The 144,179-nt window shown below is 38.7% G+C and overlaps 9 protein-coding genes across 21 annotated transcripts; 4 read left to right on the forward strand and 5 right to left on the reverse strand.

The window, feature by feature from the left end:
- Positions 1–1,671: 1,671 nt before the first annotated feature.
- LOC306756989 (retinoic acid receptor gamma-like) lies at positions 1,672–28,826 on the forward strand. Its single transcript, XM_079241950.1, is given in 9 exon segments — positions 1,672–1,975; positions 21,347–21,495; positions 23,119–23,121; positions 23,123–23,261; positions 23,377–23,540; positions 23,704–23,880; positions 24,053–24,257; positions 24,476–24,634; positions 26,284–28,826. Coding segments are annotated over 9 exon segments (1,488 nt in total). The 5' UTR covers positions 1,672–1,806; the 3' UTR covers positions 26,607–28,826.
- An 878-nt stretch (positions 28,827–29,704) lies between these two features.
- Positions 29,705–37,095, reverse strand: LOC306756770 (calcium-binding and coiled-coil domain-containing protein 1-like). Its single transcript, XM_079241626.1, has 14 exons — positions 36,954–37,095; positions 36,263–36,411; positions 36,050–36,152; positions 34,896–35,098; positions 34,543–34,755; positions 34,279–34,427; positions 34,110–34,179; positions 33,728–33,982; positions 33,535–33,648; positions 33,128–33,220; positions 31,776–31,848; positions 31,565–31,701; positions 30,578–30,657; positions 29,705–30,296 (listed from the first exon to the last, which is right to left on the reverse strand). Exons 2-14 carry the CDS (start codon positions 36,392–36,394, stop codon positions 30,269–30,271), a joined length of 1,650 nt encoding a protein of 549 aa, XP_079097752.1. The 5' UTR covers positions 36,395–36,411; positions 36,954–37,095; the 3' UTR covers positions 29,705–30,268.
- Positions 37,096–39,980: 2,885 nt separating this feature from the next.
- On the reverse strand, positions 39,981–41,886 carry LOC306757438 (single-strand selective monofunctional uracil DNA glycosylase-like; the record flags this gene model as incomplete). The annotated part of the gene is made up of 2 exons (XM_079242487.1): positions 41,451–41,886; positions 39,981–40,511 (listed from the first exon to the last, which is right to left on the reverse strand). Exons 1-2 carry the CDS (start codon positions 41,763–41,765, stop codon positions 39,981–39,983), a joined length of 846 nt encoding a protein of 281 aa, XP_079098613.1. The 5' UTR covers positions 41,766–41,886.
- Positions 41,887–43,553: 1,667 nt separating this feature from the next.
- Positions 43,554–63,881, reverse strand: znf740a (zinc finger protein 740a). Of its 13 annotated transcripts, none has more exons than XM_079241830.1 (21): positions 63,617–63,881; positions 61,553–61,715; positions 61,170–61,352; positions 60,454–60,600; positions 59,733–59,853; positions 59,414–59,497; positions 56,782–56,865; positions 55,538–55,621; positions 54,947–55,030; positions 54,449–54,532; positions 53,996–54,079; positions 53,189–53,272; positions 51,283–51,366; positions 50,847–50,930; positions 50,411–50,494; positions 49,943–50,026; positions 49,303–49,386; positions 48,790–48,873; positions 47,221–47,304; positions 46,635–46,753; positions 43,554–46,463 (listed from the first exon to the last, which is right to left on the reverse strand). In XM_079241830.1, the coding sequence occupies exons 2-21, from the start codon at positions 61,595–61,597 to the stop codon at positions 46,290–46,292; spliced, it is 1,965 nt and encodes a 654-aa protein (XP_079097956.1). In that variant the 5' UTR covers positions 61,598–61,715; positions 63,617–63,881; the 3' UTR covers positions 43,554–46,289. The 13 variants fall into 13 exon arrangements, with proteins under 13 accessions (XP_079097956.1, XP_079097951.1, XP_079097960.1 ...); XM_079241825.1 differs by lacking the exon at positions 63,617–63,881 and adding an exon at positions 63,278–63,431; XM_079241834.1 differs by lacking the exons at positions 59,414–59,497; positions 63,617–63,881 and adding an exon at positions 63,278–63,431.
- Positions 63,882–69,738: 5,857 nt separating this feature from the next.
- LOC306757167 (LIM domain and actin-binding protein 1-like) lies at positions 69,739–82,689 on the forward strand (the record flags this gene model as incomplete). The annotated part of the gene is made up of 9 exons (XM_079242131.1): positions 69,739–69,860; positions 71,004–71,049; positions 75,343–75,768; positions 77,783–77,837; positions 77,930–78,027; positions 78,983–79,061; positions 80,350–80,381; positions 80,479–80,612; positions 80,730–82,689. 9 exons carry the CDS (start codon positions 69,739–69,741, stop codon positions 81,790–81,792), a joined length of 2,055 nt encoding a protein of 684 aa, XP_079098257.1. The 3' UTR covers positions 81,793–82,689.
- A 3,296-nt stretch (positions 82,690–85,985) lies between these two features.
- Positions 85,986–101,616, reverse strand: spryd3 (SPRY domain containing 3). Its single transcript, XM_079241691.1, has 11 exons — positions 101,515–101,616; positions 99,968–100,111; positions 99,733–99,808; positions 95,485–95,609; positions 93,817–93,949; positions 93,499–93,690; positions 90,075–90,224; positions 87,827–87,884; positions 87,012–87,131; positions 86,491–86,615; positions 85,986–86,393 (listed from the first exon to the last, which is right to left on the reverse strand). Exons 2-11 carry the CDS (start codon positions 100,090–100,092, stop codon positions 86,259–86,261), a joined length of 1,239 nt encoding a protein of 412 aa, XP_079097817.1. The 5' UTR covers positions 100,093–100,111; positions 101,515–101,616; the 3' UTR covers positions 85,986–86,258.
- Positions 101,617–103,111: 1,495 nt separating this feature from the next.
- Positions 103,112–104,428, forward strand: LOC306757569 (insulin-like growth factor-binding protein 6; the record flags this gene model as incomplete). The annotated part of the gene is made up of 4 exons (XM_079242659.1): positions 103,112–103,421; positions 104,001–104,029; positions 104,108–104,227; positions 104,324–104,428. The coding sequence occupies 4 exons, from the start codon at positions 103,112–103,114 to the stop codon at positions 104,426–104,428; spliced, it is 564 nt and encodes a 187-aa protein (XP_079098785.1).
- Positions 104,429–106,652: 2,224 nt separating this feature from the next.
- On the forward strand, positions 106,653–114,278 carry LOC306757418 (phosphatidylinositol 5-phosphate 4-kinase type-2 gamma-like; the record flags this gene model as incomplete). Its single annotated transcript, XM_079242465.1, has 10 exons — positions 106,653–106,802; positions 106,907–107,004; positions 108,679–108,775; positions 109,502–109,651; positions 110,930–111,076; positions 111,323–111,361; positions 113,374–113,487; positions 113,565–113,814; positions 113,966–114,069; positions 114,198–114,278. The coding sequence occupies 10 exons, from the start codon at positions 106,653–106,655 to the stop codon at positions 114,276–114,278; spliced, it is 1,230 nt and encodes a 409-aa protein (XP_079098591.1).
- A 6,240-nt stretch (positions 114,279–120,518) lies between these two features.
- LOC306757663 (arf-GAP with GTPase, ANK repeat and PH domain-containing protein 1-like) lies at positions 120,519–142,504 on the reverse strand (the record flags this gene model as incomplete). Its single annotated transcript, XM_079242785.1, has 19 exons — positions 120,519–120,800; positions 121,218–121,521; positions 121,681–121,903; positions 123,305–123,395; positions 123,602–123,753; positions 124,107–124,166; positions 124,391–124,546; positions 124,803–124,922; positions 125,697–125,844; positions 125,932–126,036; positions 126,308–126,391; positions 130,648–130,806; positions 130,977–131,098; positions 131,210–131,344; positions 131,432–131,573; positions 131,663–131,748; positions 131,895–131,982; positions 132,072–132,130; positions 141,358–142,504. 19 exons carry the CDS (start codon positions 142,502–142,504, stop codon positions 120,519–120,521), a joined length of 3,663 nt encoding a protein of 1,220 aa, XP_079098911.1.
- Positions 142,505–144,179: the final 1,675 nt, after the last annotated feature.

A 144,179-nucleotide genomic window follows, 5' to 3' on the forward strand; every position in this document is an offset into this window, starting at 1 on the left:
TGGTCTCTGACCAGAAATGATCCTCTGGGGTGTTTATTTCCTGGAATTTTATGCTCTCTACTTGTCCCACTGTCCTAAATGTATATTAACAACAGAATCCAACACTTAAAATGATAATTATTACTGATAAAGAGGTTACCGTTCTTGTTTAGTGAGTCATACATGTTATCAGTACATAGTGTTTGCTTGTAACAAAAGTTTGTAGAGTGTGATATTAGTACTTTTCTATAAAGTATAGTTTAAAGTATATAAAGTAACGTTAAATTCAGTGGATAAATCCAGTTAATTTACAACTTATTTATGAGAGTCCAAGAATAAAACGATGAGAGTTTTCGCACTTTCATAATGATCTGTTCATGTCCCAGTACACTGCTGGTCCCCCTCTCTACCATCTAGAACCCTGTTATTTCTTTTAAGAGAGAACTCTAACTCACCCTGTGTTTAGTATTAGCTCACCCCATCTTGTATCTTTTAGTTTACCAGTGTTGTAGAAGTACCTCTGGTGTGGTCAGAAGGGACCAGAACCAATGAGAAATGGAAAACAGAACATTTCAGATGCAAATTTACTTCTGTAGCAGGCCATATTGATGGCATTTAGCAATTCACTGCATTCAGGTATTGACAGGTATTAAGAGGAGCTGGGATGTTGTTGGCTGCTCAGCTTTTTGGATACTTGCAGCATCAAACAGAAAGAAAAGTGCCACATGCGGTTTGCTTTTAAATGCCAGATTGTGCATCCATCTTCTTTTCTTTTTTATTCTGCACACTTTAACATGTATGTTTCAGTTTTACTTTGTTGTAGTTCAATGTAGGACATTTATAAACTCATTCTCACACATTGACTCCTACCCAATCCCGGGTGTTTGATTCCCATGCTGAAGCAAGCCCCGAAACAACAAGACATTCTTTGGCTGAGCTGTATTTACCGCAGTTCAACCAGAGAGTTTAGCTCCGCCCACTCGTGAAATCACTGAAGGGGACAGGAGTCATCGAGAAAGATGAAGGATGTGCTGAACATTTATCTTCCTTGACAATGTGACTCTTGAAAGACAAGAAAAAAAAAGTGGTTCATCAAAAGCTGTCAGCAGCCTGAGGAAAGTGGGTTTGTGTTATCGCCGTGGTGACAACGGTACTGCGTGCATCTGTTCTCATAAAGGGTTAAAAGTGCCCATGTTGTGGATGGCTGTTTGTGGGAAGGCTGGCTAAATTCAGGCTGGCAGAGAGAACAGAGAGACTCTTTATTATACACTTCTGCTGACTGAAATCATATGGGATTGCCTGAAATCATTATAGTACTTGGAATGCAGACAAAGCAGGAGAGTAGTGATGTACCCCCTCACTGATTCTGCTTTGTTAATTGTTTCGCCAGCACTTCTTTTTAAAAATGTTTTTTAACTTATTTGTTTTTCTTTTCATGTTTAGAGTTTGGTTTTTGCATACTTTATGTCCTATGAGCAGAAAGTTGCAGATTTCAGAATTATTTATGTTCAGCAAATGAATAAACTTGAGAAAAGTTGGACGGTCTCAGTTTATTTCCAGGGTTTAACCCTTTTTTTTTCTCTTCCTTCTTTTTCCAGAGTCTGAACTTGGATAGGACGTAATTTTTTGGACCTCCCTCCAGGTCTCTGTACGGCATCTTCATCGCTCTTAACCCTGTGTCCTCCTCGGAGAGCAGCCAGCAGCTGAGTGTTGCTGGATGGCAGTACCCTACTTCACACCCGCTGTAGTCCCCTGACAAGAAAGGAGCAGAAAACTGCACAAAAACTCAGAGAGCACTCACCGAAATAACCTGCAGCCCTTTTCAAAATGGCAACAAACAGAGAGCATCAAGTGCGCCACATGCCGGGCTTCCCGCGCGCTATGTACCCCTTCACCTTCAACTCCATGAGGAGCCACTCCCCCTTTGACCTGCTGGCCAGTAGCCACCTTTTTGGCCGGTTCGGAGCTGACCTTCCTAAAGAGATGGCTGCACTGTGTGAGTAATCAGTCTTTTACAAGATATCTGTAAAAGTGTGTTTGAAAACTTTTTTTCAATTACGTACATTTCACAGATCAATAGATGTTTAATCTTCAAAAACACCTTAACAACAGGTAACTTTTAGTTCACCTCTTACAGTCTCAAAACTGTTAAATCACACTGAGCTAGATCAGTGTCGATGGTGAGAGTTTCACCAGGAGTGGGGTGCAGTTAGGAGGCAAGAAATCCTGATCATACAGCCCTGCACATGACAACAGAGTGTGTCGAATGTCTGTCCCCTGACCAGCGCTGGGTGGTGTAACACAGCGAAGGGTCCTCAGGGCCAATATGAGGTTATAATCAGGCTGTAAATCATGAGACGAGAAGAGAAGAAAAGAAAAGGCTTTAATCTTTACATTTGAGTCTTTTAAAAAGGATGAATGTTTTAGAAGTTGATAGTGTCTCATTTTATCCTGCAGAAGCAATGAGAGAGTCAACTTTTTATCACAGGGGGCGCTATTGCACTTCACATTCACACAAACTGAAGGACCACAGTGAGATTTGCCTTAAGAGTTTGTGCTGTACCAAACTAAAAGCTTGGAATTGCATCACATTAACCTGGTTTGATTGTTTTCACTCACTTTTCTCTAAACTGATGTCATTTTTCATACTTCTATCTTATTTTTTGGCCTCCCAGGGCTTCAGATAGATCTGTTTCCCTGCCATGAAGGTGTTGCAGAGATATTAAACTAAACAGGCTTTTCATACATGCATAAACTTGATATTTGTTAAAAGAGAGAGAAAGAGACTGTAGTTCTTTATGCTAAAAAAAAAAAAGTATAAAATGTACATTTTTTCTTTTTTTTTACAAATTTTTCTTAATTGCAGATTCGCTGAAAAAAATACAAAGATTAAAATATCAAATTTTTTAGGACTTGCAACATTTGCTTGTCATACGTTCTTTGTCAGAAATGAAACCCTCAGGTCTAAGTCAGGAACTATTTTACAAGCTCGACAGATCCTTCCTTTGGATGTTTTTTCCTTTTTCTTTTTGGCTGAAACATTAAAACTCAGCTTAGTTGGATAGGGAACACTGGTTCATGGCCATTTCCAAGTCTCTTTAGAGATGCTCTCCTGGCTTCCGGCCTACAATCTGACTGACTGCCACTGTAAGGCCTTCACTGACTTTTCCTATGTGTTCCTTGGAATGATGCTGTAGCTCGCTGTCTTGTTGAAATGCAAGCTTTCACTCCAGTCTGACATGCTGAGCCCCCTGGAAAAGATTTTCGCTCAGAATCTGTCTATACTTTTCAGTATCCATCTTATTCTGTGTCCTGACTCATCCTCCAGCTCCAGTCACAGAGAAATATCACCACAGACTGATGTTACCGCCACACGGCTGCGGAGATGTTATTAACAAGGTGACATTCAGTGCCTTATTTCTTCCACAGAGTGACCTAACACTTTGATATACTTGTTATTAAAACATGATCTGAGGTTCATTCAGGAGCCTTTACAGTGAATTCTCTACAGCCTTTCATGTACCTTTTAATGAGGAACAACTTACGCTCACTCCAGGCACAGATTGATTGGTGGAGTGATTGATTTTCCTTGTGGAAGATTCTTCCATCTCCACCTAAGTCATTTGCATTGCGTGCATAGTCGCCATTACTACCTGCGCCACCAACACACCTTCGTTCTTTAACACTCAGCTTAGTCACAAAGCCAGATAATCAAAGACTAGTGTTGTCAAACCTTTTCCATTTAAAATGACTGAAGCTCCTGGATACAAGATTCCTGGACACGATCTTGTATTGCGAGTAAATCAGTAATTTCCTTGACCACACAATTTAGTTTTCTGATGATTTAACAACTTTGTTTCCTCATTAGGTGTGTTCGGTCGAAATAACTGAATTAGATGCATGTGACTTCGAGTTGAGTTGTGTAAAAAACATCTAAAGAACCACAAATAGAAAGAAGTGGGATGCACCAGAAGTAAGTCTGAATACTTGTGTTAAATAATCTGTAATTCAGTCTTTTGTTTTCCCAAATGAACTCATCCCTCCATCCACATTTAGTCTTAAACACACAAAATAAGAAAAACTTCATCCTGGGCTCATGCTTTGAATGACACGGGTTAATAAAGTCCTCCAGTGTTTCTGTGTGTGTGCTGAACTCATGTGTACTTTGACTTTTCAGTCAGATGTTACACTGAGACACACTTACAGAGCCTCATGCTGCCTGAAAAGTTGTCACACTTAGAAATACCTGCCGTCAATCAGTGTGCACCTATGATGTGTTCACTGAGCTGCAGTTATCTGCTGATCTACAGTTGTTTTCTGGAGTCTCTCTACAATAAGGGGTTCCTCAGGCTAGTAGGTCCCACAGTGTGATTACATCTTTTAGATGTCACTTCTAGGACTTAAACAGATTCTCAGACTGAGATAGTAAAGATATGAGAGACACCATTAAGGCTTTCAGATAATAAGTGTTGCATGCAACTAAGACAGTCAGGTATGTAGAGTTCTTCTGAGAACAGAAAAACAAGAAGTTGGTCTTAAAATAGGGAAGGAATTATTAGTTTATTGCATGCGTTGATGCCATTGTGGTTCAGTAGAATCATAATATCCTTCTGCAGAGTTTAAGTAAATGTACAGAAACTTTGGGTGTTGCTAACAACACGTCTGCTCATAATACCAGAAAAAGAGACAAATGCTCACAAATTGTTTAACAATTTTTATAGTTTTTTTAAATGCTTGCAAATTTAACATTAAATTAAATTAAATTAAATTAATTTAAGAAACAAATTTCCAGTCAGTTGCAGTGTCAAACTGCAGTGAGTAAACCCTCCATGGTCCTTCATTCTTCCACCAATCCATCCTTCTGGGCTTTCCTTTGACAGTTCTCAGGCAGTCCATGTGCAGACCCTCCACAATGAAGGATGATGATGCCTGATGAGTTGGGAAAATAAAGTATTCCAACTTTATTCCATCCCAGTGCCTTGGCCTTTCAAAGTATTTGTACATATTTTCATCGTTTTCAATTAGAATCGATGTGTGAACATATTTAATATTTCTATATCTGTATAAAAACATTTTTTCACTGTAAATATAGCCCAGCAATCTATCCCAGGAAAAACATTGCTTCTATAGGCTCCAGCTCCCTCGCTACCCTTGATCGGACTAAGCGGTAGAGATAATGAATGAATGAATAAAATCAGATTTTTAAAACATTGTGAGCAACCATCTCATTTAGTCTTGTAAACAAATGTTATGGGATTAATTCTAGACTGTTACATAGAGGGGAAATAAGTTAACTCAACTGTTGATTTGTTATTAATATTTTTCCCCCTAATATACACAAAACATTTCAAATCTGGTTGTTAACGATGAAATAACAGCTTGAATAAAGGGGAATAACCCGTCTGACATCCATGTGATTGCTTTTGGTCATAACAAGGAAAACTTTGTGTGAGAATTAATAAAATATTATGTGATACTAAATGTTTTTAAAGAAAAATATGGCTGTTATTGGATGCACGCGGGCAGTTTGAAAAGCTTCATAAAACATTTGAGTTCAGCAAAACTTGGAAAGAATAATCTAATAATTTTGTATTTGCTAAGATAGTTTTGCAACAGAATTCCCCAGTTTTAAAGACTTTCAGAGCACAGAAAGGTATTGTTTCACTGCTTTCCAACAGACAGATAGGTCAGGCCTGATCCACTTTTGACTATACTATTTGGTATGGCAGCTGTGTGTTTAATCACACCTGTGACCACACACAACGTTGACATCAGTTTGTACTGACCACACCCTGAGTAAACACTTTTGCATCACTGCAGTGAGACAAGAAACACTGGATGCCAATACACCATTTGCTTTGGTGTATTTTAGTACACAAAGCCAGAGAGAAGCCCATTTAAATACGATAGGAATCTTTTCACAGCTTCACTGTTTTGTTCATTGTGAAGTGGAAACGTTGACATGAAAATCACTGCATTATCTGTGCAAACATCTCCTAGGTGGTGATAGTTTGTTTTGACTCAATCCAGAGGGCTTTTGGGATTGCCAGTTGGAACAATGCAGCATTGTAGGCAAAAATGAATTACTTGTCTCATTATTTCAAAGTATGAGTTAAGATTTGCAAATTAATTCAAACCAGGTCCACATAGGTTTGAGTGCAAGTCTGGGCTTACTCGCCTAATGAGGTGTAATCCAAAACATCCCTGGACTTGAAATTAGCGGATATCCACATCAAAAGCACCCCGCTGTCCATTCAGCCCTACAGTAAGTTCTCTCTCCTTAGTGGGAATTAGGTAAAAACACACATGTAAGTCTTTCTGGGCCGAGGTTTTTCTGCCAAGAGCTTAATGGAACTGATGCAAAAACACGATACAATCTCTTGATTTTCACCAGGATGGGAATATAACTCTCCTTTTTTTCTTTTTGAGCAATCGTTTTCCCTTTTTTTTTCCCCCCGCAGGACATTTAATCAATGTTTGTTTCTCATCTAAATCATTCAGAGCCTGAAATAAGGAGGCATCATCACTGTTGGGATAACACGGGGCAAAGAAATGTATTTTTAAGCAATGAGCACAACGTTCTTTTGTAATTTCTATGCTAGTAACATCTTGTTCTTTGTCATGTTTTGAGTGTGTGTGATAGTAACTTGAACCTAAAGGCACACACTGAGGCTTGTGTGTTTTTCTTTCTGTCTGTCATCACAGGCACTCTGTTTAAGCACACACATAATTGTCTGCACACACACACACACACACGAACATATGTATTTCCACTGCCACTCTTTAAGCTGCACATTCCAACACCATTGAATATAACAAACAGCAGATTTTTTCTCGTTGTTTCACATTTGTGAGTGAATTGGTTTGCTTACTGACGGCCGCGGCGTGAAAGATGACTGCGGCCGAGCTGGAGGAGCTCCCTGTGAAGAAGCAGACAGAGAAAGAGAAGCCATTGTTCGGTCCTGTGTGTTTGTGTCAGACATTACGACAGGATGAATAGCTGAAGAACTTGATCGTGAATAGTTGTAATTCAACTCGCTCCCCTTGCAAGTTGAGAGAAGGAAGAAGGGACAAGGTCGGGCTGGAGAGTCCCGGGTTCTAAGTTTCAAAGAGCAGCAATTTGCTCTGCTAAAAGAGCTAGAGCAAGCGCGTTTAGCTGAAAGTGAAGGAAAGCGATACAACTATTTTTCTTCTTTGCATTCCCCCTTGCAATTGTGTGCTTCTCTCCTCAAAGCAGCTACAGGGGGCAGGGTGCTGTTGAGGCAGGGAGGCTAATTGTCTCAAGGTGTGGAGAGAGCTCAGCAGGCTGATATTTTGGGTATTTCTGCTCCCTCCAGTGTGTCATTGCTGTGTGTATGTGTGTTTGTGCTCATGTGTACTGGCTGGCCATGGCCAAAAAGCTGAAAAGAAACAAAAGAAAACAGTTCCCCTCACTGACTGAGAAGATTCTGGCATATTTAGAAATCTTAATAACAAGCAAACAAAAGCCACCGCAGCAGAAGTGATGTCTCCGATTTTCATCCAAATAATGAAAAATATTCATGACAGATTCATGGTGTTGGCAGAAACGTAAACAAAAGGGGGGGAAAACAAAGGAAACAGAAAGTAGTAACATATGAAAGAAGTATGGAGGGTATGAAGCCACAGGCAGGACAAGTTGGGAAGTCGGTGTGTGTCTGTCTGTGCGGAGGGGGGGGGGGGGGGGGGGGGGGGGGGGGCGTTAGGGCCCCAGTGGGGGTTTCTTCAAGAGTTCATCTCTCTTGAACGAGGGAAGGAAAGGGAGGAGAAGAGGAGGGAGGGCGAGTTTGTCTCGTATACAAACTATCCAGACTTGGGGCCAGTGCGGTTCGCCTGCAGCAGAGTTGCACTTCAGTGTGACTGGAGTGTCCAATAAGCTCCAGGAGGAAGGATAACTGAATTCATTTGAAACAAATTGAAAAAATTTAATTAAAGGGAAACACATGCCTGGAGAGATGGGAAAGAGAAGGCTGAATAGATAAATGAAACTTTGTGCAAAAGGAATGGACATTTTGCTGAGGGAGAAAGAATGATGTGCAAATTAAAATCAAATGGAAAAATGTGAGCTATTCATCAAACTGTCCCAATAGGAGAGGCTTCGTGAGGAACCAACAAGGAAACAGATTGGATTTTTCAGAAACTTTTCCTATGACTTTGCAGTAAGTTTCAGTCAGGCATTGTCTTCATGTCCCCTGTTTCTTTTACTTTCTCTGTTTTCCTTACATCCACAAATGACACCAGATATAAATAAAATAGAAACTTTTCTTTTTAATTTGTTTGTGCTTGCCAGTAACTTAACCTTTACTAAAACTAAATTTTTAGTCTCATCTTCGCTCCAAACATTTTCGTAGCTGTCTTGCTGTTAGTTTCATCTCCTGTTTTTATAGAAAGCTTACCTAAGACGCATTAACAGCAACATTCAGGTGATGTGAGTCTCCTCTGTTCACACGGTCGGATCATTTCCAGACTCTGAATCCGGCTGGTCGAGTCTGGCAATGTTGACATCTTTGGTCTCTCAGATGAATGGAAAATGGTTTTTAATGTCTTATGCACATGGAAGATTTGCTACTGCAAACTATATTGAATAACACCCAATAAAATGTATTAGCTGTTGCAGATCTTTTTTCTTCTAATTTACAAACAAAAACAAAATTGTTTCATGCTTTTGTGCATCCATCTGTTCCACCTGCACATTTGACAAGACATTAAACTCCTGCATATTTGTAATTTATGTCATATATTTATGTATTTATTTACTGTAGTTTTTTGTTTTTTTTTATTTCCTTCATATTCTTTTACACTTTTAAGATTCTTTCTTATTTAATTTATTATACTTTTTATTTGTATATTTTCTTAGCTTGCTTCCTCAGACCCCTGATTTGGCAACAAAGTACATCTGGTTTTTTTTATCTGTCTAGAAATGATCAGCTATGTTTACATGGGAGTTTTAATTCCTCTTTTATTATGAGTAAAAGTTAATTTAGCTGTAAACTGGTGAAAAATGGCCATGTAAACACCTAGTTCTCAATGAAAAAGTCAATTAGGAATTAAACTTAATTCAGAAGTAAGTGGCTGTTTTTTTCTAATTTTTATTCTGAAATGATTAATTCCTCCGTCATGTAAACATTGATATTGCTCTACGTTTATTCTGACCATTCTGTTCATGCTCCTGACCTTGTCCCGTTTTTATGACGCACATATTCCGCGTATTGTTTTGCCTCCCGTGTTTAGTAGTCTATCTTCCTTCTCCTTCTCAGCTGCTGAAAAGAAGTGAAGCAGGATGCTCATGTCGAGCTGTACTTTAAAATGATAATAAAAATAACGTTGAAACTGGTACTTACTGTGTAGTTTTCCATGTTTCCATGTTCTGTCCAATCAGAACCCTTCCCAACCTGCTGATCTGAAGCGGAATTAAGTCAGGACGTGTTTTCATGTAAACCTTCATTCAGAATTATTATTTCCATGTAAACTTGTAGGAGAATATTGTTCATTTGGAATTATTTAATTCTGAACTGAAAAAAGAAAAAAAATCATATAACCGTACCCATTATTGTATAATAATAACTTTGATCATCATATTTCTTTTTCTCTTTTTTTTTAAAAATTCAAGTATTATGATTGTTTTACAAACCTTTTAGAATAATATGTACTGTTAAATAAATGGATCCAATTTGATTCTGCTGGAGATTTTGCAGGACCTGAGTATGTGTGTTTCTGCAGAGTATGTGTGTTTTCACCAGAAAACACCCGATTCCAATAAATGCTGACAACATAGAAAATAAATCCCACTCTTGAAGTTCCTGATGCTCCATAACATTCAGGCTTTAAGACAAGATGGGTGCTGGGATTTTGGTTTTGGCTCAAGGCCTGTCTAATGTTTGCTGTTTGTGAGTTTTACATAATTCCCTGTAGAAAAAACAAAAAGGAAGTCAGTAATTGTTTGCTTTAATATAAAATATGAAAAGGTGAGTTTGAAAACTTGGAGACAAAAATGGACAAAGTGTGTCTGTTGTGTATGCCTAATTTAAAAAAAAATAAAGACACACCTCCTCAGCTATATCTCCCTCCCCTTTCTTCTCCCTCAACCCCACCCCCTTTTTCAGTGCTGAGAGAGCGGGCAGATAGTTGGCTGTGAGTGTGGTGGAGTGTGAGAGGCCCACAGAGCCAGCAAGAGGGGCGCTGAGATCAGTTACAGGCAAAGCAGGCAGTGCAGGAAAGCAAGTGATCTGGTAACAGAAAGAGATACATCTGGAAATAAGAGAAGAGATAAGGACAGGAGAAGAAGCCAGAAAGTAAAGAGTTTGTCTACGCAGAGGACTTAGTTTGTGAGAAGAGCGACAGGGGACCCGGGGGCAGTGGCAGGGTAAGGGTAAAGGACAGACAGATAAAGAACACCTGGACCAAGCTGGGTATTAAGTGTCCCATAGGAAGCAGATTTCTGAAGTTTTCTCTGTTTGCTGCCGAACAAAAGTAGAAGCCAGTAGTTGTACTGCTGAGGTTTGAGTGGAACATGTTCGACTGTATGGAGGCTCTGGGGCTGGCCCCTCGGCCCCTTTTCGATGTGTCCATGCAAGGCTCCTGCATGCTCGGCAAGGCGACCCCTTACTACTCTGGACTGGACCCTTTTGCTTGGGCCGGGACGAGCAATATTCAGTGTGAGTACTCCATCCTGTCCATCAGTCTGTAAAACAGCAGCTCTGTGTGTGTGTGTGTGTGTGTGTGTGTGTGTGAGTGTGTGTTGTTATCAGAGTCCTGGTTTTGTTATCACAGAGTTTTCTCCACAGGAAGAGTCAGATTCCTTTCGATTATATGTACCCATTCTCACCCCGCAGTTTGTTTGTTTATGTGCTTAGTGCGCTTCATGAGTGTGAGTGAATGAGCTAGGGAGTGTATTTATACGTCGTGGCGTTTGTTTTCTTTATGAATGACTTCACATGATTGACAGCTCTTTTAAACAATGCAGGGACTTAACCCGGTGATGTGTCCAGAAAACAGCAACTGCCAGCGTCCAAACAGAAACACTGACAGACTGAAGGCAAATGGGCCTTGAAATCACATGCTGGCTGACGCACTCGCACACAGAGCCACAGCTAGTCAGACACACACTGTTTACAAATGATAAATGGAGATGTGAATTGAGTAAATCATGAGCAGTCTCCTTTTTTTTTTTTTTTTTTTTTTTTTAAACAATGCAAGTGGAAAAAAGTTGTATAACGGTCAGTTTCATTTTAGCTCATTGCCAACGAAAAATGACTGAATGAGAAGCCAGTTGTTCAAAGATAAAGTAAAGATCACATGATAAACAAACACTCCCTGTTACCTAGCTATACAAGCCTGACATTCTTCTGATAGCTGCCGAGCAGGAACAGCGCAGATTGCATCAGGTATTAAGATACAGTGTTGTAACACATCTAATCAGCACACTGAAACTCTCACACAGACAAACACTCCCGAGATAAATGGAAAACATTCTCTCAGTCTGGTAAAATAATGAGCAGACCTTTTGTTATTGTCATGCAGTCCATTTTCACACTCTTTCATTACACTCGGCTATATGACTAGGAAAGTCAAACACTGACGCTCTGTCTTTTGTAACACACTTACGTGCTCACATGTGCCACCGGGCCAAGATAAAATACATCCCCTTCACTTCTTTCCAATAATTTGGGATGTTCCCACTGAGTACCTTAAGTCTATTTATCTTCAGTAATTATTTAGACACCAGCACATTAAACACTGTCAAGCCACGAGGCTCACTAATGATGATGGACGAGCAGTCGGGATGACAAACACCACAGCAGGGCCTGTTTCAACTCGCTGTGGAGCTTCGCCAGATGCCAGCCTGAAAGACAAATGTCCACAAATGCTCATTAATCATGTTGGGGTTTGTTTTCTAATATTATTTTATATGTGTTTTAACATTTCATATATATATATATATATATATATATATATATATATATATATATATATATATATATATATATATATATATACATTTTATATACATATATATATATATATATATATATATATATATATATATATATATATATATGTATATGTATATATATATATATATATATATATATATATATATATATATATATATATATATATATATATATATATATAAATGTAATAAGACAAAACTAAACAAACCCCAACATATACTATTGAAATAAGAGAAGAAAATGCAAATTTAGCGTGTAGGCTATATTTTGTGAGGTTTGCCTTAACAAAAAAAATGATTACAATTTTTATTTTTTAAAGTTGCCAAAACTTCATGATTCCTAATAATGTTATTCTTCCAAATATATTTAGCATATTTAAATTCATAGGGAGAAAATGTTTCTTCTGCCGAGTTATTTGTCCAACGACCTGCCTTATAGTCTCTTTAGAGGTCTAATTAGAAAGTGAAACTGTGATTAATTGCTGTTAACATGATTTCTTTGGAAACTGTACTTTGTAACTTGAACTGTCCTTGTGTGTGTTTGACTTTGACATGCACCGTCTCTCCAATGCGTGTTGGGATAGGATGGGGGGGGGGGGGGGGGGGGGGGGGGGGTCATCTCTTCCTGCATTTTTTTTTTAATTTTTTTTTTTATGAGGCAGTTCAGCACCTCTGTGCCTTCCTTTGTTTCAGTGTCAGGAGGTATTAAAGGCTGCAGGGACATGCCAAAGTCTGTCCGCTCTCCCTCTTTCTTCTTACACCATGTGTGTGTTCCTCTCAGCCAAAAAAAAAAAAGTTTTTATTCTGTGCTAACACTTGGATCAGCTTACATGCCTTGTGTTGTGTAACCAACAGCTTTAAATGATTCAATTACAATTCTAAAGGGTCAATTAAGAGCTTTAGTAGGGGCAGGGGCAGTTTAAAGAGAGGAAGGCTGAGAGAAGAATGGCAGGATGAAGCTGGAATTTAGCCGGAATTTGGGATTCAAGATGTTTTAGGCCTTGGGGGGAACCTCTCCTATCCTCTTCATTCAGTTGTAATCTCCTTTTTTTTCCCTTTGGCACTCTCTTTAAAGTTGCCTCTTCAAAGCTGGTGAAACAATAGATTGTCATATCATCACATAGGAGGAGCCCAACTGTGATATTATGGACAGTCAATGATAGGAAATGTGTGCCATGTTTACCAGATTAAAAGCTTTTAGTGGATCTTTTATTTCTTGGAGCAGAAGAGCTTACATTATTATGTTTGGCCAAGCTTCTAGAAGTGTCTCATTTTGTCTTTAATACAATTTTGTTGGGTGTTTTACTGGGTTATAAAGTGCAGAACACTATTCTTGTTTTCTTAATGCCTCTCCCCTGTCACTTTATTAGTTGTAGTAAGGATAAGCAGGTCTCTGAATGTGGAAAATCAAGTTCAGAGTCTCTGTGTTTGTGTGTGTGTATGTGTGTGTTTGTTAGTTGGAGACCAGCTATGGTAAAACAGAGGTACCTGTAGCTGGGATTCAACAGCTTGATCCATCTTTGTGTCTGTTATTCTGCTTTAATAGTCAGTAAACAGAATTTTACCATTGTGTGTTGCTTAACAGTGCAAACATGAACAAGTCAAGATAGATTTTCAGGTTTGTTTTTGAAACTCACCCTGACGGTAGCGTCTGCATTACAACCGACTGATATTTTAACTTCTATTAATGAAATTAGAAACATTTTCATTATTTATTTGCTTTATGAAGTATTTTCATGCAGATCCATGCACCCTTCCCACTTGACCAAATCAGTTTGTCAGAGAAAATATTTCATGACAGATGATTTACTTACCGTGAATTGTGCAGGTGGTTCAGTCAAATTAGTTCGCAGTTCGGTTTGCATCAAAACTTACTGCTGTTTCCTCTCACTTTGACACCCGCATACTAATCTGTTTACAATGCACACATGGAAAGAAGATTAACGGCAGTTAAACAGAAGATCTGATGTTGACAAATTTTCAAATCTAAAGCTATTTAGAAGAAGAGGTAAGCATGTTTTTTGCCATTGCATTCTTATGCTGCTGATTAGTAATTGTTCTGGGGTGAAACTGGATGAAACTTGCGAGTTTGAACAAGTCATGTCCTAGCTTGTCTCCCTTTGTGGCGTCTCAGTCTCTGGTCCTGTCTTCACCACATTAACCTTCTTAGTTTGTTTTGGGTAGCACGGTGGTGTGATGTTGAGTATGGATATTCTCCTTTTGCCTGTACTCAGGCTTCCTCCCACGCTCCACATTCATGCAGCGAAGCTCTGTGGGTATGAGAATTAGCATGCATATGTGTGTGTGTGTGTGTGTGTGTGTGTGTGTGTGTGTTGGCCCTGTGATTGACTGGTGATCCATCCAATAACCTTCAACTCCATGATTAAGCAGGTATACAATATGAAGTTGCTTTTTCATGAGTCTTTCATTGCCAGTGACACAAACTACTAGCAAAACTCAAAAAAGTTTCTAATAGAACAGCATGTTAATCAAACATTTGCTCCATTTGCCTCCATTTTCTGCCTACAAGATGCCTTGAACTGCTGTTTAAAATCTCACCATGTGTAACTCTGAATTGCCATTAATAGACTGTGCATGTGTTTTTTTTAGAAATAAAGGTCACAAAGGTTTGCAGGACAGGATGTAAATAAAAATCCCTTTTGAGGCGGCTATATGAACTGTAACATCAGAAAGGAAATAAAAATTATATAACGCTAGATTTATTGGGTGTTGTTAAAAAAAGGGGGGAGAAAAAAGGAAAAAGAGCAAAAGGGACAGAAGGGACAAACCTAAATTTAACAACCTGTCCCATAAAATTCAGCCTCCCCCACATTCTGCAAAGACAAACTCTCCGACCATGACATCAAATTGCATGAGCATCATCTTCCAGGTTCTTAAACTTTGTCCCAGTATTGATCTAACATGTGAATTTTAAAATGATCCACATTTCTGTCCCGCACAAGACTTGCCTTGTAGGTGTGTGGGGATTTTCTTTTCCAGGCTTTCTGTTTTGATTAGTAAGCCTTTGCAAATGTGTGTGTGTGTGTGTGTCTTTGTGCACTCTTGCTTGTGTGTTTTTTTTGTGTCCCTGTCTCCTTTTTTTTTAAGAGTTTGGTGCTGTCTTTTATGGAGCCATCTCCTGGACAGTAGCCTGGTTTTTCACAGCCTTTCCTTTAAAAGGCGCTGCCAATGACAGGAAGGACTCCTCCTCCTACCAGGGCAGGAAGGCAGGAGAGGACAGAGGGGGGAAGAGGGCTATTAGTGAGGGTCGAACTCGGGGGAGGGAAGAAGGGGAAGGGGGTGGCCACTGGTATTGAACTTAGAACAGCTGATGAAAGGGATTGTCTCTCAGATCTGTCCCATCTCTTCCCTGCTGCTCTGGTAATTACTTGCTCAGCATATTTGAGGTTGAACCTCCCCACACCCACGTTTATCTGCACGCATGCAGCAAATCTATGACACATCCATTTTTAGATAAAGTTATTGCTCATATTACAGTATCGGAATCTGTTAAAGGGGTGCTATTATGGTATTTGGAGTTTTCTGAGCTTTCTACAGTGTTACAGTGTTGAATCCTCATCTGACATGTGAACGGCTCTGTTTTTTATCACCTAAACGCATGTTTGAGTTTGAGTTTGAGTTCCAGCACACTCTCCGTTCGGTTTCCATGGCGACGAAAAACGCATCATTTTAGAGAGTTTTTTCTACTTGGAAATCCTTGTGACGTCCCGGGGGGTAAGGTTCGGTGATTGGTTACCTTCTACTGGTTAACAAGGGCATGTACAAATACATCAGGCAGGTGGAAAACGTCGGATAAAGTTATTTCCAACGATGGCTGGTGAGTTTGCCAAAGAGAGACATCCTGCTGCATTCGTTGCTGTGGGTTGCTGTTTTCCACTTCGTTTTCAGGGTCTGATTCAGGTTCCAACATGTAGGGCTGGATGCTATGTGTTGACATTGTGTTTTGTTTTTTTATTGAGTTCATATTAGCCTAATCCTTCTGTTTATGAGATGTTACAATGACGGCGAAAGCAGTTGCGGTGCGCGCTCCCGATGTAGTGCAGTGGCGGGAGGCGGGGCTTAATGCGGAAGAGTCTCAATCCACTTGTTTTGCCCACAGGCTGATCTGACAGCCTACGGAGAGGGTCGGTCTGAAGTAAATAAAGCCATTTGGGGCAATAACTCGATCAATCCCAGCCCTTCTGGTCTCAGAAATAAAAATAAATCAGCCTGAAATGCACATAATAGTTCCACTTTAAAGTGCCTTAACATCTCCCTTTGAATGAGACTTAAGGCTCTTCCGGTTGTTCGGTGTGAAATTTGTTCTAGTGTTTTTTCCTGCTTGTATCTTCTCACCGTGTTTGCAAATGTTGTTGGACTCCAAGTCACACGGAAAGCCATCACACACCATCCAGCTGACCCATGGACTCATGCAGCGGCCCACACATGCACATATTCACATGTGCACGCACATTCCACAGTACGCTGCTGAACATTTTGCGGGGTGAGAAGTTAGGCGAAAGCTGAACTTGTCAACCAAATTAATCTTTTGGGAGCTGAAGGAGGACAAGATGAGAATCTGAATACCATTCTGGTTTTCTTAAGAACTGTTTTCATTGCGATTGCATTGATTCAGTCATCTTAAGCAGAATTATTTAATAGCATTTCCCAGAATGCTAAACTGACTTTAAATAAAAACTATTATGATGCTTCGCTGTAAGCTTAGCTGAATCCTCCACCTCCCTCCAGTGTGAAGCCAAAGTCTAGTTCAATTAGATGTGGGTGGGTTGAGGCAGCTGCAGGTCCTGCAGACCACATAGGTCGACCTGTTTTGACCATTTCCACTCCAAGAGGAATAACAAAATACCTCCGTGATGAGTGTATACAAACCCACATGTTCAGTCTGTGTGTGTCTCTGTGCTGAAAGTCCGACACATCCTCGCAGTTATTTTAAACTCCGTGGCATTAAGTGTGACTCGTTGTGCATTCATTCTCAAGTACTTGTTAAAACAGAATGACAGATTATCTCTGTCCTCTGAAACCTCATCTTTTTAATCTTTTTCTTGAATAAAACAAGCTTTTTAAGTCTAGAGTTTGCATACTTATCAAGGAAATGGGGTACTTAATATGAGGTAATGCCAAGTTTAGCTAAAATCAGATGTAGTAGAATATGCACTTTCAGATACAGCTAGTATTCTGTTACTATGAAGTTAAAATAAAACATTTTTTTTTACTTGCTGTACAAAAAATAATATACAAAAAATTGAACTGTATGAATAAATTCCCAAAATTTACCATTTATTTTTACCTGCAAACAGGTTATATTAAAGCTGCGGTACAAAAGCAAACTTATGCATATTTTATATGCAAAGTAAGCAAGAACAATTCAAGCCCATTAATATTCAATTAGTTTTTCATAAAACCTGCTTTAAAAGTTCAAAGTTGGAAGAACACTCAGCAAAATGCATAAATCAATGGGGAGGGTTTGGGGGGGTAAACAGCTTTAAAGTTGAAATATGTCCAATTATTTCAATGAGCTAATAATTAAAAACAGTTAAGCAGGTAAAAACAAAGTATTTTCAAATTTTATATTGGCTTCATTGTCATAACTCAAGTTAGAAAATAATGTTTAAACTTTTTAGGTTTTTTTTACTTTCTAAACGGTTCTTAAATGTTTAGTCTTGATTCAGCTCCGAGCCGATAAGGAAGGTGTCTGTTTTCTGAGGGAGTCTCTGTTGTCTAAACAGGGATGTGCTAATCCAACGACAGCCACTGAGGAAACGGCAGAGGAGGGAGAACACACACATGCTAGCACGATGGGTGGATCAAGTGAGACAACATAAGGGAATAATATTGCTCGGTGGCGCCACTGACATATGCTTCTATTGCAGCGAGGCTGTGAGGAGATGAAGTTTAGTTGTTTTGAGAAGAGATTATTGGAGTGTGAGATATGTCGCCTGACAGTTCAGATTTATAGCTGTGATTGCATGTGAAGCTCTGCATGGGGAGTTGTATCAAACCCGCTGATTGTGCTGATTCAAACAAGTCATGTTGGCTGTTCTGGGTGCTGATTGATGTTGCGACACACTAAGGGGTGAGCTGTGGGTTAAGAAGAGAGAGGCATTTTCTTCAAGCCAAGGCTCTGAGGCTGAGCTCAGTTCAGGGTGATGACAGCTGTTGACAGTTCTTGGCTCTTCGCCCTTTTTCTCCACACCAGGTAAAGTCTTCCCCTCCTCCTTCTCCTCCCCCTCCTCTTTTCTCTGGCTGCCTTCAGCCAATTGTCTCCCACCTTAACTCCGTCCGTCGTGCTTCCCTGAGTCACGTCCCTCCTCACCCGCTCTCACCACCCTCAGACAGTGTCAGTCACTACCTCTCTGCTGGCGCCAGATGCAGCTTCTCCATTTCAATAGGAGCTATTTTTCCTCTTGTTCTCTCAGGGCCACTTTTACATTGTCAGTGTTACTATATAAACAGAAAACAGTGATCAGGTTACAGTGCCACTCATTCAGCTCCTGGGCTCTCATGTCTCAAAACCGAATGGATAATGCTAGTCACGACTCACTGAACACCTCTTTACTGGCAAAGTTATGTGTGAAATATAGTCTCCCTGGGCGGCTTCCTCTCACCGGTTGTTGAAAAATAAATGTGATTTTTAATCAACTAATACAAAGAAAATCAGCTTTAACCATCTATTTTTTGTGTGTGTTGGTTTTTTGTTTTTTTTTAAATGATCTAATAACACAAGAATATTTTATTTAGTTTCATTTGAGAAAAACAGAAATGTGGTAGATCCACCCACGCTTGTAGGTTGGTGCATTCTTCAGCGCTGAATCATAGTACAGATAATGCCAAATCAATTCTGTGCTTTCTTGTTGTTATGTGCAAGTAAAACTGTGCTATTTCTATTTTTCTTATTGTTGGAGAACAATGTCTTTTCACTTGAATTTTTGCTCAATTTATCATAAAAAAAAAAAAAGCCATGAACTGAGAATTGTGTTTTTTTTTCCCTGTTAGGAAGAAATGCATAAAAGATTTTAATAAATACAGCTGCAGATTAAGTAATTAGTAAATGCAAAAATAAAATCTACATAGATGTTCTTTCATATAATAATCTTGATATATTGTATTCTTACATGAAAGCTGTACAGAAAACATATCCAAATAGGCATTTATACAGAACTTTATGAGTAACTTTCTACTTTGTTCTGGCTTTCTGTAATGCATTGCAGACCAAATAAGTCACTTACACAGAGTGATTTCACATGATGCATCTCAGTGCTCCAGCCAGTCGTGCAGATGTGGGAAATAGAATAAATATGGTGTGTCCTTACAACATATCTCTTTTAGTTCATGGCTGTAAGATGGCCTGAAAGTCTGTATTTTCTGAGAACAAATTAAAAATGACAGTAATGTTGTTAAAGCTCACTGGGAGGCCTAAAACCAACAGAAATCTTTGAATTTATGCACACTTGTCATCAAGAAATGAATGGCAGCAAATGCGTGACGATCCCAGTTGTGTTTTTCATTTCCAATTCAGAAATAAATGCTTGGTGAGAAAAACAGCCACCCCAGTGACTTATGTACATGCTTGCATATAGCTGTGTCAAAACCAGTTAAGGCCACTGAAAGCATCTGAAGTCCTAAAGCTAAAAAAACTTCTTATGTTACTTTAATTATTTTACCAGATCGGATGGTTTTGAAAGAAGTAGTCGTAAAGCCAACAACTGGATTTACTGTATGAATAGTTTTGTTCTGCTAGCATCATAAACCCTAAACACAGTGAGTTTGTTTCCAGCAGGTTTAAGAGAAACAGCAAATCCTCTGGATATGCTGAATCCAGTAAAAATTAAAATGATTTCCATCAAAGCTAGTGAACATTTCAACAGACCGAACAACCAACGCTGTGGTTTTTGCAGTCTGCATTAAATGTAAACAGCATCACGTTTACACACACTTCTGAATTTCTGATCATTACGTTTCTTCTGTCAAGGTCAAAGTTAAATAGTCAGGATTGTATTTAACCTCTGAGACGTTTCTGTCCTCAGACTCACCTCCTTCTTTCCCTCTCTTTCTCTTTTCCTTTCTCCCTCTCTGGTTTTATTAGATTATTCCTTTGTGCCTCTGCCTCTCTGTTTTTGAAACCTTACTACTCTTGTTAATGACAAGCTGTGGGTTCAGGTTGGGGTTGGAGGCCACATTTGGTTCAGTCCTGTGCTGTCCATTGGAGGTGACAGGAGGGGCTGTGACTTTGGGGTTTTTGACCCCCAGATTCTTTATTTTTACTAGGAAGGGATCCAAGGATGGAGCTGTTGATGTGAATAGCTGCCCAAGGTGACTGGATCCCAATAAAGAGGCCGTCACCCTGGCCGGGGGCCTCCTTCCCATCCGACACAACTTTTATAGGGCTGCTTATGAGCCTGGGCAACTATTAAACCCCGTCCAGCCTGCACTGAGGAATTTAGGGCCAGGAAACAAGGGAGTGGGGGTGGGAATGGGCTGAGGGAGGTGAAGCCAGGGTGACCGAAGGTGAAAGTTGAAAGGCATGTTCGATGGAATCTGCTGGTTCTTCGGTAATCACTATTTTAAATGTGCATCAGGTATGTTAGTGTGATTGTCCTTCTTTGCACTTCAGTAACTGAAGTGTACAAATCCACCGTTTCAAGCAGCTGAATGAACTTTACTGTGTCCCTTTTACATTGTTTGTTTTGACCTTCTTTCACTGGAAGCTGTTGAATGACTTTGCCTGGGGCCAGTATATGGTGTTATACAGTGTGCCATTTTCTTTAGCGAGACAGTGAGAGGGAACAGAGGGAGACAGGCGAGTCTCATAAACATCCCACCTCATGTTTGTTCACATGGGGCTTGAGGGATATGGGCATGCCTGGTTGGACAGCCTTTCAAATAAAAATGTAAGCTTGTGCATGTTCCTGTGTGCACATGAGCGCGCGCACACACACACACACACACACACACACACACACACACACACAAAAATACAGATGTCAGTCAAAAACTCAACAGAGGCATCTCAGTCCCCCCCCATTCGCCAATAAATGGTGAAGCCAATCAAATCTCAGCTGCCAATCAGCATTTTATCAGCAGGGCCATCTGGCCATCAGCTAATTGTGTCTCTTTTAAGTCTTCGTCAATCAGCAGTGCTGCCCCCCCACCCCCTCCTTTTTCTCTTAAAAATGTCCGCCTTTGAGCTTGTTGCCTTCTGGCTCCGTGGGGTGGCCTGCCTGCATGGGGTTGGGGGTTGTTTGTTGACCACTCTCTCCTAATCAGTTGCCGTATTAGCTTTCATCATAGTTTCAAAGAGTTAATGTAAACAACATGCTCTGATATAATAAGAGGCCTTTCTCTCTTTTTTTTTTTTTTTTTTTTCTCCTCCTGCAGCGGTGGAGACCCAGAGCACCAGTTCAGATGAGATGGTGCCTAGTTCTCCCTCCCCTCCTCCTCCTCCTCGGGTCTACAAGCCCTGCTTTGTGTGCCAGGACAAGTCATCTGGTTATCACTACGGAGTGAGCTCCTGTGAAGGCTGCAAGGTAAATGAAGCCAAAGGTATATGAAGAGTTTACAGGACGTGTATGAATTTGCAGAGCTGAGGTCGGCTAAAAAGAAATCCAGAGTGAGAGCCTCATGAGCCTGACAGATGTGCACAGCGTCGCTCGGATGGTTGCTGTTGCCGAGCTGCCCCCCAGTGTGCCCTTGCTAGTACTGCACATAAGCGATGCAACAATTGGGTACTGTCTCAAAATTAGATCAAGCTGTTGTCACAAGTTAAATTAACTCACTGAGGAACCGATAAATTATTGTTGGAGAAACAGTTTTACATTTTTAGGAATTATCCCTCTTTTACTGTCCTACAGTAAAAAATAATTTTAAAAAAACAAAAATTGGGGGGGGCTAGACAAAAACAACACTTTTCTTCTTCTTTACAAATGATGACAAGTCTCATTAAGCTTAGAAGTCGTACAGAGACAATATGTCGGCTGTTAAGACACGCTAAATTTTAAATTCAGTTAGATGAAACTCTAAAGAAGAAGAGAAACGTTGGAAGTTTTTACCACTCTGCTGCATCATGTTTTCTTTTAATATTTGAGTGTTTTTTGGAAACTAACATATTTTACCCTCGATATAGGATTTAAGCTTCTGGTCAGTTCCAGGCCTCCTTTGTCGGATTTTTTTGTTTCGTAAAAACTGAAATCTAAGTAAGAGTAAAAAATTAAATTAAATTGAGTACACATATGCTTACTTTTTTAAAAGTAAGTATTCTTAGTTTTTATGCAAGAGAATTCCTCTTGTTTTAAGAGTATTTTTACTTGTTTTGGGAAGTCTTGACAAGCCAAATTTTCTTGTTCTGTTGGCAGATAATTTGTCTAATATTAAGCAACATTTACCTAATTTTTGTATGTTTTTTTCTTGTTTTTTAAGGCTGATCTTTTGCAGTGCAGGTCCAGGCCTCCTTTGTCGTATTTCTTTTTCATATTGCACAGAATCTTTTTTATAGGTGACAGATTTGCACTGCAGACAGGTCAGCTCAACATCAACCACAGATAAATATGACTTGACTAGACTTTTCCCTCTTATTTTCTTATTGAAATGAGCCAATCCTGTATGTTATTCTGCATTAGTGCCTTCACAATGTACAAGTTCACAGTAGAATTTTTTTTTCTACCTTTTTTCCTTCATTTACAGTTTTCTATGTATTATAAACTTTTTAATTATTCCCCCAAATTAATGAAAATAATCAAATTAGGTTTTTGATGGTCAGTTGGGTGTTTTTTTTAAGTACTCTACAACTTTTACAGACTTTTGCCTAGACTTTTTATGATGTGTTGTCATTTTTAAACGACACAACAGAAATGTTGAGTTAAATATCTTTTCAGATCATGTTTCAATAACTTTTTTGAATAATTTCTCTGTTGTATAAAAAACTGAGCAGAAAGACAGGGCATGGGAAGAAACAGCCAACTGGCTCTGTCTAAAGTTAACTAAATCCAACTTCTAGCATTTTTAAAGTTCAGCCAAGTCAGTAGTTTCCCTCTTTCCAGTCTTTATATTACACCAGCAAAATGAAGAATAAGAAACCTTTTTTAGAGATAATCACAGACGATATTATTTTTTCTTAAAACATTGGACAACATGTATTCTTTTACATTTTGTAGGGTTTTTTTCCGCCGCAGTATCCAGAAGAACATGGTGTATACCTGCCATAGAGACAAAAACTGTCAAATCAACAAGGTGACCCGAAACCGCTGCCAGTACTGCCGGCTGCAGAAGTGCTTCGAGGTTGGGATGTCCAAAGAAGGTCAATAGACTTAAAGAATACGTTTGAGTGCCTTATTTTTTAATTGATCCATCCTTACAATGAAATAGTAAATGTTAAGCTTAATATCTCATGCTGATCCCATTTTTATTGGCAGCCGTGCGAAATGACAGGAACAAGAAGAAGAAGGATGTGAAGGAGGAAGTGATGCTGCCAGAAAACTACGAGCTTAGCGGGGAACTGGAGGAGCTGGTAAACAAAGTCAGCAAAGCTCACCAAGAGACCTTCCCATCTCTGTGCCAACTAGGAAAATACACAACAGTGAGTTTTTTTCCTCAAGTATAATAATAGCCAACTCAGAGGACACACTGTCAAGCATTAGCTCACCGCTTTGCAGGATGGACACACACACACACACACACACACTGTATGGACTCTGCACGGCCACATAGAAAAAAAAAGTTTCCCTCTTTCTCTCTCCCAGAATTCAAGTGCTGACCACAGAGTACAGCTGGACTTGGGCCTGTGGGATAAGTTCAGTGAGCTCTCCACTAAGTGCATTATAAAGATTGTGGAATTTGCCAAGCGGCTACCAGGCTTTACTACGCTCACCATCGCTGACCAGATCACCCTCCTCAAATCTGCATGTCTGGACATCCTGGTACTAGCCCCATGCTTCTACCTCTTTAACCGATTACCCCCTCCACCCCCTAATGCTTCCTCATTTGTCACGCTGCTTTATTTGTTAAAACAGTATAAGATTTTCATTCTGAGAAGTTTTATTGAAATTTTTAATATTTTACAAACCGTCTCTGCCTTGTCCCCATCCATAGATGCTGAGGATATGCACCCGCTACACCCCAGAACAGGACACCATGACGTTCTCAGATGGCCTGACTCTCAACAGGACCCAGATGCACAATGCTGGCTTTGGCCCTCTCACAGATCTGGTGTTTGCCTTTGCTGGTCAGCTGTTGCCTCTAGAGATGGATGACACGGAGACGGGACTCCTCAGTGCAATATGTTTAATCTGTGGAGGTAAGTTGGGGTCATTTTTCTGCGGTCATGGACACGTTGATGGAAAGGAACCTCGAGAAGGATATGCTGAAAGTTTAGTGAGCAGTTTCGCGAAGCCTGTAAAGTGCATCATTGTTTTTGCAGTTGTTCCTATCTCATCCTGTCAGCTGTTTGTCAGATTGCGAACATTTCCTCCTTTCATTGGTACATCCTTCTTGCACCCCCCCCCCCCTCGCCAGACCGTATGGATTTGGAAGAGCCAGAGAAGGTAGACAAGCTGCAAGAGCCCCTGCTAGAGGCTCTGAAGATCTACACCCGACGCAGGCGCCCCAACAAGCCTCACATGTTTCCCCGCATGCTGATGAAAGTCACAGACCTCCGAGGGATCAGCACCAAAGGTCAGCTTGTGGTTTTTTTTTTCCTTCTGAAGTACATTTCAAAGAAAACCTCAGCAGTCATCTGCCAAACTTGAGTATGTATTCACAGAGATTATGCTTCGTTTTATGCTTTCTGGGTTTTCCCTTCCTTTCACTTGTGTTTTTGTAATTTTGGTGCATATAAAAGATTACAAGGCCCAAAGTTTACAATTACGGGATTTGTTTTCTTTCCCAGAAGACACTGCTTCTGAACTGCCCTTTTTTTTACGGTTCCTTTTTCCCACCATCACCATGCAATACAGTTACATGATGCCATGCAAGTGGCTTGTTTGGTGTTCCTCAAACATCACTGTGTTTTGTTTTTTTTTACTAATAAGATAACCAGTCAGAGCAGACAAGGCTCTGCAAGTGACAGTATCTGATACTGAATATGTCAATATGCTGGCATAAGATATCAAAGTAAGGAAAATCACAGCTGATGTTCACTTACAGTTGTACTAATATGTATTCATACCATTTCATTAAAGAAAAGGCTGAATTTACAACTGTCACTCAAATAACTGGAGACTTAAAAAGGGAACAATAACTAAAAATTTGCAAAAAATAGTAATATAATACACTTTTTTTTATTTACTTAAGTTAAAGAAAGAAAAAAAACAAACAAACAAATTGGTCCTGGACAAATTAGAGACTTTTCTGTTGAACAGTGGGACAAAATACCTGTCAACAGGTGCAGAAGTCTGACTGAGAGGAACAGAAAACACCTGACTGGAGCGGAAACATTAAAGGATTGTTCAACTAAATATTAGTTTATGAATGATGTAATATGTAATAAATTATCTTATTTGTTTGCTTTTTTAAAAAAATATTTCTATTGAACCAGAATTAGAAAATAATGTAATGATTTTCATAAAATTTTTCATTTTTTTTTATTACTTTAGTCAATTTCAGCTTATTTTACAGGCAGCTGTTTTTCCTTTCTTTAATGAAAGAGTATGATTAAATATGAGGTTTGTGCTTTTCTTCTTGTTTTCGTTCATTAGACTGACTCGGTCTAAGAGGTTGAGTTTAGGGAAAGATCATGGTCTGGAACAACACATAGCCTGACCATAAACAGATGTTAGAATGCAAACCTGGGTATCTGCTGGGCTTTGCATGCATGGAATGCAACCAAATCAACAAACATCTTTGTCTTTGTTGAAAAACAAAGATGTTATTGATTATCCCTTTTTACTCATGTGGAGGAAATCTGAAATAAAGACACAACTGAGCAGTGATGTGGCCACAAAAAAATATTTCTAAGATTTTTTGCACAAGGGTCAAACATCACTGTTCAGACAAAGACAAAGCAGTTCTTTTATCTCCTACGTTTGTTTGGAGACAACCGCACCTTGCACTTCTTGTTTGAAGCACTCTCAATACAAAAAATGTGTACTTATATGATTTAGTTACCCCAAGGTTGTTTGGGTATTCATCAAGAGACATACCATTCTTCTCACAGGTATAACGGTGATTATTGTGGCATGTAAAGACATGCAACTCTACAATGGCAACAGCGTTGCAGAGACATAGTATGTCAGGATTGTTTGCATTATGGGGGCTTTTGTAGCAGAAACAGGATGTTTCTTTTCCTCACGCTAACAAGGAATTAAATATGCATCTGCACACAGGTGCAGAAAGAGCCATCACATTGAAGATGGAGATCCCAGGCCCCATGCCTCCACTGATAAGAGAGATGCTGGAGAACCCGGACGTCTTTGAGGACAGCAGTGACTCCTGCGACAGTGCCGCAGCCGCTCCCCCTGCCATTCAAGCCATCAAACAAGAGGAAAAGCCGACATACGAGTCAGCCTTCGAGGAGGAAGAGGAGGAGGATGAGGATGACTTCTGGGATGAGGAGAGAGAACGGGGGGCGGACAGTGACGGAGAGCCATGGGGGGAGGCGGCAGCGGTGGCAACCATGCAAAAGAAAGCCGTGACGGGGAAAGTCTGAGAAAAGCAGAGCACCGAGCCTCACTGAGCAGTATCACCTCCCACATTTAGGCTCCTACACATCTTCAGTGATGTTTCTTATCAAGTGTACATTGTGACTTTAAGGAAAATGTGTTCAATTCGGTGTAGGTTATAAAGAATTGAAGAAGAAAAAGCACTACATTTCAGTGGATTCATGAGGGCGCTGTTAAGTCACCGTGCCTGTGACTGTTCTAATGATACTTCAAGCGTTTGTCCACATGAAGAGAGGAGACAAAATGGTCGGGGGAAAACAAATGCACTCCTCCGTTTTCTTTTAAGGGCTACGCTTTGTATAAAATTGATGTTAAAAGTACATTGCAACAACTGAATTCTACATGATGTCTACATATATCCTCTCAGACTTCCTTTGATTACTTTTCAGAGATATGCAACCTATTTTTTCAATGTATGTTTTTTCTAAGCATGTACACACCTCTTGTCTTTACGCTTGTCTGAGGGACTTTTGTATGCTTTTGTATGTTTTTTCATCAAGTCTTGCTCAGATTTGACAGGACATACGGTAATTCTTTTTGTTTTTATTTTAAACATATGTATTTGTGCTTTATTGGACAACAAGCGAGAAGCAACAGCAGGAAAAGACAGAGAGTCACGAGCAGGACTCAAACTTGCAGTGTGGAAAACACACGAGTTTCTGTTACATGGGACTGGGTCTGACGGTTTCAGCCTAATCTTACAGAGAATAAGAGGAAGAGATCTTGAGCTAGCCTCACTTCAGTGCCAAATTTATATAACAAACAGCAAAATAGCTCTACCTCTCATCCACAGTTCCCAAAATCCTTTAGAGTCTGCAGGGTGGATTTATTCCCGTCAGAGCCAAGCTGGGAAAAGCCAATAAAATCATCCCTCATCAGACGTTCTTCTGACACAGAGTAGGGATGATTAGCAAGCGAATGCTGCATGCATATCATCATATTCCAGACAAAGATATCCAGATAATCTACCAGTAGTTTACTTTGCAAAACTCTCAGGTGAATAGTGCTTATTAAAAAGTCCAGCCCAGCACCATTGATGCAACTGATTTTTCATAAAAAGATGAGGAACAAAAAGAAAAAGAAAAACATGGTAACATTGTAATGTATTTATAGAGATTAAATGTTTCTAACCATGTATGACAACTTAGGACAATGTTATTCAACATGCCACACACTCATCATTAGTCATCTCCTAAACCTAGTCCTTTTTAACCTCTTTATTCGTTGTCATGCAGGATACTACACATAAAAATAATTGTTATAAATTTATTATAATGTCATACGAATGTGCTTAAAACATGTTATAGATGCTATAAAAAGTGTTACTAAAGACTCTCGCACAGAAGAAAGGCCACACCAAACGGCGAGTTGGATCAAATGATCCTGAATAAAAGTTGAACTTCACATCTGTGGGGTTACAGCTGTCCGCCATTACCAACATGAAATACAAAGGCTTCGCTTTGTATCACATGTCTGCTGGACGCCAGGAACATAGTTTCCACTTGTGTCTGCCTGTGTGTGCTGTTTTAAAAAAAAAAAACCATGGAGTTTCTTTCATAAATGTTACTTCTTTTTTCTAAAGTATATCCTTTTTATGGAAAAATACAGAAATATGATCATTAAAATGAGCTTGAAAATAAAGCTTTTTCATTTAATGTGGAAAAAAAACCATTAAGTAAAATTAGGTCATAAATAGCCATGACTGTTATGCTACCAAGCAAACAGTAAATTATCACGTTAAAATGTCAGAGGTCTTTAGGACCACGTTTAGAGTCACATACGAAACTGGAGCAACATTAAGGTGATAGTTTGGTTTTTAACACTTTCTTGTGAAAGATGAAATCATCACCCTTTCTGTCATACACAACATTTTATTCATCTATTTTTTGAACCGCTTTCTTTACCTGAACTTCAGCTGGTGCAATAAATAAGCCATGGAGGAGACCAAAAAGGCCTCAACATACACATGATTTAATAAAAGACCAAAGACAAACGTAACATTGAGACTCCTTTATTGGGACTCTTAATGTTATAATCTACATTCACTTTGTAATTAATGACAGGAGACTTTGAGATAATGAAGCTGGATGCAGCTTTTCTCTGTTATATTTTGCTGTTATTCACTACAAACTTCATGTTCAGGGATTCAGACTCCTCATATGCTCTCATAATTCACTCTGACTTGTACTGCAAAAGCTCAGATGGCTCTGACACTCAAACCTACATGATGAAATAGAAAAACTGCTTAAACATTTTCCTTGTTTTCACATTTTTGACAAGTTAATACTATGTTTGTTTTTATTTTGCTGTTGTTGTGTACTATTTGCTTATATGTGATATGTTGTTTCTTGTTTTTTTTTTGATAAAGGCGCTTTTTGTTCTCAGACGTTTCGGTGTCCAGTCGTCATCTTTTTTGCCATCACCTCACGCTCATTTATTTAAAAAATGAGGAGAATATCTGTCCACGGTTGGATCTCTGAACCTGTATGATGATATTTAAAGCAGTAAACGTTCTTTTAAAGCAATGGGATGTCATTTACACCCACCCACACAAAGTTAGATATTTAACTTTTAGGTAAAATAAACAGAAATCGTAAAACGTTGATGCTACATTGACATTATGATATTAATTTAGGACTTTTATGTAGAATCATGTGATGGTAGTTCCTTAATTTAAGAAAAAAACTTTATTGACAAAAGCAAACAAGAGTGGTGGAAATTTTACAACATAAAATACTAATGTGTCATTATGCTGCCCTATATTTAGTGCCATGTTTGTCCAATGATGTCAAAATGTCAACTGTGATGAAGAGGACTGCTTAGAAACAAGTAGTCACCAAACCAGAACATTTAGTGGTTGATTCATGATTCAGACACTTCTTTTCTTTGGGTTTCTTTTAGAAAACTGCATGTTTTCCAATAAATACTTAAACAATATAAAGTTGTACAGCGCATTTAAAGGTTTAAATAAAGTAAAATCAAATTGTATTTTAGGTACGTTTTTTATTTCATCACACAAAACGCTGAATATCCCAAACTCTTCCTGAGTAGTGTATATGAATAAAAACACAAGGAGTCATTCGCATCTGGTTTGATCCATCTTTAGTTAACAAGGCGGCTCCCATCAGGAAAACAAAAAGTATCACAAACAAACCGAATAAATTCCTCCAACCTTACACAGTGCTCAGAGAGCTGAAACAGGCCATTTCACACTCGACCGTGACGCACACCCACACATTTGACACGGTCTCGGGAGTCACGCTCACATGCAAAGCTCGAGAGCTAAAATGGCACCAGAACAACTTGAAGCACATTTTCTCACAACGGCTGCGACGTATCCCACATTACAGTCAGCTTACAGGCTTGAAATGACAGTATTTCAAATGTTTTAACATAATCAAGATATCCTGAGATGGCTGAAGATGCATCTAAGAAATTAAATATATTTTTTAAAAAAAGTTTTCCTCACTATGAAATGAAACTATTAGCCACACTAATAAGTCAGAGAGTTTTAAATACGACACAGGTGACACACATTTTCTCAAAAAATGAGAATGCTTACTAGATAGGTTTGGTTTTCTTATAATCTGCATGAATTAGTGTTTCAGTGGATCACAGATGACCTCCCATCCGTCCAGTCTTCCTTGTGTTACCACATGGGGGAGTCAGCCAGTTCACTGCACAGGGAGAGAGATGAAAGGTTCACGGAAGCTGCTGAGAAAGATGAAATGCAATAAAACAAAGACGTTTTCAAGCTCTGCTAATCTGCTGTTGCTTATCATGAAGATGGCGTTGTTACTGCTGCGAGTTACTAAGAAAACTATTATTTTTGAGAGGAAAAAAAGGCCAAAGTTGTGTCAGCATGATGAAAATAAAGATAGGATTTTATTAAAAAAAAGAAGTTATTCCCGTTCTGGAGGAGGTAACTGTGTTCATGTGGTGGAATACCAGTCATCACCTCAGGACAGGGTTGGCAAGTTCTGGTATGATCAGTTGCTTCTCTTCCTCAGCTCGGGTTACACAGCCTCTCCTCTTGTCCTGTTTCAACAAAAGCCCAATATTTGTGTGAGAATTTGTGACACTTTAAGTGCAGTCCGACACTGATAATTTACTAATATATCTGAATCATATTTTGGATTAAACCCTTTAAAGCCCGACCAAAAAACAGCTTTATTTGATAAGCATGAAGTCCAATTTTTAAAATGTGAAGTTTTTTTGGGCTTGTAACAAAATCTGAAAAAATGACCAATGTGTTTTTTTGGTATTTTTAGCTTTTATTACCATGTTTCTGGTATTTACCAGGAGAGCAGTATCATGCATGCAAAACAGGGCTTTAAAGGTAGAGTATGTAAGATTTTCAACATTTTCAAAATAAATTAACTAAAAAAATAACTACAATCATAATTAGATAGTTTTTTAAACATGTAGGTTCCCGTCTGTCCATATTTGATGCGTTATTAAATTACAAGTTTAATTAATGACAAAGACCATTCTTGAATGTTTTCTGACCAGTAAAAAAAAAAGTGATTTTTTTCCACCAGTAGGGGGAGTACAAGCCCATTTATTGCAGAGCGGCTCTGAGCAACAACTCACAAGCGATTCCTGCCCTCATTAGAGCTGGCAAGGAGGAGGGGTGAGGGGTGAGTTTTGCTCATTACTGCGAACCTGTGGTCGTTTGTGGAGGTAGCAGTTTTGTGGTTTTGCTCACGGCCTGGTGTTTGCCACCTAGTGGTGGAAAGAATCGCCTTGAAATCTTACATACTCTGCCTTTAAGCAAAGTTTCAACCATAAAGTGATGGGATTTGTCTCAGAAACTGCATGTATTAAATGATACCTTTGGAATTAGAGGGTGAAGTCGTGATACTTTTAAACCTCTTACTACTGCATTTTAAACATAAGGCGCGCTTACAGGCTGCTCATATTTCACAGATGAGGGACGGCGTACCTGTGGATCAAAGATTGTGTCGTCTGTATCTGATTCTGTCTGAGACTCCAAATGATCAGGCAGGAAAAGCGGTGAAGAAAGAGATCTTGGGTAAACTGGAGGATCATCCTCGTCTCTCTCAGAGGAAGAGCCAGCGGCTGTTGAAGTCGACTTTTTTTAATTTCAGTTTTTGTTAGCATACGGTTAAATAACACTGGAATCTTTTACTTACATGTGCAGCTTGGATTAGTCAGCGGGTCGATCCCCAGCCTCTGCTCTAACCGTCGAACGTAGTTCAACAGGTCCTGCGACAGTCCAGTTAAAAATCCACCAGATTTAAAAGGAAAGAGATGAAAATTAAGGAGGTTTATAAATTGCTTTTGTATGTGGAAAAAATCCATTTACCAAAAGATGACAAAAAATAATTAAGAGAAATATAGCTGAAAACTTCCACAAGTAAACCTGAAAACACAACGTCAAATTATTCTGCCATTCATTTTTAAAAACAGGATATTTTTGCATACAAATCATCTTCAAAGATTAATCCAAAATCTTTATCTGTTGTATTACATCATATTTTATTTTCATTGCATCTGAAATCTACAACATAACTTGCAAGTAAATTTCTCAAATATAATATTACAAAGTAAAATGAAAAATGTTTCTTTATGGTCGATCGAAAGTATCAACATTAATATTAAAGTGAAATAAAAGTGCAGTAACTGTAGATCTGTCACTGCTGTAAAATACAGTGTATCAGCTTAAATCAAATTAAATTTATTCATATAGCACTTTTCAAAGCAAAGAGCAACACAAAGTGATTTATATATTAACAGCAGTGATTAAACATATAATTAAATTATATTAACATCAAATTTAAAAAAAATAAAAATAAAAAAGCTTTTGCATGCCCAAGCTAATTAAAAACACACATCTAAACACTCATTATCTCTCATGCATTCATTAGGATAAAACATGCAGAAAGTCATCATGCACCCAAAAATCCCATTTCACAGAAACAAAATCTAATCCGGGGGGCGGGGTCCTTGAAGGCCGCGGGCCTGCAAGCATTAGGAGCTCCCCAGCTGAAACCCACCTGACACACATCAAACTTAAAAAAATCACACTGAACAGAGCTTGACATCAAACTCTAAACACGTCTGCTAATTAGCCTTTGGTTTGAGTCAGGTGCGTTGCAGCAGGGAAACTCCTAATGCTTGTAGTGCTGCAAACCTTGAAGATCAGAGTTGCCCATCCCTTCTCCAAACCCTGAAAGCGGTTGTAAGGAAGCAAAAAGCAAGTCTTCCCACCAGCTCTGTGACCCAGTCCTTCATATTAACCCAAACTGCTTTTTTATTCTTGCAGCAGTCAGAAAACTAGTCACGCTGCATTTGCTTTAACATCTCATGTAAACTCAGATTAGATCTGTTTGCATCGACACATCATTCGTATTTATCTGTTGGGCATCAGATAAGCTGATGAACTGGGTTGGATCTGGATTCATCCTGCCTAAAATATAAGGAAAGAACTATTAGATTAGAAAGAAGTATGAAGTGGACAGCTTGTCTCGTGTGGATTACTTGCCTGTTTGTCAGCTACTTCCTCTCTTTCCTTCTGAACCTTTCTCATACTGGCCTTCAGCTCCTGCAGCTCGCGCTTGGCATCACTCGTCAGCACCTAGAGGCGGGGTAGCAGCAACATCACATTTAGAACATCCCAACATCTGACTGGGCTTGCCCCCCCTTTTCCTGCAGCTGGTCACATGACGGTGCGAGGAAATGTTTACTCACTGTTCATGGAAGCTTTTCTATTTGTGCCAGCATGTGAGTAATAAAAGAGCTGTGCTGAGCTTTTGGCATGCTTCTCCGGTTTCCAAAACATGTCCTGAGCAACTGATGATGCAGAACTACAGCACCTGAGTTATATTTAGAGCTCAAGGCGATGGCGTTTGGTTAAATGATAGTGATCATGCTGCATTTGGATTTGCTTACTTTCTCTCTTCTGAGCTCGGCTTCCAGGTTGTCCCTTTCCATTCTCTCCTCCTGGAGCCATTCCTCCTTCCTCTGCAGCTCACAGGTCAGATCTTGGAGCTTCTTTTTATCAGCCTGCAGAAGATCCCACAGAAAGCAGGCTTAGGAATAAAACTGGATCAGCATTTGGGCGAAGGTCTTGCTGGATCCTCACTTCTGCTGCATGCTTGTAAGCCTCTCTCTCCAGGGCCAAGTTGGCCCTCTCCTCCCTGAGGGCCAGGTCCTCCTCCGACAGCTGCAGGGTGAGCTGGGCCACCTGCAGTCTAGCTTGGTGCAGCTCAGCGTGGGTGTTGCTCTGCCGTGTGCTCAGCTCCCTCAGTTCTCGTCGGAGGCTCTCAGCTGCATGGTCACAGGCTTCCAGGCACTCCTGCAGTCCTCGTACCTCAGCCAAAGAAGCTTCTGCCTCCATCTGTTCAGAGATGTGCAAGAGTTACAGAAACGGCTGGGTAATGGGCATTTTTTTGTTGTTATCTATTTGGGAACACTGTAGTCTGACTAAAATAATCTGTTTCCTGACCATCAGCATCAACAGTTACCTGCAGAGACTTTCTCTTTTCCTCATCGTGCCTCATTTGACTCAACATTTTCTGCATTCTATCTTTCAACCTGCAAAGACGTAAAAGAGAAACAAAAGTTTGGTTTTAGACCCGAAGGTCAAGCTATAACCCCACAAAAGTCAGACTAAAGTAGGTCTCAGACTCTTGCCTCTCAAGTTCATGATTTGCTTCTTCTTCTCTGTCAGTCAGAACCTTGACGTCGTCCTCCAAATCTTTGATTCGCTCCTGATTTTCAGTCTTTTCAGCTACGAGTTTACTCACTTCAGAGCTCAGATTTTCCTCACTATACTTCACATCCTGTCAGTTTTAGAGAGACAAGCAACATATAGATTATTCTTCATCTTATACTTCAGCGGTTTTTTTTGGGTGAAGATAAAAAAGTTGTTGACTCGGCAACGCGGCCTGTCCATACCTTGTGTTTTTCCTCCAGTCTCTTCAGCGTCGCGCTGCTGTGTCTCTGGCTGTCTCTGAGTTCAGTGATCTCCTCTTTCATCGCATCTCTTTCGATCTCCCATTCGATCCTTTTCCTTTGGCCGATTTGTTTTTCCTCTTCTAACTCCTTTCTAGCAACGTCTAAAGCTTGTTGCAGGTCTGTTTGCTTCTTCAAGCACTCCTCCAGCTGCATCTGGTAGCAGCACACAACAAGACACCACTTTTAAGACGAGCAGTGAGAGATACTGCCATGCTTCCACTTGTTTCCCATTGTTTCATTAAAGGTCATAACTTCTTCTGCAGAATGTGTGTGTGTGTGTTTTGTTCATTAACCTGCAGCAGCTGAGCCCTGGGGATGACCAGCAACAACTCCTCTTCTCCGTCCCCCTCGTCTTGTTCTTCTTTCAGAGTCTCCAGTTCCTCCAGCGGATTGGGAGCACAGAAAGTGAAGGGACGACTACGGGCACACACCTTTCCCATCTTATCCACATAAACAAACTGGTACTCCACCGCACTGGGACGGGGCAGGTAGCATGCTGGAATGAGCACATATAGTGATGGTTCAAAGTTTGTGAATCCTTTGTCGCCAAAGTCGTGTGCTTGCTCAGGATGGGAGATTGAATTGGACCCTCCAATCTGTTGGTTTCCTTATGTAGGTTATTATGAATTGGCTTTCTTTATGTTTTTTTCTGTCTGTAAAGCGTCTTGAGATGGCATTGCTGTGATTTGACGCTATATAAATAAAGTTGAATTGAATTGAATATGGAAATGTTATATTTAAATATAAACTAAAACATTATCAGATTTTTCTAAAGTTAGGATGGAGAATTTAATGCCGACTCTTATTTACATCTCGCTACAGCACTTTGAACAGTCTGGTGTATAAAGAGGGCCACATCAGACATATGAAAGTCTCTGCTAACTGTTTATCAGTCCTGCATGTTCATTTGTAGGAATGTGAGCCTGGTCCCCTTTAAAGAAGAGCTTAAACTATGTAGTACTGATGGTTCTTCTCCCTGCCTCTAAAACACTTGTCTTGAACAAAGTTAAGACATTGACTTGGCCGATGTGAAACACTGACTTTCCCTTTGGTAGAACACCTTGTGCATTTCATGTATTGTCCCTGTGGCGCTCCATGACCCATTTTCTCTTTAGATTAAGTTCACAGACAGATGGTTTTATTTTTATATATATTATGCTTTGTATTTCTCGGGTACCATTCAGAGTTAATCCTTCACTCACGACAAGCCTTTCTGACTTAGATGCAACAAAATGTGTACCAATCATGATCCTTCCACCACCATGTTTAATAGATTAAATAAGGTCCAGCTTCACTGTGAATGGATGGAGATTATTTTGCAACTTTTTCCAGCCTGATGAGTATTTAAAACTCGTTTTCTTCATTCGCTCTGAAATCATCTTTGCTTCTTACAAACTTCTGTATGCATGTTAGGAAGAGAAGATGCTGACGTCTGTTTAGTTCTTACCATAAAAATGTGAACAGTAGTTGACACTGGTCCTTTCAGAATAGCCTTCAGGGACAAGAGCCCATGTGTACGTGTAATACTGTTTGACTGAAGACCACCCCATCTGTTAAAAGACATCAGATACAATATATCCCGAAATATCCATCACCATCCCTACCCTACAATACAACCTGTATGTAAGTATTAAGCTAACTTGAGTGGGAGAGAATCTACCTTAAAAATTCCTATCCAGTCACTGCTGCTCCACTGATGCCCTGCTGTCAGGCTGTAGTGGCACTCCACTCTGGTTTGGGGGAAGTAAAGCTGTCCCACATTTCGAAACACCACCGTGGGCTGTTTATCCATGGTAACAGGAGGCTTTGCTGTTGAAGAAGAACACACACATGGATCTGGTTTGATGTGCTCTGGTTTCAGTCTGGAAGAGAACAGCTGAAGAAAGGTGATCGCAGAGTCACTTCAAGAATCCAGCAGCATGGTCATAACACCCGACGCCTACGGCTCAGCAGTATGTTTATAAACAAGAAGCTCATTTACCTTCTGAGTACTAAGGTACCACTGGAGAATAAAGATTTAAACACAGTGGCTTTGACTATTGCAATAACAAAAAGACATTTAAAAAAAAAAAAAAGACCAGCAATCAATCGGATATGAAAGTTGGTCTAATAAATAAAAGAATGCATGTTGTTTATAATAAAAGAGCATGAGCCAACTCATCAAGAGTATCTACTTAAGTGGTCTACCTTTAAATCATATATATATCTGCTCTCTAAACCAATAAACCTGATGTAAACATTTCAATAAATGAAGTTTACACAAGTATCAAACCAGTTTAAGGCTAAAAGGTACAATTAATGCTAAATCACAAGATTTACTAACTTATTGAACTTTGTGGTGCAAATCTCACCTTAATCTGCTGAGAAACGTATTTTTTCGGCTACTTGATGAAGCATGGAGCTGTGCATCTGCCTCCAGATAGTGATGAGCAATCCTGTCAGGTGCAAGAGTTTCACAACCTTTCTGGAATCATGCGGACCTCACAAGTGCTACTGCGTGCATTCTGGGAGATGCTGTTCATGAATACTCAGCTTGTCAGATGGCAAATGAATGCTGCAGACTCCAAATCCCATAAACAGGATACAATAACTGGACATGAGATCTGCTGCTGGTGGTTTCTGCATGTTGCAATTCTCAGCAACGGTGGTGCAGATGGGGGCTGTTGTCAAGGGGTAATGTTTCTCTTGCCAACAAGGCATTTTGAATTCATATAGTTTCATTTTTCTCTCAATCTATAATATAGAAAACTACATTTTGAATGGTGATTATCAATCACCGATAAAATATCAATATTTAGGGAAAAAACTACAAACAGAAATGTGTGTTTTAGACTTCACTCTGATTGTGCAAGAATTATGTTCCCATTTTGAACAGAGGATGGCAGCGCAGCACAAGCACGCAAACATGGCTTAGTTGTGTTTAAGGACAAGAAGAAATGTCAATCCAATGTAAAAAAAAAAAAAAATTTGATAAAAAGACAGTGAAACTAAAGTTTAAAGATAAACTATCACTACTGTTGCTGACAGCTTCAGCAGAGTTGCTGAAAATGTAAAAGTGGGGAAAGTATGAAAACCTCTCGGTCCAGGTCTGTTGGTGGGAAGTTTGCACAGATGCTGAATGGTGAAAGTGGGAAAAAATATTTTAAAATGTGTCGTTTCAGTATCCGTTACTCACAGCAGTTCTTCATCCCAGAGACATTTTACTGCTGGACTCTAACTTGCTACACGCCTGAGAAACTTCTGACGTCAAACCATTCCACCTGCATGCAGTTGAAAAAAAGTGTTGCTGGCACATGCACTTGTTTTACCTGTTAATTGATCCTCACCTGTTTGGTTCTGTGTACCCCCCACACACACCTCAAAAAAAGATTATTTCGAAGTGCAAATAGCTAAAATGAAGTAAGTAGCAAGAGTTGTTTTGACGTGTCCTTCTAGTGTATTGAGAGTATGCAGAAAAGACACTTATGAGTCATTGTAGACAAAAAGTAACTTTTACATTTACGCAACCACATTGTCTGAACCCCAAATTTAAACTGGCTTCACTCCCAATAAATCCAGTTTTAAGACATTAGTGAAAAACATCTTTTAATATTGATGAGTATTGAAGGATCATGGTGATTAGGTGCACTAGGTAAAGTACTCACTGATACATTTTATTCATATGCAGGTTCATATTTAGGTTATATTAAATCTGTTCTGTATGTTTTTCTGTGTGTATTCTGTATGAATTATGGTACATTTGTTAAATATAGACTCCAGGAAATTTAGATGCAGCTTAATTTTAGCTAATGAGGATCCAATAAAGGATATTAGGAACCCCGGCGGCTGAAAAAATAAACTTCACCATTAGTTCTAAAAAGAAAAACCACTGGCTGTTTCTTGTGCAACAGTCTATAAATGTTTGAAGATAATCCTAAAAGCCCAGATGGATGCCTTCAAACTACAAAAATGCTGCCATTTTTTTTCTTTTTAATCAGGAAAGTCACACAGTACAATTGATACCAGCTGCTCTATTATTTACACTGTGACACATCCAATTACTACGTCTGGCTGCATCGTTCTAAGATTTCCACCAATCCATTTTTTCATTCATAACAGGCTCATTTCCCCTCAGCTTTAGACCATTTCCTTTATTATTCAACACTGCACAGAAGAAATCAATCAGCCTTGATATTTGAGCAGCAAAGGAAAAAAATAGTTAGATTTTTCACAGATTTATTTCAAAAGGAAGCTTTTCATTTCAAGATGCAAGAGATACAAACACAAAAAATACATTGTTAATACAAATAATAAAAAATGTGTGTGTATGTATATATATATATATATATATACATACACACACACGTGTGTGTGTGTGTTCAAAAACAGTATTAAAAGCGGCATATTCTTAAATGCTTTTGAGCCCTGAATTTTCACTGAATCTGGTTGTTACATGTCGAAATGTTACAGAACTTATCCAGATCATTTAATTTCATGTTCCATTATGCCAAATATTGCATTGGCAAAGTAAATCATCAAGTCTATTATGTGCAACATTGACTGTTAAAGTAAACCTTTTAACATGTCACATCTTGTTATATTCATCATTTTACTGCAGTAAAACTGCTTTTTGACAGCTTTCATTTATTTATCAGTTGATAAATACTGAGCCTGACTAATTGGGCATGAGAAGTTGATTTGATTACTTTTTATTTTTTTCCCCTTTGAAATCTGAGGTCTTTCCTTTGATAAGCAGGTTTAGCTTAAAAAAAAAAAAAAAAAAAAAAAACCACACACACGAACACGTCTGGTCAATACTGACTGTAGAGACTTTGTATTTTTAAAAAAAAAGGCACTCCCCTTATCCCAAACATACCCATAACCCACTTCTAAACCCAAAACTAAGTGTTAATTCTAAAAATAATGGCGTTCACAAAATTGCTGTCCCCATGGTCACAGGAGTCCCTATCAGTTGGCATGGAGATGAGTACACAAACACAGCATGGATCCTTCACATGCACCCTGAGCTTAAGTTCTAGTAAACATGCACCTACACGATGCATTATAGTTACAGTAGTGTTAAAATATTTCTAGGTTCACAACAACAACCCAGATAGATGCTGCATTCACTTACCTATTAAAAAACAAAAAGAACGACTTGATTATTTGCAGCAGATGAAAACAGATGCCTCTACAGAATGAACTGTATATCATGGGAGTAATCTTGACAGTTCATTAAATGCTTTGCTTGGAGCTGTTTGCAGCCAGTGTCACTGAGGCTTAATGGAGCTGTGAGGAGAAACAGAAATGTGTGTAATTTCAGAAAATTGACAAACCATTTATCTCTAATTTGACCTTCTTGTGACACTGGGGTTAGTTTCTATTAAAAGCTGATTAACTCAAGTTTTGCTCAGGAGCCGAAGAACATCAAGTTCTGTCAGCTTGGCTTTGACTATTTCCTCCCAGCCCTTGTTGGCCTGCGGATTCCTGGGTGATGGATGCATGATGCCCTCGACTCGAACATCGACACCAGCAGCGGACAGAGCCCGTCGCGCCCGCTGCTCCGCCACCTTTCCCACACCAATAACCATGGAGACTTGGAGTGCTTCCACCACTTGGCACAGAGCAGTATCACACAGGGCCAGCAGTTTCTCTCGTTCAGCTGGGGGCAGCTCGGGAGGCGTTAAATTCTTCCCACTCGCACTCATGAAAATTAGTGGGCACAGGTTGTGCACAAAGCAGTGTTGGAAAAACTGTGCCGGTTTGCCACACAGTTTCCTGAAGAAACCCCAAAAACGTGCTCCACTCACTTCACTTTGAGTGCAGCCAAGGCCCATGATGCGCCGTTTTGGATGCTCGTTGTCAGGACGACCAACCTCCCCTGTTATCTTCAGCCAGTCCACCACTGATTTCACCTCCCCGAATGGGACCTGTGACATGGTGGCAGATTGTTTAAACGTGTAAAATCATAAAGACAGATCAGCAGAATGAAGTGACAGATATTTAACTACAATCACTCATCTGAGTTTGGTAAAATTGTTTGTGCTGTTTTTTTGTTTTTTTTAAACTTTTGTTCAGTTTTTTAGGTTTGTGCTTTCTTAATCTTGCAAAAGGGGCTTTAGTTTTTCATTTAATGCTGCTTTTAAACAATGTTTTGTTTTCTTTATTTTTTGCTCAAGATGGGAATAAATAGTGTATGAATTTCAGAGTTTTGCACATCTTCAGTAGGGGTGGGAAAATCAAGTCGAAAAATTGGAAATCAGGATATTTTTCTTCACAATTTAAAATTTTTTTTTTTTCTTAAACTTTTTTTTTCAAATAAATAAAATGAATGCACAATAAAAATTTTGTCATTTTTATTGTTTTTTTTTTTTTTTTTAATAAATATTTTTACTAGTCTTCTTGGGCATTATAGCAGCAGAATGGTGGTCTGGCTGCTGTGCCGTTTTTCCTCATTGAAATGTAGAAAAATGACGAGCAAAAAAAAAGGTTTTATACATTTTTTTCTTTTTTAATCTACAAAAATCAGCAACATCGGAGAATTGTGAGAATCGCAATTTAAATCAAATTGGCACCCAAAAATCGGAGTCAAATTGGGACAAAAGCACATAATCTGTTTTTCCCTGTGGAAATATCTTATTTCTTCCACAAGGGCTACAGTCCTGCAGCTTTTCTTTGTTTCTCTGCTCCAACACACCTGACTCAGATTGCAGAACCTCATAGGCTGTTGGGCCTGTTTAATTTGAGTCAGGTGTGTTGGAGACATTAAAAATCTGCAAGACTTCTATCCTATTATGACTAAATGAATATCCCTGCTATAAACGATGATCATTGAGAAGTTACATCCTCCATGCACACGTGGTGCTCACCCCGGTTTGTGCCATGCCGAACGGTCCAGGATTCATCCCCAAAAACAAGATGCTTTGTCCCTCCTGGCAGTACTTCTCCACGAAGCAGCGGTGAGTGTCCCAGGCGTAAACCAGCGGGTTGTAAACGTAGCGGACAGGTTCGCTGAATTTTATGTCGCGAAGATGGGCGTTCAACTCCAACTCTGCGTTCAGAAACCTGGAGGAAGGTGTCCCGTCGTCCTGCCGTTCCTCGGATCCACAAAGGGACAAACCCCTCCGTGAACCTCCACCGGCGACGTTCCCAGTTTCATTTCCAGATGAGCTGCCACCTAACATATTTTCGCGGAGAAATTTTTACCTGTGTGCTTGTTTGTGCAACTAATACATGGCGTTAAAGGATGTTCTGGAGCCAAAAGTTGTTTGTTGATAAACGATACTAATGTAGGGTTTAGAATTACTATAAACACGGAAGACGAAGTACTTTCTTCCTCTGCGACGTCATGTCTGCTCGGATTGGCTGCTGCCCCCTACAGACAGAGGAGTGTCATTACAGCAAAAAGGACCTGAAACCAGTTGCTGGTTTGTGAGGAAAAAAATCTGATCAGTCAGTTGACGGGATAGGTTTCTACATTGCATTACAAGTAATGAAAAAAAAATTGCTTTTTTAAGCAAAGAAAAAACTGAAATAAGCCACATTGTACAGTGTTACCACCTGCTTTGATGATGATGATGTTCAGACATGAAGTTACAGACTAGGACAAAATTGTGCGTGCCCTTCAGTCAATGAAAGATTGAAATAGATTGAATTTGAAAAAAAGCAATGATAAATCAAAATTCTAATAAATTTAACCAATTGTTAAAAAAATGTCTTGACTTTCATTAGTTAAATTTCATAGAATTTATTTTGTCAGATTCAAGTTATTTCTGTGACCATTGTGCGTTTTTCTTTCATTGACCCAATGGTACCAACAATTTTATACATGTCTGTAAGTTACTTGAAATGTTAAAAATTGTATCTTTCTAAATATTCCACATTTACCTACATGGCATTTGATTGAAATGAGTGCTGGCATGAAAATATTTGTTAAATATTAAATGGTTATTCCAAAAAATATTAGAGCAACTAAAACATATAAAAAAAATTTTGTTGGATGTATTCATTTTGTGTTCTGAAGAAAATATGAGGCAACTGATAATTAAACTTTAAATGAATAAATCAAGAATTAATAATTTTTCCTGGGAAACCACCACAAAGCCTTTAAACAAAAATAATGAGAAAAAAAAAAAAAAAAAACTCACCTGCGTTACCAATTTCTAGGTCCTGCATGAGTTTAAGATGTTTGTACACTCATTTTCTACAGCACAAGAAAAAGGAAACATTTTCTTCCATCATGTTGACACAACTAATCTTATTAGGATAATAAAACGAGTTACAAATCAACTATTTAAGTCAAAGAGGTGCAGCATCACAGGTGATCCGAAAATCCCCCCCTTTTTTTTTTTTGCAACATCATGCAGTGAACAACACACAACTTTTTCTTGAAAAAAGAAAAGTTGAGTGTCCATTCAAATCTGAGTGCGACTTGACTGAAAAACCTTTTCTCTCCAAATTTTGTCAGAGCTGCAGACAAAATGCCTGCTGTAATCTAACATGCAGTGATCACTTTTTTCTGATTAAAAATGCTAAATTTGAGCATTTTTGTAGTTTACACGAAGTGCAATGCACATTTATCATAAATGCATTCAATTTCTTCTGTTCTTTTTTTTTTTAACATCACATCTCTGAAATTAGGGCAAGGTCAGCAACATTTTACAAACGTCTCACCCTCAAGGCTGATTAATTTCTTAAAATGCAGGAATGTCATCCTTTAGATCATCTTATCCTGTTCCAGCCAATGTTACAAAACGAAATGCTTTACTTTTTTCTGTCTCCATTAAAAAAAGCGAAGGTCTGAAGAGACTTCCTGGTGAAATAAAGGATGAATAAGTATCGTTTGTACGAGAGGACACCTGGTAATTTAGGTAATCCATTAAAAAAAAAAAAGCTTTTTAATGGATTACTTTAACTTCACATCCCATCTGATCAATAAAAACCATCCAGAAGTCCTTTACAAATTCTTTTTATTTTAGCATAATAGTAAGAAGCCTCTCCTCTGATTTCATACAGTTGAAACTAATTGGATCACAAGGGTACATATTAGTTAGCCCATTTTACAATAATTGTAACATTTCTTTTAGGAAGTTATTCTTATGCACTCATTTTCCTACACAAAATAATCAATATCAAGATCCTATCTTAACTGAGGACCATAACTCTGCATGCAAGACTAATAAAGAAAACAACTAATCTGTGATATAGCTACTGTTATGCCGTTGTTCATCTAATACCATTATCAATATAATTTACTACAAATACCAGGGACTTTGTATAAGAAAGAAAACATTTTCCTGTGATACTACATCTGCTAATGTAAAATTACAGAACATACTGGGCTCCCAACTGTACTGATCCAAATTGTTCTGTCCACCTTCTGAGTTGAGGAGAAAAAGGCTTTGTCTAAACCCTAAAATCTATGACAGATTGAAGGAAAAAAATATCCAAATCTCTTTTTTTGTCTTTTCTTTTTCCTTACACTCCAGTGTACAATTTCATCAGAATAAAAAACAAACAAAAAAAAAAGGTCCTTGACATGATCATCAAAATGTGATGAGAAATCAGACAAATCCTTCATCTGATCTGTCTGAAAGCAAAATCAAACTCAATCTTATTTACGTATGATCTGAGACTCGATTATTCTATTGCATTTTAACAAAGAGAATGATACTACAAACAATAAATGACAAAAAGTATTAAGTGACAAAAAACTATATACTGTATTGCCCTTTTGCCGTTCTTCGTATGTGCTCACGCCAGCCGTGTGCCTTCCACAGATAGTGTCTCTAAAGAAAATTACACTTCTCAAACTTGATCCTTTTCTCCAACTGCATGGTTTAACTTTTCCGTCACGTCACTTAAAACCGAATTCCTTATTCGTGTCACACAACATGGTTGAGATATCGCCGACAGAAAACTTTAAAAGAAAACTTCCCATCGTCACTTCTGGTAAAAATCTGTCAGTATTCAGCTGCTCGTTTAGGACGAACACAAACATACGTTCATTTTAAAATTCAGCGCGACTATCTGCATGTTTAGTCAAAGGCTTGGTTGATCAAAAACACCTGGACTGTGTGCGTGATCACAGGTACAGCCGATGATAACCGTCACAGAATGTGCGATCACGTCAGTAACAGTGGATCACGCTTGAGAAATTTTACAAGCCGTGAAGGTGCTCATCACCAGCTTTCTTGCCGTGTGACAGTGAAAGACCTGCAGAGTCCAAGCTTGTCATAGGTAAAAACAACACTTTGTTAAATTGTCATTTAACGTGACAATAATGACTCGTATCTGCAACTACCTTAAGGCTAAACATCCATCCATCATTACACGCCAACCACGTAATATTTGGATGAAAAGGCAATTGATAGTGTGTAATAGAGTCAAGGAATTGTTGACTCTGCTGTGGCCAAAGCACTGAAGTGGAAAACCATGTTGCTGACCATCAAACCCCCTGGGGACTCCTTCAGGATTATATGCTGTGTTAACAACGTTAGCAGTAACAATGACCTAAAATATTCATATTTACCATAAAGACAACCTCTCAACTGAAGAACAGTCTATTTTAGCGCCACTGAAGCCATAAACATTCAGTAACCATGACAGCTTGGAGATTTAAAAAAAGAAAAATATGATAAAAGGCAAGTAAATGCATCTGATCCATCTGAGCCAAACAAAAGGCAACTAGACAAAAGAAACCCCAAACAAATAAAAAGAGAGACAACCACACTAAGGCCACAAGATTTCGTATACTGCCGCTAATCTCACAATGTGACGATCTGTACAAACAACATCGTGGGACTTCAAAGTGGCCGACCTGCATCCTTTTTCCACCAGGATCTGTGAAGAATTCTGTCATGGATATCCTGGTTTACACTTAACTTTACTTTTTCTTTTTTTTCCCCCCATTTTCTTTAAATAGCACAAATAGCACAATCAGGTACTCAGGTTCTCTCGAGACTAAACTGAAATGGTGATAACAGACTGTATTTGAACCAGAACTCCATTTCTAATGTACGTCTTTTTGGCCCATCTTGCTCAGGATAGTGAAGAAATAATATACATTTCAATTATTTACACAAAAGAAATGGTTAAAACTGGACCATCCTTTTCTGACAAAGTCAGACAACGCTTTCAAAGCTCTGGTTCAGAATGAGATGTTAGAGGAGTTTCTGTGCATTGCCTGCAGGGGAAAGTTCAGTTTCATCACTTCCAACTTGAGTGATGGTTCTTTTCAGTCAAAATGGGCCATTTCAGATAGAAATGATATGGAAGCTCAAATACTCTTCCTCACCACTTCATCCCATTTTTTGCAAACACATCAGGACAAACAACATCCACTTCCCTTCCCGAGTACCACCAAATGCACTTTTTTTTTTTTTTTTTTTTAAACAATAGAAACCTTTTTTTTCTTTTAGCAAAAACAAAAAACTAGTAGATTTTGTACAAAACAGGACCAATGTTCATCACAGAAATGTCTCATCTTTAAAAAAAAAAAGGGGGGGGGGCCAAAAAAAAAAGAGGAAGACATTAAAAAGTCAACAGATTTAAACACAAATGTCCTGCTGTCGTTATTTATCCCAAGACTGGAGCTGCAAAATCAGTCTGTGCTCTAATGTAGCGCCACTCTGCACAGAGCTGAGAGGAGGACACCCTGTGGCTCGTCCCGTCTCCGGCGGCGTTGTGGATGCAGGGAAGATGGAATGTCAGACAGCCAGCCGGCCCGAAGGTGGATGCAGGGGGCTCCAGGTTGGGGGTGCAGGTGGGGGTTCTTGGGGATACGGGCGTGGTTCGCAGCATGGCTGGTTCTCTACTTTGGCAACGCTGCGACCTTGACACAACCGCCGATGTCGCAACAGCCGGTCTGTGCGTGAAAAATTCTTTGACACACACACACACACACACACACACACACACACACACAAAAAGACAACAAATCAAATACTGTTCAAAGACACGCAGGCTTCATATTCATACAGAACATTCAGCGCTTCTGAATCCAATTTATCTAAACAGTTGATGAAAACTGTGTCAGTTTGCTGTGACCTTACCTGCTGGCACCGTTCACACTGATAAGGCTTCTCCCCGCTATGGACACGCTTGTGTCTCTCAAGGTGGTAGCGCTGAATAAACCTCATATCACACATGTCACATGCAAATGGCTTCTCTCCTAAAAGAGCACACAAATACACAGTCAATGCATCAATTTTAGAGTCTTGCGCCAAAAAACGTGTGCCAATCTTTACTCACTAATCTTACTTTTCAGGTTAAAATTTCAATCATTTGCAAAAAAAACAAAAAAAACAAAAACAAAAACACACTGCCCTATTGATACATTTAAAAAAAATTCACTGTACTTTCAGCATCTGAAAACTGCTCCTCTAAAAGGCCTTGTCATCAACTCATTATGTGTAGATCAGAGTGGAATTTTATGTTGTCATGGCCCAGATCTATGCAACATGGTGACCCCACAAACTGGGGCAAGTTTGTTTATTTTGCTTTTGTTTTTGTTGTGTTTTTTTTAGACTGGTTCAACATCCCATCAAATGACTTGACAACCCAAAACTCAAGTCTGTCGTTATCCTGCAAGTTTCGTTGCCTTTCTCAGTAACAAGGGTACGGTAGATGAACGCATACCCGTATGAGTGAGGCTGTGTCTCTCCAGGTGGTTACGCTGAATAAACCTCATGTCACACATGGAGCAAGCATACGGCTTCACCCCTACACACACAGAGCAATATATTAGCCCTACCACCCAAAAGCACAAAAAAAAGCAATAAAAAAATGACAAGTTTCAAGCTCAAGCTAGCTCTATGGCTGAAATATCTGCAGGTCACTCGTCCTACGCAGGTATGCGTGGTGCTTTTACTTATCTAGAAATATTCATATGCTCAGACATGCAACTAAGACCACAAGATAAAACTGCAGGAAGGTAAAGAAAAACCGCCAGTCTGCATCTATAAGTTACAATTTTCCCATTTTATGCTTCTTTTAAGATTATAAGCCTCTCTTTACAAGTTAACCGCAGTTAAAGGCTTCCTCTTTTGTCTTTTTTATTAAAATACTGTAAAACGAACAACAAACGACTGCCAATTGGCGCAATATGGGCAGAGATCACGATAGATAAAAGAAATGAAAGTTTACGACAGATATTTTGAAGTTGATTTAAGAGTTTTGTTTGTTTTTTTGTTGTTTTTTTTTTTTTACATCGATGTACTTTTAATAGGCTTTAGGCCAAATTATAATAAAGGTCATAATAAAAACATGATTTAAAGTTGGTGCTTTTTAGTTGAATTCATTGACTTAACAGCAAAATCTACAGCTACAGTGACAGAAGGCATGACAAAAAGCTTTTACTAAAAATAAAATCACCAGATCTAATTGAGGTAAAAGAGTTTCCTTTATTGTATTTTTTTTATTGTCCACCTCTTAACTGGGACATGATGGTACAAGCTTTCATTCAGTCTGAGCTCAACCAAGATTGTTTAATGCACATACGGACATACTATAAGCTATGCTAAAGCATGACTCGGCGAATATTAACAAATGATCAACTATCTAGTAATAATAAGTCAATTTAGTAAAACAAATACTGTGAGCTCTTCTAGCCTAATAAAAACGGATTTTGGGCACGTACGGTTTGCAATCAGTGTCATAACCATCATAAAATGTTGCTGATAATCTAAGTACAATGAAGTACAAAACCAGATCTACAGTACTGTGAAAAAGCTTTTCAGGCACTTAAGATGTTTTTAAAAACATATATTTTAAAAACACTTAACATTAAAAGCTAGGATCATGTTAAAACTAACAAACCAGTTAAGTTGCTCTGTTTGGACAGAGAAGTAGCTGAATGTCGAAGGTTTTTTCTACACAGTCCAGAGCATCACTTGGCTTATAGTTTTATCATTAATCTCCCCTGCAATGGTTGAATTCTTAACACATGTAACCGTGCTGATAGCCTACCTGGTGTGTTCTCAAAGATTCTTGGATCAATCTTTCTTCCAGACACTGAAAAGTTTTGTAAATCCAGCTAAAAAAAATTGTCCGTTTTAAAGACAGAATATGGTGGATTTTTTTTTCTGCATTTTACTTAATGTACAGACTATCAGAAAAGCCACTTCTGGTACATCTCCATGTAAGCTCCAGTGCCCAAAGCCTTTGCAAAGTACTGTATATAAGTGAAGTGGGGTGGAGGGGGCGTACCCGTATGAGTGAGGCTGTGTCTCGCCAGGTGGTAACGCTGAACAAACCTCATGTCACACATGGTACAAGCAAAAGGTTTCACACCTAAACGCAGAGCATTAATGTTACTTTCAGTTTTACTTTTCATTTCACAATCCATCAATCAGTGACACTTTAAACTTCTATTTACAATTGATGGGTTGTTAACCACTTTTCACTTCTTAAAACATCCAGAATTTCTCACAAGAATGCATGCTGAGGTTTTGCTCTTAATTTAAATGTAATCAAAACATCAAATTCAGTAGACCAAATAACGGCTCCACGTCTAAACACATCTCATGAGCTGATGATATCACAATCCTTCATTTGTGTACAGCAAACACTTGTGTTGATGTTTCTTTCAAATGAGGCAGGATTGTCTGAGTAAGTTTAATATGTCTTACAAAATAATCTAAGCCTGATCTGAACATAAATCTGCCTTAGAATCAGTACTAGCTGATCTCTGTGACATGGGTAAGGTGGGCGGACGCATACCCATATGAGTGAGGCTGTGTCTCGCCAGGTGGTAGCGCTGAAAAAACCTCTTGTCACACATGGTGCAAGCATAAGGTTTCACACCTAAATGCAAAGTAGCAATATTATATCACTTTTACCTCACTTTTCATCGTTTTACAATAAAATATCTGAAGTATTGGTTATTAACCACACATTTGCCAATTCATGCAATAGCAACACGTCACATGTTACACTAGTATTCAACAAAAACTGCACAACTAGCCACTGTACCTACTTCAGTCAAAGCTATCTGCAAATCTGTTATATTGGAAATCAGTAATCTAAAGGTTGATTTACACTGGGGTTGAAATGCTCATATAAAATTAGCAAATAAGCCTTCTAAAAGTGAGCTGATACAAATGTGATCTTGTAAGAACTGAATTTTTAAAGCACGCATTAAGTGTGATGATGGTTTTTACAGGTGGATTTTTTTTTTTTTACTGCAAAAATATTCCAATACAATTTATGTAAATTACTAATCATTAAAAAAGTTTTTTTTTTTTTTTTTTTTTTTTTTTTTTAAGAGTGAAGACACTCCATATGTTTTATACCAAATAATATATATACATATATTTTAGTGACCCATACATTGTGAGAGGGCAAGTGCACAGAGGCGTACCCGTATGTGTGAGGCTGTGTCTCGCCAGGTGGTAACGCTGAACAAACCTCATGTCACACATGGTACAAGCAAAAGGTTTCACACCTAAACGTAGAGCATTAGGGAATTACTTTCAAACTATATGTGTGTTGTGTTCACAATCCATCAATAAGCAATAACGTTGAAACAGCTACTCAGGATTGATGGGTTGTTAACCACTACTACAGCTGGTCTGAATTTTTTTTAGCTTAACAATATCCAATTCCAGTAAATACATCAAACTCTGTGAACCAATTTTAATCCACAACTTGACACATCACATGAGCTGATGATGTTGCAGTCCTGTATATGTACAGTAGTCTGGATTAAGATGATTTCTGGTAGTTTTGAGAGAAAATTCACAACTATCGCAGGTTGTTGATACTGTATGTAACAAAATTCATACACAGTTTGATCTCTGTGACATGGGTAAGGTGGGCGGACGCATACCCATATGAGTGAGGGTGTGTCTCGCCAGGTGGTAGCGCTGAAAAAACCTCTTGTCACACATGGTGCAAGCATAAGGTTTCACACCTAAACGCAAAGTAGCAATATTATATCACTTTTACCTCACTTTTCATCGTTTAGTTTAGGAAGAAATATTTTGCTATTGGTTATTAACCACACAAATCGCCAATCCATGCAAAACCATGACACTTATCTTTTTCCATACATTATCTTTAGAATTCCTTGATCAATTTTAAAGTTATAAAATAACCTACAATCAAAAGAGCAAGATGTGCATTTATGGATACTCTTCTGGTAATGGCTGACATTAGCAAAGTAAAACATGTTTCAAGACAAGTCTCAAATGAACTAATAAATATAGAGTGCGCACGCTGACGTCTAACACAGGATGTCATGGGCACGGTGCACGGACCCATACCCGTATGAGTGAGGCTGTGTCTTGCCAGGTGGTAACGCTGAAAAAACTTCATGTCACACATGGTGCAAGCATAAGGTTTCACACCTAAACGCAGAGCATCAAGAGAATTATTTTTATGTCTCTGCAACAAGGAAAAATAATTAATCTACCTTGAATAAATAAATAAAACAAACAAAAATGAAGAAAAAAAAAAACCCCAAAAAACGAGCCAGTCTGGGCTAAATTGATATCTGTGGTTAATAACCAATGTCATAGTCTAAACTTACAGTGTAAGATAATAAGATGCTCATATCTAAATCCACTTAAACAACACATGAGCTGATGAAGTCATATAATGGAACTTAAACCATTTTGTATGAATACAGACAAGTCTAGATCAAGCATACTCATGTTGCATCTTAATCTTGTGACTGGGTTAAAATTGGCAGACGCATACCCATATGAGTGAGGCTGTGTCTCGCCAGGTGGTAGCGCTGAAAAAACCTCTTGTCACACATGGTGCAAGCGTACGGCTTCACCCCTATACACACAAAGTACCAGCTTTAGCATAAAAAAAAAAAACTCAACTGCCAAAAATGATCGATAGCAAACTTTACTAATTGCTTAGTAAAGTTTTGCTGCACTCATCAGCGCTTTGTTTGAACTGGAATTTCCAGCATGCTTCAACAATCCGCTATTCCAATTGGAAATGACTTTTTCCCCCCACATCTAAAGTTAGACTATAACCACCGAATGTCTTGGGCCAAAGTTTAGGGAATAGTGACAATCTCCAGCATAGAAAGCAATATTAACTCATTCAAAACAAACACACACAAACAAAAACAAATGACCAGTCAAGTAATTGAGAGGGGGGGGGGGGGGGGGGGGGGGGGGGGAGAATCACTTGAGGACAGCTTCCATAACACAACAGATTTTACCACAATGCCAATAAACACCTATGTGATCAGAATTTCCACATGCCATGTAAGAATTTCTTCAAAAAAATTTGTCAAACTAAATTGTTTTTGTTACGCTGATCGCAGAAGTTAGGACAATTTTAGGCAGTTGGCAAAAACTATGTTCAACACATTATTGCACACATTTATCTAAAGAGGGTATGTTGCGTATAAGCGAGAAAAGAAGTCGCAGTAACATAAATGCTCTTGAAACCATGATAATCTTTAAATAAAAAATGCTGATGAGTAAAAGCCAACTGAAAAAAGAAAAGCCAACAACGAAACATGCTTTCAAATATAATAAGCCATTTATAATGGACAATATGTTATTTCCTCATCATCACTTTGAATGTGAAATGACACAATGATAAAATTGTTTTACAGTCGTCTGTTATAAATTTGCATGCTTTTGCCCCCGAACATGAAAAAATGGCAGAATTTGCATAAATATGGATTAAATACAAAGTCTCATTCTTTTCCTCATTTGCTAAAAATGCTAAATTTACACTGAACAATTGAAAAAATGGATACCCTGCTCCAAATAGGAACAAGATTAATAAACAACTGGTCATTGCCATCAAGGCAGCTTCACGGCAACTACATAGTGAAACGACAGGCTTTCTATTGCACGCTTCTTTAAACTCTGCACCAACTCCAGACCTCTGAGGAACTGCTGTAAACTGGCTCAAGTCAGCGCTGGTCCTTAAAGTGCACGGAGATCCTTCTCTGCTCCAACACATCCAACTCTTACCAAGATCTGGACAATCAGGTGTGTTGAAGCAGGGACAGATGGAAAACTTGCAGGATAAGGTTATTGACTATATTTGAAATATTTCCTTGGTGCAACACATCCGAGTTGAGTGAGAAGGGTGTTCAGGAGCTAGATAAGCTAGGACCAGCATCTTTATTAACCATTAATTTGAGTCAGGCATGTTGTAGCAATAAACATAAAAAATCTGCAGGTCTGTGGCATGAGACATCTGGAGATAGTGATTTTTTTAAATCAGTGATGTAGGGGCTACTATGCCTCAGGAATGATTACAAAATATACATTTGTTTTTCAACCATAGGATAAAGGCAATCAATGAATGTAGTTTTGTTTTTTGGGTTTCTTTACAAATCTCACCTGACGTTACTAGCTAACTAAATATTACAAAGAGTCTGTGAAGTTATTTTTGTTGCAAACTATAGACTGTAGATTTTCCCTACATAGTCATCATGTCATTTCATAAACAAAGTAAAAATGATCACCAAGCAAACAATAATTGTAGACAAATTGGCAAATGTCGGCACAGAGACAAAAGCAATGCAAACTCCAGTCTGAAGCAGCCATGTGAACATTAATGAGCAGCACATGCGTGACCAAAGCCAGGAAGCGAGTGTTGACGTTAAAAACACATTACATACCTGTATGAGTAAGACTGTGTCTCTCCAGCTGGTAACGTTGAATAAACCTCATGTCACACATGGTACAAGCATACGGCTTCACCCCTAAACACAACATGACATTGTTAGACATTTAAACACAGTTGTATGGTTCTTAAACACAGTTGTATGGTTCATAAACAAAGAACATAAAAAAATAAAAACACAAAATTCTCAGATTGTTCAGAACGGCATGCAATAATAATTAAGTTGGAGACATTACACTAAAACATCATAAGATGCAGACTTCCAGAAATAAGGTGCATCATCATGTAAGACAAGTGAATCTTGGTCCAGTCTGATTTAATTTTACAGCCAACACACTGTCGGTGAAAAATATATTTTAATTTCAAACAAAAACTTGCTTAATATTTACCAGGCCAAAGATTTCCTCTTTATTTTTTAAGAAAGAAATCTCAAAAAACTTTGCTTCTGTTAAACGGACATGGTAGAATATTGATGCTGCATTCAATATACTTTTTTAGTGTAATGTTCCCTTCGTTGAAAACTCTGCACAGCAGTCAACAATCCACATGCAAAAGTACAATTACAGTGTTAATGCAACTCAATGTAACTGACAGAGTCACTTTTTGAGTGGACAGTTTTCCAACAAAGCCTAAGAATTTAGGTAGTGGAAATGAATTTGTCAATGATGGGATAATTGCAGAACAGTAAGCAGAGGGAGGCGGGGTCTAATGAAGTCAAAAGAAAATGAAAACCCAAAACATGTTGAAAATAAATTATGGGAAAGCTTGCAAAGTAATAAGGGAACAATTAATTCAAGCATACCAGTATGTGTGAGGCTGTGTCTTGCCAAATGGTAACGCTGGAAGAACCTCATGTCACACATGGAGCAAGCGTATGGCTTCACCCCTAAATGTATACAGTACCAAAATTTAGAGGACAAAAAAAAAAAATGTAAAAAGTTTTTTGTGATGTGTACAATATATATCTTCTTATTTTTTATACACACAGTAGCGACTATTCTGTAATCAAAACGTCTCATTAGCTTTGACAGCCAGTTATTTTCTTTACACAGAAAACCTCAAACCTAAATGCACTTAGCACATGCAATATATACTTCTAAAATCAAAAGAAAAAACTTTTACTAATCAATATAAATTGGGTGGAGAAAGGTTTTATCTGTAAACTCACAGCTGAATGGGGGGGGAGCATTCACACAATGCCAAGAATTTACAACTCCTACTACTGTTAAGTTAAACGGATAGGTAGAACTTATACCCGTATGGGTGAGTGTGTGTCTTGCCAGGTGGTATCTCTGGAAAAATCTCATGTCACACATGGAGCAAGCATATGGCTTCACCCCTGCACACACAGAGCAAAATATCTTGTAAAAACATCATAATGAACTCAATAGGACACACTCATTTGTATTACGTATCCAGACATGCCAGAGAAAAGGCAGTGTCACTGCATAAACAATAAAGACATTCATCTTTTTCTGACCTTGGTGTAACTTCAGTGCCTGAAAGATGTCTGGACACCTCTCAGGGGTTGTTGGTAGGCACATTAGAGAAGGATTAATAAAGCAAACAGCTGTCTAACATAGTGCCTTCAAGTATTAAGGCAAAAACTGAGATTTAATCCTCGTATACCTCCCACAGTTGAGACAGTGGTTGAAAACAATGCTTTAACTATTCTATTTGACAAACAAGAGAATAGTAAACTTCAAATCTGGGTACTGGGGCACTGGTGTAGCAAAGCAGGGTGAACCCGTACCCGTGTGAGTGAGGCTGTGTCTTGCCAAGTGGTAGCGTTGGAAAAATCTCATATCACACATGGAGCAAGCGTATGGCTTCACCCCTACACACATAGAAGTATGTCAATATTAGCTAGAAACAGAGGGAAATAAGTTTCAAAACATTAACATCAACTCTTCCCTTGGAGGAGCTCTTCTTTGGGTTCGACAGGTTACACCATCATCTTGCACAACAAGCGTGTTTTTCATTGCTTTGGTTTTTGAATAAAGTTTATTATTAGGGTCAATTAAAAATGTTAAAGACTGAAGTAATAAAATAAAAATGTGCAGATCAAAGCAGAGCATTCAGCAGGGGAAAAGCTGAAGTTATTTACACAGACAGGCCCCAATATGTAACAATGTATTTACAAAAAAAAAAAAAAAAAAAGCTACAACCTATTCTTTCGTTATTCTAATACATGTTTGGATACATCTTCATGTGTCTGAACAGGGACGTTATTTTTAAGCAGTTCTATTGTTGCAACTTGTTCTAGTTTCCCTTAAACTGCTGCTTTAAACATAAAAAGGCCATTTTGAAACAACTAATAAACTTGGGGAAGCAGTACGCATACCAGTATGAGTAAGGCTGTGTCTTGCCAGATGGTAACGTTGGAAGAACCTCATATCACACATGGAACAAGCGTATGGCTTCACCCCTACATGCACAGATTATCACATATTAGCCATGACGAGTTCTTGGCAACAAAAAGGAATCAAGAGTTTCAGATTTTCAATACGTGGTATTATCTAGCACTAAGCAAAATGGAGCAGAATGGTCACTTGAATTTGTGAAATTGGCAATTATATCTGGAAACAGTTCGATATAACAAACTAAACCAAACTAAGGCAGTAAAGGAATTTCAGCCATAATACTATGACTTTAGTAACTACATAACACACCAAAGTGATCATTTTCTTTTTTTTTAAAAAAAGCTTCACCTCAAATCTCGGCCACACACGTACAAAACAAAAATACATACAAGCAGTTCTATCATGAAAAACTATTTAAAAGGCCAACGAGAGTTCATGCTAAAAATGTGAGCTGCAGCCGTTTGTCTGCATGTACATCAAAGAACTATTCTCATGATCTATCACTGCTCGAGTCAAGCGGCTACATTAGAATTTCTATTCACATTTTTTTCTCAAAGGAAAAAGAAAGTCCAAGACAACTGATAAGTGCTCATTTACATGGGGAAAAAAAAAAAACCAAAACAAAAAACAGCACAAGACTCCGGAAAGGCATGTCTAAAGCTTTTGCGTCACCAGACTACCATTCATCACAATCTGCAAGTATTGAACTAAAACAAAGTGAAACTTTGGTGCAAATCAACAGTACAAATTGCAGTAATACACTGAGGAGTCCACTGGCACAGTGCTGAATGATGTCAGGTGGCTGTTTATGATGTCCGCTGTTGTTCTGCACTGAATGGATTTCATTTACAGATATTAAAGTAAATATTGACCTCTTGTTTGCAGGTCGGATCACAAGTCTACATTCGCAAGTAGATCCAAGGAGGTAGGAAAGAACGGCTGAGTTTTTATGCACTTTATCTATTTTACTATTAAGAATTTGTTTTTAAAAAAAAAACCAAAAAAAAAAAAACATCCCTTAATTGATCTTTAACTTGTATAACTACCAGGCTAACTAAGCAAGCCGTTACACATTTAAGTAAAGCTGCTAACACAAAGATTGCACGATTTCCTGCGTCAGAAGACATTTTCAGCCTCAAGCTTTTTAAATTTATAATATTCTCATTCCAGTCACTGTCTAAATCAGTACTTCAACAAAAATTGGGTACGGTAAAAGGACGCATACCCGTATGAGTGAGTCTGTGTCTCTCCAGGTGGTAACGCTGGAAAAACCTCATGTCACACATGGTACAAGCGTACGGCTTCACCCCTACACACACAGAGCATAAAATGATTAGCTATTCAATCTTTTCAGGCAGTAATAACGGGAGGGGGGCAAAATAAATACAAAAGAATAATCACAAAACGTGTAAAGTGGAAAACGGAAGGAACAGATGAGCAAATGCTTCACAAAACTAATGAGATACTGGAAGAAAATAAAAAGAAACATACATATAAGTAATGTTTGGGTGAATTAGTTGATATTACTTTTAATTTAGAAGCCTTTGTCTTTCCGAATACTGGGGCAGCAGCCACCGACTAACAAATAATTAGACTGAAAGTTGACTTACCCACAGTGTATTATTTCTTTAACAATGACAAACAAAAGTATTGTTTTAAAGCATATAATGCAAATGTTGATAGTATATCCATTTTTCCCCCATTACATCCTAGTTTTGTATCATAAATATCATTTGTATATTAAATAAAACTAAGTAAGACTAACATAGTACTTTGATGTCCATGCAGATATTTTCACAGAACATCCAATGACACAAAAACAAAGCAAACAGTAAATATTCCATGTTTTTGAGGCCTGTGCTTAAAAAAATGTTAAATTTTTACACAAGGGGTTCAAAGGTTTGAGTCTGTTTTCCAAGTCCACTATCAAAAAGTCTTCTTTACACAGATGTTTGTTGTGACCACTGAACAATCTTTTTCTTCCCTTCATAACATTTGAAAACTTCTCAATAGTGATATAAATTAATGATTTCAATATCAAAAATCAAAACATCTAACACAAAATATCACAGAATAACATTTAAAAAAATCCCTTTGGCATATTAACACAATGAATTTGACAACATAAAAACTTAAAAATAACCCTTTAAGTTTAGCTAATTTCTTTAAAAGAAGGCAAAGTTCAAAGGTTCCAAGAACGTAAATGCCTCTACACTGACTGTTCTACCAAAATTACATCCCAGAAGACTTTTGGAGGAGGGAAAAAACCTAACAAACAAACAAAAAGAAAGAAAGAAAACATTAACTGTACATCATACTCTAAAAAGATGCCACTACACTTCAATACAAGCCAGTACATGATAAACAGAGTGGTCAGAACAGACAAGAACATATATATATATATATATATATATATATATATATATATATATATATATATAAATATAAAAGACAGCAATAAGATCTAATGTAGCATTTTCTTCAAGTGCTGAACTCCACCTGTTATTTACAAAATAAAAAACAATATCCGTCAGCAGAACATATAAGGTTATTAGCCTTATTGCTCTCATGCTGATCTGTTCGTTAACTACAGCACATGAAGACTGGAGTAACAAGCAGATACCGCTGCAAACTCAAACGGTGTTTATACATACAGTTGAATTAAAAAAAAACAACAACTCTTGTTTCGATCGGTACATTTGCATGACATTTGAAAATGACAGAACAATTGTGTTAGTATGAATAAAATTGGGTCTTTAAATATAAACCTTAGTCCAACTGAAACTGTACTAAATCAAATGTCATACAATCAGATGAAAATAATCTGACTTTGGCTTATGGTTGAAAACTTAAAGTACCCCTGTATGGATACACTGAGCTGTAAGCAAACAGTCTGTATGCTCCACAGTTCCTGTGTGGGGCTTTGCTGTGAAAGTAAAAGCAGCAGCCAGTGCACAGAAAAGCAATCTGGTCATAGCAGAGAAAACGCATCTTGTTTGCACTAACGAATGATAATTAAATTTCTTTTTAAGTTAATCAATAAAGTGTATAACACTAACTAAATGTTAAGATTCCTGAAAATCTCCAGCGTATTTCTCAACCTGACATTCGTGTAATACAAACAACTTTTTCCAGTTTTTTTGGCCTGTGACATGAAAACAAATAAATGTAAATTCTAAACAGAATAAAAGGTCAAATATCATCTGTCACAGTTGCCAGGCTTAGTTTAATGAATAAAAATTAAATTCATCAACTTCTTGTGTACTGAAACAAAGAGCAGACAACTGTGCATGAAAACATGCTGAGTTATTAGGCAAAAATATACATCAGCCAGTATTTTAACAATTAGTTGAAAAATACTCAAAAACATGAAAAGAAAAAAAAAAAAAAAAACAAGACGGACACTTTGTATACAGACAGATCAAATAGTTCATTTTAATTAGACTTACAAAGTTTCTCAGAGTAGTTTTCTGTCTGGACAAGCACCATAGCTGAACTTCACTCCCAAAACAGAAAGAATAGTCTGCACAAACACATCAACTGGATAAACTTAAAATAATAAATAAAATAAATAAAAATATTCAAGAAATAAAATAAAAATAAAAACAAAAACAGAGTTTTTAATAGTGGACTCTGGACTACTGGACCACAATGGCTTAATTATTCTTATCTGATATTGGGGACAAAATTTTATGACTGTGCATGATATTTTAGGATGAGCATATTCAGGAGGTGGCTTTGTTGGAAATTACTGTCCACAGACAAAATGAATCCTCAGCATCTGTCCCATTAATCATGTGACAGACTACATGCGTAGTCAGATTTATGCAATATGGGTACGGTTAAAAGACGCATACCCGTGTGAATGAGGCTGTGTCTCTCCAGGTGGTAACGCTGAATAAACCTCATGTCACATACGGCACAAGCATACGGCTTCTCCCCTAAACCGAAGAGCACCAGTTTTAGTTAAAGTCCCCACAGATACCATTTAGCTGTGAGGCAAAATCTATTACCAAACAAGGTTTTAAGCAGGCCATTGCAAACCCTTACAGCTGTTGCACACTCCTAGATTCAATCCAACTCAAGTGTTCAAAGCCTCTTTCAACAATTCATTCATTTATTCAGGCAATTAAAACTGTTGTGGCTTAACTGAACTGATCCAAGCGTGAACCGTACCTGTATGAATGAGGATGTGTCTCTTCAGGTGGTATCCACTCCTAAAAGCGCCGTAACAGTGATCACAAATAAAATTTTTCTGGACTTTGGACGACGGCCCATTCTCATCACCACCCGTGCCCTAAGAAGCACATGAAAAGAAAACGTTTTAAATATAATGTTTAAACCAACACTATGTTAAAATATGACATTTTACCACATAGTTTGACAGTCTGTCAAACAACCCCACATACAAATGATCAGAGCTTAAGGAAAACATCCAACTCCTCTCAAATAACTGCATTTAAATTCAAAATCTTTGTTTTATTTTTCCTAAAAGTTGAATTGTGTTTAACATGAAAAGTTTATTCTACTTTTATTGAAGCTAAATTTGCATTTGGAATGAGAAATGCCCCACAGTCCCTCCCAATGGCCTAATGCCCTCGTGTTACTGCTCCCCCTGTTATGCACACAACTGCAGTTATTGTGCTCAGCTTCACTCTGCTCCCCTCCCCCCCTTTCCTCTCCAGAGAACCTCCACCCCCTCCACATCTTCCCTGTGCTCCTCCCCCACCCCCACACAAACAGAATGTGCACCCATGAAAGCTCCAAGTCCGCCACACTTCAATAAAGTTAAACACTGTAAAAAGGAATATATAGACTGAAAGCACATTTATGTAATAACAAAAATGGAAGAAAAAGCACAGTAGAAACCATCCTGTATTTAGCAATAGCCACTGACCTTCCCTCCCCTTCCTTCTTGTTCTCTCACTTTACAGGGCGTTACTGATTTCCTGTTCTTTTTTTTCTGCTGCATGTCCTCGTTGGCCCTCATCTCTTTCTCGTCCAGCAAGCGAGGAGCTTGGAATTCACCTTCTTTCCGGATAAGCTTAACAAAAAAAAAAAAAAACAGAAGAAAGTTGATTATTTCCCATTTTCAGAATAGTTATCTTAATCACAGAGTATCTAATCATGAATAAGGAGGGAAAAAAGGAATTCTTATAGGTGATATCACAGTTGGCGTTTTGAATCATTTCTAGTTGGGAATGATATGTGGTTATTAATTTTCTACTTATCGCATAGTTTTGTGCAACTGAAATACATAGAAACTGAAAAATGCATGTCGTTTACACAAGGATTTCGACAGAAGATAAAAGATGCCACAAAGAGATGAACTATTTACCATTAAAAATGTCCCAATAGTGGCTACGTCAAGATATCGTTCAATCCTTATGAGCATATATGATAAACAGATACTCTAGCTAATAAGTGCTCGACTGAAACACAAAGAGATTGCTTTAAAGTATGATAAATCATCCCAGCTGCATTCACTAAGAGCTCCCCTCACTATGACATCCACAATTTGGTGAAAGCAAAGGTTTCACACCCTTCACACTATTAAAAGCACAACATGTAAAAGCCCCATTTCCACTCCGCATTTCCCATGTGGGTCCTAACCAGGGGTGGACAGCTCATTCCAGATGGGAGGATCATATGGCTCTGGGGAGCACGATCAGGTCCTTCTCTCTGAGGTGGTCCATGACCAAGTGGAGCCATCATTTTTTTGGGCGGGGCGGCCATTGAACTGGCCTGCATCAGGGCCATGCTGGATAGGACAGCTTCGCAGCCGAGCAGCCCCGCCTGCAAAGAAGAAGAAGAGAGAACAACCTCTTACAAACAAAATCAAAACGTACTTGAACTGCAATTTAAAATGATCTTCATCTAAGACAATACAGCCAGTGACGTGGCATTGGCCAAGGTAGTCATCAACGACAACATCCTGAGTGACACAAGACTGTAAGTAAAATTATTTGTACCACTTTGGTGTTATCAAAACAAACCCATTTCATATGGTCGCGGACTGAGCTGCTGGGCAGATGTGACATTGCTGTGGTATATGTGAGCGCAGGGACAGGGGTGGGGACAAGGTCATCCAGAGATCCGTCAGTCAGGATGGTCGGGTTGGTGGGAAGCCACACCCACCTCACTCATCTAGCATTAAAACTGAGGAAGAGGAGGATGTGGATGAAACAGACAAACAGTACATTACAACGGCTTCTTTTGCTGATTTTATGGGTACATTCACCAAAACAATAACATGCAAACATGTACTTTAAATGTATAAATAACTAATATTTTCAGCTGAAATCAGCAAATCTTAAGTCAATCCAACTGTATTTTTGTCATGTTGATGAAAAATTAGTTAAAATGGAAAGCAAGTGAATAACTTGAGGAATATGAATATATATATATTTTTATTCCTCAAGTTATTCACTTGTATTCAATTTTGTATATATAATATTAGCATGTATCAACACGAAATAGTAACTATGACTACAACTAAATATATAACCTATTTCACCGCTGAATAATGCTACTGAAACAGAAAAAAGAAAAATTGTTGGTATTACTTTAACTTTACAGAATAAAAATGGGTCACAGGTAGTTTGCAAAATACTGAAAACACTAATGTGGTTTTTCATGACTTAAGGAAAAGACACCCAAAGCTGAAGCTAGTTATCATAAAAGAGAATTGCACAGACACTTTGTTAGATCAGCTGAAAATAAACTGTTAAAATCTATTAATTGTGCATAAGTTACTTTGATTGAAATTACTTAAATTGATAATCAATCTTGTAGGCTACATGATATTAGCATTGGTTATCAAGCAGAATGTTACTGTAGAAGCTCAACCAAAGAGCTCATTTGTAACTTTTATTGATTCTTTATATGGTTTTATGTGAAATACAGTCCTGACTATTTAACTTAAATCTTTTTTAAGGATGTACAATGAAAACTACTGGAGATTTTAAAAGTTTATCTAAAATAAATATAAAAAAGAACAATTAAGTAAAACATAATGTAGTATAATTTACCATATTTACCTCTGGAGTAAGGGAAGTATAATTTTTTTTTTTTTTTTTTTTTTAAAAGAGAAATGCTTAAATGCATTCATGTGAAAATACTTTTCCACAAATATACTGAAGCATAGAAAGCTTTCTGTTATGACCTACGTTATGGTATCCAGATGCATTAAAACTACTGATTTGGATTTTTACATGAAGTTTTATTGAAATTTTCTTACCGACACCATTATTTCGCAGAAAGAAACTTGATCGTGTGGAATCTTAGGGTTAAAATATATGTTCCTGAGCCAATTTTCCTTTATCCTTTTCCATTTTAATAGTCTTTGTCAGAAGAACCGAACATATATTCATAAACTATAAAGCTTTTGTCGTGTATTGACTAAACTGAGTTGGTTAGAAAACACATAGCTAGCGGACCGCTAAGCACAGCTAATGCTAATCAAACGAGTTGAGGAAAAAGTTACTCAGTTTTCAGATGTTGTGTTAAGTGGCAACAGAAAAAAATACAATAACCTTTGTAAAATGTTGATTTCAAGTAAATATAATTTTCCAGTACAAGCTGATTTGGCCTTCGTTGCGCCACCCAACCTAGCGTTAGTTTTACTGATGTTGAGCAAGCTGGCTAACATCAGCTAGTTGCTAGCTGGCGCCCTCGCCCACTATAACATTAAAAACCAACAAACGAACATCTAAGCCCACCTGCTCATCGATTTTAAACATCTGCTTAAGCAGAGTAAACATATCACAAGCTGGATCGCCTCATGCTTTCTTCGAGAGACTATTGAAAGACTGGCTCAACTGGTTCCAGACGAGTCTGGGCGATAAAGACATTCGTGATGGCCGTCGCTGCGAGTCTCCCCCTCCCAATCATTAGGCTAACATTTGTTAGCATCCTAGCTCTACTGACGCTGTAACAATGTGTCTACCCCCTTGCTGCCGCCAACCAGCATACATGTTCCTAATGGAAAAACAGACCACTACTTGCACATTGAGAGAAAAAATATTTTTCATATAAAAGTAAAAGGAAAATTTTATTACCTTTTAGCCTCACTTGCCGACGTTTTCAGTATCGTGTAGTTTACAAACACAGGAAACGCCACAGGATGTAACCCACTCCCCCACAGAGCAGCAGCAGCAAAGCCTCCTCAGGCGAAGAGAAAAGGCTCATCTTCTTCCTCCAGCTCCCCCGTAGATCACACCGAAACAAGCGACAAAGCTATTATTATTCCATTTTTATTGTCGCTGTGAAGATTATACGCCTACTAAACGCTACGTCGATATATGTTGTTAAGGTGTTTGTGACCTCCCCCCAGTTAGCAGCAGACTGAGACCACGACTGAAGAGGAGCAGATGAAGGAAAAAAAGGGAGTGTGCGCTTAAAATGACAGAAAACACATACGTGTAAATCACCGCTGGGGGGTTTGTACTGGCTTCAGTCCAATGACACAATGCTAGACTGTCCAAAGTGCACGTTGGACCCACAGCCATTATTGTGACTTTTTTTTTTTTTTAAATTTTTTATTGCCATAGTTATTTCTTAAAATATATTATGTATCAACATTATTAGTATACAACAATTACGTCATCTTTGAGTTTGGTTTTAATAATAATAAGAAGAAGAAGAACAACCTGTATGGCATGAGTAGTTTCCTTGTAACAAAAAAATAGTGTTTTGTGGTTATTAAGTTGCAACTATATGTTATGAAATAATGTTGATGTTATGATATACACAAAAGGTTATAGTTTCTTTCTTCTTTTTTCATTTATCGCTTTTTAAAAATAAGGAAATAAGTAACAAAAGGGGGAAAAAATGGATAATGAAAATTACCAAAAAGTGCATTTTCCCCTCCTCTGTTTTGCACAACAAAACTGACCAACACAGAGTAGAATAAAGTTTTTCTGAGTTTTAAAATGACATACTATGGGATCAAGGCCGGAGTATCCAATGGGCATTATGGGTGCAAGTCCAGGGGCCCTAACCCACTTGGGGCCCATATGGGGCCCATGTAGGGCATACACCAGCAGTTTGGACATGAAACAAAATGTACATAAAAGCCACATAGTTACACAACAGTGTCTAGTGTATTGCTATTGGTACCACTGGCTGAGAGACATTAGAAATGTCTTTTTACAGTGTATCATTCACATTTTTCACAATGTTGCAGTGGGGAAGGGGGTCCCTGGAACACTGGATCCTGGGGCCTGTGCCCTTTTAATCCGGCCCTGGATGGGATACATTAATCCACTTTTAAGGCAGTGAAGTCTATGGTCATCATCTAATGGCTCTTGTGTCGCCAATGCAAGGCCAGGGACGATGAAAAGGCTGTAAAAGTCTAGCATTTTCTTACAAGCAATGATCAATCAACATATCCACTTGTACACATAGCACATGTTATGCAGTTAATCAACTTAATTTATTTGTGGTAATGTTAAATGAGATAGTACAAAGACACATCATTAGGCTATAGTGGAGATTGAAAAACATGCCTTATTTTATTTCTTTTAAATGTTCTTTTTGATTGAGCAACAACTCATTATTAGACGAAAAAAGCAAAAATGTACCAATCAAATTTTTTATATAGTGGCCAGATGTGTATAGTTTCACCTTAGAACATGAAAAACAACCATACCTTTCTTATATAAACCTAGCTCTGTTTCAGACAGTAAGTCATTGGTTTTGGTAAAATGAAACAGCTTTGGAGAGGACAAAATACGCTTTTGTGCCGAAAGGGGATGGGCAGAGTGGATGCTTCAGGCTACTTATCCAATTTCTTCCAAGATAACCCAGTTGGTATCACTTAAAAGGCTTCATAATCTCATTCCACAATTAAACAGAATGTTCCTTTTACCTTTCCAATGAAAAGTGAGCAAATATCTGCCTGTTCTAAGGAAAAGTGTGCGCTACAAGCACGCCCTCTCCCTATCTCTCACACAGTTACACACACGCAAACAATGCAAATGCACCAGGTAAGGGTAACGCAATGCCTAAGATGATTGGTGGGTAAAATCACATGACTTGCTACAGGACACCTTCGCGCTCCCTCCGCTTCCGTTCAGTCCACACCGGGAGGTGACGCAGCGCCGCGGCGGTAGCAAGTGTCAGGTGTCCCGCAGGTTTCACCGAACAAGCGAGTCAACGAAACTTCCCACAGGTAGGTCAGAAATTCGAAGAAAAGTTCTGGAAATAGAAATAATTAGTTTAATTACCGTCATATCTATGTGTTCTGAACTTCAAGGGGAGTGTTTGGTTGATTGGGGATCTGAAGAAGTTTTTCTTTTTTTCTTTTTTTTTTTTCTTCATTTTTAATATACTCACGTGGCCACGCTCAGTTCTGCCCTCAGAGGACCCACCGTCTCCAGGTAGTTGGTGCCAGGTCTGTCCACCTGCGCCGTTCTCAGAAACGAACTTGCGTGCGAATAATTTAGGCATATCCCCATCAGTGAAATATAAAGGGCATACATTATTATATTTACAGCTTAGTTTTTTCTTTTTTTTTTTTGTCCCCGTGAGGTCAGAAACTACCTTCTCCGAGCGCCCACTCATAGACGTGTAATTAAAGTTCTTCAGAAGTCATGCTGGCCTCTGAGCTGGCGGCCATTCTTCTAATAATGTTTCCTTATAGCATACTTCAGTACTGACTCCTCAGTTCAGATTAAGATCTCCTGAACAGCTGATATAGCTCTTTTGCGCTTGACGTGGAATTTCATAATTTACTAAATCTGTTCCAAGTAATGCTGATTCTTCCTGTTTCTTATGATACACTGTATCAGAGTGTGTTGCTGGTTGATATGGTAAGGTTTTGGGGACTAAATATTAGTTTATCAGCATTTCACATAAATTAAGTAATAAAGGGATCTAAATTATAGCATTAAAATAATTATAATAGTGGATTGCATGTTGTAGTGCTTCTCCCAGCTGATTTCCAGTTGAAACTGTGCCACCGCTGTATTGTCTTTGTTTATAATTTGTAACCTATGATACTGCTGATTCAGTCAGTTCTCTTGTTGTGAGTTTGCACTTGGAGAGGTAATGGCGAGAATTGTGGGAATGAAAGCTAAGACTCCTGTATGAAATCAACAGCCGGTAGTGAAATGTAACATTACTGGTTGTCAGAACCACCAAAGATGACATTTGAAGAACGATAGTAGCTTCTTAGACATGCTACGCTATGGAAACAGTATTTGTTTCTATTTCAAGTTTCCAAACAATCATGTTAGTACTGTCACCTTTAAGGTTGTTTTTTCCATGCTTAAAAAGCGTCCTGCAACTCACTCAATGTCCTTCCTGCTGTCTGTTAATGTGCAGAAAACAGATGATCTTCTTTTTGTGCTCTTGTAGCAAGAAGGACAGGTTTGAGTCTTAAACCCCGTTTTGCTTGCAAGTGTGTGTTCTACTTGTTTTTGTCTGCTCCTGTGGATTCCTTTAGCTGTAAACGCATGAAAAAGACTAAACTTGGTCAACCTGCGTAACTTCAGAGGACGTTTGACTTGCCAGGGTGTGTCACTTTCTTTGCATGTAAGAATGAGTCTCGACATCCATGAAATAATCCAACAATTTATAAAAAAGAAAGAAACTAAAATAAAGCGACTTGTCAGCACACCTGTCAAATATCCTACAGCTTATTGGTTTAAAAAAAAACAAAAAAAAAACGGAACCTGTCTGTCAGGCTTAAAATCTTGTAGCAGTATTAAATGACCTCAATGCATTTCAGTAAACAAGTCTGGTGTAAGGATTCGATGAATGGCTTGTCCCTCAGAACACTAAGCACTGTTTTTTTTCCTGAATTTTAATAATATTTGTATCCGCTAATATAGAAATGCCAAAACTATCCTAGGAATCAATGTAAGTACAAGGCAATATATATTGTAAAACATTATTAATGCAGCTTAAGATTATATTTAGCTGAAATGAGCATAAAGAACCCTTTAACCTGACCAAAGAATAACTGGGGAGAGAAGTCCAAATATTAAAATCTCAAGTCTTTAATTGGCCTTTTAGCTAAATTTGAAAGAAAAAAACTATATTTTTTGGATTTTAACCATTTTTGTGATAGGTTAAAACTAGTGTAGTATAGTCTTCTGCTTCTGAGTATCATTAGTATGCAGGTGACAAGTATCAGATTGTCTACTACAGTGTTTTTGGGAAAAGATCTTTATCATAAAGTTATGCAAAAGATCTCAGAAACTATGTATGATAAATATATATATATATATATATATATATATATAATATGGCTTTATAGGGTTAAAGTAAAGGCCATGTTGTGACCCAGCGCCCTGTTGAAGTTCAGTCCAAAGTCCTGATTCTTGTCACCAGGATTGCTTGGTGTCTGTGTGATGATGTAATCCTGTAGGTGTGCGTGATGGAAGAGGCCCAGATCTCCAGCTGAGTGGTCATTATTGAACCATCCAAACAGCAGAGATATGTGTTTATGGTTTGATGTTGCTGAAATTGTCTGTCTTCTCAGACATGGCAAATTATTACATGTTTAGTCATCGGTAAAGTGAAATAATAAAACTAAATAAGATATGCGTTTGTGTGACTGTTTTCATCCCCTACAAAATGTTGCTATTGGTGACACAGTTTCTTGTAAATGACAATGTACTTTTTCACTGCTTTGCTGCTTTCAGTTTGCATTTCCGTTTTGCAGTCATGCGGCATAAGTTTGAGTACGAGTTTGAGCGTGTTGACTGGTCTGTTTGCACATGTAACTGTATGAGCACATGCATGTGAGTTCATTGTGTGGAATGTGTGTCAGGCAATGGAGGTGTGAGAAGATTTAAGTGACAGATAGCATGTTATAAACTTGCAGATCAATGATCGCAGACAGAAGAGATCCTTTACATGTGCCAACTTGAGCCTGATGTCAAGATAAGTTTCAGACTTGTTTTTCGGTTTCAACAAGGAGTCTGTTGTCTGTGTAAATCTTGTCTGATGTTTTTATGCTGGAGTTTCAGTCTGATGGACTAAAGGAACTTTTTCTGAGGAAAATCAGGATGAATTGTAAACAGCTAAAGGCAAGAGGGAGGAAAAGGGAGAGGTCATTAGACAAGAACTTGTTCTGGAAATCAACAATTTTGTTTGTTTGTTTGCTTTGATTGCCAGAGGACAGCCTTTTCTCACTCCAAGTCCCAGAAACCATAACCCTGAAGGTTTTTTTAATGTTTCGCTGCCGCAACTCCCCCAAATTCAAAGGAAATTTATCTCAGATCTCAACCGTTGGTTCAAGCTTGTTGTGGAAAAATCTAAAGCCTGCAATGTTTTTAGATAGTTAAAAAAAAAAAAATACACACACACACACATTATATATATATATATATATATATATATATATATATATATATATATATATATATATATATATATATATATATATATTAGTACAACAAGATATAGAATATATACACTATTCTCCAAAAATGAGTCATTATTTTTTCCAAGTTAATGCTACACTAATATTATATTATTCTAATATTAGGGTACACCTGTCAGGGGTGTACCCTGCTGGGATAGGCTCCAGCTTCCCCTGTGATCCTGAGTTGGACTAAGTGATACAGAAAGTGAATGAATGCATATTGAATAAATATGTCGTACTCATTCATAGCAACCATTTGTTATTGTTGGCTTATTGAAACAAATGCTGATGTACATACCACATGATAAAATATCTGTCTCAGTAACTTCTCACATGCTTGGTGTCAGTACAATTAAAGGAGTGATTTCAGAACATTTTGTCCTCAGTTTCATGGTTCAAACCTGCTTTTATGGATTTTTTTCCTTTTTGTGGTTAACCTTGTTAGAGAACAGCATGTTGTGCAACAAGTACTTTAATACTGAACAGTAGTAAATGTTAAAGTACATTATGACATCATACAAACAGATGAATAGCTCTAACTTTTCCAGTAGGGCAGATTTTAGTTTATCTTTTTGTTTCTTTCTCAGAAGCAGTTTTTTTAGCATTATAATTATAACCCACTCCCTGCAGCTGACTCCATGTTGCCAGCATACCTCAGACTGATAAGTATTATCTGACTGCTTATCAATCAGCTGTACCAAAGTAGTTAAATAGGAAGAAATTGATTTTTCACAAAATCTTTTCTAACCCATATGTTCTATATTGGACATGTTTGTGTTTTAGATCTGCAGGTAGCTGACAGCGATGGAAGGTGGTTCATTCAATCGAAGGTCCTGGGCGACGCAGTCCTTGCGTATCACTGCCAAGGAGCTGTCGCTGGTTGGTGGACCAGGGAAATCTATTGCCATTGCAGATCGCTTCTCCAGGTGAGTAACAGCGGGTTTTCAGTCATGTGTGCCGTTAAAAAGTAAGATCCTGGTAAAGTTTAATTGAAATCAATATGATATTAATAAATAGCAATAGACAGTAAATGTTATAAATCTTATGTAGCGTGAATAACAATTAAGTCCATTCTGTACATAGTGGGTCTTGAAAGTTTGTGAATCCTTAGAATACACAATATTCTATGAAAAAAAAAAAACTTTTTATCATAAAATAAATCTGTGGAGCATGGTTGAGGTAGTCTTATTACAACTTGCCATCACTATGAAACCAAGAATTCAGAAGGATGTTGTCAGATCTGTGTGTACACTGATTAATAAATTGACAAATAGGTAGTGTAGATAACTGTTTCCTTAACAATTAACCAAGTATGAAGATGTCTTAAGAATATTTCCTTGATTGGCTCTTTGCCCACTTCAAGTTTTTAATGTCTGATTATGTTTAATGTTATTTTAATACAGAAAGATTATAATTTAAAGTTTTTAAACTGTGAAACACATCTGTTTCTGTTTTAAAGTGTGGAAAATATACCAGAAAATGTATCTGCAGAAGCTGAAAGCTACAGTAAAATCATTTCAGAATGATTTGCTCAAAGAATCTGATATTTCCTTTCATAGTTTATATTCTTAAACATCTTCCAAGATGGGGCTGCATGGTGGCGCAGTGGTTAGCACTGTGTAACACTGTGGCCTCACAGCAAGAAGGTCGTTGGTTCGATCCTTGGCTGGTTTGGTCAGTGGCCTTTCTGTGTGGAGTTTGCATGTTCTCCCCGTGTATGCGTGGGTTCTCTCCGGGTACTCCGGCTTCCTCCCACCATCCAAAGACATGCATGATAGGTTAATTGGTCACTCTAAATTGCCCCTAGGAGTGAGTGTGAGCATGAGTGTGGTTGTTCGTCTCTCTGTGTGTGGCCCTGCGATGGACTGGCGAGCTGTCCAGGGTGTACCCTGCCTGTCGCCCAAAGCCGGCTGGGATAGGCTCCAGCTTCCCTGCGACCCTGAATTGGAATAAGCGGTTTGGAAAATGAATGAATGAATGAATGAATGAATCTTCCAAGATGCTGCAGAAAAACAAATGAGAAATGGAAGCAAGTCACCAGAGGGCAGTATCGTTTTCTTACCCTTCAGGTACCAGAGAGCAGCTGAAGAGGCGAGTACAGAGAAGAAGAAAGGAGTAAGTATTTCTATAAAACACTTTAAATGGAGGTGTGGGAGATGCTTTTCATTTTCCAGTAATATTTGTTTAAAGACAACTCTAGCTTAAAGTGAAGACAAATCCAGGTTAAGGACTTTAACATAAATAGTCCCAGTGCATTAATTCCTCATCTTAAACTTTTAGTCTTGTTTTAAACCTCTCACAGCAAAGTGCACGATTAAATGAAATGTGTTTGTGCTGCGTGTCTTTGTTGATTTGCTCAGTAGCTACGCGTCTTGGTAAACTAATTAGAGCTTGTCGAGCTGAGGCATAAACACACACACACACACACACACACACCCTGACTCAACACGCCAACTTGCTGTCTGGGCCAAATGTCTTGTCCTGGCTGACCTCTCATTGGCTACTTGTTGCGACAGGCAAGCTATCAAAGCCATAATCCTACTTCAGTGTAATCCCCTGGTAATGCTTATTGAGGTTCCAACTGCAGGTTAGCTGCTTTGTCAGTGTGAAAGACTGATAATAAAACCTGGACTGAGATCAAATGAGTAACCGATCAGCCAATGCCATGAGGAAATACAAGGTAATGTTACTATGGATGTGTGTAACCTGGTGACTGTTTCTCAGGGTGTGTGTTGTGCTTGATAAGCTTGTTAGTGGCTTCCGTCTTTGTTTAATGACAACGCTTGTAAAGACATTTACATTAGCCCGTCTCCCCACTCTGACAGAAACGTTATGTGACTGTATAGGAAGATGACTTTCCTCTGCGGCTTTTATGTAACTGTTATAAGCCTAACTTTTTCAGAGTACTGCTGGTGTAATTTGTCATGTTACCTATTATTTGTGTATATTAACCCTGTACTCTATTCATTAGTTCATGGCTCAAATTCTGGCAACCAGTCACACATGAAAATATGAAGTAGTGTCTGATGAAGCTGCAATCAGAGGGCAAGTTTAAGTATTTGTGGATATATTTCATGTTCTGCAGTGCTTGATCCTAGTTTGAATGAGCAGTGTGAAAGACCATCTGCTTGTGTGTGTTTCTGTGTGTGGGGTGCTGGGGAGGGGGAATTGGTGGAAGGGGAGCTTTAGAGGCATGTGCAGCAGAGGATTATCCCATTAAATAAATGGCATAATTAATGATAGAAGTGTATTAAAAGAAACTGGACTGTGATCTCTGGTAACTACTGATACTCATCTTGTAATTTTGCTACAAGAGATTAATTTATATTTGCTTTTTTTAATTTGATTTTGGAGCATATTTAACTTGTGTTAAATTAATTAGATTAAATCTACAACTTTATCTACAACTCGGCACACACTCAAAACGGCTCCCAGCAATATCAGTTGCTGTGACTGTGTGTATTAATATCTGATCTACAAACTGTGAGGAAAAAAAAATCTGTTTTTACAAATGTAGTATTTGCTTAGTATTAACTTAAAACATACCATCTCACCCATTCATAGTTCATATCATGGACTTTGAAGAAGACTATTTATTTCTAAACCTCTAAGAAGTTCAGTGGAGTTTATAAAATGTAGTTTTACCAGTGTGTGTGTTGTTGTTTTTTTTGTTTTTTTTTTAGATTTTAGACCTCAAAGCTAAATTTTAATCACTCTTGTTTTTTCCAAAAGCAGTCTGCAATGTTTGTTGGATCTTTTGCAAATAAACTGCTGATATTTAATGTTTCACAGAAATCAGAGTAACGGTAATAAATATGGTTTCTCCTGGGTCTGGAAATGATTTTTTAGTGCTTATATACAATTAAATGATGGTACAATTTCCTGCCCGGGGAGCATAGCCAATGCACTGGGGCGCGGCCTGGCTGCCGCTCGCTGGCAGTCTGGGTGTCCTGGCTCTCCATTGGTGTCGACTGGGTCCTCTGCCTGAGTTGATGGGGGTTGCCTTCAGGCTCTTGGGGCCCTGGGGCCCGCACTCTGTCTGCCCTGGGTGGTCGGTGGAGCCGGGCTTTGCCAGTCCGGGCCTGCTGGGGCCTGTTACCGTTGACTCAGGAGGGCTCTGGCTGGGACCCCCCCCCCCCCTCTGCCACCTCCTGTGTGGATGCATGGCTGGCTCCAGAGCGGGGCGGCTGGGGTTCTTGGTGTCGGCTGCCCAGGTCTCGGGGTTCTCCTGGCCTTCCTCTTGCCTGCGTGTGGGCGGGGTCACATTGGCATGATCGCTCTTCTCTGAACACGTTCCACTCTGCATGTTCTGCATGTGACACAGTCACAGAGACGTCTGCAGGTTTATTTACCAACAGCAGCTACTTATCTTTCTGTGTCTGATTTACCTTGTGAGTCCGAGGTACTCCTGACAGTTGATGGCTTTATCCTCCCGCAGGAGGAACATGACTCCAATGTGTATATATGTGTATATAGGCGGGTGTGTATGTGTGTATTATGTACATGCATACGTATGTAGGTTGTTCTTTGTCTCATTCTTTCTTTTTCTCTTTCGCTCTCTCTTTTCTCTCTACGAGGTGTTTTTCTGTTTTCTCCTCGATTCTCTTTCTGTCCCTCTTCGATCCTCTCCGGTCCAGTCCAGCAATACAAACTTTGTAATAGAAACAATTATGCACAATTAATGGAAAAATAAAATAAGAATCCAGAATATCAAGGGGAGCATTATATCTATAATGCTTTATATATTGTATCTATAATGCTTTCCTTGGCAAAGTAAATCTGCTCAGCAGAACACAGCATCCAGAAAATCATTCTGCTTGCTAAAATGCTGGACAAGACAAAAAAAAAAAAGGAAATCAGCAATCAACATAAATCAGTGGTTTGAGTGTAAACACAGTCTTATTCTTTCATTGTTTAATATTAAACTGACTGATCTGTCAGAGTTAAAGAGAAATTCGTTTCACATCTAATAGTTTTGTTGCTTGTTTTATTACTTCAGTTTTGCTTCTTAGACTACATTTTTGTGCAGTATCTAAAACATATTAGAAGTCTGTTTGAAAATATTTTCCAGATAAAGTTTTAGTGATATATTGTTGAGAAATCCTCTGTTGGTGGAAACAACTCTGAGCCCACACAGTGAACAAAGAGTTAACTTTTCCCTGACTGTATCATTTCCTGCGCTGGTTTCCTGGGTATTCTGACTCTGTCTTTCACTTTCCTGGTGTTAAAGGGGTTGGACCAGCTCTGTAAGTAGATTCTGCCTTGCTGCTATCATCAGGCTCAACCTTTTTGCCGTCTCACATACTGATGCATAGAGGAGGACCAAAAGAAGGACTCGCTTTCCTCGCTGTCTGGTTGCGGTTACGTCTAGTTTGGCCATTTCATCGCATTTTCAAAGGTTTCTGCTTTTCTGTTTTGCTTGAAAAGGTGGAACAATCTCGTCACTATCCAGATTTTTTTTCCATTCACCCTAGACTTGCTTCACAAAGAAAGCGTTTGTGCTTGTGGTTTTTGTCTCTTGTTGGGGTTATTCTCTATTGTTTAAACCTTCTCCTCTAAATTCTTATTTTCTTGTGCTTAAGTCTCTCCAAGTTTATCTCAGATTTGCCTTTTCGAGTACTTTTTTTTATTGGTTTATAGTTGAGGCTGTAAAGTCTTTTGGTTCCTCTTGTTTCTTTTTTGATGACTAACTTAAATAACTTGTAATTTCTGGTTAAATTAGATTAATAGTTTGGTCTTTTGGGAAGCAGTGGCTTTAATAATATTACATGGGTTTTGTTTTTATAAGTTTACTGCAGACCAGATTTTGTTCAGGAAGTTTTCAGACAAAAAGTCATCTTCATCTTTTATTTAAAGTTGATTTGTTTTTGTGTCCACATCCTCTTTCTTCTACGTGTCTTTCTTCTAATATGTAATTAAGGAAGTTCACTTTGGCAGCAGTGTGGTGTACCTCCTGTCTATTTTTCCTTTACAGTTTACTCTTATTTTGCTGTAGTAAATGAGGGGTGAAGAGAGCCATCTTCATTGTTTTTCTTTGGGAAAGGTGAAATTGTCACAGGGAAAGGAATGCAGCTGAAAAAATCTCCTTGCATGCTCAGCCCTGTTATCACTGTGGTGAACCAGACTTTAAGACTTCAGCAGTCATGGTATCTACATGCTGGACCAGCTTTGAACAGCTGTTTGCCTAATCTATCAGTGAAGCCAAGTCCAGATCCAGGCATTTCCCTTTTCCCAGTGAACGGAACTGAGGTTAAAGCTCCCTGGAAATACTTGTATGTTATAACCATCCATAGACTATGTGTATCTTGATGTGTTGAAGGAAGGTTTTTGCTTTTCATTGCTGCCGTTTCAAAGTTCTTGACATTTTCTTTTTAATTTAAATGACATTTTCTTTTTTCTTCCTCATAGGGCTTTGAAAGTTCTTCTTCCCTGCGCTCTGGCAATCTGAATGCTCTGAAGAAGCGCTGGGAGCAAGCAGGAAGTCTAAATCAGGACAAGGCTCCCTCTGTTCCACCTTCAAGCCAGTCCAGCTTTCGCCGCAGGCCTCTTGCCCTGACCAGGCCTACTTCTGTCAGTGAGGACTGCCCTCCACTTAAGAGCCCTGCCCCACTGACCGATCAGGGAGATCAACCCAGAGCCAGCCGAGTCCAGCAGTCGTCTGCGGAGGAAAAAGACAATAAAGGGATGGACAGGGATGAGCTGACACACAGCAGAAGATCTGAAAAGCCTGAAGAGCAAGTTCCAACCAGCCCCAGTGCCACATATGAAAAGCCGAGAGTGCCACTGACCAACCTGAAGATGAAGTTTGAGAAGGGAGAAGACTCCATGGCTAAGGTAAATATGTAGCTGTTGCCTGTGTATAAAAAAAAAAAAATCACCACTTTCTGTTTGTAGAGCCTCCTCTTGGTCATCTGAATGAAAAAACTAAGAACTCTTAATTTAAGCATCAATTAGCGCCTTACTAAAGTGTTTAGTCCTGTAAGAAAATGATCAGTGTCTGTTTGTGCAGTTTCAACAAAAAAAATAAATAACAGCAGTTGTTTAGTGAAATACGTCATAAATGCTCTAAATCTAGTCTCCGTTAGCCCTTCGACAGCTGTGTATTTGTGCATTTAGCCAAGTTTCTCAGAACACAGCTGTAAGCACGAAGCTGATGGAGGGATTTACAGTGTGAAAGCTGGTCAGCCTGAAAAAGTACAAGGTATCTCTCTACATTAAGTACAAGGTATTTCTCATTTCTAGCTTTAGATTTAGATTTAGGTAATTGTAGTGACTTTTAAGTCTGCGTTTTATATCTGTCACTGATATTAAACTAAACGGGAAACAATAGAATAATCTTGAGTGTGAATTTTAGCTACAATTTAAAAGTTTATTACAGACAGACGTTAGAGTATTTCTAAATGTGTAAGTATACACTGCTAATCATTACTATATCTCCTCATACTTAGATTCTGTTTAATTGGATTTAATTGGAAAGTGTGTCCAAACTTTTGACTGATGGTGTATGTTCTTTTTGTCATCAAAACAAGTTTTTTTTTTTTTTTTTTTATATACCTGTGTTTAGTCATGTCCCTCCCCCACTGGTCTATATCCTTCCTTGCCATTCTTTCTCTGTGCTTTTCTCCATGTTGGCCCAAAAACAAGCGCTCCAGTTTGCAGCTTCTGTAGCAGAGGAATGCAGGGGCATTCCTGACCAAGGCCTGCCTCATTCTTCAGAAGTTCACCTCCAAGCAGCTACTGTCTTCATCTAACTGTTCATTAGATGTGGTGTGCCTGCTCCAGTCCTGGAATTCACTTTTCTTTTCCTGATTTATTTTCTGATTCTCCAGTTTTGTAGACTCTAAAAAATGAAATGAATTCACCATTGGGAAAAGATGAGGCAGGCTGGGGTTCTGTTTAGATGAAAGCGTCAGTCCTTTCTGACGCTACCATCATTAAGTACATCACAGAGCAAAAACACTGCTCTGCAATGTTGAATAGTTTATGCACCCTTCCCCTCATCTGGCTTTATCTTCCAGTGTTTTAATCCTCCAGTTGGTGTCTCACTTTACATATTCGATGAAAACTGCGACGCTGCAGAACTTCTTGCAAAGCAGCCAATAAGAGTGGACTGGTTTAATTGGCCCAAGCTCTTTTCCATTCACGTGTGTGCTGAGAGAATCTGTCTGGTTTATTCATCAGTGTTGGTGGCTTGGAGAACACGGAAACACACAACCTCAAAGCTTTCTCTCTAGTTCAGGCTCTTTAGAGCTTCGACACCAGACTTCCTGAACATTGTGAGGTCACAAACGAATGACTGGACAATAAATCAACTCGCATGCGCCTCAGTAATTGCTGTTCAATTCTTGATTTACAGTGCATATTTATTGAAGAGCGTGCTTAACTTTACTGCAGTGCGGCGGAGACTGAAGCTGCTTTTAGGTTTTTAGGAAATCTGGTTCAAAGATCTGCTCCTGAGGTCTCTCTATAATCAGACCAGGATTTGGTTCCTAGTTTAAGCTAGCAGTGCTTTGAATAGTTGAATTTCATCCTAAAACAGCAGGTATGATGCATTTATTTCTAAATATGTCAGTCAGGTTCTGGGTATTAATTTCAACATAATGCTGACATCAGGGTGAGGCTTGAGACTTGCTAATGACTTGTTTGCATGCAGTCACAGAATGTGCAATATCTTACCATAAGACAATAATGAGTTTAAAGTGATTACCAAATGCTGAGATTGATTTGAAGTCTTGCTCAAAGTGAAAGGAGGAAGTGAAAGCTGGGTTGGGCTGTGCACACAGTAAGTTGATGACCTTGATTTCATGAAATGGCTCTCTGATCTCAACCTATTTTTTTCCTCTTGCAGAATGGCAGGACAGTGTTGGACAGCACTTCATCAGAAGACACTGACCACCATCTCAGTAAGCAAAGATTAGCTGGTTGAGTGAAACGCAGCGAAATCTGATGAATTGCAGCAGCAAACGGTTTACTGTTGTCTTCTCTTCTGCTTCAGGTCCGCCTGTGTTAGACAGAGCGCTGGAGTCTTCCTCACTGAAGGAGAAGATGGCCAAATACCAGGCTGCTCTTTGTAAACAAGAGAGCACCCATTCTGTGAGTTCAGTAAAAGATTCACTTGAAATGTTTTAAACATATAAATGTTTAATAAATGAGGTGGAACTCCAAAATGTAGACCCATACGCAGACACCAGTTTGTTTTGTTTATATTGCAAATGGATCGGTCAGAAGTGTGGAAAGGCTTCCAGACTGGGAAGCAGCAACAGGAGGGGTTCTGGCCAGTTTAGGCCATTTAGGAATATCCACAGAGCGAAAGCATGGTGCTGTCTGGTTGTCGGGTCCTTGGGGAGAGCATGGAAATACAGATTAGACAAAAGCACGTATAGACGGAGAGAACTTGGAGGTTATAATGTGACTAGTTTTGTCTACAATCTGGTGACGACTTAAGACCGAAGGCCACTATGAACATCCGCCTGCTTTGGAAATGGGAAGTTAGTGGCGTCAGATGTCAGCACACCAGGGCTGATTCTGTGGGTGGACGTAAAAGGGGAAGAAGGAAGGAACCCTGGTTAGTGTGGAGACGGGGTATTTTACCTGTCAAATTTACCCTCCCCATTTAGGTTGCAAATTTTATTTAAAAGATGTAAAACAAAGAGAACAAAGCATGAAGTGTAACTCCTTTAACGTGTTTTTTTATTAACAGTTGATCATTTTCATCAGGCTTGATAAGGAAACCCCAAACAAAGATTTCCTTCCTTCAGTTGGCCTTTAGAAATAACTTTAAATGATATTTTTCTTTATTGTACTAGATTTGATTATGAGCTGATAATAAGACATAATTAGTGTTGATTCACTTAAATGATTAATGCCATAAGAAGAAAATATTTTAAAAAAAATTATACTGTAGTGTCATTTTTATTTAAGCCAAAGTTATTATAACTGGTTGTGTTTTTTCACCGTTCTGTTTATAACTTTCACTTTCCTTTTGTTCAAAAATATCTGGAAAAGCATAACGACTAATCTCTAAATGTCTTTTCTGTGTTTCTTCCAGGGTCTGGCTTCAGAGATGCCTGCCCCAAAATCACCTGCACCCACACAAGAGAAACGTACACCCAACAATGAGTGTAATGGTAAGTTTTATCAGATATTTAAAAAAAAAAAAAAAAAGTTTAATTTGTGGATTCTATTAAATGAAACAGTTTGACACTCAGGTTAAACTGTTTCATTTGTAGGCTCTTTTCAGTCAGCTTGGACACAAAAAATACATTTTATTTGCAGAAATCAAATAACTCCTGAGCGTACTGTATATGTTCATGTACACACACAGATGACCTTCGATGCTCCACATAAACTCCAGAATTCCATTTTTTTGTTTCCTTTATTAATTCAAATATGTTTTTCTTTTGTCAGATGGCTAAATGTGTCAAACTGGGACTAAGACTGCTTGTCAACTTTATTTATTTATTTTTCTAACAATAATTAGATTATAACTCAAACATGGATATAAAACAACAAGATTAAGAGGTCACACATGTGAGGCATAAAGTAAAATTTACAAGGGAGCAATCTATCTGTTCGAAAAGGAGTAGGAAGAAGAGTAAAACTTATTAAATCCAACCCCTTTTTCTGAATGTCAGTGTTACACATCATATAATCACACTGACTACTTGGCATAAATCCAGATGTAAATACATAATTACAGCTTCAGACATCAAACCATGCATATTAGCCTGGTCACCCATACAGAACATACAAGATCTTAACTCACACATACCCACCCCAGATTACACTATCCATGATCACACAATCTAAAACATCGCAACAAACAATACTACATCGTATTTCCTACGATTAGAATACCACTATATATACACTGTAAATTTATTTGATGTTTGTGGTTGTGATTTGTATTTATGTTTCTCTGTACATAGTAGACCCCACTATATACTAGTCTGTTTCATTTATTACTTCCTATTTATTTTATTCTTTTATTTATTGAATTACTTTTTACTCATGATAGTACTTCCACTAGAGTGACATCTGCTAGCAAAAAAATGTCCTTGCATGTGTTTATTCTTGGCAAATAAAGCCGATTGTGATTCTTAGGGTTGTAAACTTGAAGCATTTCCAGACTGTTGCCCTGTTTTCATAAAATCCAGGTTTTTATTATTGCAGCGCCATCTAACAAAAATCTTCATTCAAGTAATTAAAATTGGTTGTTTGTGTCAGGAATTCAACTGAACTTATCTGTAGCATAAAGTGTCATGGAGAAAGTTGGAAGCAGCATGTTTGGGACATTTTTTCCTCTTAGTTCACAGCTTCAGGCATACTTCTGCCAATAACCTGATTATCCTTGTTTGCATCGATACTGGAACTGATTGAGCAGCTGCAGAGTTAATCCCATGTTTACTGTTTCAGGAGAGAGCACCGAGCAGCTGAAGGCACCCAGGGTGAGTTGGAAAGGCTGACAGTAGACATGCATGAATATTTTTCATGCATAACTCTTTCAGCTATTAAAACTAAAAGTTACTGCATATATTGTTGCAGAAATTTTGCCCACCAGTGAGGGAGACGTGCATTGCTTGCCAGAAGACGGTGTACCCACTGGAGAGACTTGTAGCTTATCAGCAAGTTTACCACAAAGGCTGCTTCCGATGTGTTCACTGCAACTCAACACTTAGGTAAGCCTCTGCTTTGCCAAACCTTTCTACTCTTCCTGGAACTATTGTTTTATTTTCTTTGATGATAAAGAAGCTGCAGTCTTATGCTATTATCATCATTACTACTTTTGTTTCTAGTCTGGGGAACTATGCTTCTCTGCATGGTAACATTTACTGCAAGCCGCATTTCAACCAGTTGTTCAAAACCAAAGGCAACTACGACGAAGGCTTCGGCCATCGTCCGCATAAAGAGCTGTGGGAACCGCGAGCTGATGGAGATGAAAGTGAGGAAGTAGCGAAGCCAAAAGAACAAGAGCAACCAGCAGCTGTAAAACCTCCAGTGCAGAGCAGCTCCGATGTGCAGCCTGCTCCAGATGAGGAAACATCCCCACAGGTTAAGGTTACAGACCTGGCCGCCTTACTGGAGACCCGTGTGCAGACGCATGTCAGCCCTGGAGAGAAACATCAGTCTTCGGACAAGCCAGCTGAAACCCGCAAGCTAAGGGTCGCTTGGCCTCCTCAGTCTGGTGATGGCCAGGCTGGAACGGGACCACTGAGTCCTGTCACAGAAGGGGTTCCTTCAAATTGGCTGCGTAGAGCCAAGTGGCCTCCAGAGGATGAAGCGGCATCTTCTTTCCAGAGCACAGAGCGGGTTGAGCTGAAGAACCTGAGGAGGAGCAAGTCTCTAAAGGAGCGCAGTCGGCCTTTTACAATCGCAGGTAACCCCAATCCCATAAGCGGTCTCGGTACCAGGGAACCTCGGCGTCCTCTCAAGTCACTGCTGGAATGGAGAGCATCGTTTGAGGAAAAAACATCAACAGGAGAGGGATCCAAAGAAAGTAACGGAGAGGTCCTGCAGGGGAAGCGGCAGAAAGAGGAGGAGCAGAAAATCCCTAAAACACCAAATGAAGACAAAGCAATCGCCAGCAAGACCACCTCAGACAACCTGGAGGGTCCGCCGGAGGAAAAATGGGAAAAAGCACAAAATGGAGATGGAGAAGCAGAGAAGATGGGTGTGGAGGGAGGCTCTCCACACAGAAGCCCGTCTCTTCCTCCACAGCCAAAAGGCAACCACACCTCCCAGGAAGACAGCTGGGACGAGGGCAAGGACAGAAGCGTGGTTGAGGAGCTGAGTCCAGAGGATATAATCAAGCAGAACCGCTGTTATGATGATGAAGACGAGGATGACTGTGAGGTTTAGCAGCACCTTAACATCTTCCTGTTACATTCCTAAAACACTTAACTTCACATTCTCACTTTATAAACAGATCATAAAATTAGCTTTTCTACATTCTAACAGGTTTCTGTCTATACACTAAAAATCTATCAGCGGTTAAAGTCAAATGTTTTTTTTTTTCTTTTTTCACTTATTTTAATGTTTTATAAAGACTTCTTAAACAATTTACTTCTGATTTTACTGGAAGACTGACCTTTTTAATTGATTACTTGCTTCTTTGTACCTTAATCTTTGCATGACAGGCAGTTTTTATTTGCCCCTCAGTGGGATGCACAAGAGATCTAAAAATCCATATTAATGTTTATCGCGGGATATTAGCAAACTTCCAAACAGCTTTGTACAATCTTGTCCTCTCAGGGATAAAATGACCCAATGACTACCCCGTACGCAGATGCTTTTGTACTCTACTGAAACTCTAAATATTTTCCACAAACTTGGATATATTGAAACGATTTAATATTTGCATTTGTTAAAAAAAAATTGTGGTTGCATTAATTCATGTAATTGCAATTATGAATTTCAACTGTTCAGCTTTCACAATGCTGCCTGTTTCATTGTAAGTATTTTACTTTGGAAAACGACTGTGTACAGTCATAAGTATAATTTGTTCTTTCTATGCACAGTACATACTGGTCTGTATATTGGGACATGTTGACTCTCTTGTGTAAAAAATACACTTAGCCCTGTTGCAAAGGGAGTATCTGGTTGGTCCATCTTAAATATGCCTTTATATATTCTGAATTCCACTGTGGCATTATGTTTTTGAAACATTTGTAAAGCAATTACTAAAGATTTGATCACTATTCCTACCATGAATGAGACCAAAGTTTCAGTGTGATATCTTAATTTATGTCATCTCCTGGGGCCTTCTGAGACTGTCAAACGTTTTGTAATGTAATCAATACTGTATATAAAACTCTTTTACTGTATTTTGTGTTTTTTGACTAAATGTTTGCACATACTTTTTCTAGAATCAGTCTAATGCAGTGTTTCTCAATCCTGTTCCTCAGGGACCACCGCCCTGCATGTCTTAGAGGCAACCCTACTTAACAGCTGACTCAACGGCTCATTGGCAGACTTACAATGTTCTTGATGAGAGGTTTAATTAACCTGAATCAGGTGTGCTGGAGTTGGAAGGAACTAACACATGCAGGGCAGTGGTCCCTGAGGACCAGGATTGAGAAACGCTGGTCTAATGAAACAAAGGTCCAAATGTTTAGATTTTTCTAACAAACCGAAAATGTGGGCAAATTTATTTTGTGCTCTTCACCTTTGCTCAAATGAAACATTGAATATTGTCTTTATATGGTTATAAGGATCCCAATTATTAAGGCAAAGAAAAATAACATAGGATGCTAAACGTCTCCATGCCCACTGGTTTAATGGAGTACAGTCAGGAGAAAATTTGGAGAATCACATAACTTAAATGAACCCCATGTCAACAAACACTACTCGCATAAGTTGAAGATATTCAGCTTTTTGTTTGACGTTAGTGTACCCAACATGCACTGTAACCGGCACACGTAAACTTAATTTGACCTAAACTTTTAAATACACATGGGGGAAAAAAAAAAAAAAAAAAATCAGGATTATAGTAGTTACTACACAGGGTGATTTACCACAAATTAATCTAAAGGGTTTGTGCTCTATTCATAGTTCAATCATTTGTATTCACACAGTCGTCATACTACTCACATTCAGACATCAGACCATGGTTATGTATCCCCACCATTGCTTCCTTTAAATAATTTCTACTTAAATCACTTTCATTTATTATACATCAGTATAATATAACTTTTCCACATTTTTTTTTATAAATTTTCCCAGAATGTTGAACATCACTAAGCCAAGCCATAGCTTGTCTGTTTCTGTGGACAGTCATGTTTAACATCTTTAAGGAAGAAGATATGAGAAAAGCAGCAAGTTTAAATATTTATTTAACATTTTTGGCATGATTGCTTAAAGTGTAGAGAGATAAGATGAAGGAAAAAAAAAAAAAAAAAACATTACAAGGAAGGATGTATTTGCCGGCAGGATTATGGTTGTGGCAAAAAGACAACAGAAGACCTCGCTTACCTCAAAGAGATGTATAATCACCAAAACTGAACGGAGAGAAAACTGAAAAACCGACCATGAATACACCTTCTACAGTACAGGCTGTGACTTTATGCTCAGTATGATGCTCAGCACAGAATTAGCAGCAACAAAACAAGAATTAAAAAAACAGGGGATGTAGATAAGCGTCCCAACATAGCTCTGAGTCCAACATAGATCCAGTTACTTGTTCTGCTCATATTTTAAATCCAATCAGTATTTAAGTGTATTACTTCATAAGTGTGGATGTTTCACACCAAAAGTTCAGCTCTTTAAGACATCTGCATTTAGATTTAAAATGTACTTAGTGACATGTGGAATTGTAGCTGATAATAAAACCAATATACAGTACAGAAAATAATAGTTACAAGCCTTTAAATGCAGTTGGTATTAGCGATTAACACATTCTGCCATATTCTTAAAGCTAACATAAAATAGGCCCAGAATCTTTTACAATCTATTGAGAGGTGGGGAGAATAAAATCTGGTGTCATTTCATTTTTACAAACCATCCACAAGTTTATCAAGTTGTTTCTTTTAAAAAAAAAAAAAAAGTAAAAGTCTTAATTGTGACAGTGAAAAAAGTGACAGAAAGAAAATAAAATATGAGAATTACAAATAAAACAGCTTGTGGGAAACAACAACTGAGTTCAATACACAAGAAAATACACAGAATTATTGAAAGCACTGAGAAGGCCATTACTTCTGATCTTCAAATATACCTGAGAGCAGCAAGTAATCATAGTATGGCTTCATTTCAACATCCAGGTTGACAACCAAGTATTCACATGTAAATTTAAAAAAAACAAAACAAAAACCTTTTTGCCTCTTAAATACAGACGTTTAGTTATTTTCCATTTCATACTTTGCATGCGATTTGTAGGACAAAGTGAAATATGAGGGAAAAAATATATAATTGAAACTGAAGGTTTTTCCTTTATTAAGGAAAACTATTTTAAAGCCCAGATGACAATAACTCATATTGTTACCCCAGTATTAAAGGTTTAAATATCATTTTCCTTCGACATGACTCTTACGGTGATTCCATTTGAACTGGGAAGTCAGAGTTCCTCGTGGCTTCAAACCAGACTTTTAACTCAACTTGATGTCATTCATTCAAGCTTCAAAAGAAAAAAATAAATTTCTCAGCTGCATTAAATATGTGATCATTTAGTATTTTACAGTTTATTTGCACTCATCCATTTTGACTCTTGTAAAACCATTTGCGCACAGAGTGTCTGAACTTCTGAAGCGGTTTGTGAGAAATCCTACTAACTTTATGACTTGTTGAACTGGAATGAACTGAGGTGGGACATCGTCCCGAGTTTTGACATCTGACTTCAGAGTTTAAATGGAATGAAAATGCGCTGCAACTTTTTTGACTCACCCTACACCCTACACCCTACACGTGTTAAGGTAACCTGCAGGTTTTAATAAATTAAATCACACCAGATTTAAAGCAAAACTGTTCCTTTACTTGTAAATTTTACTTTCATTTGGATTTTTGCTTTTCATAACTGCTTATGGCAAATAAAAATTAGCTGCCATAAAAATTCATTTAATTTCAACAAATGATTAAACTTAACAAGCCCATAATTTCCTGTGTATGTGGCTGGAAACATTTCTGCAAAATATGCTTTGACAACTTTACGGAATGACTCCACATCAGAGCGAGCGGCCACTTCCACTGAACCACAGCAGTAAAAGCAGCCAGTTAAAGTGACTTGGCCTCACAGAGTGAACCCTGTTCAATCAGCACGCTGCTGATGCTTCTTTGGAAGACTGTTTGAGCTCTCTCACCACTGAGTGTCAGTAATACACCATCAGTAGGAGTTCAGAGTGCAGAACAGCTGCAGGCTGTGAAAATGACATCTGCTGATTTATAGAACTGCTGATAGAGAATAAGGTCAATTTTCAAGCTGAGGTCTGTTCTATTTGGATTTCTACATTCACTCAGGTGAGACCCCTTTTTTTGGCATTTTATTAACATCATACTTTGAACAAATAAACCAAAAAAAAAAAAAAAAAAAAAAAAAAAAAAAAAAGTATTTTACCCTTAAAAATCTTTGATTGGTTCAACAGGTTCCTTACAGTATAAAATCATTCATAGTAAAGCACATTGTTTAGGCACAAATGTAATATTAACATATTATTTAGATCAGTCTTGATAAAACATTTTGCCAGCATCTTAAGTGATTCTTACACCACGAAGGAGTCATCATCCAACCTTAAAAGAGAGCAACATTTTGGAGCTTGTTGACATGGAGGGATCAATCATTGCATGATCTCCAAAATATAGCAGAGTGCAATCAATTGTCTTTGCTCTAAATACATCAGTCAGCCACTGAGGGGGTGCAGGTCCACCCTGACTTTTTCTCCAGTGCTCATCATACCAATAGTAGGATAGAAACCTCCAACTGGTAAAGCCACCTCCTTCTTCCCCACCACCTTTCCATTTCGGGTGAAAAACACCTGTTCCAACGAAACAGCAGAAAGGAAACATGAACATTTGTACATAGGGTTTAGTAGTTCCTGTGTATGCCTTCTGTACACTGCAATAACATCTCACCATGACCTTCCTCCCCTCTAGATCTTCTCCCTCATCCTCCTCGTCATCATCGTTGTTTGCATACAATTCATTTTGAACCTCGCTAGGCTTAGAAACCACACCGAGTTCCCAGTCATCGGCGTCATCTGCAACAGCCCAACCAAAAAAGTTAGGCACATGCCTGGCTTTAACCCTGTAAAGCCTGACTCCAGAACAACTGGGCAGAAAATTCCACTTTTTTACCCTTTAGCAAATCTGAAAAAAAATGTAACAATTCATTTTTTGGTGTTTTTCCCATTTATTTCCAAGTAACAGGTCAAAATTACTGTAGCGTCATGGTGTGCTTTCTGGTATCCACCAGGGGGCAGGAGACCAGTATAGCATGGTGTACAATGGGGTTTTGAGTAAAGTTTTTAACATAAAGCCATGAAAAAAAGTCTCAGAAACTTTAAGTATCAAATACAATACATTTGGCTTTATAGGGTTAAAATAAAAAAAAAAATTAAAAAAGTAAAAAAAAGTTTAAACACAGCAGAATTTACCTGCACCATCAAGGTTAAAGTCACGGGGAAACATGATACCGCAGCCCATAATGTCCCCCTCAAAGCAGCGAGGTCCAAATGGGTCCCCAACCCCACTGCCGTTGAACAACTTCCCATCATCTGCAAAGAAGAAAAGTGTTCAGAGCATTTTTCCATTAAAAACAAATGTCACATGTGTTGAAAAGAACACATCAACCGCATGCTGTTGTAAGATATGAAATAAAATGACAAGATGTCAGAAAAGGGAGAGAAAAAATTAGTAGAATCTAAAATCCAAGGGAATTTTATCTCACAGTGGAAACACTGGACACAACAAGCGAACGTGCCCTGGTTGGGAATTTGACAGGAGCCATGGTATCCTGCTGTTTCAGAGACTTGGCTACAGAAATGACCCTGAACCCCGCCGTTGTCATCAACACTTTGGGCAAAAATGAGTCAGAGTGAGGAAAAATGTGAATGAACTGCCACGCAACAATGAGGACAGCCCAGTCGTACTGCGCCGTTAACTGAGAGGCCAAGGTCACTCAACGTACAAGGAGATTTAATAGCCCTTCTTGGTTATTATTCATATCTTTCACGGTGCCAACCAGACAACCATGTGATGTCATCCACTCTGTCGCCACAACAAACCAGACTCTGCATCCAAGTGCTTTTTGTTCTCCCGTTGTGCAAGCGCTTTCCTATGCACTTTTACACATTTCAATATCGGGTAATTGTTACAAAGTAAATTGCCTTTGGGTGTTATTACAGCTGTTTGTAAGGTTCAGGTATAAAGATCATGCCCACACACACACACACACACACACACGACTCACCTGCATGATAGGCTATAGATCCTCTGCTCCAACCCGGGTGTCTATTTTTTGGGTAGTCCTAAAAACAAAAAATAAATAACAATGAGTTGACAATAAAAACAAGATAAAGAAAACAAAATAACTGTAATACCCCAAGTCATTTAACTAGTTCATGATTTTGGGAAACACCTGCAACTATGGAAACTTAATTTTCACTATGGAGCTTTACTTACCTCCGCCAAGGAGGTTACGTTTCACCCACAGTTTATCTGTTTGTGTGTGTTCAAAATAACACTGACATTTTTTTTAATGGATTTTCATTAAATTTTCAGGAGTTTTTGGAAAAGTGAAAAGGAGGAACTGATTTAATTTTGGTGGTGATCCAGATCACCGTTTAGATCCAGGAATTTTTTTTAAAACTGTGGCTCTTGGTGGAGGGTTTGTGCTCTCCGAATGATCTTCTAGTTAACAATGGATTCTTTGGATCCATATTGCCTGTCATGCACATGGATGATAAAATTTAGTGTGACACGTTCAGGCTAACATTTCATGCTTGAAGCATCCATATAAACCCAAGAGCATGGAGATTATTAGTGGGAACATCAGCTGGTAGCAAGACTGAAATTCAATTCAAATTCAAATTCACTTTATTTATCCGTTAGGAACTTCATTTGCGGGTAGAGCACAACCATGACAAATAAAATAAAGACATGTCCACACACACAACTCAACATGTCAGTTAATAAATAAGTTAAAAACAACAATTGACACCAATATGCCATACACAGTCATAAATATAACAGTCTGCAATAGCCATCAACCATTTAACAGACGGATAGAGGTGGGAAGGAAGGTGGAAGTGGCCCTCTTTGTTCTCAGAGGGAGAGACCTGTACCTGCGCCCTGAAGGTAACAGGGCGTAGTGAGAGTGCAGGGTGTGCGAGGGGTCAGTGGAGATCTGGGTGCCTTTTCTCAAGACTCTGGTGTTATAGATGGTACTGAGTGACTGCTGCTCCTGACCTATGATTTTAACAATCTTAAAATGGTAAGAATAAGGGAACAACAAAGAATTAAAGAGAGTCTGGCGTGCAGAAAACAAGACTTTTCCCGTAAGGAACAAAAAGGAAAAAGAATGCAGCATAAACAATTGTTCCTGTATCCAATATAAGCAACCACTGAGTAAGCAGGAACTGCTAATCATGTGAAGGGTGAGAGAGAGGCCATTGTTTTGATTTTTTTTTTTTGTTTTTGGTAGCAAGAGGTAATGCTTCCCATCAGCAGCCTGATGTGCCTTGCAGGAGAAGTCAGGGAATGGAGCAAAACCTCAGGAATGGTTGTGGGATTGATTTATAATGCTCCATCAAACCGCAGACACATTGAGAAAAACAATTCCTGGAAAACTATCAGCAAAATGACAGAGGCCTATTCTCCACACCATCTGACCCGGAGGCACAACAAGCCCACACCAAGTAAATAATAGAAGATGAGTCAGGGGGAGTTTAACGTCAAAGGTGTCTGCAGCTATAACCCATCATCTGCCAGGCTGCGAGTGCAATCCCAGCGGGCACAGCACCAGTGCGACTCCGATAAGTGACGCTCAATCAATTACAGCTCAATAAATAAACAAAAACAAGCACATTATGCAAGTTTAGAACAATACCATCAGTGCATTTCATAACTCTTATCTAAATGATACAATAGCTGCAATCTCAGCAATTACTGCAGTGTTTTATTTATATTAAACAGGATGTGCTCAGAGTTTATGATTTTATTTGACTGCAAACACTGAACAAGTCTCCTCTCAGGCCCAACTTATTTCCAAAATAAATATCATCACTTCCCACCATTATTTGAGATTAAACACTGTGTGTTAATTAGGATTTTAACTGCACAGCCCGAAGAGCAAAACAACAGAGCGAGCAGATGTTCTCATTTTATCTCATAACTAAATTTTCCATTTTTTTGTCCTTTAGTTTACTTGTAGATTAAGATGTAAATGGAACAACCCGCTTTTGCCGGAAAACCAGATGCGGGGGTAAAAATGAGACAATATTTATTCAGTTGTTAGCTTTTCCTCTCTCAGTCATCCATCACTTAGACTGGAAACAGTGAGAAGTGTTGCGGATGTGAGGGAGACAGATGACGAGATTTTTGACGAGGAAAGAGAAGGTTCTTTACCAACACTAAAGTGCATACAGTAAATCATGCCCTGTATCCGTGTCAATGACACGTGATCATTATCGTGTTGACTCGTTGGAGGAAACTCTCACCCTGCGTGCCAGCCCCAGGGCAATGTAACACTTCTCTCCAGCATCTGTGATCTCCAGCTCATAGTAGTGGAAGCGAGTGTTGAGAGGTCGACGGGCCTGAGCCAAGCCCACGTCCACGATGCTCTTCCCTTTGCCAACGTACTCCAGCAGCTGCGAACGCGAGAGATATGATATAAATTACATGCAATGACAACACACTCAATATGACAATATTTACTCCTATTCCTCATGTACTTTTAAATGTATTATTGAAAATAAAGGGAATCATTTGCAACACTGGTTCTTGTTGTTTGACGGGTTGGTCCGAGTATCTTAGCAACTGGACCAAAATGTGTTGTTTGATATCAGAGGTCAGAGGAGAATGGGCAGACTGGTTAGAGGCAACAGTAACAGGGCCATGTCTGAACACAGATCAAGATCTTGAAGCAAGCGGGCAACAAGAGCAGAAGATCATGCTGGGGTGCAAATCCAGTCATAAAAGAACGGGAAACAGCGGCTATAATTCACACAGGCTCATCAAAATTAGACTAACTGGAGTAGGTATTGCCTGATTTCGTAAGTATTTGTTGCAACATGGTAGAGTCAGAATTTAAACAAGGTGAAAGCATAGATCCTTTCTGATTTGTATCAATGGTTCAGGTTTAAAGCATCAGGTCACAAAGCTCAAATCATCTCAAACTGGGTTCTTGAACATAAAGCGTTGTAAAGCATCTTGAGATGGCATTGCCGTGATTTGACGCTATATAAATAAAGTTGAGTTGAATTGAATTGAACATGGCGATGTTGAGTTAACTGTAATCCACTGGCCACCAGATCTCATACCAACAGAGCAGCTATGGGATGTGGTGGAACAGGAGATTCTCATCATGGATGAGCAGTCAACACATCTGCTGCAACGGTGTGATGTTACCATGTCAACATGGACCAAAGTCTAAAAGGGATGCTTCCAACACCTTGTTGAATCTATGGAACAAAGCCTTTAGGCTGCTTTGAAAGAAAGAAAGAAAAAAAAAAAAAAAAAAAGCACCAGCAAGGTACACCTAATAAAGTGGCAGGTGAGTATATTTTTGTTTTACATTTTGTAAATAAATTAATTTAGTACTTTTATATTTTTTATCATGCAATTTTACACAACAAGCCACATTCACACATGCATTCATTAAACCCTTCTTAGTCTATGCAGTATTTACACAAGGCTATTTCTCTATCATACACCTACATGCTGTTCCATAAATGGATAACAGTGTGGGGGTCAGCGTGTAACCCGCATGTGGAAGCCAGTAATCAAACTAGCAACCTAACAGCTGGCAGGTGACTGCTTTTGCTGTTGAATCACACCTACTGGTAAATGTTAGTTTTGTTAATCAATGTAAATGGGATGCCACAGACTAATGAATATGAGCACAGAAGGGCATGATGTAAGCATGTGGGATTACGGTGAGATGGCCCATTTCCAGCCACGGTCCAAAAGCATGGAAGGGAAATAAAAAATATATATAACAAGACCCTACAAGCACAGAGAAAAGAATCACAGAAAACTTCAGGTGATAGGACAGCAACCTCCTTCTCAGACAGTTAACTTTATACCACTTTGCAACATTAAATCATGTTTTAGCATATGTCATTATGTCCCAACAAGCACTTGTAGGCAGAGCGACTGCTGTTACATAAATATTAAATCCAGTTTATTCACATAACTCTGTACATAACCTGTACAGAGAACATGACAAGTTTACGTAAATACAGTTTGATTTGAACCCACATAGACCCGATTTAACACATGGTTGTTGCAGGTCAGTGTTGACGTTGCAGTCCTGAAAGTTGTAGATGTTTCCCTGCTTCAATGCGCCTGTTTCAGATCAAATGGATTCAACATCCTATCAAGTTCTGTATAGTGAATCGTTTAATTGAATCAGGTGTTTGAGCAGGAAAACATCTAAAACTTGCAGGACAAGACAAGGCAAGTTTATATGCATAGCACAATGCAACGACAGGATCATTCAAAGTGCTTTACAAAGACAGAGTTTACAGCGTGTTTCAGCTGATCTGAGGCTTTGAGAGTTTGCAGAGCGCCAAGGTTGCCCACCACTGTGTTAACGAACATAACTGCATTCACAGGAAGCCTGTAACAGAACAGCACAAAGAGCTTAAATCCTGCTTCATTTTCCAGACTGCTTGTATTCTATTAACCACCATTATAAACAATGCGTAAAGCTTAAAGTATTAAATGGTCTTATGAGGCATTGCATTTTTTTTTTTAATTCCATCCATTTACTTCCATATATTACATAAAACAGCTCAGTTGATCACAATGACTGCATTTCATTACTAATGGAAACATGTCTGGATTTGCATTGCCATGACGACTACTTCTAACTGAAGCTACAGACCTACACAGCAGATGAGGAGAGCATTGTGGGAACACTAGATACTAATGAAACACATTGTTGTTTATTTAGTGTAAGGTTGTGGTGCCCTTGCTCTGATTGGAGAAAGACAAACCTTAAGAAGTAAAAGGATGAATAAGTGAAAGGCATGAAAGTTGCTCTTTAGTTCAGGATGTGTGCTTATCAACAGATGAGTCAGACAAATACCTCAGCACCGACGTCACAGAAAGAAACTGGCAACTTTTACAGAGAAGTCAACTAGTTCCTCAGAAATATTCTGATGTTGGTTTAGTTATATTTAAAGGTAATTTCTGGTTTCCACGTCCGTTTGTTGTGCAATTTGTGATCATTGCAAGTCTGACAGGGTCTATTGGGTCCCTCTGCAGCTGACTGCTGTTCAAACATTTGTTACCATGCCAACTATGCGTGTTAGTGGGTCAACCTCCATTCAGACAAACAACGTGCCAGACAAAGCAGACATAAACAAGATGCATACTTGTTATGAGGGAAAAATTATCTTTAACTGTAGACTGATAACATGATGACCATGGAAAGCTTCAGCAGAGATCAGCAACCTCTAGGCCTATACAGACTCAAAAGGTAATATATGCAGGACCGCATCTACACTAAGGCAAACACACTGGATTTAATGGGAAAGTGTGACCAAATCTGGTACGTAAAAACTGCAGTCTGATTATTCAGAGATGTACAAACACAGAATATGTTAATATAAAAAAAAAAAAAAATTTTTAGTAAAAGAAGGAAATAAAGCTGATATACTACCATCCCCATTCTACACCTTTTTTCTTAACTGAGAGGCTGCTTGGAGATTTGGGTGCATTTGGCCTGAAGCTGACGCAGCTCTAGAGACAGAAAACAAGCTAAAGAAGCCTGGTAAGCTCATCTTTCCAATTCCACAACACATACTATGCAAAGTCAAACTCTGAGCTTTAAGCCACCTACGAAGGATGATTTTTTTTATTTTATCTTATTTGCTCAGATCCATCTAGACTGAGAAAAGCTGGTGAGAGACATACCGTGCCAGTCACTTTGACGTCATGAAGACGGCTCCAGTACTCTTCATGACTATCAACTATCATTTGTCCATCATCCTCCTCCACTCCTCCCCATTCAGCATTTAAGTCCAGAAGCACTTCTTCCCCCAGCGAGTGCATCCCTACTGCAGGGTAGAGAGCATCTGCAGATCCTGGGATGTCAACACTGCCGACCTGAGGACACATTCAAACACGGCATTGTTTACGAGAAAACAAATATTTATGAGCTGTTTAAAAGAAAATATGAACAAACATGTAAACTACAAGCTAAATAAACTACATGTTGAGTTAAGTGCTTACTTCATGCCCGTTCTTGGTAAAAAACACTGTTAACTGTCCATCGTCGGAGTCCAGAGATATTCCACAACCGATTCGATCGCCTCTGCTGCATTTCGCACCAAATTGCTGCCCTACAGTGTTGCCATTATAAAGCCTGCAGACAAGAAAGCATCAGTGATGCAACATGTTAAGACCTAGTTTGACATTATGAACATAAACAGTAAAAACAGAAGAAGGGACAAAGGAAATGCGCAGAGAAAGTAAAGGATGGAAAAAATAAAAACTGTAGATCACAAGCAGTTTTTTTTTTATCTTTAAAAAGATTTTAAAAAATGATCAAGATGAAAGAAGAAAAAATAAAGAAGCAACCTCATATCTGAGCAGGTTAAGCTGTTATGAAAATCACATCTATCATATTATGCTCCACCCATCTTTTTCATGATTTACTGTCACCTCTCTTCATACAAAATATAAATGGGACGCCCCCCCGCCTCATCTGAATAACATCTTATTTGACGAGTTTCATTCTGACTGAGCCCATTTACTTGCGTTTTTCAGTTCGCAGCACTGTGAAATCTTATGGGGATATTATGAGACGTCTGTGTTGAACAGCTCAAAAGTAAATTGTTTTTTATTATTATTATTTTTTAATACAAAAATCCCAATCATGTGTTTAAAGCTGGAGTAGGTAATCTTGTTCAGAGACATTTATTTTTTTATTTTTACTCTGGGTGAAGCGGTTCCTCGTCCTGACATTTTGCAATCATGAACAATAAGAAATATAGTTCGACCCCTCAGTTTACTGAAAATCTGTAAAAACTCTGAACAATCAAAACGTTCACACCAAAATGAAGTTGTTAATTTCTTATATTTTTTCCACAGGTCTTCCTGAATAAGTGCAGTTGTACATGTTGATCTGTCTTTCCTGTCCTCTCCACCCCAACCAGTCGAGGCAGATGGCTGCCCTCCCTGAACCGGGTTCTGCCAGAGGTTTTCTTCCTGTTAAAGGGGAGTTTTTCCCTTCCCACTGTCGCCGTGTGCACGCTCAGGATGGAAGATTGGATTGAAGTCATGACATGATGCAATCAGTTGGTTTCTATTATAGGACATGTATGAATTGGCTCGAAATGATATGTATGTTAATTTGTGTATGTAAAGTGCCCTGTGACAACATTGTTGTGAAGTGGCGCTATACAAATAAAGTTGAATTGAAATTATATATCATAAGCTTCTTCTCCCAGCTCCTACACCCGCAGCACATACCTGATAGCCACACCCTGCATATAAATAGTGTGTTAGGATGAAAATACAAAGTAGTGAAGAAGAAACTCAGAAGGCAAACACGGCTGAGAAAATGCAGGAAGGATTTCCCGACCCGGCTCGGTTTATTTGCCTCCTCCCACTAAACAGCCGAGAAAGAGAAAATCGTTGGTGGAAAAAGCTGCGAACAAAAAATCCTTGGATCACGCAAGGAGCAAAACCAGAAGGGGAGGAGCCAAGACGGGGTGCCACTTTCACACCTTGCTAGCTAACCAACATTACCTACTCCAGCTTTAAGTTTCCTTGCATTACACACCCCCACTCACACGACTAAAATTTGCATGATGTAAACCCTAATTATGACCAAGTATTAACCCGCTACATTATCTTGTCATGCATGTTTAAGTGAAGAAAAATAATATCACATACTTCCCGTCGTCGGCATGAAAAGCCACAGAATGTGGGAGCCAGCCTGGTTGATGGTCCAGTTTGTAGAACTGAGGCACCAAACCAACAGCAATCATCCCCCTCACTCCTGTATCGAGGATAGTTACCTGGAAAGATCACAGTGTCTGTCATTATTAGGAAACTTCAGGCAACAAATGTGTAAAGTTTAAAACAAAACAGGGCAGCTTCAAATTCAAGTTAATCTAACCAAACCACAAAAGGTCAGCTCAGACTCTTTTAACAAGATAAACATATTAGGGATTCACCACATTTAAAACATCTAACATATTTATTCTACTGTTCCTCTGGGTAATCTAACTCATAACGTGCTTTTTTAAATGACTACGCTCACAAATAACTCAATAATTACTCATTATGTACCACATATGAAGGACATGAGAAGAGAGAAAAGTACGAGTAGGTGCAGTGGGGCTGAGGCTCACAAATGTGCTTTTTGACTGAAAATGCATTTATTTATTTGTTCATTTCACTTCAAGCTCAGTTCGACTTTACTTTTTTTTTTTTTTTTATATGAACAAAAAGGCACAGATAAAAGATGAATATTGCACAATCTGCCCCTTAAAGCACATTTCAAATAATAATAATAATTTGCTATTTGCTGCATTTGCTGTTATACATTTAAAATGTGTAATTTACTCACAATGAGTAGGTTTAAAGGTAGTCCTATTTACACAGTCAACATTATTTCTTATTCCAACAGTTAAGACAGGCAGCTATGTAAGTCACTAATGACACAGACAGAGCTTTGAATGAGACGTTTATGCCTACAAAGCATCAAGCTCGCAATGAATGCACTGAAATGCATATTGGCATCTTAGTTTATCATGGTTTTCATAGCCTAGAGGATAAACAAGCTCAAAATGGCTTCATTGTGCAGGTAGTAGCCACACACCATAGCAGGAAAATAGACATTTTATACTGATGGTAGTGGATCACAGTGAGGTACAATCTATTCAACAGTCACAGCAGTAGACTGCTGTACTCCCTACATAGGATTTTACAGGTTATATTGGAACAAAAATCATATCCCTTGAAATGTCACACAAGTGCAGCAAGTTAATTTACCTGAGATAATGATCCTTCAGGGTCCACCCCATATTTTAATGTGCAATTACGCTTAATTTTGAGCTGGCACCGCTTCTCTTTTTACTTCATAAAAATTTCCGGGCTAAGCTGAAACCATACAGCTTCTCTTTGTGCAGCTTTGCATGATGATTCACAACGAAAATCCAAGGTTAAAAATTGGCCTTCACCGTTGTTATCATAACTGAATACTGACCATATGACAGGATCTCTAATGAATCTTACATGGACAACGCAATTGGAGCACTGCTGGCAAATCCAGAGCTGAGCTAAAGAGGAAACGGTTTTGTTGTTTCCCATGACCTAACACCTGCTCTTCTGGGAGGAACGTGTAAAAAGTTCACGTTTCTCCATAACATGCAGATGAACCCAGAAAAAAAAAAAAAAAAAATCAGTGTTCAGATCAGCACATAGCACCCACTTAATCATTTACACGTAGGCTTTCCTTTACTCCTCCTACGCGACTGCTACAAAGTTGAGTCACAAGGATGATACATATCCAACTTTAAAGATCGGGTTACTATTCCATCACATGTCAGATCAGGCAGGATTTATATGGTTGGCAAGTTGGAGCATGGTTTATTTAAAAACACTCACAGGCATCAAACGGTTGTGAAGTACAGTATTTAGACTACAAAAATGAGTAAAATGAGCAAAGAGCTGTTACTTGTCTGGAGACATTAAATCACTAGGTCAAAGCAGAGACACCTGAATCATCAGACTATGAGTCAAAAGCACCACTACACTTAAAAGTATCTTCTTTTTTGTTTGTTTGATTAAATTGTGTGCATCAACTGCATCAGTGGGTCAGGAGGATAGGCTGCCATATTTAATCTGCACAGCAACATATCCTGTGGTCTGAAATGGATCTTGCATCTTGCAACTTTACAGCATGCATTGATTAAAGCTTGTAATCTGATAGCAGTGACAGCGGCTACAAGAGAAAATTTGTTTTTGTCAACCTTCAAAATCAGTAAGTATTGAGAATTACCAAGGTTTTCAACACTGGAAATGTATGAGAACTGAGATGATCAGCTTGTATAGTTGAGACTTAAATATTTTTCCAAAAGATTTTAGCTTAACAACAGTTAGGAAACTCCTCTCTTTCATTTATCATATCACAAAGTTGCACAGCTCTGAACTGGAGCACAGTTTAGCACCTGGACATTTTTTTTTAGCTCTAGAGCAAAGTGTTAAAATGTCTGTAGAACGTATCTGTCATTTTAACAAAACAAATAAGGACTTATCTATATCCATCTATATCTGTATGGCATTATGACTCCAATTACTCAAGAACAAACATTTAGGATTTAAGTCTCATTTAAATCTAATTATATTTTTTTGCATATCTTAAAGGCAAACCAGATTATAGCCAAACAATGATGAAATTTAAAAAAAAACAAAAAACAAAGTTTTGTAGGTTTTCTTTTGGAATTTTATGCATTTCTTATCCTGGAAACTATTGCAAAGTATTGATGGCTACCATACATTTGTGGGGTAATTAAGGATCCAATTAATTCCAGGTGAATATCTTTAGTTTGAACAGCACTGATTCAGAAAGCAGCACTGTGTCTGATCAAGCAGAGTGGGAAGAAGTAGCATCCAAATAGGATATATAGCTGCCTGTCTTGTGGTGCCTTCACAGACATGCAAATTAATGATACCATGTGAATAAATGCAGCCATCCCATATTATTACAAATGCTGGCTTTGAATTTTCGTCTAAAAACAAACAGATCCCTTTCATCAGTAACCACGATGCATGACAACATGTACATTTCTCTTAGTGTCTTTTTTACCCCACACAAAGTCAACATGACTGAACTTGTGTGCAGCCTTACAAATATTTATCAGTACGTAAGCCCACATATCAACGATGGTAAATTTAGTAATTTAGCTTTAACTAGAAGGGGGCTATAATCAGACTGAATGAAAGTAAAAAGGAACATAATGTGAAAACAACGAATAAATAAGCTTTGATGAGCACAGTCAATTGCTGCATTGCATTGTTTTTAATGTCACCACATAGCAAATTTGTCCATTGTCATGACAACATGCGTCCACAAACTCATCTTTCAATGAAATCTAAACAATCCTAAATTCAAATGTCACCAGGCTCTTTCAGGTTTACTTAAGTAAACCCAAGTGGTGGCAGCAAGATGCTAAAAATGCTCGACGTGTTGCAAAGTTGTGCAAAGCACAAACACAGAGCAAAGAACCATGGGAAGACTTTTTGTCTGAAGGAGACAGGTACTGTTTTCATGAAATTACTTGTTCATCCACTTTTTTTTCTGTCTGAGAAAAAGTCAGTGTGGTATCTGGATATTGCTTGTATTTCATTCAATACTTCACACTGCAATTTGTGGATGCAGATATAAAGTGTTCATAGACAATGGTTTTCATAAGTATTTCAGTTCATTAAATTATTTTCTTAATCGATTATATCTAATTAAAAAAGGGCAAAGAGGGAGAAAGGATCATTTCCATGTTATGCTTTTTCCATAACATTTAAAAATCTTTGTTTACATTTTATTCTACACTGACTAATGTGAACCCCAAACAGGTTACCGGCTTGCTGTCAATCAACTCAACTAACGGATGTTTTTTCTGTTTTAATCCTTGCAAAACTTTACCAATCTTTTGTCGTTCTGGACCACTCTATTCTTACAGATGGTGCAGGACCACATCAGCTTTTATTCTTTTTAAAATGAGAAAAAAAACAACAACACCTTTGTTGCATGATGTTTTTGCATTATGTTTTGGTAAATTTGAAGTTAGCATGCTCACACTGAATTAAAAAAATTGGTATATCAATTTTTTTAAGTGTAGATGTGAGATAATTAAAATGGTTCTGAACAGTCAAGACAGCTGTATACTGAAAAAAGTTATTACTACTTAAAATTGTATCATTGTAATATGTGTCATTTATGCTAATAATGCTTATTTGTTCACATGAGAATGTTAGGTTATGTATAAATGAATAATTTCCATCCTATGATGAACACAAAAAAATATCAGTTTGTGTTACTCAATCCAAGTACACTACATTAAAGGAAATGTGCACAGGGGTGAACCAACTGCAAAACCAATAAAGATTAAAATACTATTAGCAGTGATCAGTTCTTACTTCAAAATAGCGGTTCCTTTTAGACAATGGCCTGGCAGCGACAAAGCAGCCAACTTCATCTGAATTCCCATGATACCTGCAAAGATAGTCAGAAGATTAAACAAGCAAAACAAACACAAACAACAACATGAGAATAAAGCATCCAAAGTGTGACGCTGAGCTTCTAGAGAGTACCGGAAGACATATTAGCAATTTTACTTTCAGTTCACACATTGTAATTGCTCATCACTGTTACCTGAGTATGTCTCCATCTCTCAGCATCCTCTTGAGCCGCTCCCGGTAACGTACTGCTCGTACTTCATTTTCTCGAATACGTCTCCTCCAGTTCAGAAAGCGATAATGAAGGTTTATGTCGTCCATGTCTGAAAACCATTACAATCTAGGACATAAAAAGCAAAAACAATAAATATTTGGTACAAAAATCATGTTTAATTTGATTTGACTTTAACAATAGGGTCTCATATAAGGTTTGCAAATATCTTAATATTTAAAGATAAACAAGTCTAATTATTTAGTCTGTGTCATCAAAAGTGACTAAACTGCCTTTAAGTAGAGTGGTGGTGGAGATCCTTTTAACTATTTAGCTTTAACGTCACTCGGCATAATTTAACACAAACTGAAACATTATAATTAAACTCTAAGTGATGACTCAGTTGATTCTATTGATGACACACATTACAGTCAGAAGAATCACAAAAGACCATTACAAAACAATTTATACTAGTGCCATAAGTCCTAAAGTAGAGCAAGAGAGCATTGGGTAATAGCACAGACCCTCCTTATCTTTGCAATAAGGCAGCAAATATAGTGACCACAACATAATTACTGCTGTTGCCTGGCAACAAAAACAAATCTGGACTTGATTCTCAGGCCAAATCCTTCCTGTAGAAGGTTTTTGTGTTTCCATCCCTATTAAATCTCACATTCTTAAGATAAGAGAAGGCCAGGGTATAGATTTGATGCTGTCAAAGGGCATGAACACAAGTCCAAAATTTTACTCTGGATGGACAGGTGTCATCCTCAGTTATCTTGAACCCTGTATTAATCTATCAGACTGATCTAAACTTTCAATCCATCTAATATCAACTCTCCAAATTCTATTATATGAAGTCAGCACAAAACAGAGTAAATATGACTGAATTCAAGTTCAATTACGAATAAATTGGCAAATTATTTTCTCATGTAATAGTTTAGTTTACATAAAAATACCCAAAAAATAGTTAAATGTACCCATGACAGACTCCTACCAGCCAAGAGATAATCAAATTGCTTATTGTCCTCCAATTGCTTCAGATAAAAAATGTTCATGTTACTCTGAATGACTAAAGTGTAAAAGTATTAGCAGTACATTGCGTCCTTTGCCAATTGTCAGCTGTATAATTTAGGTTTATCTGGAATTTCACTGTTTCATTCTTTAAAACAAAAAAAGGGAATGAACTAAAATAATTGATGTTTTGTCCTGTGTCTTCTAACTTGATTCGGATGCTGCTAAGTACTATGATCTAGAAATTCATGTGCTCTGATGAAATAAATTAATATTTTTGAGCTAATCCTTACTATATTAGATGCGTGTTAACTCGTTCGAATCAGAAAATTACGAGCATTCCCTAAACGCGGCTTTGCATTTCCCAAACTACAAGCAGGACTCGGTTGGCCGGCTAGCTGTTTTCAGCGTTACCACATTATCGAGCAGTGTGACGGATTAAATCATGTAAACATTAGTACATATCCGGTTAAACTCACAGTATTCAAATCCGTTCTTATCTTGCACTAATTCCTTACTGTTTAATGACTTATATCGCGTCGTCCTTCGGCTTTTCTTCTAATTTTATGGAGGTGAGGTCTGTCACTTTATGTCCAACCTGCGCTACCGGAAGTCCCGCCTCATCGACCAATCAAATCCTAGAACATAAAGCGTCTTTAACCTGCGCAGTGCTGTGTCACTATACGTGTCACGTATTCGAACGTGTGTGTGTTTTTGTTTTATTTTATTTTATTTTATTTTATTTTATTTTATTTTATTTTATTTTATTTTACTTTTGTTTTTATCTTTGTTTCTGTTGGATTCCACGAAGTAATTCTTATTATTAGGTTTTATGTTATTGATATTCTGAGATAAATAGCTACTACCTGTGTTTCAGACCAGTGTTAAGTTTTGTAAGTCTGCCTCCTTGTTTGTGAGTCACAGATCCTGGAATTTACTGGGTGAAACTTTTGCCCTGCTAATGCCTTAGTCATCATGCCTTCATTGGCACTCCTTCACAGTCATTTCCTCAGAATTCTCAACCCAGGTCTGAGTTGTAACAATGTACATGGAAGCTGTTTTTTTCTTCAGTTTCTCTCTATCTTTCTGTCTTCTTTTTGTTAACTCTGTCAAACTGCGTCAAAACCATGATAAATAGGGTTGAAGGGACTCACTAATTTCACTGAGTACTTTCTACATTACTTTATAAATCTTATGAGGTCAACTTATTTACTAATAATATCGTTTTGTTTTGTTTTGTTTTGGCAGTTTCTATATTAAGTATGTATACTTAAGTTTTAATTATAAAATGAACATTTATTACTAGTTAAACTTGTTTTTGATAGTCACTCTAGAATTTAATTCCCAGTTTTTAACATATTTAGTAGAATAGATTAAAAGAAGAGAATTAAGTAAACAAAGCATCAGAAAGTGAAAGCTCAGAATAAGCTGTCACTCTATGTAGCAGAAGTAAGATTTGATTAACCTGCCTAGTAATCTCAGTCTGATGTATGTTTATTTCCCTTTCCAGTTAGTGTTATTTCTGTATTTATTCAACCAGAAGTGACAGGAGGACTTTTTATAAGGTAAGCATCAAAAGATGGGAAATTCTAAAACTGGTATTCCATGAACTGTAATTCTTCTTTCTTTGCTGACATGTGGTTGACCATGTTCAAGCACTACCTCCATAAATAATCAACAATCAGAGAGGGCGAAAAGGCAAACCAATGAAGCAGCAAACTGAGTGATCACCTGTGATTTATGTCGGTGAAGAAAACATTACCCTCCTCCAAGATGACGGACAACAGGAGCTATGAGCATACGTGAGGCTGTGTATGCGTCAGTCATGTCAAATGGGGGTGTGTTCAGCAGTGTGGAAATGAGAGCCAATTCCAACATTCTCCATCACACACCCTCCCATACCTTTCCACACTGCCTTAGACTCTTTAAAAGCTGCTGCCAGTGGTGTCCCTGCTCATCACTTTGTTTCGGTTGGAGGAAATGATACCTACCCAACAACAGAGAGAGACTTCAGTCTGAGGATTTTTTTTAAAAAAAAACAAAACCCACAGAATAGAGAATATTTATAGCAAATATTTTAGAAGTCTGATCTATTTGTCAACAAATAATTGTAAAATGTTCCTATATTTAAACATCTTGGTGCTACTCCTCCAGGAGGGAACTTTTTCAAGTCCACTGACCACAGCACCGAGGGGATGTCCCACCTGTAAAGGAAAACCATCTCAGATTCAGCCATCTGGAGATTTAAATGCCACCAGTCTGGCTCTTGGAGAGCCTTGTGGTGTTTACTCTCTGAGCTGCTCTCAAGGTCTGCGTTGTGAACCTCTGAAGGATGAACCAAAGCCCCTCCGTGCCCTGCTGGAGGGCAGAGGAGTCTGCAGCAATGCCAGCAGTGCTACCCCAACTAAAACGGTCCAAATTGTTGGTAAGAATTACACAAAGCTTTTATTGGATAGACAGAAGATGATACGTATGAATGAGTAACTTTGCATGCAGCAAAAATCTTTTGGAGGAATTTATTAATTTTTTTTGTATGTCAGATATATTATTTAGTTTGACCATTTTGACAGCTATAACTTTGCGCATCTCTGTCATCGCATATTGTCCTGATGTAATGATAGTTTAGTTTTGTAATATAACTGCATCTGAACTGAAACACAAGGTTGTTTTTTTTAATGGATTTATAGCTGTAATTAGCTTTATTTAGATTTTTAGCTGCATTGTTTACAAAATTGTAGGAAATATGTAATTGGAATTTATCAGGCTTCCCCAAAGGTGAGTTCCTTGGTCAAGTAAGATCAAAGCACCCCCAGCACACACACACACACACACACACACACACACACACACACACACACACACACACACACACACACCTCTAAAATAGACTGATTGGAAATTGGAAAAGTTCTTAAAAGCTGAAAAAAAAGCTTAACGTTGGCAATCGTATACACATTTTCTCAAAGAAGCTCATGTCAAATGTTTGTGCTTTTTGTGATCTCAGACCCAGATCCCACTGAACATCCAGATGAGGTAAAAATCCTCTACATGTACATTCATGACAAGAGATCAACACAGACATTTACACAGTTCATATCTCTCTTCTTCCAGGCTCCATGTCGGAAACTGCTAACTACGCTCATCAAAGGTCTTGACACCCATTTATTTAAGTCCCATCATGACATCTACATGCCCAACTGTGACAAGCATGGTTTCTTCAGAAAGAAGCAGGTGAGTTTTGTGAATGAAGATACCGTCTGATAACGACTGAACGTAGCTGCAAATCAGATTCAAGGCCTGCCCATCTGCCTGTTCTGTTTTGTGCAGTGTTGGTCATCTCGAGGTAAGCAACGTGGGAAGTGTTGGTGTGTGGATGAGAATGGGATGCCTGTCTCTCCAAACAGCAAGCAGAGAGGCAGCCTGAGTTGTTGATACGTGCAGAGAAAACTGATGCTTTGCTACCAGCATGAGACAGAAATGAAGGAACACCAAACAGACAAAACGAGGCGGAGACAGCATCTCATAAGTTATTCTCAATCACAGGAATCTGTTTCACAACCAGCTAAAACTTTGTCTCCTTGCGCCCTCTGCTGAACACATTCAATCTGTCTCTCTGTCATTATTTCTGATCTGTTTGTATTAAATGTCAGTCACATATGGATTATGTATTGTGTGGATGGAAGAATATCTTAGTAGCAGCTTTACAAGATCTATAAATAAACATAATTTTATATGTATATTAACTTGCAAATAGTTAAGTTATTTTGAATCCATAAATGTCTGAAACCACGAACCATTTTTTGAGAAAAGCAGAATTTGCAAAAAGAAAGAAGTGTTTGGTTTATGTTGTTTAATTGATTTGTGTATGTTTGTGTAAAATACTTGATTTATTCATTGTCAGTATTTTCTGTTTGTTACTTTGACATTACTATGACTGTGTTCCTGTAACTGCTGCATTTGACTTCCACATATATGTTTTTTCTGCTTTTTTCTTTTGTATATATAAATATATTTATGTTATTAACTGCATTGTTACGTAGAGCAGGGAATAAAACCAGAGATCTTTATAGATCTTAATTCACAGTATTTGTATTGGCAGACAGTGTTCTTGAAAAACACATTTTTTGTCTATTTTCTGAGTTGTTGCAATAAAAACTCAAACTTTTAAAAGAAAAAAGTTTCATATATTTACATTTATTCATTTACTTTCGTTTATCTGAGATCAGGTTGTTGACATTGTTTATGAGGGAAAATGAGAGTTTGAAAATGAACTATTGTTGGACAGAGAATAAATACATGCCCAGAAAAAGTGTACATTCAGTATGGCATGCAACATCTCTAGCTTGATGGTTTGTGAATTACCATCATGTGAAAAAGAAAGTCTCCCTCCTTTAAACCTAAGGTTTACATTTAAAAAATACAAAAATTCATCTTGTTGGCTGGACTTAACACGAGATAAATACAGTTCCAGTTGAACAACAATATGTTTTTATGTATTTGACTAAACCGAGTTATAATTCATAAGCTGTGACTGAAAAATTAAAGTACACCTCACGATTCAGGGAACTTTAGAAACACCTTTTGTTGCAGTAACTTCTGAATGATTTCATCAATCTCTCAGTATTGTGGGAAATTGTTGGACCTCTCTTTTTAACGTCGCTTGAGGTCATTGAAGTTTGTAGGCAATACAGCTGCTCCTGACAAGCGACAAATGTCTTGATTTTTTTTCTGGTAGCACATCATCTATTTAATGATGAACTCCAAATTGTTTAAAAACGTCCGTCTCAGACTACACTGATGTGTAGTGACAGTTGCTGATGTCTTTCCTCCTTCACACAGTGTGAACACAAACTGCTGTTGACAACAAACTGCAAAAACATCTCACTTTATAGAAGCGCTCATGTGTTTAACTAATAATAGGATCAAGTGTATTTCATTCCCAGGTTTAAGTTGTATATTTCACACAGTTTTTCACACACTTATTCTTCATTTTGGCTGAAAATAAACATCTTCAACATGAAGATGTTTGACAAGAATGTGCCATGGGCTGTAAAACTGAGGTGTTATTTACATTATTTAGAGACTTGCGTCCCAGATTCTTTAAAAAAAATCAAGCAATTATTAAAATAATCATTATCAAAAGAATTTCCTTAAGATTTTTCTTTTAAATTGAAAGGTGTTTATTTATTTATTTTTATTTTTATTTATTTATTTATTTATTTTTTTTTTTTACAAATAACAGATGTTCCATTTTAAAGACCAGATAATTATGATATTTAAAAGCAAACAGCATCTGAATAACTGTTTGCCTATATTTAATTATCTTTTTTGGCTTTTTTAAGCTGCTTATTATCCTGTCAAGTCATAAACTGATTGTTTAAATATTATATTAAAACTACGCCACATATTCCTGAGATTCATTAAGTCGATTCTGGTTCTTTCTTTTCTTTTTTTTTCTTTCTTTTTTTTCTTTTTAATCAGACTGTGTGTAATTCTGCCTGTTGCCGGTGTTGTGGGGGCTCTACAGCTGCTTCGTTTTGACGCGCAACGACCAGAAGTTGCCGACCAGGAACTCCACCAGGCGCACTTCAGTCTGCTTTACAAACACAGCACAGCAGAGGCAACAAGAAGCCTGCGGACAGCTGAGAAAGTGCGGATGTCTTCCCCGGGCGCCACCTCCAGCCCTCTGGGCAGTCTGAAGCCCAAAAGGAAAACCAAGAAGAAACACTTCGTGCAGCAGAAAGTGGAGGTTTTCCGAGCCAGTGACCCCGTGCTGAGCGTGCTGATGTGGGGAGTCAATCACTCGGTATACATGTGGCTGTGTGTGCTGGACAGTGTCTGTAACGTGTGTTTATGTGAGTCTGAGTGTAAAAAATGTGTATTAACTATTAATCCATTGATCATGCGCAGATTAATGACCTGAGCCAGGTGCCTGTACCTGTCATGCTGCTTCCAGATGACTTCAAAGCCAGTAGCAAGATCAAAGTCATCAACCACCTCTACAACAAGTACTGTCCTCTGCTCCTCTCTGCTCCTCTCTGCTCCTCTCCGCTCCTCTCTGCTCCTCTCCACTCCTGTCTACTTCTCTCCTCTCCTGTCTGCTCCTCTCTGCTCCTCTCTAGTCCTCTCCACTCCTGTCTGCTCATCTCTGCTCCTCTCCACTCCTGTCTGCTCCTCTCTACTCCTGTCTGCTCCTCTCCGCTCATGTCTGCTCCTCTCTGTTCCTCTCTGTTCCTGTCTACTCATCTCTGCTCCTGTCTGCTCCTCTCTACTCCTGTCTACTCCTCTCCACTCCTGTCTGCTCATCTCTGCTCCTCTCCACTCCTGTCTGCTCCTCTCTACTCCTGTCTGCTCCTCTCCACTCCTGTCTGCTCATCTCTGCTCCTCTCCACTCCTGTCTGCTCCTCTCTACTCCTGTCTGCTCCTCTCTGCTCATGTCTGCTCCTCTCTGTTCCTGTCTACTCATCTCTGCTCCTGTCTGCTCCTCTCTACTCCTGTCTGCTCCTCTCTGCTCCTGTCTGCTCATCTCTGCTCCTCTGACCTCCTCTCTACTCCTCTCCACTCCTGTCTGCTCATCTCTGCTCCTCTCCACTCCTGTCTGCTCCTCTCTACTCCTGTCTGCTCCTCTCCGCTCCTGTCTGCTCATCTCTGCTCCTCTCCACTCCTCTCTACTTCTCTCCACTCCTGTCTACTCCTGTCTGCTCCTCTCTGCTCCTCTGAACTCCTCTCTACTCCTCTCCACTCCTGTCTGCTCCTGTCTGCTCCTGTCTGCTCCTCTCTGCTCCTCTGAACTCCTCTCTACTCCTCTGAACTCCTCTCCACTCCTGTCTGCTCCTGTCTGCTCCTCTCTGCTCCTCTGAACTCCTCTCTACTCCTCTCCACTCCTGTCTGCTCCTCTCTGCTCATTTCTGCTCCTCTCTACTCCTCATCTTCTGTCTATTCCTCTCTGCTCCTGTTTGCTCCTCTCTGCTCCTCTGTGCTCCTTTCTGCCTGTTCTTTGTGGGAACCTTCATCCTGCTTCCTCTGACCTGCACAGATTTTTGCATCTCTCACTTTTTATTTGCTTCCACTTATGTAAACTAGCAAACAAAATTTAAAGCAATGCCTTCATTCTCTCAAACTGCCACCACTTCATCACTATTTGCAGAAATGTCTAATTATTTGTGTTTAATATACACAAAAGGAGGATGTGCAGCATCCTTTCATTCTGTGTAATATGTTAGGGGTTTTGTGAAATTAACTAATTTAACATGAAGACAAAAGGAAGTCAAAATTGACTGAACCGCTCTGAAAAGTGGATAGAAAATACATTTATTCATGAAAGATGTGAAAGACCGTGGCTGCCATAAGACTCGGTTTCTGTACAGATTGAGTAAAACTGAGTGGCTCTCAATAATCCTTTAATCCATTCAGGAATCCAGGTTGTGTAAAGACTTCATTAAGAGAGGTGGGAAAAAACAATAACTATGTTTTCTCAAGTAGAAATGCTGTTTTGGTTGGATTTTACTACGGTGATTTAAGTTGGTCTTTACTGTTATTTGTTCTGAAAATGCAGCACGTATCCTAAAGACATTTCAGCCAAATGATTTCAGTAAACATCCCAAATACACTGTGAGGAATGCAACAGAGCGAATTAGTGCGCAGGTATTATTATTCTGTTGACAGACTTCTTTCTTCCTCAGAGAAAATCTTCCTGGACAGTTTAAATTCAAGGAATACTGTCCACAGGTGTTCAGAAACCTGCGCGAGCGCTTTGGCATTGAGGATCAAGATTACCAGGTATAAACCCACCATAAATCTGATTGTTATTGGGCAGAAATGAACACATGTGGACAAAAGCTTTTGAAAGAGACGGAACAAAAATGAAAGCAGTTCTCACTCTTGCAGCATTTCCCTTTCATGGAGACTCAACTTTTTTTTTTTTTTTTTTATTGATCTTCTCCCGTCTACATTTGCATGTGTTTGTATAATATTTGCATGTGCCAGGTGGTGCACAGAGACGTTCACCAGTCCACACAACACACGTTTGCTTAGTTCACAATTATGGGAAGACTGTTTTGGGTGTGAACACATTAAGGCTTAAACTTATAAAAGTCATTCATTCACTCATTCGAACTGCTTAGTCTGATTAAGGGTCGCTTAATCCAACAACTATAAAAGTCATGTTACTGAAACATTGTGCATGAGCCTTTATATTCTCATACACTGCAGCTGAATGAGGCTCCAAATATTGCTCCAAAATATGGTTCTTGTGAATTTGCAAGCAACATTTAATTGCACGTTTGACTGGGAACACAGTGAACACATCTGCTCATTTACTGCTTCAGACGGTTGAAACTGTAGCCACCAGGCAGGATTTATTTTCATACATTTCATTTTTATGCTGTAAAGGAAGGAAAGCCTGAAATTTTAAATTGCCTGTGTGCTGCGGTTTTGTTGTGGGAAGACTGAACTTTGGGGGAGACATTCACATGCTACCTGTGATGCTCTTCTTCACCCCCGCAGGTTTCTCTGGCCTGCAGTTCTCCAATCAAAGACGAGGAGGGAAATTGTGTAGGACTGCTTTTAATATCGTGCGACCGCACTTTAGTGGTGAAAGAAATATCCGGTGAGGAGGTGGAAGAAATGCACAACATCCTCTCTGAGTATCATCAGGTAGGTCTGCACAAAACTGGATTATTTACCACTGTTGTTATCTAGCAGAAGGTTTATACACCCCCCTGTAAAAAGGAATTGTCTTATTTCAGTTTTCTTTTTTAGGTGTGTATTTAATCATATATTCAAGGTCTCACATATTGTAGTACTCACATATTCGCCCCCATTTTTTGAGTCTTTTTGTATAATAGGACAAAATGTACCCTATACAATACCCTTCGTTGCCATGGCAAAGACACTACAGTCAGCATCAAAGCTAAAAGATGAATGCTGGAATTTCAAACAGTGTGTATCCTCAGATGCATTGTTCAGTTTCACATTCAAACTGGAGGGTTTAAAGATCACAACTAAAGATAAATGTACTATTGTATATTTTATGGGCCAATAACAGTGTTAACAGTGTTATAATATTTTTGCCAATTGCAACTAATACAGTTCTTTTTATTGTTTATTTTCACTTTACTGCAGTGGAAGCAAAGAAATATGCTTTAAAATAAAACAAATGATTTTCAACCATTTTCACCAGTATTTAAATTGTCCTTAGATGATCATAAGAAATATGATCATCCTGTTGTCTATATGTATGTGTATATATATATATACATATATATATATATATATATATATATATATATATAAAATGGGGGTGAATCAAATTGATAACAGGCTTTGTAATTAATTAATTAATGTTGATTAAACACATTCTATTTGCATAACAATATATAGCCCAAAGAGCAACTTTTTAAAAATTTTTATTGAGTTTTAGGGAATGTCCAACGCCTCACAGCCCCACTGTGGTCTTTTGGGACCCCTTGGGGAAGGTCGGTGACCTCCACAGTTAGGGACCACTGTACTAGATGAACTGTGTCTTTTTTGCCATCATGTATGTTTCTTATGACTTATAAACAAACTTGACCATATAATCACTAGTGCTCAGGCACAACTCAGATTACGTCTTGTTTGTTTCTAATATCTGTATGAGCAACAATACATCAACTTATTTCCTTCCTAATTAGGGAACAACTCACTTCTATTAAAAGAGTTTCCTTAAGAAGTCTGTTATCTATCTCATGTAAATTATTTTGGAAGAGAGGGCTGCTTAAAAAGCCCTGTAGGGTGGATTACACAGTTACACGACAAATTGTCTGCATGCATATTTAAACTACATCTGAAGAACAAGCTTTGGTCACATACCAATGGAGGATCCTCGGGAAGGAGGATTTTTTCTTTTACACGCCGCTTCATGCTGCTGTGACGTTACCTTTTGCTGTTTTCTAGCATGTTGTCACCTGTCACGGGAGCACACTGCTCCCTCAGTTTTTGGCCATGTACCGGGTGACTGTGGAGAGTGAGGACACCTACCTGTTAGTAATGAGGAACATGTTCAGCCACAGACTGCACATACACAGGAAGTATGACCTGAAGGTAAATCCTGCATCCTTCAGAATTTACTCCGTAAAGTGTTGCATGTTACATGTAGTATTGACAGTAATGTTGTTTACAATGATCTTGTCCAAATGCAGTGAAAAGAACATATGTATATTCAGGAAGAATTAACGTCACTACTTTGTGAAAAGTCATGAATCTATCTATACTGATCAAACTGGCTCATTGTTGGAACATGTATGACACTGACCTCCAGGTGACAGTGCTGGTCTTTTCCTTCCTCAGGGCTCCCCGCTGTCCCGAGAAGCAAGTTTTAAAGAAAGGGTGAGACCAGATTAATGCACAAGCTGTCAGAAAGGCTCTTCATATATATACCTGAGAAGTTGCAGTTAAAACTGCGTTTGGCAGAATAAAAAAAAAAAGCCTAAAAGTTAGAAAGTAAAATTTAAGTGGCAATAAGCCTGCAAAATATGAATAACTTGCTTGCTTACTTGATTAACAGTGCTTCTCATTTCCTGGTCCTCAGGACCCCCCTGCCCTGCATGTTTTATAGGTAACCCTACCTTAACACACCAGAATGAAATAAAGAACTTGTTAACAGAAGTTCATTAATCTGACTCTGATGCTTTCAGGAGGAACTTGTCTGGATTAAGTGAAAAGATGATAGAGTGAATCTTACAGGGGAAGATGCATTTTCTTCATAGTTTTGTGTAGTAATAGGGATGAAGATCTAAATGTGTAAGGTTCAAAGGAAGGATGCAAAAGGAAATAAACATTTCTCATGATATAACTAATCATGCTGCAGTGGCTGGAAGTCCATACACATTAATCCAAAATGTAAGCAGAGCATCGAGCCACACAGCGTTAAACTGAGATCATATTATATGTTGAGGAATAAAGTAAAGATAAAGTCAGCTGTATTGTCAATTTCTTCACATCTTAAAGACATACAAAGGAATTGACATGTTTCTCTTTGTCCCACGGTGAAGATGAAACAGGACATTTCAACACAAAGCACCAGGCACAACAACACATATTGAACATTACACTGAGTGGGATAAAAAAAAATAAAGAGCGAAATTTTAAGGCAGGAACTCAGTGGCAGGATAACTGTAACAGTAACAATAAGAGATTCACAGACTGATTTGAAAATAAAAGAAGATGTACCTGATTTATGGATGCTGCTGGGGTCAAGTGATCATTAAAACAATGTAAGCGTCCCTTAACAGGGAGTAAAATGCAGGATTTAAAACAAAGGTCAAAGATAAACTAGAGAAACAACACTGAAAGGAAAAGCCTCATGATTGGAGAGCTCATATGCAAGCTCTCATGTGGGAGACGGGCCGATGCGCAAAAAGGACTTTTATAGTACACAAAGTAAAATTGGCAGAAAACACAATGAGCCACGTTTTATAAAATATGTTTCTTATTCAGCCGAAGTGCTTTCTGGGCAACGGGTTTTACAATGATTTTCTTTTTTTTTTTTTTCTGCACACCCTTTAAGTGGAGAAACTTAAAACCCAACCAGCAGGACATGCAGATGGAAATCATGTCAAAATGATAAACGCTCATCAACCTTATTCAACAGATTTTTTGTAGTAATAAAAAACAGTGAAACCTCAAGCCTTGACCAGGGTGCCAAAGAGAAGCCATAGATTTTTTTTTATTCACCCGTTTTCACAGAAGAAGAAAATATTTGTTTATTTTCTTGCTTGTTTCGTTAGACGACCCTCATGGTACAGTGTCAATCTGGCGAAAGAAAGAAAGAAAAGTGTCCTATCATTATCTGGGTGGAATGATATCAAAAGCTGTTAGTAATGAAGAAAAGTCAAAGTAGGTCTATAATTCTTTGTTATATGCTGGAAAAAGGAGACTTTAATAAGCTCCAAATCAGAGTGAAAGTGAGCAGAGCTGTACTCAGCCTGACAAGCTGCTGTTCTGCCTTCAAACCAAAAACTGAACTCTTCAGAGTATAAGAAGTATTTTTCTAAGCATAACTGGTATCGTTTGTGTATTGCAACAAATATAATCTTTAGAGTTGCAGAAATGATTTTAAAGTAAAGAGAAATCATTCAATAACGAGCTTTTTAAGTAACATCAAAAGCAGCGTGTGCGGCCTGCAGCAGCTCTGACCTACATAAAAATCATCTGGTTAAATACATGAAGTCTGAACAGCTGAAGAGCTGTGGGAACCTTTGATATTTCCATGTCTGATTTCTTTGGAAAACAAAATTTGGGGCAATAATGTTTGAGTTTTATGTCCCAGAAACTAGGAAATTGGTAAAGTATGTTATGATTTCGAAGCTAAAAGCATCCGAGTGAATGTGTGTTTCCAGGTCAAAGAGCTGCCCACTTATAAAGACGCAGACTTTCGGAATAACATGCAAAAGGTTTATGTGAGCGAAGAGGAGAAGGAGAAAATAATTGACAAGCTAAACAGAGACACTGAGGTGAGGAAAAGTTGCTCCGATTGCACGCAGTCATGATTTCCATGACTGCTGTAGTATGACAGTGTGTGTCACTGCAGTTCCTTGTACGTATGAGGATCATGGACTACAGCCTGCTGCTGGGGATCCATGATGCCGAGCGCGCTGAGAGAGAGGAGGAGGAGGAGATGGAGTCGTCCTATGAGGAGGAAGAGGAGGAAAATGGCCTGGGTGTAGCTGTGTGCTCTACCTCACCTCATGGTATCGCAGGCTACATGAACTCCTTCAAACCAATGGGTCCTGGGGAGTTCGACCCTTATGTGGATATGTACGCTATTCAGAGCGCCGTGGGTGAGTGCTGACAGCTGAGTTCTCTCTGGTGACTTTAAGTGGGTTATAAGAGCTCTGAGCTGCTACGTTTAAACGTCATCCAACACTGTGCTGCGTAACATAAGATTATACTTCACCTGCATATCAATGTCAGCTGTAAATGTCCTTGTAGGTGCACCCCGGAGGGAGGTGTATTTTATGGGTCTGATTGACGTGCTGACGCAGTATGATACCAAGAAGAAAGCTGCTCACGCTGCCAGGGCTGTCAAACACGGGGTGAGAGATCAGTATTTTGTAAAGACATAGTCTGGGACGGGAGCTCTTCACATCTCTGTTCTGACAAGTATTTGGTTGCTTTCATGTTTTGTTCATCATAAATCATGTTTTGTGTGTGTGTTTTGTAGGCAGGAGCAGAAATCTCTACAGTTCACCCTGAGCAGTACGCGAAACGTTTCAAAGACTTCGTGGCTAAGATCGTTGCCTAGTTTGAGGATTTATCATCATTTGATAAGGATGATTTCCCCGTGCAATACTAAGTTTGTGTAAAATCAAAGATGTACTACTAAATAATCTGGGTTGTTCTACTCTTCATATGTTTCTGCACTGTCTGATGGCATTTATTTCAAGTGGAGGAATTGGACGGATGTCAAAAATGTGCTTTTAGGAACTAAATTTAGTTCACTTTCTTCTTTCTATTCATTTTAATATGTGACACTGTTGTCTTGTGTTGAGAAGCTTCCAAGGATGAATAATAAAATCTACAAAGAATCTAAAATAAATATAGAAATAAATAAATAAATAAATTATTGGCCAAAGGTGTGATGATGATAAAAAAAACCTTTACCTTTGTTCTTACATTGAGGATTCATTTACCTGTAACAGCCTGTAGGAAAGATTTATGATTTATTTTTAGAAGCTGATTTTCCTCTCTTTCACTTGAAACTTGTTTAGAAACTTTTAAGTGTATCTAATTAGCTGCATGTGTAATCTAGGGATCAGTTCAGAACACACACATCTGTTTCATGTTAACCGCAAATGCGAAATGTCAGCGAACAATATGGGTGATATTTCTCCTCTGATCGTTGTCAAGTGTCAAACTAAAAGACCCAAAGGGATGTTTTTCACTGTTTTCTAGATTATCTGTAGTATTAAACCTACATGCAGTCACCTTAAATGTCACCTGCATCTCAAAAACTAGATATACATGTTTTAGGATATTACACAAATTACTCAGATTATTCCAGACTTTGCAGCCCTTGCTCTGCATTTTCAGCAATCTGGCCACTCTCACATCATACTTTCTTGATGTCCTTGTCTGAACTGAACAGCATCCACTGCAGCGCCTTTTAAAAGCAGGGGTCACAAGGAAGAAATGATTCACTGCTGCCTCAGAGCACGGTATTTTGTTGAGATGGATTGGAAATGTGTCTTTGCTGTTGAACGTTTTCAGCAACTCAACACACTGCAAGCTTTGATGGAAGCAGTTTGATGTTATTGGCTTGTTACACAAGTTACAAAATATCTGTATTTTGCTTCACAGTTGTCAGTTTTAGTAGCAAGGCCTAATATGGAACAGATCTGCCCCCCCCCCCATTCACATACTGTTTGCAAGGAAAAGCCATTAGTGACTTACGCTGGGTAGTAATGAGGGAATCTTTAACCAGCATTACCATTTGTGGCTGATGGCTGTAGATGTTGGCCTTTTACCATGTATGTAAAAACACACAAGTACACGGAAAAACATTTAAAGATGACACAATTTTGCTGCAAGTAATAAGCACAGTTACTAGGAAGTGTCATCTTTGTTGTGGCAGTTTGTAGCACTCTTCACCTTCATACTCTGGCACTGATACTAGTTTGAGTGCATACACTGGATTCAAGGTGTTTTCATCCTTAAAAAATGTTGCATGTCCATTTTCTTTTTGTTGTAGTAACCACAACAACTCCCTTTGTCTGCCCATAAAATAAGCCTCTAAGAATTCCTCCAATCAGAAGACAGGTCTATCAAATCCTCTCATTTTCAGGAGGACACTTCCCCCAGGAGAAAGCTCTTCCTTATTCAAAGTAATTACAACCTATTTGGAGTTAAGGATAAGAATTAAATGAGCAGAAATGATCATCCCAGGTTTATTTTAATGCTCCCTTTATGAGCGACAGTGTGCTCTGATAGGTCAGAGCACTGGGAATTCAAGGCACCTGCATTTTTCACTGCTTCAGATGGTTGAAACTAGCCAACAGGCAGGCTTCATGAGAATACATTTTATATTTATGCTGTAAAGGAAGAAAATCCTGAAATTTCAGGTTGCTTGGGGTAGACCTTCAGCTTCCTTTTTACAAAACATGAATCGTATAATGCTCTTTGAGTTGATCAAATATGCATATGTAAGTATTTCCGCTAATATTTAAAGCCTATTATTGCACCAAATAAACAGACAACAGGAAAATTAGTAAAGCTGAGTAGAGGCAGCAATCACAATGTTCTGTGTCACTACAAGCTTTACAGATGCACAGATTTAACTGTACATGTATTCCTTTAAAATGTATTCTCAGTGGTGAAGCATTAATCTTTGTCCTCATATCGTCCCCTCTCCCATCCCAGTACTCCTGGCACACATTTCTGGGACTGCTTCCTAAAACTGCCATTAAAATTTTACTTTACTTTTACAGTTGAGTGGACGATTAGAGGCAAAACAGGGACAGGCACATGAATAAAGAAGACAGAGGAATTAACTTTTAGATATAATTATTAAGTAATTTATTTACTCAAATTCCACAACTTCTTATCCAGTCAGAAGTAAGACATAAGAAACTGAGATTAACATACCATTAAGCCTGTTATCTGATGTGGGTATGTTTCCTTTTCAGAGCTGAAATTTACATTTATGTGAGCTCGAACCTTCTAGAAGTAGTTTGAATGTCTGAATAATAGGTGGAAGCAAAGCTTGTTCTCGTATTTCTCTTACTCCTGGTCTTGTTGAGCCCTTAGTTCATGTCCAAGATGTAATTTGCAAAAGGGTTGTAGTTTTTTGCAATTACAATGAAATGTATTATTTGAGTCCCAAAAAATGAAAAACTAACAAAAAAAAGTATGATTAAAAAGTAGCTGCTAATGCAATGTTTCAGTTTCATTCAACAGTCCTCAATAAAACCATTCAGAACGGCTGAGTCACCTGCTGGAGGTGACCTTGTTGCTGCTGATTTTCTTTCCTTTTGAGCTTGCAGTGCTTTAAAGCATGTGCCCTTCTTATTTTTTTTTTTTTAACAAAACCATGAAGGAAAAGGAAAAGTCTGAACAAACCACTGAAGAGAAATGCAGGTGCATCCAAACAATTCAGACACACAGAGGCTAAAGCAAACCAGTCACGCTCTTTAGTATGTCTAGAAACGATTAACAGAACCAGTTGATCCTGATTTTTCTTCTTTTTATAAAAAAACAAAAAAACAAATTGAAAAATGTAAATGTTAAACCGTTTTTAAGAAAATCCGGCCTTTTTGGAGTTCAGATAGCAGGAGCCTCAGGCACAGAAAGCTTTAATAGAGGAGTTTTTTTTAACACAGGAGTTTTAATAGAAACATGACAGTTTCAATCTGTGGGAAAGACACCAGTAAATGGAGTCGAGAAACTACACATGACGGCGCACATTTGATGACCTATATGCCCATGCATTATGTAGAACAGAGGATGCCCAAGTCCAGTACTTGAGATTTACCATCCTGCAACTTTTAGATGCAACCCATATCCAACACACCTGATTAAAATGGCTGTTCTGTCGTTCACACATCATTCAGCTCTGCAGAAACCTGGCAATGAGTCATTAATTTGATTCAGGTGAGTTAGAGAAGGGTTGCATCTAAAAGTTGCAGGATAGTTGATCTTTAGAACTTGACCTGAGCACCCCGATGTAGAATATAAACTCTTCTTCAGGTGGTAGCGGACACGCCTGCACTGAAAACGAACAGAGGCTGCAGCCTGAGCAGGTTCAAATCCTGACCAGGGGGTCTTTGCTGCATGCCACTCCCTCTCTCTAACTTCCCTCCCACAGTAATCTTTAAAATATTAAGAAATCATTAGATTTTTATTTATGTGAAAGCAGGATTTGTTGAAAGTGGCAGTAGGTTGACATGAAGCTTCTTTCAAATTCTTATCCAGCGGCAACTAAAAGGGATTTTTTTTTATCCTGAGGAACATAATTTATCAGTTATTTCTTTAGTTTTGCATAAATTCAGTAAATAGTGAGAAATGCAGTCGATCAAACAACTAGTTGTTCAGTCGTGGTATATTTGTAGAAACATTTTTGTTTATATAATGTATGTAAAACTTACTATTGACAAAAAATTTTTTTTGGTAGAAAAAAATCATCATGCATAATGCTACTGGAAAGACTATCAAGCTATTATTGTAAGGTAATAATTACATTTATGTTTGAGATATAATGGATAATATGGCTGCAAATAAAATAAAAAGAGCAATCTTCCCATGAAGAACTGAAGTAAATTTACTGTGTGAGCAGTAAAGGTGAATAACACTTAGATACAGAAGGATATCAGGGTATGGCTGGAGACACCATGGAAGACTTAAAACTGACACATTGAGGTGCTCCTTGCCGCCATCAAATGACTAAAATATAAATGAAAATATTTGGAAGAATTTAGTCAATCACACTTGAAGAGTTGTAGACATGATTTGTAGCAGTTTTTTTCTGTTATATTTGTACTCATATATATATATACATATTTATATATATATATATATATATATATATATATATATATATATATATATATATATATATATATACATATTTATATATATATATACATATATACACATATATATATATATATATATATATATATATATATACACATATATATATATATACATATATATACACATACATATACATATACATATATATACACATACATATACATATATATATACATATACATATACATACACACACACACACACACACACACACACACACACACACACACACACACACACACACACACACACACACACACATACATACATACATACATACATACATACATACATACATACATACATACATACATACATACATACATACATACATACATACATACATATATATATATATATATATATTCTCATACTGGAATATTAGGTAATTTTGTCCTTATTTTCATGAAAAAAAACATTGACTAAATCTTTTGAGATCCCAGGAAAGCAAAACCACCTCAGAGACCGTAATGTGGTTTATAAATGACTTCATGACTTCAGCCTAGAAAGAAGTAGGTCGAAGCTAGTCGAAGCTTTTAATGAGGCTCAGTTTGAGGATTTTATGTCTAAATGTTGGCCGTGTGTAAAACGGCATGCAATCTCTACTGAAACAGCTGCATCTTCCAGAGATTCTAATCAGCCTATGTGATGTTTTCATAACCTGTCAGGTGTAAACTGTATCATTTATTAGGTTAAATAAAATCTGAACATACACAAGTTTAAATAAAACACAGCAGCATGGTCAGCATCGGACAGTGTACCGAAGGATGCTCGCTGATGAAAGATGGAAAGAAATGCACACATCACAGACATGCATTACGTTAGTGCATGAGAGCTGGTATCAAAAACAGGAATTATGGAAACTTTGCTCTGTTCTGTGTGCATTTTCAGCCACTCATAAATATCATTCAGGCTTATAGATGAGAAGTTTTCAGCGGTCAAAACATACTTTTAATCTCTTTTAGTCACATCAGGAATAATATTAGTTGAAAACTGTATCATCTGGAAAACACATTAGTATTGGAAATAATTAACTCATCTGCTTCTGTCTACATTCAGTCAAAATCAAGTCATTTCACTTGCATTTCTAGTGTTACGCTCTTCTTTATAATAAGCTACTGCTGGCATCATAATGCGCACATCCTGTACAGTATTTATGTCAGACAAACTGGTACAAACAGAACATAAAAATCTCATAATAATCCGGTGATTATCAAAGGAAAACTGGAGCAAAACTCTGTACAGTAAATCTCTGAACAGCAATGAGTAACCCTTTGAGTTTTGTACACAGAACCACCTGTACAGATCATACAATAACAATCAGGAAAGTGAAGCACTTTTAACTTTTTCTCAACGTATTTCTTTACAGTTATTTCTTTTTTTTTTTTTTTTTAAATAACAACCTCTTTTTTCCCAGTCACGAACGTTTTTCACATCAACTTACACAAAACATAAATTATGCGCTGAATGACCGATGTGTTAAAAACTCCCATTCGTTGTCAGAATGAATAACTGCTGCCATGTTTAATGTTGAGAATTCAATACATCCATCTTTCAAATGGTAAACTTATTGCAGTTCTTTACTTCGGAGCTTTAGCTGCTTAGAAAAGCTGTTTGAGGCTGCAGGCGTGGTTCCATTCTTAAATGAGTGGAGAATAAAATCGATTAATGGCTGCACAATGCGATGTGGATCCGAAACGGTTCAGGACATTCCTATTAAATCTGAATGCACAGAAGTCACGTGTAGGCGGGACAAATTCTGTTTTTGTTACAGTGAAATCTTTCTCACGAGTTTTCATCCCTGATGCACACACATCCAAAACCTCATCTGGGAAACATCCATCAACATGTCCATTGGTCCCACTGGCCTGTCTGGTTGTCCAGGACACTATGAGGGCAAAGCAACAAGCTCACGTACGCACACACACACACACTGTACCACACCACATTGCAATTATGACACTGCTCTTCTGGAGGTGCTGTAACTCAAGTTGGTACTGCCGCTCTTGTGTGAGATCTTCAGTGTTGAGGCAACCGTCAGGCTTGGTGTCATGGCAACAGGGAAGCTGGATGTGGTTGCTGATGCAAAACCAACTGTCGTGGCGACGGAGGGGGGTGGTTCATTCGGGCATCCGTGCTGCAGCAGGATGTCGACACACTCCTGGCTGCCAGCACTTTGAGCCAAAGCCAGCGCTGTCTGCCCCTGAGTGTCTCGATACCGGACGTCACAGCCGTACTTCAGATCGAAACAGAGAAGATAAAAACAAAACGGATTTAACTGTGTAATTATTACATACTTCTCACTTTGAGGAAGATTCATCATATTAAGTATTAAGGTCAACTTGGACATTAGATGTAATTTAGTGCGCCTTTTTATATGGATCACGGTCTACTGAGTCATCCGCTTGAACTACTTTTGTTCTTTTATGAGCAAATTACTCTTTTTTTTCCATGAATACAGCTTGACGGCTTGCTGTGGAGTACTATTTTACAGTATTTTCACACCTTGTTTATACCACAGGTGCTACATTATGTCTGTTTTCCAGCATTCCAGCTGGGATGATGAAGATGTGAAATACATTATACATTCAAATGTTTCATTGCTAAGAAATAAAAGATACTGCCTAGATCACAGAAAGGAAGAAAAACACACCCAAACAAGAAGCTGCGTCATCACCACGTCGGCCTGCTGACAGGCAGCGTGCAGAGCAGAGCCAGGCAGCCGCAGCGCTAAGAGCGACCTGGAGGAGAGCGACAGGCTGAGAGGAGCATTGATGTCCTCCTTAGAGCAGTGGGCCAAAAGGAGCAGCAGCTTGGGCAGATTGCGCTCCATCACTGCCAACAGAAGACGGCCAGATAGAGTTATGTCTGGGCCCTCGCCGGGGGTGGGAGGAGGCAACGGCGCCACAAACAGTTTCTGTTCATATTTGGCTCTGATCCAGGACTCCCGCTCTTCTCTAGACGTGCACAGGAAAACAGGAAAAAGCTGATAAATCAGTGCAAAAATCTTTAAAGCTGCTCTGTTTTCTAGTATTTCCACTGAAACAATTCAACCACATAAGGACTACCATTCTTACAGTCAACAACATGCAACCAAAGCAGCGCAGGTCATTTACCGTGTAGCATCAGGTGCTGGTTTACGGTGGCCCATTGTGCGCGCCTCCCATATACTGTTAACCATGTGGTTGCCGATGGCACTGAGAACCAGCGTGAGCTCTCTTGGAAGATCATCAAGGGCAAGGGAGCGAACCCGTGAAAGGTGGGTCCCTAAGTTCCTGTGAATCCCAGAACACTCGATGCATATGAGAGCTCCAAGGTTCAGGCTGGCCCACGTTGGATCTTGGAAAGAGAGAGTGCACACGGCAAATTGGGCTGGTACCTTAATGAGGACCTTTTCCATTTGTCTTCTTTCAAAATATGTTAGTTTGGTCATGTTGTGTGGAGCCATGCTGCAAAAGTACATTAAACTGAGTAAAAACTTTACTTTACTAAATCCACTCAAATCAGACAAAATGGTCACTTGAATTATAATTAAAATCACACCCATTCACATCTCAATTTTTTTTTTTTTTTTGAAAAGAAATAAATAATGTTGACGACTGAACAAACACTGCAATTATAATAGTTAGTCTACAAGTTTAACTTTTCCAGATCATCTGAGAAACAAACTACAAAATCATTCGGAGAGTGCAGAGCTCCGTAAGCAGCTCATTTCAACCTATACTAAGATTTCCACCCTATGTTATCGTCTGAAACTTATATTATATGTACGCTTATGCAGATTCCTAGATTCAATGATACTGACTTCAACAGCGTTTTGGCTATATTATGATGTTTGTAACAATATATGTGTATATATTTCCTTCAAGAACACAAATCTATAGAATTTTCATCCCTGCAGGAGAACAAAAAACATTACACACACACACACATATATATATATATATATATATATATATATATATATATATATATATATATATATATATATATATATATACATACACATACATACATACATATCTATCTATATCTAAATATTATATATACATATACACATATCTATCTATCTATCTAGATCTGTATATGTATATATATATATATATATATATATATATATATATATATATATATATACACACACACATACATATATATACATATATATATATATATATATATATATATTTTTATACATACACATACATACATACATATCTGTCTATATCTAAATATTATATATACATATACACATATCTATCTATATCTATCTATCTATATATATATATATATATATATATATATATATATATATATATATATATATATATATATATATATATATATATATATATATATCTATACTGCTATGTATGTAACAACAGCTATTTACATGTTTTTGTGTGTGTGTGTGTTAGCAAGATTATGCAGGAAAAAAAAAAAAAAAAAACACCTTAGAAAGTTCAATGAAAACTGTTGGAAAAATCTAATATGTGAAAAAGGAGAAGAATCAATAAGATTTTGGTTTGAATCCAGATCCCTTCATCTTTTAAAAAAGCTTTAAAAGTTATGAAGAAGCTACAGAGAGCTTAGTTATTATCTATCAGCAGGACAATACATGCAGAGCAGATAAAACATTTATGATTAAAGCAGGACAGATGCACAAAGCTTGTGCAGTAACACGGCATTATAGCTCCTGGAGATGTAAAGAGGTGAAGCTATTAGGGCGTTTTTACTAACTTGGAGCATCGCAGTCCACACAGAAGTTGTTGCCCTTTGCGTTGCGGATGGCCTGCAGGGCCACAGCTTCACTCTGGCTGTTCTTGCGATCCTGGGATGCAAAAACAGGAATGTTAACGGTAAACTATCCACCAGTAAACTTCACATTATTACTGACAGTGGTTTGTTATTTCAACATCCAAAAAAGAAAAAAATCCGATAATTTCTTTTTATGAAAACATTGTGTCAAAAGCTGTAAATAAACCTGTTGTGTAAACTGTGTGGGGAGCATTTTATATGCCTTTAGCTGTTTCTTGCCTTGTGTTTGCTGCTCTCACACAGCTGCAGACTGGCGAGGATCTGGCTCTCGATTGCTTGGACCCAGGAGTCCCTCTCCTCCACAGTCTGGGCTTCAAAGTGCCACGTCTGGCCAGTGCTCGACACAACCAGGAAGTCAAAATTATCCTCGTCTGAAACAGGATCGCATGTACAAACATGTTTCACCAGGTGTAATTTTGAATTAAATAAAAAAATTTTTTACAAATGTATTCTTTTATTAATTTATTTTAGGAATAAAATTAATTTTTTTCTCCTATTGCCTTCAAGTATCCCCAAGCAGGCAAAATGAAAACGTTAAAACACGTCATAAATCTTGATCACATACTGAAATCAGCAGAAAAAAGATTCAACTTTGCAATTTCAAAGCATATATATGATATGACAGACGCAACAGCAGACAGTCTGGCATGTGCAAACACTCAGATGGACAACACTGTAGATGTTAGGTGGAAATAGCAGCTGGGATATTACTGTTTAGCATTACCTGTCTTGCTTACGTTTCTTAAGCTACCAAAACTTTTTAGTTTCCACATTTTGCGCTTAGCTGCATGGGAAAAGAGAAAATGATGGAGAAAAAAACAGAGAAGAAAGTAGAAGAGGAATTTATAAATGTTCTACATATATCACACAACACATACTTACTGTATCGTTAAGCTAACAATCATTAAAACAAATATCTCAAATGAAACTGGAATATTATAGGAATATTATTATTGCCTCCATTGTGAAAGAAATGAGCAAATGCTGTTTATTTAAACAGTTACTCACCATCTGCTTGGCCCAAGGTGGAATCTCCTTTCTGATTCATGCTCTTCTTCCTGCGGCTCTTCTTTCTGTCTGTCAGTGGGGATGCAGAGCCCACATCTTTGGTAGAAGAAGAGCTGGAGACTCCTTCAACTGCAGAATCTAGCAACAAGAGCAACACTTTTCAGTGAACTGAAATGCAGTCTGAATAAATACAATCCTTTAACCTACTCATCAAACCTACAGGTGTCCAGCTCCGAGGGCCCAAAGTCCTGCAGGTCTTCAATGTCTCCCTGCTCAAACACACCTGACTCAAATGAATGTGCTGAACTTCATGGTGCTGTTAGATCCATTTAAATTGAGTCACATGTGTTGAAGCAGGAATACATCAAAACACCTGCGGGACAGCAGCCCTTGAGGACTGACCTTTGGACACCCCTGGAAGAATACTGCATACCTATGTTACTCCTCAGGAACAGCGTACCTCCCAGTCCTTCCATCTCCTCCACTTGTAGCAGATTACTTGCGCTCACTGGAACAACACATATGATAATTACTATTAATGTAATTCATTAGAAGATTTTCTTTTCTTTTTGCACAGCTATTGTTGGGAAGAAAATAGTCTGAGGATGCTGCTGTTTGGATTCTAAGCAAGCAGAGGTCACTTAGAAACAGATGGAGATGATGAGGAGCATGTCGAGGCCGACAATCTTGCACAGCTTTCACATGACCTGCTACCAGAAGCACAAGCCTGTGCAAGTGCTTGTCTATCACAGTGGGATGGTTTTGTCCAGGCCATATGGTACACTTTGTAAGGAGTGATGTGCACTTTGTCTGGGACCTTGTATGGAAAAGGTCTTCATGAAAGCATTATCTGACCCGCTGAAGTAATTAGGAGGTCACAGTGTGGCACTGTATGTAAATTAAGCCACACAATGGTAGAAGACTGCAGTCTGGAGATCAGTGTGAGCGTGATGCTGCACTTAGATGCCCAGTAGATGCGACTTTTACACGTCCTCCTCTCTCATGCAAACCTTTAAAGAGCCTTTCTTCTCTTGCAGAGAATTCTTTTGATTTCTAGTGTGAAGGAATAGCTGGAAGAAAGAGGCCGGATCAAGATGAGACAGTAAGCTGCGGTGTATCTTTAACTTCATGGTTTTCATGGCCACATAAATCAGTTTGTTTGTTTTTTTCTATGTAAAAAAGAAAACAATCCAGCTGTTATTTTTATCTTTTTGTTTAAAAGGCCTGGCTCAGCTGCTCTGCGTGCATTTTTCATGAGACACTGAAATGTAGAATTCCCAACATCCCGTCAATTCGGTGTGTTTACCCTCAGGTCCTAGCACATCTTTAACCCGCCCATTGAGCCCAGCTGGGGGGCCACATGTCGGCACAGCACGAGGCGGCCGCTTCCCCGGCACCTTCACCGTCACTCGCAGCAGGTCCATCTCTTTCCCCGGGGCATTCAGCATGTACTCCTGCCAAACCAAACAGCAGCCATCAAACATCAGTCGCGCTTTCGGCAGCTTAATGCTTCACAGCACCGTGTCAACACATTGACTCACATTGACACTGGAGTGATAGGACAGTATGCCATCGTTGGACAACGTGACATACTTCTTCTTCCACTCTTTGTTGAGCGAGTTCCCACTCCGCTTCAGCAAGATGCCCTGACGGAGATAACGAAAAACCAAAGAGTGAGAACTTATTGCAGATGCCTTGTGTGTTCGTTTCACACATTTGCAGCATAATGACTGCTGGGTGCCAGAAACACCCACCATCTATTCATCAAGCCAGTATGGGTGATCGCAGCACTTCATCACTCCACATGATGGAACTGACTTCACACATTTTGCAGTGTATGTTGGTGCAACGTCCTCAGCTGAGGGTCATCAGATCCATCATATCTGTTTCTTTATCAAGTGCAAATCTGTGTCCTACCTGCTTGATGGGAATGTAGCGTCCACTTCCAAAATCACCCTTATAGTCTGCACTCCGCCTGTTTGAGTCACTGCCTCTCCGGCCCTGCAAGAAAAGAAGGCAGGAATGGGGTGATTAGTTATGATTAGTATTTATAATGAAAATAAAACTCTAGTTCTTTAAAAATCCTTAAATGCTATTGGACGCTATTGGTAGTCTGTTATATTAGCTTATTGATATTGTTTTTCTTAAAGCTGCTGCTAAATGAAGAGGCATTGAGGGCAGGACCAAAACAAAGAGAAAGGAGGAGGAAGCTTACTTTGATAATCAGGGGAAATATTACACCATTAGCTAATGAAACAGACAATATTTTAGAGTGCTGATAAAGACACAACAGAGATATCATAAATGCAGCATTATTTGTCTCTCCCAGACGTATCTGCTGGAACATATTCCAGTCTCTGACACCTCTGTCCAATTTTCAGATTACAGAGAGAGGCAGAGGCTGCAGGCTGAGAAATAAGAACAAAGACAGATCCCATTCATGCTAATAGACTGTATAATGCTGCACATGTTGCCGGGAAATGTTTCTGCAAGCTAGATGGGGAATGTCTGGCAGATTCGGCTACCCAAGAGATTTTATCACAGTTATGTTGGTAGCGTTAGTATAGACACACACACAAACAAACAATGTGTGTGTATATGTATATATATATATATATATATATATATATATGTATGTATATATATATATATATATATATATATATATATATATATATATATATATATATATGTATATATATATATATATATATATATATATATATATATATATATATATATATATATATGTATATATATATATATATATATATATATATATGTATTTTTTCTTTTTTAAAAAAAATCTATTTATTTATGTTTTTGTGTGTGTGTGTGTGTGTGTGTGTCTGTGTGTGTGTGTGTGTATTCGTCTATATGTATATAATTCAGGAAAAGTCAGTAAAAATAGGACCAAATGCTCAGCAAAGATTTGAAAGAATTTTTCCATTGGAACTATTCACAGTAGTTTCACCTGCATGTTTTGTAACTTTGGAACAAGAATTTCTTCTCAAACTTAATTATGTTTGAAGTCATGTGTATTTGGAGTCGTCTGAGATTCTATCAGTGGTTCCCATCTTATTTTCCCTGAGAACCCCCTTCATGCACATCCTAAAAAGCCATGGACCCCCTGCTCCACACTGTCCTGAAGCCATGGTTAGTTTCATGCTTTTAAAAATGAGATTCTCACCATAAAAGATGTATTTCAGCTGAGCCCTTTACTTAAATAAAGCCAAAGTGAAATTAACAATATATAGCTTACCTTTTTTTTTTTTCTTTCTCAAAATAGGGACAATGTGTGGACAGAAATTACAATGGCTCTAAATGTTCATAGCATTTGGGACCCCCTGTGCTCTTTAAGGACCCCTTGGAGTGTCCCGGACCCGAGGTTGGGAATAACGGGTCTGTATCACTTATCAATGACTTTCTCCTAATTCGCAGTTCCATAATGTGTGTGCAAAGTTGGCAAAGGGTCATGTAAGTGCATATCTGGCAATCTAACCTTTTGAGATTGCTTTTCTCTAAATTTGAGTTATGTTTCTTTATTGCCTGTGTTGTGTTTATATTTAGTTGTTTAGTTGTTCAGCTCTGTTTGAATGTTGAAGTTGGCACCACAGCGTTGTGTCACAATTTCTATGGAACGTGGACCCAAATGCAGGCGGATGAGGCAGGCAGGTGCAGAGAATCCAAGGTTTGATGCAAATAAAACACCAAACAGGAGTTGGAAAAGTTGGTACAAGGCCGGCACTGAAAAATAACAAACCAATGGAAGCACGACAACAACCTGACAAGGAGCAACTGAAACAAAGGGGTATAAATACGCCGAGGACAACTAACAAGGAACAGGTGAAGTGAGTTAGGTAAATCCAACCAGGTGTAGAAGTGACAAGAAGCTGACAGCAAAACAGGAGAAAAAAAACAAACAAACTACAAAATAAGCCAAGAAAACCAGTAGCAGAGAGTACAGAAAGCGACAACTCCTAACCCACATGATTCATCATAATAGTAGATGGCAGGAATCTGTCTCAGTCATATCTACACTATCTAACCTGAAGAAGAAGAATCTATGAGAACAACTAGGAGTAACGATGTTGCTGGATAAGAACTTAACTGTTCACTTGTTACCAGTTCAAGTAAATTCAATTCAATTCAAATATTCTGTACAATTACCAGCATAATGTCCAGGGAATATATGCAGTCATGGTTATCTATGGATATTTCAGCCATTTTGTCCCCTGCTAAACTTAAAACCTTTTTTTTAAATAAATCATTCCCCTGTATTGCAGCAATCTCATTTCCCTTTTAGGATTAATGAAGGTTTACTCAATTTATTTCAAAGGAAAGTATCTGCGTACTATAAAGGCTGTCACTGGATCAAATCACAACACGAGCTGACCCATAATTTTACCATTACAGTTTGCTCTTATCATGTTCAACAGCAGGCACAGCAGGCAGCTGCCTTAAACAAACAAAAAAAAAAGGATCTGATAAAGCCGCTAATAAGCCACATGCTCGGCATGAAATGACATTCTGACAAAATTATAAAGTTGCATGTTAAAATATGCTGAATTTGGAAGCAGAAAGACCAGATATCTACCAGAGTAGATGGTACACACCAAAACACAGATAAAGATAGTCAGTTTTAGAGATGCATTGCTTCGCTTGGCACTAAGAAAAAAAAAAATGTATTTCTGGATAGGGCATGGATGCAAAATATTATTTACTGCAGGTAGCAAGCATGAAATTTAAGATAAACCCACAAAACTCTTTCAGTGCCAGTGTAGTAAAAAAACAAACATACAACCAGGTATTTGTAAAACAAGCATCAGTTAAACTCACAAACTTGGCCATATGTACTGTATGTTTCCTACATTAGAAATTACTCTTTTTTTTTCCGACCCAAGAAGTACAGATGGATTTTTTAGCCAATTATAGAGCTTTGTGTATTAGAGCAGCAGGAACCATCTTCTTCTAACTAAGAATAAGACAAAAGAGAAGGTCGTTGACTTTAGGTGGAGAAAACCTGTACACCAGTCCATAAGGTTCCTGGGTGAGGAGGCTGAGGTTGTGGACTGCTAAAAATACCTGGGTGTGTACTTGGACAGCAGACTGCTTCAGTAGGATCAACATAGATGCTGTGTAAAAAAAGAATGAGCTGACTCTATTTCCTGAAGAAACTTAGATCCTTTTTTATGTCTGCAACAAACTGCTGGAGATGTTCCTCCAGTCTGTGGTGGTCGGTGCCATCATGCATGTTATGGTGTGCTGGAGGAGAAGATTCAGTACCAGGGATGGCAGGAAATTTAATGAGCTGATTTATAAGGCTGGAGCGATCACTGGACAGAACCTGGAGACGCTGTACAGTCGGAGACGGGAGGTCTCTGAAGAAACCCGTCTCTATCAGACAGAGTACTTCACAACAACTACATAATTTACTGAAGAGACAGCTGAGCTATTTTCCAAAGAGACTGTTGCAGCTCTGCTGTCACAAAGAAAGGTAAAAAAAAAAAAAAAAAATCAATCCTCCCATTTAGAAAAACTCTGTTTAATAAATCCTCCATCTGTAAGAGGTGATTATGTCTCTGCACTGCATCCATGTCATAATTTGTACCGAGATGCTTCTCAATAAATCACCAAAAAGTTGATCTTTGCACCAAATCAAGTAAAAACCACTGTTTTATTTATTTAATACAGATATATTTCAAGTGTTTTATTTATTTTTATGTTGATTATTATAACTTACAGTGTAAACTGTGTATGGTAGCTATAAATAAAGATGTGTTTTACTTTTTTAACTGATTTAGTGAAAGAAAAAAGAAACTTTTTAGCAATTTTCTAAATGATTAAGAAGCACATGTATATGGCTACGTATTTATTGTGTTTTTCTTGTACATATTCTGTTTAATCTGTTTGTGTTTTATTTGTATTTCCATTTTTTATTTTAAGTCAATTGAACAAAGAAATTTCCCACAGATGATTAATTAGATTAACTTCATTACTAAAGTCACTTTACCCAGATTTATTTATACTGTTCATATGCTGCACACATTTAAATGTACATAATAGTTATCTTTTATTTTGCAAGTTTCTGTTCTCCTGCTATTCTTTAACCATGCATCACAACACTGAAATCTCCCCACTTTGGGACTAATAAAGGCTTATCTCATCTCATCTTATCAGATGTGAGGTAAAAATAACAAAATAATCTCAGAAATGAAGAATAAATGAAGAAAAAGTGGAGTTTGCAGTTGACTCACAGCAAATCTGGGCGTGCGCCTTCGGACGCTGCGGGCTGATCCGGTTGCAGCACTGTCCTGTTTCTCCCCTCTCAATGTTCTGCCAATCTCTTTATGGCTGATCACAGGAGTTGAGGGAAGCGAAGAGGAGTAATCACTGCTCTGACCACCATTACTGGCCTACAGAGAGGAGAGAGCCGGAGCAGAAGGGCGATGGAGGAGAAGGTGTGATAACTGAACAGCAGGAGCAGATAAGTCTGATACAACAGCCTGCTGAAAGCCAGCAAACCTAAAATACAAAATACACTCAGACAGAGAAGATAAAGGGAACAACAGACAGCAAGTTTTACCTGTCCTGGGAAGATGCCAGACACTGGGGTGGAGCCTCCAGAGTGACTGGGTGAGTTGGGAAGGGACTTGCAGGAAGCCAGTAAAGCAGCTTGCTTTTTGGCTGCCATGATCTTCTGAGCAGCTTTGAAGAACAACAACAGCAAAATCAGCACTTACCTCCCAAAACACACACAACATTTCCATCTGCAGCACTTCCTTCATTTTCTCATCTGGCTGTGACAGAGAAACTCACCATCATTAAAGACCCTGTTGACATTGAGACCATACGTCGCACAGGTTTCATAATACGTGCAGCGTCGCACATCTGAACACAGCTGTCTGGCCTTCGTATCATCTATTACCCTTGGATTGGTGCTGCTGATCTTATCTGTAAAAAACACAACTCACTTAACCACAACACAAGTTCCTGTATGTAAACATTTGAACATTAGCGTACGTTGGGTGTGAGTCTTACCCTGAGTGCCAACTACAACGAAAGGTATCTCAGTGACTGGACGATGCATAGCAAGCTGGTGATAGATTTTGTAAACTTCCTGGAAACTGGCCTCATTTTCCAAGCTAAAGACTAAAATGACAGCATCCACCCAGCTTGCAAACTAAAGAAAAAAATCAAAATGAATGTTAAAAGGCTTACAATAAGTTTAATTGTTCTTGTTATAGAAGTTTATCTCAGTTTCCATCTTACCTGGGCCCCTGGGAGCTCTGTCTCTTCTCGTATTACTAGCAGGTGACTCTGTCCATCCACCAGGACATCCTTAATGTACTGACGTCCTGGTAAACATTGTTAGGAAAACTAGTAACTACTATTGTCCTTGATCATCACACAGTTTATCCAATATTGTTTATACTCTTGCATGACAAGTGAAAATGTCTGCTCTGAGAGGAAGAAGCTGCAAGTAATGAGATGTTCAACAAACCCTCTGCATTCTCCAGTGGCAGGTAGCTTCCTGTTAAATGTCTGTGGACAAGAGCAGACTTCCCACTGCACAGACCTCCCAAGACACCCTAAAAAATGAACCAAATGCAACGTTTCTTCAGCAATAAATCAAGGTTGTAAGAGCTTTGTAAGAGCTTATTATTGTTCTTTTGCTTACCAGATGAAGTTCTTGTACAGTTTGAGTCATTGTCCATTCCTGACTGCTGGTGCATGCAGCTGGAGAAAAACAGTGACGGCATAAAAAAAACACACAAAGAAAAGAAATGGATTCATTAATGACATAAAACAGCAGAAAAGAAACACAGGACTTCAACAAATTGATGGATGAGTGACTTGATATCTTGCAAGGGGCTGGACAAAACAACAATAATGGGACAATGTTGGAGTTATTGGAAGCTGTACTTTGCGCTGGGCTCGGCTAATCACTGCCCACATCCATTTCTGAACTGTAAACATACCGATCAAATTACAGCTGATCTACTAATCTGACTGAGAGGAGCGTGGCAAGAAATGTCAAACTAGAATTACAGCTTCAGGGTCAAAAGTAAGATTTGTGCAGTCACAGAACATTGACCTTTGATCCCATTATGAGTTCTAAAACTAGCATAATCAATAACCTGTAAGGCTTTCTTGATACAGAACATTCACAAGAAGAAAAGTCCAAAGGAAGATCAAAAGATTTTCATGCTTGAGCACCAATTTAATTCTTGAATCCATGTGAATGTTTGTGAAACTGCTGCTGGTACAAGAAATAAAAAGGAGAGAATACATACATAAACACATACACATACACACACACATTATATACATCCGCTTAGTCCGAGGAAGGGTCGCAGACAAGCTGGAGCCTATCCCAGCAGTCCTCGAGCGCAAAGCAGGGTGTACACCCCGGACAGCTCGCCAGTCCATCGCAGACATTATATATATATATATATATATATATATATATATATATATATATATATATATATATATATATTATATATATTATATATATATATATATATATATATATATATATATATTATATATATTATATATATATATATATATATATATATTATATATATATATATATATATATATATACACTATTCACAAAAAGTTAGGGATATTCAGCTTTTGGGTGAAATTTCACAACAAGCCTAAAATGCATTCAAACCTGTACAGGTGAACTTAATGTGATCTTCTCTAAGCTTTTAAATGCACATGTCCAACTGTTAAATGTTTCAATAAATTTTGCACAAGTTGCTGTTCTCTAACAAGGAGCTTAACGGCAAGAATCACGGCAGGTGTGTGATCCTTGAATTGACCAATAAATGTCCTGGTTCAATTAGAGCTGGTGTTTAAACAGTTGTCCTCATCATGCTGTTCACATTTTGACATCATGAGACCAAGACGACACCTAACAACGGAACAACAGTCCCTTGCCATTGCGATGCTTCAAACAGGACGTTCTCAGACAGAAGTGGCCACTGAGCTTGGAGTGTCACAGAGTGTCATCAGCAGGTTGCAACAGAGATATGGAGAGACTGGAAGAGTCACAGAAAGGCCTAGAAGTGGACGTCCTTTGGCCACATCCCGTGCTGATGACCGCTACATTGTGAACACTGCCCTGAGAAACCGGATGATGAATGCCACTCAACTCCAGGCACGTTTAAGAGAGGCACCCAAGTGTCACGTCAGACCATTGGAAACCGTTTACATCAGCGTGGTCTGCGTGCTAGACGACCTGCACGGGTACCTGACCACACCACCAGGCATCATCGTCTTGCATGGGCCAGGGAGGATTTACGCTGGACGAGGAACCAGTGGGCCTCAGTGCTGTTCTCTGATGAAAGTCGATTCACACTGAGAAGAAATGATGGCCGGCAACGATGTTGGAGACGTCAGGGAGAGCGCTATGCATCAGCCACTGTTGTCACCAGGCGAGCTTTTGGTGGTGGCGGTGTTACAGTGTGGGCAGGGGTGTCCACTTGGTACAGAACTGCCCTACACTTTGTGAATGGTACAGTGACAAGCCCATACTACCTGAATAACATCATTAATCCAGTGATTGTGCCCCTACATGAACAGCACAGGCCTAATTTCATCTTCATGGACGACAATGCTCCTGCTCATCGAGGCCGCATCATCAGGGAACGGCTGTTGGAGACTGGTGTACCTCAAATGGAATGGCCTGCACTCTCTCCAGACCTGAATCCCATTGAAAACCTGTGGGATCAGCTGAGCCGTCGTGTAGAGGCTTGAGACCCTGCACCCCAGAACCTCAATGACCTGAGGGCTGCCCTTCAAGAAGAGTGGGATGCCATGCCTCAGCAGGCAATAAGTTGCCTTGTGAACAGCATGAGACGTCGTTGTCAAGCTGTAATTGATGCTCAAGGGCACATGACTAGATATTGAGACGTTCAAATTTTTTGTTGTGGTGTAACTACCATTGTTGTTACCTTTTGTGTTGAATGAATTTTTTGAGATGAGGAAATCAGTAATGCATCCTTCTACTTAAATGTCTTACTTTTATGATATTATATCACTGTAGCATGAACATATTGCATTTTCCATAAATTTCACCTGAAAGCCAAATATCCCTAACTTTTTGTGAGTAGTGTATATATATATATCTATTCTGTGAAATGGAACTGTCCACTTAGGAAGCAACACTGATTGACAATCAGTTCCACATGCTGTTGTGCAAATGAAATCGACAACAGGTGTAAATTATAAGCAATTGGCAAGACACACCCAATAAAGGAGTGGTTCTGCAGGTGGTGACCACAGACCACTTCTCAGTTCTGATGCTTTCTGGCTGATGTTTTGGTCATTTTTAAATGCTGGTGATGCTTTCACTCTAGTGGTAGCATGAGACGGAGTCTACAACCCATACAAGTGGCTCAGGTAGTGCAGCTCATCCAGGATGGCACATCAGTGTGAGCTGTGGCAAGAAGGTTTGCTGTGTCTGTCAGCGTAGTGTCCAGAGCATGGAGGCGCTACCAGGAGACAGGCCAGTACATCAGGAGACGTAGAGGAGGCCGTGGGAGAACAACAGCCTAGCAGCAGGACCGCTACCTCCTTCTTTGTGCAAGGAGGAACAGGAGGGCCTGACATCCAAGGTGGGGGTTGTGCTTACAGCCCAACACCGTGCAGGACGTTTGGCATTTGCCAGAGAACACCAGGATTGACAAATTCGCCACTGGCGCTCTGTGGTCTTGACAGATGAAAGCAGGTTCACACTGAGCACATGTGACAGAATCTGGAGACGCCGTGGAGAACGTTCTGGTGTCTACAACATCCTCCAGTATGACCGGTTTGGCAGTGGGTCAGTAATGGTGTGGGGTGGCATTTCTTTGGAGGGCCACACAGTCCTCCATGTGCTCGCCAGAGGTAGCCTGACTGCCATTAGGTACCCAGACGAGATCCTCAGACCCCTTGTGGGACCATATGCTGGTGCAGTTGGCCCTGGGTTCCTCCTAATGCTAGACCTCACGTGGCTGGAGTGTGTCAGCAGTTCCTGCCACACGAAGGCATTGATGTTATGGACTGGCCCACCTGTTCTGTCTGGGAGGAGATCGCTCAGCAGAACATCCTCCGCCTCATCAGGAGCATGCAAAGGCGTTGCAGGGAGGTCATACAGGCACGCTGAGGCCACACACACTACTGAGTCTCATGTTGACATGTTTAAAGGACATTAGATCAAAGTTGGATCAGCCTGTAGTGTGTTTTTCCACTTTAATTTTGAGTATAACTCCAAATCCAGACCTCCATGGGTTGATACATTGGATTTTCATTGATAATTTTTGTGTGATTTTTTTTTTTTTTTTTTTTTTTTTTTTTGTTGTCAGCACATTCGACTATGGAAAGAACAAAATATTTAATAAAAATATTTTATTTATTTAGATCTACAGCGTGTTACTTTAATGTTCTCTGTATTTTTTGAGCAGTGTATATACATATAAATAAAAACTACAACTCAAATGATTGTAAAAAAGATTTAAACTGGTACTTGAAGTCATTCAGTCTGGCTTATTTCAGGATGACATAACTTATGACAACCACGAAGTTTTGTATTTAAGCTGAACTAAGCAACACTTGCAACATTCTGTAAAATGAACAAATATAAAACTGATATGAAAGTTCTTGGCATACTTTAGCCAAGCAGAGAAAAACTCTCTCCCAGATGTTATATGGACGTATTGCTGACTGCCTGCTTGTGGACTCAGCACAACAAGGAGTTAGTCTAAATGTCCCTCAAGGTTCAGGGATGCTGCAGTTCCCTGCACCATGAGTTGCAAATAAATAGACAGTGTAGTGTACAAATGTCCAAGGTCACATCCGTTAGAAAGCATGCAAAATATCCATCTACAGTAATTATGCTGTATTCTACCTTTCATTCTTTCATTGAAGACTAGAAGCAACAAATGGCGTTATTTAGTGTGTAGAAATATTAGTGTGGTTTACTTTATTTGCTGTCAACTGAAACAAGACTTGGCTGCTCAGTTCTCTGTTCTGTCTGGAAGACAAAAAAAAAGATAATCTGCTGCAGGAATTTGAAGAATCAAAACAGTTTTAACACAATTTGTTCATTTCAAAGGTGCATGGAAATGTCACAGCAGAAGGTATTTTTAGTTGTTTTTTTTCCCCATGTTTGTCATTGTGTTTATAAGAATCCGACATCTGAGCAAGTTTGGAGAATATTTGCCTAAAAAAAGAAACGGACAGAGCATACAGAGTTACTGAATGCTAATTTTTCTTCTGAGGAAAATCTTGAGGGTTGACCTGCAGAGCAAATGTGCTGTAAAGACGAGCTTCGAAAGATCAGAAGAGGGATTTGAGTTAGATTTATATGAAACTTTGCTGAGCTGAAGCCAATATCAGCCCCACCAGGGATGAGATCGTCTCTCTGTCAGCTCTTTATAGTCATTAAATTACATCAATAACCACATATTAACTGGGCCATAAAACATCCTAAAATGCTTTCATTTAACTTAAGAAGCATTCAGTGTTTCTACTGTAAAAAAAAAAAATCTCACAATCCACAAATTTTTTTGCAGTGGAAGTTTTACTTTTGTTACATTATTTATTCACCAGAAGGATGAAAATGAATAAATGAGGTGTGTTTATGTTAGTTTAATGGTTTTCTGCGAGAAAAAACAAACAAAACACATCATGTTTCATGTCATGAAAAAAAAGGTGAGATTATGACCAGATATTTATCTACTTAATGTTTAATCATGTTAAAAAAAAAAAAAAAAGACCCATTTCTGGAGGAATTTTAGCACTCAGCACAGTAAGTAGAAGCTTTATCACATCTAATGATAATTGACAAAAACAAGACTTTGCAGAGAGGAAAACTGATGGGACAAAACACTTTGATGGAGAAAAACAACAGCGTCAGTCACAGTGAGTCACAGCAAAAGAGCTTACTGCATATGGCAACCCTTAAGATTTATCATCGTCCCTGTTTTTATTACTGTGTCGCATACTCTTAAATTCAGCTCGGAGGTTGCAGACATATTTCTTTCCTAAACTCCGCAAAAATATAAATCACATTCACTTACTCAGATTTTTAGCAGTAATAGAACTGAAAGATTAATCTAGGTTCGTTTGATGAATTACTCTCCATGGTTTCAGGGTTTGGCGGTGTCGGAATCTTTAAACAGAATGTAAAAAAAAATAAAGATATACCCAGTGATGAGAAGAAAAAAGAAAACATCTTCCACAAAACTGGATTTACACCATTTCAAATAATATTTAAACCTTGTTTAAGCCATTTTTTAAAATGATTTTTCTGCTTTTCTTTCTGGAACTTTTGTGTTTCTCGACCTTCCTCTTTCAAAGGCGACAAGTCGAGATCTTAATGTTTTTCATCATTTTGCTCCAGGTTGTAATCACACCGGAACACCCCCCCTTTTCCCTCTGTCAAGCCTCTGAAAGCTCACACTGGGGGTGCCATGTTTAATTGTCATCTCCCCAAGATATTTCAGCTCTCTAGCAGCCCTCTTTTGAACACACTCACACTACAACTGTTCAGTGGCACAACAATATGGTGGACAGTGAAGGTGAGGCTGGATTTGCTGGACAAACCATCATTTGGCTCATTTCCCTTTTCTGTTGTTTTACTTTGAGCCTTTTAGTCAGAGGAGCCCAAGTTCTGTCCTCGAGATTTACTGAACTGCAACTTTTAGCTGCAACCCTTGAACACACCTGAATCGAACAGCTGAATTACCTCTTCTGCACAGCTCTGCAGAGACATGGTTGATTCAGGTGTGTTGGATAACGGTTGCATATAGAAGTTGCAAGATGGTAGATCACAAGCACCAAACTTGGGCACCCTGCTTTAAGCAGTTAAGTGCATTGTGTGCGATTCCAGTGGACACGGTGTTGCGTAATGTCCAGCAATGGGTGGACTGGATCCACAGAAATGTAGCAACAAGTCAGTCTGGACCAGGCTAATAAGTAGTTAGGTCATTTAAACTTTTCTTAATACTTCAACCACAAAACTATTCCTTCGATGACCCCCAATGCAAGATGTGGGTCCCTCCCACTAAGTTGCCACAGATACTTGAAATCCCATCGATAACCCCTGTGCTAAACTGAAGCACTAGTCTTTTTTTTTTCTTTCTTCTTCTTAATAAAATAGACAGATTTTGGTAGTGGTGTGCTGTGGTGTTGGGTACCGAGACTCTGATTAGTTACTGTGTCTGATTCGTAATTATGGTTTTATATCTCCTGATTGCTGCTGCAGCTCGGCCTCCACTGATTTTACTTGGCCGCTAACCTTCCTTTATCCTGCACTGTCTCTTTGGTGTCTAATAATCAGCAATTTTACTTCCTTCGAGTCTTTTCCATGTGGAGCCATATTGCAAAAACCAGTGCAAATGTTTATGCGCTCATAAGCCAGTTTATAAGCATATTGATAGGGTTGGAATATTGGAAAATCACAGAGAGAGGTTTATTTTTTTAGTTTGATCACAGGCTTTGTAGCTTGTTTGTCAGTGTGCATGTGGGGTTGTGTGTATTATTGTGTATTTAGTCACAGACATCATTCACATCTGTACATAAGTAGCTGAAACTGACAACAACACTAATATGCAAATTCTGCATGAACCCCATGAAAGAACTTACAGATCGACATTATTGCAGAAACCATTTCACCAGAGACGATGACACAGATACAGTTTGTGTAGACACACTGCAAAGCTGTTGGGTCACGATGTGCTGGGCGGAGCTGTGGCACCACCAGCCTGCCTCTCGGGGAGGGGGGGGGGGGGGGGGGGGGGGGAGCACGGACTCCAACTTTAAACCCCCACCACTCTCTCTCATCCCCATTTTTGGGCAATCCCCACATCCAGATCGCCTCCATCAGGAGCGTCACACCGCAGACCATGCAGCATCTCTCACCGCTTGCTGTTGCTATGGCAACTTCCTTTTCCAGAAGCCTCCAGCTCGGGTCTCTATACAATAAATGGTCTCTCATGGATACAGCAATTTGTGTGAGAAGTATCAAGACACGATGTCCATCTGTGCACACATGACGCCGTGTCACATTTTAACAGCGGCAACCAGTAATTTCCAAATTAAAGCCGATCTGTCATCAGATTGCTGACAATACACACCGTCATCACGGGCTCGTAACAGCCTTGGTTATGCTGCTCACAAACGTTTAAACACACTGACAAATGAATAGGCTCCATTTGAAGCCTGATTAACTCCATGCACATATTAGGAAGTAGCAGGTTCCTGCTTCCTTCATCCTGTGATGAACACAGCTCTGTGTATCCCCAACCTTAATTATTCATGTCCCACTTACTCCTGACAAATTATTCAGAGCTCACTCCAAACCTATACTCTCTGTCAAAGATCATCTTCTGTAAAAACATTCTGAAATTAAGCTATTTTTGTATTAATAGAGATTAAAAATTGATCAAGTTGCATCATTTCTTTTGTTTCAATGAGCATTAATTTGTTATGAATGTTGTTGTTGCAGACTTCAACGATGCTGCGATACTTTCAGTTTTTTCACTAAATAGCTATTTAAATCAGAAAGAATATAAAGAAAATACAGAGAAATATCACTGCACAACAACAACAACAACAACAACAACTTGAAAACAGTCTTCAGATTTCATTACGTTGAGTCTTTTCATAACCGACAACTTTTTTTTTTTTATCCCCATGGAAAGAGTTAATAAACTCAGAGGGACGTCACATTTTTCTACCACATAGTTTGTAGACGTGGAGGATCATACAGCTTCTGTTTTTATAACCTGATATGAAGATTTACCATTCAGATACAGCACTGTGACTGAATTATTTTTATCATCAGTTTTCAGATGAACTGTCATGAATAAATGACTGTTTGGTGAAAAAAAAGATCACTAAATAGAGAAAAACCATGAGAGATGTTACCTGATTAGTTCATTTTTGGGTTGGCTTTGAATAATTACATAAATAAAGTTAAAACAGAATTTCAGGTATTTTATTAATTAAATGTTTTATGTGGTTATAAAAAAGCAAGAAGTTGAAATTCATCAAAGAAATTTTTGCTACCTGCAAATATCTTTTGCTTTACGTTTTAAACTGCATCACATGTTGCGCTGTAAAACAAACACACACTTAATCTCATAACCAAACACTGCAAACCCACACTGATCTCGCAGACAGTTTTGATTCATGACGCCTTACTGCAGCTCTAAATGGAGGAACACTGTGGGTTTCTTCTTTCTATTCAGGCCTGTGTTACATCTCCAAGGAGCCTCATTTTATTAGATTTGATTGTGATTGCATCTTCACCAAACGCAGTTAGCTAAAGTTATTATGAAACCCTTACACACGATGTTTCAGACAAACTGAGAGCTCAAGGCAGTAATCAAAGAACAAAATTGTTTTAGAAAAGGTTAGAGGTTGAAGATTAAACTGTGATGTCCATTCAGGTTATTTACGTTTATCTCTCACCAACACTGATAACCGTTTACTCAGTTACCACATGTCTGCGTTAGCATCGGTTTCAACCAATTTAATCAGGGGGAAATAACAGATAAGAGGAAACGCCAAATTTAATCCATTTTACATTCATCTTACCTCATGACTAAACATCTTAAAATGTAGTAATAAAGCTTAATTACGCAAAATATCATTTTTTAAAAAAATAATTCAACCTATTTTAAGAGCTTTACACCTAACATCCTATGTGATTCTATTTATCCTCCTAATCTCTTTATTTTAACCCATTTGACCACTTGTGGGTGAACCAAATCAACCAACTTGGTCATATTTTCCACCACGCAGGTCTATGAAAATAATTACCCATCAGATGAAGGTATTTCGGTATACTCAGCATGAATAGATGCTTGAGTCTGAAGACAGTCATGATAGTCATATGATAAGATTTGCTGGTTATTTTGGGTTTTTTGAGCACACATAAAACATTCATGAGGTGGTCTTACCTTCCTCCTCGCTGGAGCCCCTCTCCACAGCTGGGTAAAGCGGAGGTGGGGTGTTGACACTTGGTGCTCCGGCTGTACTTTTGGTAAAAATCCCACTAATGAACTTGAGCATCTTGCGATCACGAGGTGGACCTCGCTGGACTGTTCCTCCTTGGCCCTCCTTTCCCTTCTTCTGGTCCTCAGAGAGGGAGTGCAGGTCGCTGTTGTCAAGAGTACGACTTGTACCTTTTTTCTGAAGCCTGGGCACATCCGGAGCAGGATGTGCAGGTAAAGACACACAAACCGCCTTGTATCTCTCTCCCTGAGGGCTGTCCCGGATCATTACGCCTGAAAAGCCTCCGCTCATAGGAGCTCCGGGTCGAATGAGCGTGCCTCTGCCGTCGCTGTCGGCCCAGGACGCCCTGTAAGGCCCCAGAGTTGTAGCTGCCATTAAGGGGGACTGATCCCCAATGCGGTTATCTCTTCGCTCCAAAATCTTAGCAGAGTGATACAAGCTTGTGTTGGCATCTCTGAGCTCCCTCCAGTTTGTGGAGTTACCTCCTGGATGGACCCTCATCACAACTTCTGGAGGCTGGCTGGTCTGTAGAGGGACGGAAAAGGGGAGGCTGCAACGTGAGCGGCTGTTCAGGTCCGCTCCATTTTCACCCTTCAGGAACAGCATGGGAGGTTCCCGGTAGAGCTCCGTTTTCGGGCGCATGGCATCCGAGCGAGGTCCTTCTCTCCGCACAGTTCCCTCCGACGCAGTTCCTCCATACACCTTAACCATTTGCCTGACAGGTGGATGTACAAAAGAAGTGTCTTTGCTCCTGCCAAACGATGCGTTGTCTTTTTGGAGTGCGTGTACGTCTCTCCTCTCCGGCTTAGCTCTGCTCTCGGTTGGACTGCCATATTTTCCATGCACCTGTTCCACTCCCTCTTCCACCTGTGTGCATTCTTTTTCTGCCACTTTCACACATAAAGGTCCTTCTTCCTTTTCAGGGGCAATGCTCACGTCAACCTTCTCCTCCTCCTTCTTAGGGCTCCCTTCCCCCTGTGGAAGAGGCTCAGTCTGGTTCTCTGCAACATCCTCAGGCACAGCCTCAACCTTCACCAGAGTGAGGGAGATGAGGTAGGTGGTGCGTTTCTGTGAGTTGCCGGCTTTGCTCATTGGGACAGAGGACCTCGGGATGGTGGCACCTGCTCTCTGACCTCACCAGACCTGCACACCTTAGTCATGGCAAACATGGCAGGACTGAAGCAAAGGGAACACAAAAATGTACAATTATGATCCAACACACACTTAATCAAACCAACTGTTTGATATCAGGCTACTGATTGATCATCCTCCCATCGTTCTTTTAAAATCCTTATAAAAACATCCGGTCGGTTGTGAATTAAGGAAACACTGAACTGCAAATTTTCAGAATATATTCAAAGAGCTGCCCCAGTGGTTAAACAAGTCTAGACTGTTTCTAAAACCCTCCATTAATCCTCTTCAATGCACACGGCTACTACTGCTGTCTTCCTCGATTCATTCATGATCCTCATCTCTTCGCTTTTCTTTTGTAACTCGTTTGTTTTAAACAAACCTGCGATGCAGACGTTCAGACACACACAGAAATATGTTTGTTTCCTCAGAGGAAACTGTCTGTGCCACAGATTTCAGCCTGGAATTATGCAACAGTCAGTACCTCTCGCTTGATCCATTTCTTGACCAGGATTACACGAACACAGGTTAAATATTGTCACCTTACTACAGTATGTCACTAATTTTTGGACCATACCTTCTTTTTTCCCAGAAGAATATCCATTCCTAGCGCCATGTACATCTGATCTGATGAAGAATTTATCCTGCCATCACATTACCATTCATATCAAATGGCATATCAAAGAAGGCTGACAAAAATAGCTCCAGCTGATGAGCCTTAGATGAAAACAGGTGAAAGAGAGCAGGAAAAAAAAAAATTCCAATCATTCACTTGTCACGAATCGTCTGGCAACTGAAGCCTCCGTTCGACAATGTCATGCATGAAATTTATATGCACGGTGCGAGGGTCACAGAGAGATGCTCAAAAACATCTGTTGTTATGTCTGCAGAAAAAAAAAAAAAAGAAAAAGAAAAGGAGATTAAGTAGCCGGATTTACGCAAACCAAGCGATGCTGTCTTGTGCCTGTATCCCTCCTCTGGAGAGCAGCTCCTCTCGGTCACTGCATCCTCTCCTCCGAGAGCCTCATCCAATTAGCAAGTCAATAAAATGTGTCTGTGAGGCAGAGGAAGCCCACCAGCTCTCCAAAGCCAGCCCCTCCTCCTTCCTCCCCCCCCCCCCTCCGCTTCTTCTTGCTGCCACTGAGCCTTGCAGCTCTCCACTACCCGCCGTTATCCTGCCGCACAAGCAGCTTCACACAGGATGCAGCTCCGGTAATCAGGCTGGGAGTGAGTGGCTCGCCGTGAGCTGGCAGCGGTGGTGGTCCTTGCTCATGTTCATCAGATTTTTATCTGTGCCGACACAACAAAAGAGGCGAAAGGGAGGAGGGCAGAAAAAGCTCAGCTATGCTCCTGCCGGTGCATCTGTTCTGTCTCCAGCTCTCTCTCTCTCTCTCTCTCTCTCTCTCTCCGCTCTTGCTTTCTCTCTCTGCCTCGCTCCATGCCCCCTCTGAACGGGAAAGTGAGGATGCACAGAATGGATGAATTAGGATAAAAGGAAACAAATCAACAGACAGGTGTTAAAAAAAGAAAGAAATGTTTTCTCATGAACATCTTCTTGTATAGTAGACAAATTGACAGTCATTAGGTGAAAAGAGTTAGGATTAAAAAAATGCCTCATTAAAAAATCTGAAGAGCA

This window comes from Telmatherina bonti (genome assembly GCF_933228915.1).
Source record: "Telmatherina bonti genome assembly, chromosome: 6".
NCBI lineage: Eukaryota > Metazoa > Chordata > Actinopteri > Atheriniformes > Telmatherinidae > Telmatherina > Telmatherina bonti.

Coding starts and splice junctions, on each gene's coding strand:
- znf740a (XM_079241830.1), bottom strand. CDS start 61,597: ATGTCACATCTGCCCAGCAGCTCAGTCCGCGACCATATGAAATGG. Junction 59,854..60,453: donor AAGAAGGAAGGGGAGGGAAG/GTCAGTGGCTAT, acceptor TGTGCTTCTTAG/GGCACGGGTGGTGATGAGAA. Junction 59,498..59,732: donor ACACATCCTCATTCATACAG/GTACGGTTCACG, acceptor TCTTCGGTTTAG/GGGAGAAGCCGTATGCTTGT.
- spryd3 (XM_079241691.1), bottom strand. CDS start 100,092: ATGGACGACATAAACCTTCATTATCGCTTTCTGAACTGGAGGAGACGT. Junction 93,950..95,484: donor TTTCATGCCGACGACGGGAA/GTATGTGATATT, acceptor TCTTGTCTGCAG/GCTTTATAATGGCAACACTG. Junction 87,132..87,826: donor ATCTATAGCCTATCATGCAG/GTGAGTCGTGTG, acceptor TCTTCTTTGCAG/ATGATGGGAAGTTGTTCAAC.
- LOC306756770 (XM_079241626.1), bottom strand. CDS start 36,394: ATGGATAAACAGCCCACGGTGGTGTTTCGAAATGTGGGACAGCTTTAC. Junction 34,428..34,542: donor GACTGGAGGAAAAACACAAG/GTATGGACAGGC, acceptor TAAAACTGACAG/GATGTGAAGTATAGTGAGGA. Junction 33,221..33,534: donor CCGAGCTCAGAAGAGAGAAA/GTAAGCAAATCC, acceptor CCCCGCCTCTAG/GTGCTGACGAGTGATGCCAA.